The sequence below is a fragment of the Alternaria viburni genome (genome assembly GCF_023758015.1).
Source record: "Alternaria viburni strain BMP 2772 chromosome Unknown scaffold_37, whole genome shotgun sequence".
In the NCBI taxonomy this organism is placed as follows: Eukaryota; Fungi; Ascomycota; class Dothideomycetes; order Pleosporales; family Pleosporaceae; genus Alternaria; species Alternaria viburni.
Window position 1 is genome coordinate 65518 of NW_026055806.1, and position 107419 is coordinate 172936.

A 107419-nucleotide genomic window follows, 5' to 3' on the forward strand; every position below is an offset into this window, starting at 1 on the left:
AATGTGCCATCTCTCGCGTGCGGCGCATGCCTTGTCATTCAGCACACATATCGGCACGACTTATATCCTTATCCGAAACTCCCCAACCGCTATTTCACCACCGAATTGGTCATTGTAGCGACCTCAGACACAAGCTGTACGTCTTCATCATGCTTATCTAACGTGACTTGCTAATGCGACCCTCCAGCGACCGAGGATCCTGGAAGCTCAAGAACGCGGCCCGCCTCTACTATTCCAGCAAGGTCGACGGTGGAAGGGGAGTCACAGGACTGAACCTGCGCGCCCGTCGGTAAACTGTCACGATGCAGCAGGATCAACCCGAAAGGGACGGCGGCCAGCGTCCACCTCGTCGAGTTCACGTGTCCTCGCACCACTTATTCCCAAACAATGCCTTTGCCACTGGTAGTGCTGCCCGAGCGACGGGCGAGGCTGCGAGAGGCAAGGTCGAGACAGTCACCAGGAAGGACGCAACGCGCAAGCGGGCCGACGGTTTCGACCAGAAGGACAGCAAGACCCCCGGCAACCCGCGTATGGCAGTCAAAGACCCCCGCTACCACCACCGTACCCAGGCAGACGATGGTTACGAGATGCGAGACGATGCCAGTAGTCCTTATGAAAATGATAGCCGGAACATCAGCAAGGGTAGCTTCCATCACAGGGATGAAGAGATTGAGACTACTAAACGCGTCCGTCGTTGGATAAACGAGATGCTGCTAGGTGGGTACAACCAAGCGCCTGCTAAGCCACCAACTAGCTTACTAGCGGGCTAGTAAGCATACGGAGAGATTTAATATCAACGCCATACGGCAAGTGATTTTACGAGTGGATGGAACTGAGGAGCAACGGGGCGATGAGATGCACAAAGGGCATCGACTGAGTTCTATTACGGTGATCAATCTTAGTTGGTGACATCCACCGCATTTCACTTTCCTGAGGAGTACACAAAATTCAACAAAAGGTGCATTTCTGGAACTTTCATGGTGTTTGTGGCGGGGGTGTGTCAAGCACGAGATGCAAATTGGACAATGGCTGGAACCTGTAGGAGCTTCAATAGTAGTGCATAAGTCACTTTACCTTATCTCACGTACCAAAAGCAGTCAAATAGAGTTTCAAACTCTGAGTTTTGTCGACCAAGTTGACGTGCCGCATGCGCATGTTTACTAGGAGCGAGACCAATGTGTACAACAAGAAGCGCAGCGGATGGTGCAACAGGAGATTCGATTGTCCACATAGACTGACGTCGTTTCTCTCACCATCTACCTTTATCGACCCTAGAGGCGGTCTCCCGCTTGCGGGATACACCTCCTATGTATATATCCAAGTACTCATCTTACCTCCAACCTCTACCATCCCATCGACTCACGTTCCCACGCCCGTACTGTCCGTGTCACAAGCATCTGGTCTGAATCAACCACACCTTCGGCGAGAACTGCCACCTCGCTATCCCGATAAAGCTTTTTCAACTACGGAAGATATGTTGCTTCCATTCATTGATCAATTCACACAAGCTCATCTTATTGTAGCACATATTTTCAGCGACCGTCACTCACCTCGACTTTGCTTTCGGCAGGTGCGTGACCACGCGAAACGTAGGGACGCGTTCACCTCACCCGATCTGGGTGGCTAACGTGTGCATTCAGCGTTTGCAATTGCCCAAGTTTCCCCATCTCCACCGTCTATACTCGTCGCGGCGAGGCAAAGCGAGAATAATGGGTGATGATCAAATGTAAACAAGGAGCGTCCAAGCCGACCATGCGAGTCGGGACGCACGCGGCACACTCTCCCAACTATACGGGCAAGATGCAAACTATACACGACCTCAGCCATTTAAAAGCACATCCACTAGACGTTATCAGTCAAACGTCGTCGATCGTGTCGGGGCGTCAACTGAAGAAACCGCAAGGACGTACGTTGTCGGCTCGTTTGCAAGAAGTGTTCTTCGACCAAGGACAAGCACCAGGTGCCCAGCAAATCATCAGCACACTTCACAGTCTTGGACCGCCGCAAACGAAGCCATCGTGGGACCCAGGTACTGGACCAGCCATGCAGACTGGCATTATGAGGCAAGGGCCTCGTCAAGGAAACCAAGACTCGGAAGATATACGCCAATCCCGCCACCGCCGCTCGACTCATGGCGACCAGAGTCGAACCAACACCACTATCCCAAGCCGGTATATCGCCCAAATGATCCGCGAGAGTAGCCTTGATAGCGGAGAAGAGGAGATGAAGAAGAGCTTCGAAGTCATCCACGAATAGCTTGATGGCATAGAGTTAGACAGTGCAAATAAAGCGCCTTTATATGCCCCCTAGAGTCTATTCGATAATTAGTAGTCATACGGAGACGTCTGATACCGGATCTGAGGAGCGCCTTAAGATGAGGTGAACAGGGTGCAGTCCCGACCGGCATGAAATTAACAGTCCATGGATTCGGGTGTCCTATGATTATGTATTGGCAGGTTGAAGACGGCCGAGAAGCATCAGCCAGTGAAGAATGGGCGAGGAGCACAAAAGTTCTAGACAAAATAGGGTATCTTAGTGCACCCAAAGTAGCTCAACAAATTTTTCCAAGATCCTCCGACTAAGTTATCATGTCTCACATGCACAATGGGTCGACAGCAAGGAGGCCTTTAGCCACTCCGAGTATACGTGCATCCTAGTCATGGGATACGACAGCGCGGCTGCGGCTTTGTGATGCAATCAGTTCATATCAACAGCACAAGATTGCTGAGGTTTCCACGAGCCAGCCCCAGAGCGAAGCCTTCCAAATGTCGACTGCCAGGCACCTTCAAGCATTCATCTCTTGGTAATTCCCAAAGATACAGCGCCTCGTCTACATTCGCGCTTCCGTCATGTTGGAGTAAACGCAAACATCAGTAGAGGGCCAGCAGCCAAGGAGCACAGACCGCGGAACATGAGCAAGCACCTGATCGATCTGGCCATGCTGGCGGACGTCAACGCCCGAGCCTCGGCCTCGACGTGCTGGTGGATGTGAGTGGAGAGAAGAGACGGCAGGCTGAAGTTGGTCTTGACAGCAACTCTAGATGTTCAAAGCCCGGGAAGAGTACTTCAAATAGCTCGTACCAAGCGGCGTACTAAAACCCGGCACCACATCCTGAGCCCCTTCTCCAACTCTTTCCCCTCTTTCTTCACCAACTTGCGTGAGCTCTGGTGAATACCACCAAAAGGTTATTGCGACCACAAAGTCGACATGGCACCGCATATTACAGTCGGTCCACCACGAGTAGCGGGTGCGAAAGTCTGCGGCCGTGTCCGCTAGCCTGTGTTGAGATGTCGGATGGTTGTTGGGGAGGATCTCTTGAGCGGGGGAACTGGCGCACAAGGGCGCTAACCCCAAGGTTGGGGCGCTGGCACCCTTGGCAGGCGTCGCGCGTCCGGCGCAGGCTTAATTCAACGACAATGTTGCACTCCAACTCGGACGGCTCTTTTGCCCTATGCCTTTTCTACACGGCTAAACTGCGTTGAGACGACATGCTCAGCTGACCTGAACGACACCCGACCTTCACCCGGAACGCGACTGCCAGCACCGCGACGCGCCCAACCACCCACCCCTACTTGCACTCCCACACAATCGCCTCCTCCATGATGACTTGCCTTCGCCCTCACCGCAGCCAGAGCTTGGGCAGTCCTTCTCCTGTACACGCTTGCCCGCCCGTTTGACGTAGCCGCCAAGGCCCCGCACGCGTCAACCTTGGAGGAGTGCGTCGGCGCCTCAAGCAGCCCCCGCCAGCCTTACGATACATTCACACACGCCCAAGAGACAGCCACAGCGCAATCGCTCTACCCTACACGCATTACATCACTATATAATGCGAGCGGTATCGCAATATTCTGAACGTTCAAAGGTACACGCTCACCTCACTATCCCCAAAGCTGCTTCTATCGCGACTGACACGACACCTTAGGACATGCCGCTTGTCTTTGGCAAGGCAGTGACGACGAGCATTGCCGAAATATCGCCGATGTCGCATTCGACCTCAAGACGGTCCACTAGACGTCCTCGCTACATATGAACGCTCATACCGATACTACACCCCACCAACACCCCGCCCGCCTCAGCGCTGCTCAAGCGACGACAACTTGACGCTCCCACTTTGTTGCAGCCAGACTGCTCGCCCTCAGCCGATTCTCCCTCTCCAGTCCCTGGGCACCCTCGCTCCGTAAAACATGGAGCTCAACACGTAGCCGGAGGCGAGATAGGCGGAATCACGAGCATGTCTTCGAATGGCATTGCCGGACGCTCTCATCGATGAGCTATACGTACGATCGTACCCGATCCGCAGTCGCTACCTAGCATTCAAACTTCTTATACGGTCATCCTGGGTCTCCCTCTTCGAACAAGAACATATACAAGTGGCGTTTGAAGGATTCCGCCATATCATGGTGCATGGAAAACGGGACGGTTACGGCAACCTCAAAGGATGCGATATACGTGGATTTGCCAAACGTCGTTTTTAAGGATGTGATGGAGCCCTTGCCGTCGCACTTTGGCATCGCGGCTATGGGCGGTGCATCAACTCGATCAGGTCCCAACCCAACTGGACCGTCCATTCCGCCATGAATACCGTCGCATCACTCTCCATCGCAGCCCTGGACCATCAATACGGACCACAACACAGGCCTGCCATCCCGTGTTCCTGCCAACCACCACGTATGTCGCCTCCATGTCCGCCGCCAGGTCATCCTATCGGGCTCCGTCAATGCCTTCTCAGGTCATCATGGACGTAGTTGCAGCTGGACGTCCCCACGCTACTCATGGCCAAAGTGAAGATGACGTCGATGTAGTACGGCGCAGCGATGTTGCTAGTAGCTTGTGCGTCCCGAGGAGTCGATGCGGCAGTATTGTGCGGGCACTGGTGTGACGAAGGTTCGTGATTGACACAGTAGACAAGTCGTCAAGGTTGAGGATGAAGATAAGGACATGGATTATGAGTGAGATGGGTAGCACAGAGGCCGTGAGGGATGACAACAAAACGGGTACATATGTCAAGTTGCGTCTCCAGTAGCACTACGAAATTGTAATTGGTAGATCGAGGTCTTCTCCTTCTCCACGATTGAATGACCAGCTTAGACTTAGTGCTAACGGATGCGAAGTTCAATCTGAGTAATGCTTGCCTCTTTCAAGATCTGCTCGGTTTCATGAATATGATCAACTCCTCACTTGGGGAACTTCTGCTAGCGTCTCCTGCGCATGGAAATGCGAGACACTCAACCCACCCGCAGCCGAACGCGCAGGTACACCACGACGAACTGATACGTCCCTCATATCGACAAGATCAATGGAACGACTTCTCCTGAGCGTCGGAAGTTCTTCGCAACCCCAGGCATCGTCGCCGACGATTCTTCAGTCAAGCTATACTCACTCTTTACTGCCCGTGTAACAACGTCTCATTCAACCCACAAACGCTCACGTTCTCTCTAGCATCGTCTGCTTTTGTTACGGCATACTTCATTCCCCATCGTGAAAGAATAGCATTGCGACAGTTCCTGGGGACGCATCGATACGCCTCTGCGTTCTCCATCTGTTTAGAAAACGATGAGGATGGTGTTGATCCGAAATGCTGCCATGGCCAGTGTTGTAATGAGGGTTCAAGTATTAATCACTGTGCGCAGAAGTTCTTCCGGGGTTTTGCAACAAGTCAGCATGATTACATGGCCAGATACAAGTTTATCCGTGAGCGGGACAAGCACATTCGTGCTTCGATCCGATCTATAGCCATGGAAGATGTATTGAAGACAACAGCAGATCGGGCGGAAGGAAACACGCAGAGATCCCCCACCACTGGCTTTTACCATCCCAAATGCGTGTTATCGCGAAGAACGTTGTCCCCGCGCACGTGGGTGCGTTGCTTGTTTTGGTCTTGACAGCGTCCCCAAGAACATCGATTACGGGAGAGATCCGGTACCCGGTTTCACACGAAATGAAGTCGGCGTGGCTAGCGGCAGCGGCGTCTTGTATAACTTCGTTGTGTCTGTGCCGCATGAGCCCGAAACGGCACAACTCGCGCGAGCACCAATGGTCGCCGCATCGCACTCTAGTCTTTGCGAACGATGAACGGAGGAACATTGATAATGCAGCCAGCTAGAAAAGATTTGTCATGAGTGAAGGCAAGTTCAAAGGTACGAGCGATGGTGCTAAGGTCCGGTATCTGGATGCTCTGCTTCTTATGATCGGGACGGGATCGAATCCTTCATGTCTCGGCTAGCAGATTGGGCCCAAGGTCGATTGACGAAGTTCCAGAATACGGACAGCGCTGAGCGTGACCAAACGTTACCCAAGATATGGGTGTCTCTAACCACAATCGCTGGTTTGATTTGAATGAGTATCGAACGTCCAGCGCGGTCTGGATAAGAAGTCAGCTCCCCTCCCCATCCTTCAAGCACAACATCAGAACTCTGTCCACGGCTGTTCCCTCCTCAAAATACAGCATTCACCGTGCTCGCCCATTACCAAGCGCCCAATATCCTAAATCGAAGACGTTTTACCAGCTCGCCGCCATGTCGGGCGTCGACAACATCAACAACTCACGCCACGAGGAGGTGTATGAGTTGCAACCTCTCTTCAAACTTGGTGATCCTGACCGGCTGTTCGACAGCCCGCTCGCCGAACGTATCAGCACGCTCTTCACCATGCATGCTTCCAGCGATGGTAAGTGACGGTCTTGGTGCGACAGCCATGTTGGCGAAGCTGATGTTGGACCAGAGACTGAGGGAGACCCATACGACGATCTACTGCTCGCAGGCAAGGCAAAGCACCCATCGTCGAGCCCGCATGAGAATGAATGTGAGGACGCGCCTTCTGCGGTCGAAGCTACGAAGGTAGCGCCGGTGGACGGTACGAAAAGCCCGCACTGTCGCACACATTCGCTTACGTCTGAACTCTCAGCCGCCGGTCAGCACGACCATGCAGAGGCGCCAGTCCCCTCTAAGCCGGTCGGATGTCTTGGCAAAGAGGTGGACGTGGCTCTAGCGAAAGCCAAAGCCAAGGTCGTTATCACGATGTTCTGCAGCGTGGTTATCAGTCAGGGTCTCGCTACGATTGTCGCAATGGTCATGGCTGCCGTGGCGATCGGACAGGCCCTGCTTCTCATGTTCTTCTCGCTCATTGTCATGATGTGGTTCATGAAGAGCATCATCAAAGACCTGTAGGTGGTGGACTACGGCTGGCGTTGGAACTGGGATGGCATGCTGGGCTCTGGACTTTCGTCTTTCCTTCGTACGGTTTGGGGTGATACATGGACCAGTATCTAACTCTTCCTCAACCAATGGATGCCACAATGTGATTTGACTTTTTTTGACTTCGTACCCGCACATGTGAATTGAAATCGATGAGTCCATCGTCTCCCGTGCCGTTTACTTCTCCATCGTAGCGGCTGACCTGTTGGTTTTCTCCGGGCAAAAAAAATCGAGAAACATCGATTCAGCTGTATTCCTATCCCCTCCCAAGGTTTGAGACGAAGAGTCGTGCTTGGTATAGTGTTGTCGCCCTTCGTTGAAGTTCAGCGCGAGCTCTCTAGCGCGGAAGTCAGCTGCCTTGCCCGCGCCCAACACGGATGCGATGCCTCTTGTTCGTAGGCAACAGCGCCGCCATTGGCAGATCAGGTGTTCTTCTATGTGCTGACGGAGCAGGGCGTATGGAGAGATGCGGAAGCACGCGCTGAGCCTCGAGTGCGGGCAGGCTGGACCCTGCCAAGCTGTCGTCACCACGTGCCGACTAGTCAGCTTCCACCCGGGCAAGATCGCAGGCCACCGCGCCCTCGAGTGCGGATACCGCGTACGCCCGTATGCGCATCCGGTACCCGTACACCCAAACTGAACTTGCGCTCTACACCACCGTTACTGCGTTCTTCTCGACTCACAGCAACGCGATGCGCCGTTGGTGATGCGACGTCACTACCTAGGTAGCCATGTACAGCGCGGATTGCAACCCCAAACCACGACACCCAGCAGCGCCAAGAGCGCCATAACCTCCGGCCGTGTTCTCAACATGAGGAGATGGCATTGGAAGTACTGAGGCACGTATGAAGGCGCATCAATTGCCATGAGGAGGGTATTGCGATCCGAAGACCTCGTGCTGCGATGCCATGTCATCGCCATCCACGGGTACGAACTGCCCAGGCTCCATTCATCTAGATCGGCTTCATACTGACTCATGGTTTTTAGACGCGTACTAGGCTGCGACTGCCTTTCATCGTCCGTCAACATACCCTTTACCGCATACGCACACGCACAAGTTTTCGATCCCACCCCGCATCAACACCGCTTCCATGCGCACGAAATTAGACAATCCGACGGAGTGAGAGAGAGAAAGCACGGCTTCTGGCGTTGGATCCTCTGGTCAATCTTTCTCGATTGGTCGTTGCAGGAGCTTGAGCCGACACCACAAGATGACAAGATATCGGAGCAGTGCCGGGCAGAGCCAATGCCATCAGATGAGATGTAGAACACAGCACATTGTCATGTATCTCCGCGCTCGAATATCTTGGCGATTTCACTGCGCTACGCGTTGGCTGTCGAGGCTGATGCTCCCGTCCTCTGCACATCGCTCGCCTCCAATCTTCATCCGAGCCTTCTCCCAGTCGATTCCGGCCAGCCATGCGACTATCTGTAGCACCTGTCCCAGCCCGCAATGCGCCCACGATGACCCTCTTCAAAATCTGTCCCCTCGACGACGTCCGAATAAGCGAAGCCGCTCTTTGCTATGCCGGCGGGTTGGTGATACACGAGGAGGACGGCACCTACATACACCCGGTTGCATGGCATTGATCCCGCTGAGGTGATGGGCCTGTGAGCTAGATCGTGGGTTGTGTCGGGTAGCGAGGAGAGGCGGAGAGGAATGCGCACAGCCGGATGGCCCCTCGACGAGCTCAGATGTCGCCTGTATTCCGCACCGGTCCCAATATTGCCATACCGGTGCCGCACCTCAGCAGGTAACAATGTCAATGTCATATTGTGTGGGAGGAAGCCGGCATGATGCCTCATTGTCAAATGGTATCGATCCGAGCCGCCCGTCGTACCAGCCTTGGCTTGTCTTTCCCGCATTGCTCGCCCAATCGACATGTTGGTGGCCTTAATGTACTTACATTCACAAGCGCTTTTTAGACTACACGTCCGGGTTGGAAGTGAGGTTGAAGATCATTGGACTTTCCATCTCCCATAGGGATGAGGGTCTTGTGTATCACCCTTGGCAGAGAAGACGATGCATCGCAATAGAAACATGCTCCTTGGCTTACTTCTCTTCTTTCCGCAGCACCTTTGGGTGAAGATGGACCAGCGAGGAAGACGGTAGTACACTGGCTATAACTAACTCTGATACATGGGCACCGCAAAAGAGGAGACATCAATTCAGTATAGAGAAAGAACTGGCAAGACGCTACCAAAACTTTTGCTGTGCTAGCTGAGTTTCTTTACAGTAACTAGGAAAGTCTTCGACACGAATACATGGATGAAAGGAACCACGACCTCCTTCGTCTCGCTAACAAAGTTCGGGTGGAAGAACATGGTACGTATCCTAGGTGTCTCGTTGCCTGAAAGCCGAGCGGATAGTGTCCAAGCGAGCAATGTACATCTCGAACTCGCCGCCACTCTTCCTCCTCAGCTCTTCGATGGTGGTTCTGACCTCGAGCACACTCCTGATAGAAGCCATATCGGGGTCCTTGCGACCGTGCATTCTGTCCAGGATCGCCATAATGTCGTTGTTGGCGTCGGCATAGGCTCGGAGTGCGTTCAGGTTTGCCTGTATCGTATCGGTAGTAGCGTCCGATAATATGAGCTCGAATTCCTCGTCCTCTTCCTCCCTTCGCGACTCTCGACGATCACGCTCGGCGACAGCCAGCTCACGACGGGCTAGCAACATGCTAGACTTGAGCTTCTCCATGTCTCTGATGACGGCGTGTGCCCTCCTCATGATCATGATGGCAATCAGGATCATGACGAACCCGCCCAGAAACAACACGCGAGCATCTGTGTCCGACCTCGAGACATAGTTGGCGTCCAAGTAGCCGAGACTGCGAAGGAAGATCTTGGAAGCACAGACAATGACAGTGGTGAGGTTTATGAACAACACGACATCGAGCCAGATAGGTAGAGGAGAACGACGGTTGTCCATTGCGCCTGGTCTTTTTGAGTCAGCGGAGAAGCACATGGAAGAAGGGTATGTGGTTGGGTATGACGGACTTATGTATGGGTCACAGGGCAGGTCCGACTGATGTCTAGCGATATGGAAACCTTGCAACGGTTCTGGTCCGGTGGGTAGAGGTAACGTTCTGGGGATTGCGTAGGATATCTCACGATCATGACAGGGAGGAAACACGCGATATTTATCATGCCGTCTGGAACGGCCTTCGCTCTACAATCTGGTTAAAACCTTGATGAGGCGTGAAGCAATGATTCGTGGTCTTTGGCTTCGCTCGCAGTGCGCTGTGGATGGCATAAATTGCCTCGACATGAGTAGACAATGAGAATATTGGTAGTGCTCTCGATGCCGGTGGACCGTTAGCCAATAGAGGAAGCGATACATCAGATGCGATGTGAGCATTTACTTGAGCACGCAACTGAGAGTAAGGACGTTGAATCAGTGTCTCACATTTGCCTCGCAGCGACACAAATCCGAAGTGACAATACGAGCTAAGGAAAGGCCAAATGGAACGTAAGCTGGAGTCAACGTCTCTGTTTATGCATCCCTTACACGTTCTCAGCCTCTCGAGCATCTTTGTGGACGACGGACGGGCTGGACAGATTTCATCGACGAACACCACTGCAGACGAGTATGTGGTACCTTCATCATGATACCGAGCTTCTATCACGAAGATCTAGCGGGTGCGATATCTCATCTCGGACGACCTGAACATGGTGGCGTCGCCGGGCGAGACATGATGCGTTGCGCGTGGGGCTTGCTGGCGAGCTGCAAAACAGTGCCATACGACACCACAACCACGACGGGTAGACATCAGCATTGCAAAAGGCCATGTACTTCGAGATGGGCAATGCGACAAAGGATCCGGGGTATGGCGGAGATCGGATCGCTTTGCGGCTGTAGAGACGTGTGCGCAGCCATGAGACTTTGGGCCAAAACCGCCGCAGCTCACCAAGACCTCTGCACAGACAAGGACCCAATCAGAAACGACGTCAGTCTTTTCCGTTCTGGATGAAGGTGGGAATCTGTACATGGGTCGTCATTCTCATGCCTGCTGCGATAAAATACATGCTGCTTTCGCGTTTGCCGGTCTCGTCGTTGGAAGAAAGTGCTGCGCATCCTCACCATCTGACGTAGGCTCGGCTAGCGCACACAGGCAAATCTCCGGCCCAACCGCGATCTCTCTCGGCCACACCAGCAACGTAGCGCCCACGCTACCCCGCCACCATGACACGCGACGGTAGGACCCTTGCTCTGACCCGCTACCGCCATCCGCGTTGTACCTGATCGTCGTACTAACGTCGTGTAGGTGACAACTCCACCGCGCACACGCGCCGCTTGTCCCACCACTCAGCCGCTCGTGGCATAAACTTCTATGAGCCGCGCACTTCTCGCACTCGCGCGAAGCTTCGAATCCCGGCGGGTCACACCAAAGAAACCTACGAAGTCGACTGCCTCACACACAGAAGATGCCCAGAGAACTCCGACGAACCGGAGTATCGTGTGCGATGGGCTGGGCTAGACGAGAACGGCAATAAGTGGCTGCCGACCTGGCGGAATGCGAGCGTGATAGGGGATGTCTCGATCGCGGAGTATGAGGCTAGCCATGCGCAGCCTGAGCATGAGGAGATGGACGTCGATACTGCACCCGAGGCCTCCCCCGAGCCCGGTCTTTTTACCATCAACGCCGCCCGCGCCCCGGCACTTCCAGCCACGCCAGCTGTGCCGGCAAAGAAGAAGGAGAAATTCAAAGGATAAAGAGAAGCAGAACGTGATGAAGAGGGCAGTGCAAGACGATGACGACATGTGGTTGGGAGAGAGAGGGTCAAGACAAACAGAAGAAGGGCAAGGGCAAAGAAAAGAAGAAAGCTAAGAGGAGCGCAGGGCCGCGTTACAACGTCTTTGATCATGTTAGGAGGAAGGACGGACTCGGGATCGGAAAGGACAGATTCAAGGTGGGGGGTTACGCAGCGCAGACTCGCCGGCTATCCTGGCATTCCCGACCTTGCCATGCCTGATGTTCTTGGACTTTCCAGTCTCAGGCTCCCTGAGACGCAGGCTCATGGTCGTATCGATATCGAGGCCCCGCCCGGTGCGCAGATTGGATCATACTAGAAGACGGACGGAAGACGAAGACACGAATAATGACTACCACGATGATACCCATCCATATCTATGTATATCTAATAAGTTAATGACAACCTTGCTTGACATTATCTGTCAATCATTCATCTTCGCCGTGGTGCATCTGCGATGTGATGACCCGTTCTTGTCCTTGATGACGAGGTTGAAACTTCCTGAGTCAGATATAGGCAACAGATAGTAGTAGAAGTACTCATCATAGCATTATCTTAATCCAATACTTCGTGGTCGGTTCGTGTCATGTCTGCCTTTCTACACGTGAGTTATCGGTTCCGGGACGGGATGTATGCGTCAACTTCAAGTATACTTCCGGCTGAATTCCAAGGGAGGAAGGCTTCTAAAAAATCAAGGATGTCGTTCTGCCCGGGTAAACTTAATGGTGGCAGTGAGAAGTTCATTGCCCGCCTGGTGTGTTGAAGGTTGGAGGGAAGGAGCGCGGCAGCACGCCACACGTGGTGCAGTCTTGCTACCGCTCATCAGGCTGATTCCGTCTTAACACGAACAAGTCCAAGCTTTGTGAACACGGTCTTTACACCATCGCGATGTGCCGCACTCCATGCATCGCCGGCACAAGTGCAAAAACTCATACATGCGACGTGGTGCTTCTCCTATCGCCAGACACCGGACAAGATTCATGCCAATATCTTGATCAGAGATGTAGAGGGTGCTACATCACTTCTACAAAAAAGCTCATTCTGGTCCGAAATCGTTGATTGAGAAGGCATGGCGGCTGTGGGAAAAGTCAGACCCCGTAGGTGATGGGTTGTGAAGTTCCCGGGCTGACTCGCGCCTCCGCCAATAGCGCTCAAGAGAGCGCCGCGGGAGTGGTCATGTCGCGATAGCTCCGTGTTGGGATCGCCAGCCGCGTCAAAACTCGCAACATTCATCAACACGCGCATCTTCTTCCCTTACGCAAGATCTTCCAACTCAAATACAGCTCATCAGTATAGGCGCGACGCGATGACAACATTAACAGATCTAGTTGGGCCCGGCTACCTCGTTCTGGAAAGACCATTCCGGCATGAAGGTGCCCGCCGCTCGGTGAGGGCAGGAGACGACTGCGCGTCATATCCGCTCAACGTGCGCGCCTTAGCAGCTGAGTATCGCAATGGCTTATACCCATCTATTCCGCAGAGGACTGGTCGCGATGGCAAGCCCGCGTCTGCCTATATCGACACTTCTCCTCTACCAATGTGACTTGATGCCTGCATGAAGTCACTCTTACAATGCGTGCATCATCAGCAAAACGAACCATGTGGATGTTGGACTTCCATTCGTTCGTGTATCCTACTGAACATGGCTATCCTTTGGACCAGTGCCGACAACGTCACAAGGACAATGTACAACCCACGCCTTCAAAAGTCATACGTCTCACATCAGGCAATATCTCTTCCAGGGAGATACATCACCAGCTCAAGCGACCAAACTAGCGAGATCACAATTGGCTGGAAGATACACCTACCTTTCCCATAGACCGAGGTAACACCCAAAGCTTGACTGGCGCTGACAAGGCATGCAGCACTGGGACATCTCGCTACACCTACCCAGGACCAACGCACGACGGACAAGATTGGGTGAGCTGTTCATTACTGGAGTCCATGCTTACATGCCTAAAACCATCGCGCGCATCAAAGTCATCACCTTCTCGCTACCGCTTGAAGCCACCATCACCAACTCGACAACGCTGACCGCAACATGTACAGCCAGCTTGGAGTGGTGCCTAGTAGTGATAGGTCGTGCGAGAAGAACAAAAAAGTATCAAGCCTTTTGACCTCGCCAGACTCCGACATCGCCTCACGACAGGACTGAAGACCAAGCAACACCAGTCCCATAAGACTACATCCTCGACACCATAGCCACATCTCTGATGGAGGTTAGCACGTCTTCTTCACGCTCCATGCAACAAAGGCCGGATAGTCCACTCACTACTCGTCCTCCGGTTTGTGGATGACTTCGATCGGGCCGTCAGACACCAACTCCCACTTGTTGTTCCTGCACTCTTCGAGCGTTTTGCCGAGATAGTAGACACCAACCGTGTCTGGCTTCCACAGGTCGTTTAGATCGTACCACCTCGACGGCGACATTTCGTTTTCTTCTTCGTCGTCCTTCAGATCCAGAGGGATGGCGTAGATCCCACTGATGAAACCGTTATCTCCAACCTGCCCTACGGCGGCGTATGGTGTTTGTTGCGTGTTGATGCCGCGGTCCTTGGTGTGCTCCTCGGCGTTGATGATCCCGATGTGTACCAACTTCGACTTGTACAGGTTTGGGGATTGCGCGTTCCCGGCTGCATTCGGGTCAGCTTCGAACCGCATCCACTTCGTTTGTTTCAAGGGTCCAAACGATCCTCCAGACTGTGGGGGTTGGGCGACATCGTCACTGCCGTGTCGCTTTCCCAGATGATGCTTGGCGTATATGAACGGGGTGGAGACCGCGTTGGAGTAATGATTGATCTCGCTGATAGCTGGAGGGGCGTAATGAGCGGTGAGCTCGGCTGGAAGAACCTCTAGATAAAGATGAACGTTCTTGTCGCGGCCCATGCCGTAGGTGTGTCGGCTGGATAGCTGCATTTCAACATCCCGCATACGAGTGACTGTCGACTCCTGGTTGAAGTTCATGCGAAGCACTTTATCCAGATCGGTCTCTCCGCCCGACTGAGACATCCGTAGTTCCGCATATTCATCCCATCTCTTCATGTATTCGTCCAAGATGTCGCCAAATTTCTGTTCATCTTCAATCTGAGGTGTTGACACAAGAAGTCAGTAAGTTTCTTCAAAGTAGCGCATACACCGTAGTTCTTACATCGACCTTAAAGAACTCGCAAATTTGTTGCTTGAAAGGAAGCGCGTGCTTGTCGTTGCTAGCTCGCCACCTAGAGAAATCTGCATATTGTTGGGCCCCAACGTGACGCGCTTTCTCGTTCGTGTCAGCCATCCTGCCAAAACCTAGCGTACGCAGGTGTGGACGTGCCTTTTTGTTCGTCGACATTCGATGATGGTTGAGAAGGCGGGCGGGGAGTGAGAGAGGTGTTGCACGCCGAAGAAGACGGGAGAATGCCATGAGCGCGAAGATTGTTGTGGTAAGTTGAGGTTTAATACCCAGGTAGATGAGGTACGCAGGCACTAGTAGAGGCAGGCAGGTGCCCGGGGTAAGAGGGGTTTTGATAGGCTAGAGGTGAGACTAGCGAGGGTCTAGCGCGTTGACTGTGATAGCAAAGGTCACGCCCAAATTATCAACGTCGCGATATTATTGTTAAAATCTCGGTAGTGAAGTCATTTCGCACGGATGTTGATCAACTAGTAGACCATTTTGGACAAACTGATCTGCCCAGGCTTCCGAGCGGAGAAATTCATTGTGCTATGCATAGCGGCTGCAACACCAAACATGGTTCCTGTGCGACTACGTCAAAGCGGCGAACGATTGTGGAAGCAAATTCACCAGACTGTTGAGTCTACAACACACAACTTAGATGATTGCGCACTCTATCCTAGTGGCAAGACGGTGACAAACGCCGCCACAACCTGCGGGTTTCTCCACAACAACTGAGCAATGTCGACACCAGTCTGCATATCTTTTTGAATGAATGCACAAATGTTTAGAACCAGGCAAAGAAAGCTCCAGTGCAAACATAATCTCGCAATAGTAACCTCACAAACATGCTAAACAAAGCGGTACCAAACGAAACACGAACAAAGATACCTTCCACCGACGCGAGTGTGTCAACATGTCAAACTCAAGAAGAGCCAATCGTGGCCCAAAGAATGCTTTCAGATCTGACGAGGGCAATCATGCTGAGCGCAAGCGGGTCTAGCACTGGCACAAGGAATGCTTCCAGACAAGACGCGCAGCAAGCATGTCGATTCGACGCAGTTCCAACGTCGCAAATCGACAGCGCAAGTTGCTTCTCGCCAGAGCTCATCAAAGAGCCAATGGCAGGTGTAGCAAGCGGTATCAGGTATTTGGGTCACAACAAAGTACCTGTAGCAGAGAGTTGGGTTGTATACGCATCTTGAACGGTTCACGATAAGTTTATTGCCAATGGCGCTTATGCAAAGATTGAATTCTGTATCAATCCATCGAAGATACTGCGCATCAATGCTGCTACCCTATCGACCATATCGCTCATTGCCTGCTATCAGATGCAAATCTACACTTCCAACGCCCCCAATCGTTGCTCTATCTCCCGATTGCCCTTTGTCCTCGCTGCATCCTAAACCTATTGTACCTTTCATACACCCTACTGGCAGAGCAGTATGTCCAGTTTGTGAACGTATCGCCTCAGTACATTTGGATCAATTTTTTCCGGGCAACAATACTACAAATGACCGCATACCATGCAAGTGCAGAGCAAGTCTTGGTATTGATGCTGTGCGGGATCTGCCATCATGGACGGCGAGGGTCAACCTCGATTCAATTCCACACGATCCAAAAGACAGTGCGGGAACATTCGCGCGAGACGCACATACGCTTCTTTCAGTTGGGAGGGCCATCCAGACGCTCGTAAAAGAGAAGGGCCATCTAGATCTATCGCCATCTACCACTCATCTCAACGCCGAATGGGCCAAAAGCGACCCGAATTCCAGCGTTGGAAGACAGTGGTACCCATACATTGACGACGTGACTAGAGCGCTTCGATGGCAAACGTATGGACTACTCCATCCGAGGTTTGTCAGTCTCAGGGCCAAAGCCATGTTCAAGAAAGATGTGCCGAAAATGAATGCGACGATGCAAGCGCTACGGGAGGTAATCAACTCGCTCCGAAAGCTATTACCAAGAGAGATCCGCCTTCGAAGTGTGGCTCATTGGCATGAGGTGCGAGCATCGCCTTCGGAGATTGCCCTCGAACTTGTTGCTCAAACTGTACATGCCGAAAACGTACATGCTGAACCCGGTATTTATCCAGAGACACCGGAACAATTCAAGGTATTTCGTAAGTTCGCCATAGCACCCTTCGAAGAACACTGGCTAACACTGAACCTAGTTGGGTCGTTTAAGGAGACGTTACAAGACCTTGGCCTAGGAAGGAGAGTCCTTCCCATTTGTTCTTATGTTATCTTTCCATCTAAGGTCGCCGAGCCAAAGCGAGGACTGCACTGGGTCACCGTCCGCTCCACGTTCATGGGGTGGAATCATGAGGGCCAACAAGCATTGCTAAAAAAACGCCGGGATGGCCTTGCAAAGTCTTTCGCTCACCTACCTGCTATGCAGAGCGCCAAACAAGACCTCATCAACAACTTCAAGGCCCATGACATTCCGCAAGGTACCAAGTCACCGTACAAAAAGGCTCCTCCATCTCTTAGTCCTGGTATCGCTTTCAACAATAACATCAAGGCCCGCTTGCCTTGTCAGATATGCGGGTACTTCCATAATTTCCACATCTCGCATAAGGTTGGAAAGACGAAAAGGATGGACGAGCGCCTTTGGAAGAAGGAAAGGGCGATCTTCTCGTGCGCCGAGCTGGGTGTCGCTGCAATTATGCATTGCGTTGACGAGTTCGACCGAAGGCGCGAGGGGTCGTAAACATGCTGCAGCCATGAAAGACGGGCTCTGGCTGTACGGAGAAGGGAGGACGTCGGAGTCGGTAGGAGAAGGTATGGTTTCTCGCTCATCGTCGGGTATGGTGCACTGGTGGATGCTTCTTTTGTGGCTTCTTGTTCAACTTCGTTTGTATGTGGTTTTGGTGTCGCTCCTCTCGTCTTTTCTCAAGGTTGGCCCCAATGCTTGTCGCTTGTTTTGCAAGTCAATGCACACATTATCTTAGTGAGTATTCACCTGTCTAAGTTCAGTTGAGTGTATGGAGCGAAATACGATGCAGATGTTGGCGACATCAAGTACCCTGTTGCACAAATGCCATGTAGCTCATCGTTCATAGGGCATTGTTGTACTGCGTAATAAGCAGGCTGGAGGACAAGGAAGACAGGATGTGACGATTGAAGAGATGAGACGGGGAATAAACTTAGGTATACATGTGCCGTTCACTGCTACGACCTCGCGTCTCATGATGTATAATCTCCGAAGTTCGTTGCGTTCGCCTTAATCTCCATAGCATAGTTGCACTTTTCGTGGTGATTTCGATGAGGCACATCATGGGTAACTGGCATTGTGGAGATGACAGTACCACGCACAAACACCCATCATGATACAGCCACTTCGGAGGAAGATCTCGACACCCAAAGTGTGTGGCGATGGCTATGCGGGCGAAGTCGGGTTTCGCGCTGACGTGTTGAAGCCAACTAGGTACGAAGGTCATCGACGACTGATGTCTGTCCGAGAAGGCATGACTGGATTCAGCACATCAGAGCAGTTGCAGTGTCGGTTGGTGGCTCACAACGAGTCGCTGAGGGCGAAGCTTCTTAGCCAGGGAAGTGCTGGAAGTTGCGAAGGAGAAGGCGAGGGGGTGACGCGGCGTTCAATCAGCCTTGGGCTCGGGGCTTTCTCGGCCGCGCTAGCACCCGAAAAGGAAGACTTCCGCGGCGATTTCGAACTTCATGAGTTCATCACAGATGCGTTTTCGGGCAGTGTCTTTATGCGATCGAAATTGTATGGATCAGCTTACACACGTGAGTATTTATCGCGATCAAATATATGTGCTGAAGACCAAGCTCCTTGAACAACGGCCCGATGTCTGACCCCGTTTACCACGGGCGCTCCCCCAGTCGACCACTGACCAACGCAAGAAGGTCGATCATCCTAGTACGCCAAATACTCTGCGACTTCATCTTCATTAGGTATCCACATGTCCAGCTCGTCATCCTCTAGGCTGGGAGCGCTCATTTCGTTCGCGCGAAGCTTGTCAACTTCTTCGAAGTCAACAAGGTAACTACAATGCGAGCGTTAGCGTTTTATTCAAGGAAAACAGGGAGCCTACTTACCACTTGCAAGTCTCCTGATCCCACATGATATTGTGCAGGCCACGATCGATTGGCACAACCCCACATTTCACCACGGCACTGTTAAAAAGTCAGCACGATAGGCCCGGGGTTGGTAGAGGAAAACTTACAGCCATGCCACTTTGAAGGCTTCTCGGACAACCTTCCTCTTCTCAAGAGCCATCTCACAGAACATGTCCATTGACAAAGTCACCCCAGGCAACTTGTTCATGAGCATAAGGACACGATAGCCTCCATCTATGGCTTCATAATGGAAACCCGGGCGCACCGTGCCTTCAGACGTACCACAGAGCCAGGGAGAATGCTGACATTTTTCATGCCCAAGACGGTCAAGAGCTTCTATCTCATTTGTTGTCGCGGGACTCGAGAGTGAAGTGGTAGGTGTGGTGCACAGCTTGAGGTGATCCTTGTATGCAGGCAATCTGGTGCCTCTGGTGTCGTTTTGATCACGTAGCTCCGCCTCGCCATCATCGATCATTTCCTGGTACTCCTCAACTGTACGCCTACTCGCGCGAATTCTGATACTGTTACTAACATGTCTAGGAGATTAAGGATTGTTACTTACTGGAACTTGACTTTGACTACACACTCGCCGATGGCTTTCCAGGGCTCATCTAGGCAGACACATGTGTAGACCTGGCGCGCTTCGCAGGGACTGTGGTCATCCTGGAACTCCAGCGTTGATAGCGGTGCGAGTATCTTCCATCGCGCATCCTTGGTGGTGCGGAAGATTTTGCCGACGTATGGATTGTCGCGCAGCCACTTGGGTGACGGCCTTGGCTTGCGGGCTTTCGCATGACTGGGGGCAACATCACTCTCGGGCTTGTGAGAGTCGCTGGAGGAGCTCGAAGTGTTGGAGATGGGACGAGAGGTCATCCTGGAGAGATATGAACGGAGAATACTGCAGCGTGTACAATGATGCGGAGGTGGATCGATGTTAGGGCTTCAGTGTGTTGTTGCACCGGCCGACTACCTGTGCTCCAGTCGGAAATGCGCTAACTCTGGTACTAGCTCAGTCCGACTTAGCGCCATCATGGATCAGTGATCATTGGCCAATTCAAGGCTCCGCTTTCGAGCCTGGAGTCGAGACGTCTCGCAGTTGATATTGAATGTGTTAAACAAAGAGTTATTATTGCAGTCTCGAGAAAGGTATTACTCCCCTTAAGAACCAATTAGTAATCATCATGGAGGGCCGCAATTGAGTAAGCCAGAACAGCGAGTCTCGTAAGTGCCCAGGTGCCATTCATGCACACGAGAGCCGATCAGATCTACTCATGAACTCCGTCGCTCCGCTGCCTATACGTTGAGCCTCTTAGATGTACTGTTGGGTATACACCACTAAGATCTCCTAAGATCTGTTCACATACATCGATACGAAGAGAGAGCTCTGAAGAATGCAAAGTATTACCAACCCTTTTCAACGAACCGTCGTTCAATGTTCCAAAGCTGACTACGATATCCCAGGTCAGTGTCACCTACTGCGCCCGTGCTGACTTCCAACTCTGCATATAGCTGGGGCATCTCTAACCGCTTCTCCATGCCCGAAAATTATTCATAGCTGCCTTACTTGGCTCAGCTATGATAAACTCTTCACCTTCTACTCATTGGCGTTGGTGTACTCGGGTCCAGTCTACGCAGCCGAACAAGGTTCTCAGCCTGCGCTCCCGCTTCATCAAACTCATCAGGTCCATCAGTATCGTCAGACGGGTCAAAACCATCGTCGATGTATTCGCTATCATCGCCATCGTCGATATCAGCCACCTCAAGACTGCGCGCTGACTCTGTAACCTCGGAGTTCTCGGCACTTTGGGGAGGAGTCTTTGCCCAGCTGACCTTGCGCGGAGACCTGGGCTTTGGTGACGGGCTATTCTTTGTGTTCTGTGCCCTGGACCGCTTCAAGTTGTCTTTCAGTCCTTTTACCGTCTTTTTGATCGCATTCGCAGCTTTCATGGGCGATTCTTTGATAGGTGTCAGAACGTTTGAGAGCTGATTCCTGGAACGCAGTCGCCGAATCATGGATTTGGAGGGTAAGGGTGGTGATTTGGAGGGTAAGGGTGGTGATTCGGAGGGTAAGAGTGGTGTTTTGCCGAAGTAGGGCGACCCTACAGCTGCTGAGGGAGTGTTGGCAGCAACCGTCCGAGAGTACCAATCATCTTGCTTCGGAATATCGCTCGCTTTCAACCTCCAGCCTTCACCTCCATCATCGACGACCTTGTGTAACATAAAGAGAGTTGTGAAGCGGGTACCGAATGTGTGTACGTTGTTCCCCTCGTCCACACAAGTCGGGGTATCGTAGCGGAAGACGGGCGAGTAATAAAGACCATACTCTTCCGGATTGGATTTGCGCGGTTCGATCCTGAGAAAGATGGTCTCATTGTAAGTCGAGACGATGCCGTACTTGATCTTGTGTTTGTACATATACTTGGCGGGCTGCCCTGTGATGGGGAGTTAGCGCGATCGAGGACGTTCAATGCTTGGTGTGGCAATGCTGTGCGGACTCGCAGAGACATGTCATAACTCACCAAGAAGGTTGCGCAACGATCCTGGGTTTTTAGAGGCGGGATCCTTGATCATCTTGGCTAGATTATGAGTCGTGCACATCTTGAATTCTCCTATGATGCGCACTGTCTCATCGCCGCCGTTCGAGTCGGAAACATTGAGGATGAGGTCGGGCTCCTGGTCTTTCGGGCGTGATTTGACATCCTCACCTTTAGAGCTGGGAACCGGCGGGTACAACGTCAGTGAATGTTTCACATGCATGTCGCGCAGTGGGCTTACCTGGAGCATTCAATGTGAATGGGCAGGAGCATTGCATCGGCTTCGGATCTGCATCTTGCAAGCGCATGTAAAACCGTTCGCACTGGCGTTGCCAGATTTTGCTTGATGCGCCCATCGACGTCGATTTCAGCCGCCATTGTAACCCCCTCGTCTGCGACGAAGTCTGGATGATATACGAGAATCACCGGAGTGTTCACGTTCGTCATGGCTGGGCAGTTATCGAAACTATACGCGGGTGTAGATGGTCAGTATTTGTCCCCAATGCTGCTCATATAGGGTTACTACTCACCTTGGCTTGATAGCAGCTAAGAAGTCCTCCAGCTCGTCTTGGATGTTCCACTCCCCCAAATGACCCTCGAACATGTGGCGCATGCTGCTCTTTGTCGTGCCCTTTCCTCCATTCTTTACTAACAGGAGCCTTGGAAGCGACGCACAGATAGTCTCCCATGCACTCTCGAAGATATCCGAGAGCTCCAAGGTTTTGGACGTCATGATTTGCGTGAGCGAATTTGGCCTGTCGATCGTGAGGTCGTAGTACGTGATTCGCAATAAGGACGCGTGCTAAGGAATCACAGCGCAGAGCCGTGTCGCCGTGGATGGTGCGTATAGAATTGTTGCCTAAACAATTTTGACTCCTAGGCGCTCATGATTTGCCCCACCGGTGTTTCCCTCTTCTCCCTCTCTCGCTATACCAATCTCCGCACCTTGATCCGTGCGCGCTTTCTCGCTCCAGAGGAAACCACAGTCACCGCTCCAAGAACGCTTCTCTTGAACAACTGTGCGGACGTGATCCACTATGACTTCCACGCCAACCGTTTGACATACTGAGAACACTGCATATATCCTTTATCATTACCCCGTGCACGCGAGCGTGCAGTTCATATGTCGGGCGGTATTGACAGTATTATAACTGTGTGGAGTATCTTAAGGCCGTCGCTCTAGGCCATCTGAACGTTCTTCTTCACCTTGCGCTCTTCCTTTCGCCCTGCGAGTCCGACCCACGTTCACTTTTCCTGCGGCCTTTCCACCCGGGGCGACAGCAGGGGTATCTCGACTTGGCGCGTTCACTTCCACAACAAGATGGCGTTCCAGCAAATTCTTTCGTTATCCTTTCTCTTGCGATTAGGAGCAAGAGTATCGTTGCTTGATATACCCCATCAGTCAGCATGGCGCTGGTACGTTGACCCCTCGTGCGCCATTAGTCCACTCGATGTTAACAGGTTATGTAGAGCAAGTACGGGTTCAGGATCCGAAAACCGGTATGCAGACAGCTTCATCGGCTTCAAGTAGTTTCTGATCGACGACATAGTCGCCGTTGCCGAATGCGAAAGCTGCGGCTGGTTCTGCAAAGGCGAGTAAGGAGAAGAGCACACTCGGTGCCCCACGCAGTCGTAACGGTCAGACCAAGAATCGTTCACTGCCCAAGAAAGTGAGTACCATGCGTCAAGGACATGAGCATTGCCGGCAGCATGGAGCTGATGTAAACGTAGGCAGCGCCGTCCGTGGTGCCGAAGGGAAAGAAGACCGCTGGCTTCCGGACTAATGGCCAGCTTCGTATCGAGCCAACTTCTCTGAAGTCACGAGTAACTCTCGATGATCTTGCTGAGGGTACGCAAGCCGCGCCCATCTGCATCGACAACGATGGCGATGATAACATCGGGATCGCCCAACATCAAAAGAGCTCGGTTTCGGTCAACAACGACGTAAAGAGTCAACAGAGTCTCGTAAGAGCGTTTACGCCTCTCTCCGTGATCGACCAAAATCGCGGAACCGAAGTTCCGTCTCTTCCCACATCTGCACCCCAAGGCGCCGAGCTGAATGAAGACGTGCCTTCCGGCGCTTCTCGCGGCAGCAGCCCCATCGAGATTACCAGCGAAGATGACGAGCAAGCCTCGGACACGGAGCCTTCTTCCCCCATCGATGGGTATAAGTCTCCGCGGAGAAAGTGCTTGGTCAAAACAGGGCGCTACAGGGCTTTTCGCACGGGTCTGTACACGTTGTTCGCGATTACGAAACCGAAGGCGCGACAGATACCGTTCGACAAAGTCCTCAGAGTCATCAACAACAACCTTTCAGTCGAAAAGCAGTTCTCTCCTCTGGAAGCAAAGCAGGTCCTCAAATATATGAGGGAGAAATTGTTCGACTCGCTGTGCGCCGATCGGGTAGTGGACGTGAATCTGGAGGGGATCAAGTTGTATGCGTAAAGGGGATGAAAGGAATGCCGGAGCAGGGGCGTCGGCTCTATCTTTGAAGCTTTGCATAAGACAAGTTGAGTGCGCCTTCACTTGGAGTCGATTGGATGGTCGGGGCGTCTCAGAAATAGTGTTTAATGTACCATTGCGCGATGGCATAACCACGCCGAAACTTAATACGAATGCGCCATGACGATGAGTGTTGCGTCCCGGTTATCTTGCAAGAGACTACCGCCCTCTTGCGCTGATCTGGAGCCACGGTCCGACCTGAACAGCTCATCGTGAAAAGACTTTCTCACTCCGTGTGAAGTCCAGCCGTATTCTTATGGTACAGCACATAGCTAGGCCGCAGTCACACTCCGCCCCTTCCCGTGTGTATAGTGACACTGTGTACGTTGGAATATGCGTCGTCTCGTCCGTCGGGCATCCATTGAGGTGTGGGTGGTTATGACATGGGCGCGGTATTGGTAGCTAATCGAGCTCAGCTGCGTCGCGATCTAGAAGAGCGTAACTCTGTCGTTGTTAGCATGGCGAAGTGGGAGATTCAGACAGTGACCTGCCTCGTGCCGTCGGAATGGGATATTACTAGATACCCGATGGCTACTCGAACAGGCGCCATGCAGGGGAGACTGAAGATGCGCGTCCGTTATGATGCATATAGACCACGCAACATCATCCACGTCCAGCCTGCGACGGCGTTCCATCAAGGCGCGATGAGGTCCAGCGTTCCAGACTTCTCAGCACACAGGGCCAATCCTGCGGTTCCGCATCCCTTGGAAGCTCCAGTGGCTCTCCTCATCATCCCCAGCCGCCGTAGTGTGTAGTCGTGCTTGTTTCGGATGCGCGTGCGGGCATGCGCTACGGTATGTCGGGCTTGAGGTCAAAGTCGTGAATTGCAGTGGCTGGCGTCTGGTTTATCTTGAGCATTACCGATGCGGAGATATCTAGTATGAGGGACGCGCAGATTACATCGGGACCCAGAGTGATGTACTAGTTGCGGTCAGTGGTGGTGCATTGGAGGTATCTTGTACGTTCTTACACTGGTGGTGGTCATGTCGATGATGCCCACGAGGGTGCCGGCACGGCTGCACAGAACGACGACCGTTTCATACCGGCTTCGGCCTGGGTAATGCACCTGTTGGATCAATCGCGACGAGTTGAAGCTTTCGCAGGGCGGCGACGTTGAGAGTGGTGTGGAACAACGGCTTCATGATGCATCGGATGAGAGTGCCCAGGTGGTGAGCAAGGGGCAAGTGACGTCGCGCGATTGGCCCCATTTATCGCTTATCGCGCTGTCACGTGAATCCTGTGCCCATCACTGGCAACGATCATGGCTGACTTTCAGGCAATCTTATCCGGGCAGAAGCTGTGTCGTCTTGTTTCAAAGTACGTCAATGAACGATTGAACGCAGTAAAATGAGGAAAGTCCCTACACTATCTTTTCTGAAAGCTGTGCAGTGGTCCCCACTCATGCGAGATAAAGACGACCGCATCGTGATATGGATTTAGGGCTGTAGAAATAGGGTCGCTCCAACACACAGAAGTAACAGCATGCAGCAAGCTATGAGTATATTGAAATGTCTAGGTTCATCCTGGACTAAAGTTCTACGCCATAGATGGCATCTTGGCCGCTGAGCCATCTGCGGTGTGATCGGTACCGGAAAGGTTACAAAAGAGTACAACGCCCAGAAATACCTTTTGGCCGTACATAACCACAGCAGGATGTGTCTAAGAAGTCCTCGTAATATGTCCACGTAACTTCTCCATCCAAACTCGTCATGCTTTGACGAACAAGGCGAAGTATGAGCACACGTTCGATTTGAATGAAGTAAATACAGCCTAATCACGTCTGGCATATCGCATGAGGTTAGCGCATGTCCGGCTAGACGACCATTCTAGTGAATGAGAGCTTGGTCGATGACAGAGTTGCAGGAATGAGTCGAGAGTTCCGCGGGAGTCGTTAAGCTGCGTTGGAGTTTCGGATGGGTGGCTCATTGATATGAAGTAGACGCCGTAACAATTCCCAATTGATGTTCGAATGGCTACATTCCCTTTAGTGTGATATTGTTTCGTAGTTTCAGACTGAACGTGAACATGGTTGACGGCTATCGCGCAGCAGGCATAGAGCTGCTGATTGATGGAAAACCTGATGTTGCGTGCATATGCGGTAAGTTGTCGTTTCACGACGATCGCGCGATACCTGCTGCAAGGCCATAAAGACGACACAGTAGAGCAAGAAGGCCTGCTCAAACTACCTCGTGCGTGCCGAGTCTCATCACTTCCTGACCTTCCGCCTACGCCTACGTGACGAACCCGACGTCGCGCTGTAGATGGATTATAGGATACTGTGGCGGAGCTGAGTGTGGCGTAATGCGCCCTTATACCGGAGGGTCTCGTCCACGTTTCGGGAAGCGGTGGTCGTACTTCGGCGTGAAATACCCAGAAGCGGAAGGTTATTTCATCCTGCATTCGACCTCCGAGCGATAGTCGGCACCATGCGACAGCCCAGGTATTAGGGCTTGCCCAAGTCGCAGCTACAGCCGCGAATCCTCCAGAATTCCTCTGATGTTTGTCCTTGTACCCGTCACATTCGAGCGTCGCAATCGATATCGCAACCTGTCTGGCGTTGCGTCATGACGAAGACGAGCCTGGTTATTCGTAGAGGGTAGAGACATGGTAGTATTCGTGGTTTGCGGTCGCATCGCCTTCGATAGCGTTCCATGCGAAAGAGAGAGGATGAGGAGAGCTGAGAGCTGCGCCAAACAGCATGGTCAGTATATGACTTCGGAGAGAGACGGCGGTGTAACTTACCAGCCAAGCAAGGTGCCATCTCCTTGTGTCAGGTCTTTCCAGAGGCGTTGCACATCCCTGTGCGCGCTCCGGCAAAGCATGCTTTCTGCTGTAAAAGTACGACCGTGTCGGCTCCCTTGGTGCGCTGCAGCTGTACTGATGGTGCGCCTTTTGTTGTTGGAGCTGCCCGTCGTGGCCTTCTTGAAGCGCCATAGTCTGTCCAGTCGGGATGCCTAGTCATAATGACAAACGCGAGCTGCAATTCAGAAATGCTCATGATTCGTGAGCTCGTTCGCGGTTCGGGAAGCAGATTCGGACCGTGAGCTTGAGGGGGGCGGGCCGGTTGACATCGATGCGTGATGGGAGGGTAGGTCTTGCAGAAGAGCGAGATACCAGCAAATAACCTACGGGTTACAATCTGGAAGTCAGCGCTCGTTCGTATGGCGACTCCCGTTTGTCGGCGAGTGGTTGTGCACTTGTCCAACGCAGCCTGTGATGTGCCAAACTCGCCTTTGTCGCGATGCTATAGCGGGCCTGAGTGCTGCATATGTGAAGACCCGGCGATGAACTCGAGGCATTACGTCTCATCATATGTAGCCTCTGCCTAGGTAGTGAGTTGGTACTCCAGCCCCGGTCGGAGTCCTCGCTGGCGCTGCCATGCTGGTATCTGGGATCATTATGAGTCTAGCTCGGTGCCGCCGCATCCAGCGCAGCGCTATCTCCTGCGCAAACTGTTGTGCGCGCTGATGTGGATGCACAGTTCGCTCGATTGCGACTGGCGCGCAAGAGCAGGATACCCGCCGCCTTGAGCTGGTTCAGCTCTGCGCGTCCCAATGCGCGCAAAGAAGGGTGCTGAGATATGCATTGACGAAAGTGATAATAGGACTATGCGAGAACACAGATCAGAGTTCGATAAGCGCGGTTTCAGTGATGTGGTTGGAGAAGTTGTGGTGAGCATCTCAAGGTCGAATCTCCGGGGATGACGTCGAGACCGCCGGGGCCATCGCGGGCTTGGCATCTCCCTATTGGCTGTGCGGATCTGACCACAGCAACACCATTTCCGTCTCGTCTTCTTTCGCGAGCCTTTCAATCGTGCATCATCTGCACTCGTTTCGCAAGTGTCCAGTAACTGCCAGTCTGATGAGGCGAGATTCTACTTCTGGATGTCGGGCGCCGCCGCGGTTCAGTCGCTAACGTTCCTGCGCCCCTTCTGGAAACCGCGAAAATAAACTCCGTGTCGGCCAGTCTACTCACCATCGGGACTCATGAAATCGGCGAACGCTATTCAACGGCGGTGACTCAACCTTCGGAGCCTAACACTAATGTTGCTGGTTTTTGGACCAATTGGTTAGTTCCGGGATAGCACATCTTTCGCTTGGCTATCAGCCGTCCTCTGATGAAGAGGTTACCTGTACCGCGCACACTATACACATCCACCCGGCGATCGAAATGCGGTACCCGAGCTGTGATCTGCACATCGTTTACATGGTTGCTGGCCAGTAAGTCCAATATCACAGGCCTCCACGGATCACCATTAAGGCTATACTGCAGTGGCTGACCGTATCAGCAGATCTGTTATGCTCGTACAATCCGATGAGATGACTGTATTCACTCCTACTAGCCGTCGCATGTATTTACAAAATCCATGAAATAACTCATTCCCAGCCCTGGCCGCATTCCACTTCCTCGCGTTGGAAGCCTGGTGCTACGCACGCTGCTGCGGAGCTCTGCGGACTATTTGCAATTGATTCATGGACATGACAATAGCTTCGATGATAGCGATTGGAGTTCATCCGTCATTGGCTTCTGTGAAATAGTCTATCCCAGTTTCGACCCCGTTCCGCACGTCAAGACGAATTATAATCGACACTCCTGAACTTCGGTCACGGTGCTGGCTCGTTTCGTCTCGTATGGGCCTTCTAATTTCCATAACTTTGATGCTGCAACACGGGCGCGTTAGCTTCTCTCTATATCTTTGATAGGTATTTGCTCCAAGCTTCCCGTCGACTGCAACATGAGTGATCCATCCGCTGATGGGTTTGGTATACGTACTTCACATGTGCTTGAATCGGGGGCTTGATACATCTGCTGAAGGTTTGGTGACAACCTACAACAGTGAAAGATTGAAATTGTACTTGGCGCTGAGGGGCTCGGCAGATATTCGACAACCGCTCCTTCATTACTTTGTCAACCCCAAAGATACTACACGAGCGGTCTTTCCCAGCACGCGGTTATCATACAAGCTGCACCGACGTCACTTCACACATACCACTGCAATACGCAGACCACCCTGGGCCATGCCTGCCGCATTGGGTAGTAAAAGATCACTACTTCTGGAGATGCGAGAAATCAAGCGAGAAACCGTACATAGCAATGAAGCCTACGGTGCATATTCTGGAAGCTCCAATCTTTCGACCGCAAGCAGTCAGACCAATAGTCTCGGTCGACGCTACGCATTCGATTGGTCACAAAGCGTGAGCATAGGTATGCGCTACCCAACGCCATCTTCATATCAGGCTAACGCGACAAAAGGGCGACTCATGGATACGGCCTTTCGCGACAGGGAAATCGATCTCGAGAGCTTCAGCCGCCTGGTTGTAGAGGTCAAGCAATCCTCGAAAGTCATGTCATCGAGGGACGACATCAGTAGCAACGGGCCAGAAGTGCAAGTTCCCTGCACCCCATCATCCTTCGTTCAAGTTCTCTGCACCCCAGATCTAGCGTTCACCTGCTCTTCCAAGTCTCTGGACGGAAAAGTGCAAGTACGCTGTACACCGTCATTCGTGGGATATTGTATGAGTAGAGCTACACAAGGTGTGGCGAAGACTCCGACATCGGAACAGTAAGTATGAACAGGCTTGGGTGAATGTATCATAGCTTACACGGTTAGTAGACCCCATAGTTACTATGAATGGGATTACGTCGGTACCCATGAAAAGCAATACGCAACATTCTCGTTCGTCGAAGATCCAAGGGGTGAGTAGTTTATCGACTATCACGAACATCCCGTCCCTGACAGTCGGATAGTACTCGGCGCCCCGTCCGTAGCCCCGGCGATGACTGAGCAGTTATGCTCGCTCGATGCCGTCCACTGCGATGGGATACCAACATCCACCGGTTTCGTGTCACCCCTCCCAGGGGGACACCACGAGGAATTCGATGAATTTCACGACGATACACTTTCGGACGAAGACTTTCTGGCTCTTTAGTACTTCACTGTATATCTCATTCTGCATCCTGCGAGCAGGAAGCAACTCCGCTCAAGCGCATACCAGGCCAGTTCCTTCGATTGTCGACTCGTATCTTAATTTGCACTTTCGTCATTGTTCAGTTTAAACGGTACATGTTTTTGTCCTACGAAATGGGCAGTTTGTCAATAGCAATACTGCTGCTGGCGTCCCGGACTTGGGCTGGGGACGAGGCAACATCAAAGTAGTACTTTCGCAAATACTTCAAGTAATTCATGTGGTGTTTGTTCCAAAGGCATGAAGTCATCAATATCAGTAGTTGTGAAGCACGGGAAGCCAACAGCAACCAGAGGTACTTACTGTTGCTATTGTAGCCCGTTAATCCGTATGGGAGCCTGATACTGAGTGACGTGACGGCTTCTCCCATGGGCTCGATGTGGGGCGGACCTGCTTTAATATGGGCCACATAACTTCGCTAACTCCAGAGCGTTGAACGGAATATAGTCTGTAACAATGGTGACACACGCTCTACATGCGCATCCCCGCATCGATTGTTACATAACGTTTGATCAACTACATGATACATATCATAAAGAGCAGCCACCAAATGAACATGTATCCACGAACAAAGGACACGTTTTACCGTTGATTAATGGCGTTTTACCGTTGATTAATGGCGTTTTACCGTTGATCAATGGCGTTTTACCGTTGATCAATGGCGTAACGGCAAGTCTACAGAATAATTATCTCGAGAGGCGAGCGATCGCAGTCTTATCTTGTTACCTTGTATCAATACCAACATCACGCAACATGGTCAATGCGATACTCGTGGCACAGAGTCAAAAAGAAACATTGAGTACTAAATTCATATAGTCCTTTCGGACCTGCTATCTAAGTGATGCGTGTAAGGATACAATTTGGTGTGTGCTAGAGCTCAGAACAGCCAATTCTATGGGTAACACCGGTGTGATGCCCGGAGTTGCGCTTCCTGACCCCTCCATCGGTGAGACTCCTACCATAACTAGGTGGCAATAGTGCTGAGCGGCGCGATATGTGAAGGGAGGGTTTTGTTCGATTCGAATTTGCATGCGGCGCACTTGTATGACGAGTCTTGCATATGCATTCCTAGTGGGTGACATCCTGCGCCTGTAGATTCGCTGAGACGCTATTTGGACCGGCTCCTCCTCAATTGATCATGGTAAAGACGGGCACGCTCGAGGGAACGCTCAAATTGGTTAATATCGCATGCGTCGCAGGTGCATGAGAAATCTGGCATTGACATTCCTGGTGGTGGGCTTTCTGCGCCTGTTGGTTCGCTGGGGCGTGATTCCGACAGATTATCGTTCTCATTCTTTAAAGATGGTCCACGGTATGTTGGCATGTTAGCGACTATGCCTTTGATGGTCTCGTCAAGTTCCTGGAACTTCTGAATCTCATAAACGTTTCCAGAACGCATCTTCTGCAAATCTTCGATGTAGTGGGATATATCTTCGTATGCAGAAACGTCTTTGCTGATATCCTGGAGGCCTATGGGTTCGTTATCTAGAGCATCCACTCTAGACTTCATGTGCTCTTGGAGTGAGACTAACTTAGCCCTCTCTCCTGCAATTTCTTTGTCAAATTTCCGGATTTCTGAAGCACAGTAAAGGTACTGGTGATTGCGCCTATCGCGGGCAGCGAGCAGGAGCTTCACTAATTCCTTTTCGTCAGCAGTCGCGCGCCCATCAACCGCGAGCCCAATATAAGGTCTTCTGGACATAGTGTCAGATTCGCTAGGTGGAGATATGGAATGATTTTCTGGATCCATGAAGTTGTTAATGTTGTTGTTTGCGTGGATAGGGAATGTCGACTTGCTGATGGAAGGAAGCAAAAACGTACTACGTTTTATAGCGTTTAGAATACGGGAAGTGCGTTGTGAAGTGGTCAGACGGAATTACACATTGAGCGAGATTGTGTGATCACATTTGCGATGTACATCAACACTACGTTGCTTCTCAATCGACACTCACTTTCGGCCTACACGGAAGAAGTTACATTGTTACTGCATGTTGAATGCAGCGACTCACCCAGACACCCCAATCTAGATGTCGAAGGCAAGGCGTTGCAGGCGGAGGGCTGTGGTATGAACCACGCACTACGCTCGTCTTCGGCTCCTGGGTATCTTCTCTAAGGAACGCAAAAACGTTGGTCCTGATCCTTGATGTCGAAGTTAAAAGTTCCTGGTCTGAGATCGTGCAAGCGGTAGGGGATGTCATCAATGGAGTAGATTTGTAGCGGTTGATGAAGATGGTAAAGGCGAAATTAGCCTGGGGTTCAAACACACTTTGCGAAAATCCTGCATTGCATTACGACACAGACTGGAGAAGCAACTCAGTCTGGCGCTATTGTTCACTTTGGAGTTAAGTAACTAAGCACAGTAGATGTGGATCCTGATGCAGATCCGTCCAACCGCTCTGATATGCTCGCAGGATGCCGGCGTTGCGTTCTTTGACGTTATTGATCATGCGCTCGATGGCATCAGTAGCGTGCTCTTCCAGGCGCTCCTCGTGGGCGGCGTGTCCCTCATCCCGAATCTCATGCAGACGCTTCAGCCAGTACATCCATCGCCACGGCGTAAAACCAATTGGCGAACGCATTCCTAGCTCAGATTCAACAAAATTTTGACCACCCTTGCTAAGCGTGCTTGGGCAGTCGTTCCAGAAAGCGTCCGATAGCTGTATGAGGCAGTAGTTGGCCTCCTTGATCCATGCGCAAGCAGCTGGCAGCAAATCCGCAACAGTAAGGCTGCGGATGTCGCGAGATAGATCTTCCTCGTCTGGCGTCTCTGGGCTGCAAAGGGCTCGTGTCTCCTCAAATGTGGATCGAAACAGGACGAGAGCGATCTGACAGATCTTTTGGTTGGCCACGCGGGTTGACGCCAGCTTGGCCAAGAAGGAAGCCAAGTTGAGGCGATGAACACCGGACATGGGCGCGCAATTGGTGATCCAGAAATCCGTCATGTCCGTGGCCAGAAAGGGCAGATCATTCCACAGCGTGCCTTGCACTGTTCGTGCGATATCGATGCCGTAGTTTCCTGACACAGGCCTAGTTAGGGGGCCAAGTCCCTGGATGCGGACGATGTCCAGGACCAGGCGGTCTTGGTCAGCGCTTTGATGAGACGTCAGCCGACCAAGCTGATAGTAGATGTGCCATATGGAATGCAGGTAGCCTTCAAGAGAATCGACTGCGTCGCCCACAGCACAATACCGGTCACTGATGATCCAGGTTCGGTTGGTAAAGGCTCCGAGGCGAAGCTGCTCGATCTCCCCGCGGGCGATGCATTCACGGACGTTCTGCCGGTCGTGGGTGCTGTCGTCTAACTTTGTGATGTCCGATGGGCCTTTGGGAAACGGGCTTAGCAGTGTATCGCGGAAGGTTTCCATGCTGAGAGGGCTGTAGCGTAACTGAATTCGCCGAATAGATGCAGTAGAGAGTTTGAAAGGATAAGCGAAGAAGAAGGCAGGTAGACATGTGGTCCACGTCGATTTTTGTATTGTCGTCCTCCCAAATAGAGCTGGGAGTACTGCCCAGGTGACGTGTCACGTCACAACAGTGGTTTGTGAACCCTCTCCTGTAGGTAATGTTACGGCACAGTTGTAGACGCGCAGGATGTGCGGAGTGAGCTACCCAATGTGACCTTGGAAGTCGCGAGTTGGAGCCGGAATGGCGCCGAAGCTAGCTCAGCGCTAGGATTTCCGCTCTTCATGTGCAGTGCGCAGCCTCCAAATCGCCAATGATAAGTGGGGGTAACTGTAGGAGCGACGATTTTGTTGCTGGGGTTGTGGAATTAAGGTTTCGTGCACAATGAGGCTGGGGTGTGGGCACCGCCATCCAAGCGGAGATCGTCAGGCGCGCAGCCACGGTGGCAGTAACATGCCCAGCTACGAGTATCATCTGCCTCTCTGCGCCATTCATAGACGCCGGCACGGCACGGCACGGCACGGCATGCCAGGGCACAGAGTCATCCGGCCGGTCGCGGTAGCACTGGCATTCTATCCAAAACTGCGAGCAACTAGGGGCGCAGTTGTTGATTAAGCGCTCTTCTGCAGCTCGCTTGCGCGAGGACTACAAACCTCGCCTAGGATAGGATGCGCAGTCGGTGACGATGCACCAGCGGATTCAGCCGTTGTTCTTCGAGGATTTGAATTCCACGCGCTAGCCCAAACAAAGTGATCCCCATTTTGGTGTGGCGGGAGAGTTTCTGCGGCACAAGGCAATCCAGTGCCCACCGAGCTTTCCTGTTTATATCCCACCTCCACCCATATGCAGCTTGTATTCTCCGCGGCCTTCACGGTTGGCTGGTGTGGAGTGGGGGGCTTTTCGACGTCGCCTGCGGGCGGGGTTTTGCGGATGATAGATCGTTCGAGAGGTAGCTGTCGATGAGCGTGTGCACGGGGGACGATGTGCGACCTCGGAGGCGGTACGAGCAAGTGAGAATGGAGTGGATGCTGAGACGATGTTAATGAAGAATGCGCCTAGAGAGAACGAGACGACATACCATGCCATGAGACCGACACAGCGGCATGCAGCGCTCGAGTGTTGTCTGGGCAAGCCATCTGATCCAGAACGCTTTCCACGGCATGCAGAAGACACAGTCTGATCGCTCTCCTCCTATCAACATGTGTCGTCAAGCTCAGCCTGTTCAGCGCAGTGACAAAATGTATGTATGCCTCTGACCCTGAACATGATCAGGCCGCGTGGTGAGACGCGCCGACTTGCATTGTAAGTCTCAAGATACGCGATGCCGTCATTGGGCGCGTTGAACGTCTGCAGTTGCTTTTGAGGGCTCCTTCAGACTGCGGCAGAGTCCTGCTTGCCGAGGCAGCTCGTGGCCGGTGTCGTATTCGCGATACGACGTCGTTCGGCGCGGGGTGACTGCCGGGTGCATGGGTAGTGTCATTATGGCGTCTGAGTCGGTGGCCGGGTCGCAAGCCCGCTCGAAGGCTCGTATATGTCGGCGTTGCTTTCTCCGATCTAGAATGGTCGAAGCTCTGGTTATTAGCAGATGGTGGGTGAGTTCGCACGTTAGTTGTTGTCACGTATCAGCGGGTCGATGGGCCTCTTCAGAGACGTGCGGGCAAGAAACGATATCATCAGGTTTGGCACCAAGAATGGTCGCACGACAAAGAGCAGCATGCTTCGGATGCGACGACTACATGAAGGTGCGCGGCTACCTTGCGGCGGCAACGTCGGAGCTTCGGTGAGCCGATGTCCGACCGCAGGTGAGCGCCAAGCTATCGAGTCTCTATCCGGACTGGCATACGGACTCGATCTCGTCAGTTTGTACGAACCAGCCGCGACCTCAGCCTCAGCCACCCCTCTACAACCGCATCCTTGTTTGACCCAAGTTCTCTTCTCGACCGAAAGTTGCCCAGGGCTGAATGTCGGTATGCACAACCCAGCCCTTGCCAAACTCGCCCAAGGCTTCGACCTTCTCGTCTGCCCACCATCTCGGTTCCGGGAACATTCTCCCCCACAAATTGATCAGCCAGTAATAATCAGGCAATATCCACCAAGGGTAGTCATATTGCCGGCCCAGCGCGCGGAGAAATCGTAACGGAATCCCTGGTGGAGTCTTGTCCATCCCTTTGATGTTCGAAATCTTGCCATAGTATCGGTCTACGCAGGCAGGCGGGATGCGCGACGGAGCATACGGCTGCAGGTACATTCGCAAGGTCCAGGGGCATGCCTCCTGCAGTGCCGCAAGAGTAGTGTCTTGTGACCCCACTGTCTTTCCCAAGGCAGCGCTCCAGGCTCTGGAGGCGTCGTTGGTCAACGCCTGCAGCAAAGTCCTCTTTCCGACACAGGTATCCGCCAACAGGGCTCTTGCTTTTTTATATGTCGGGTCTCGCGCAAGGACAGAGTGCAGCGTACCGCCTGCCTGCCCATATTTTTCCCTTCTTGATTTGGGGTCCTCCCAATACGACTCGAAGCGCTCGAAAGCCTCTCGCATGAGCTCCCATGCCCGCAGGCCTGTCTCTGCGTCCGGCAGTCCGCGTGCCTGCCACATCCGCTCGTTCCACGAGCGGTTTGCTTCTCGCCAGTACTTACGTACCTGCACCAGCGGAGGAACCCATCGGTCGTCAAGAGGCTCCGGCATGCTCAGCAGAGTGTAGGCGTTCTTTGCGATGGGTGCTATCGCGGGCTGTGCAGCAGTCAAGCAGGAGTAAAGACCCCAGCCGATGCAGCCGATGCAGCCAACGCCGCCGACCACAGCTACTGCTGCTGCCACCTTCCGCCCGTGGCGTTTGACCAAATTTCCTATCCGTCTTCCCAGCTTATGTCTGCGCCGCTCCCCCGAAGGCCTCGCGCCCGATACACTGCGTGTGGCTTCGTGAATATCTCGAGAGGGTAAGCTTGGCTCGCTTCTCGTGCGGCGGCGGTATTTGGAGGATGGCCGAGCAGCTGGAGCATTTGCGCGGTGTACGATGCTGTCCAAGCAGAAGCGCTCCACTGGAATGGAGAAGTCAGTACTCGTTTGATCCGAGATTAGACGGGGGTATGGAGCCAGACGCACCGTTGCTGAGCCTCATGAATCGTCGCGTTTCGCTCATCACCTTGCCAGCCTCATCTCGCGTGACAACTGTCACCCAGGCTCTACTCGACGTTTGATGCGCCATTTCAAAAGATTGCTCGATAGATGTCTTCCGACTCGACAAGTTCAGAAGCTCGCTCCTCACGCCAATGTAACAACGGTCGATGGTTGCCAAAGTTCGCGTGGGGTTGAGAGAGCAAACAAACCTCGGAACGTTACACAAAGAAAAGCTTTATGCCGACACCCCAAAACTCAAAGCTCTTTAATCTTCCTCCTTCCCTTTGTTCCATCACGTTTCGACCTTCCTCGATCTCGACTGCCCGAACAAGTGCAGCCGCGCCAATCAAGTACAGCCAACGCGTCGCACGAAACATCGATCATGGACACGGGTCTACGCCCACGCGAGAGTCACACGTAAATAGAGACGACTACGACTCGGAAATGGGGGCTAATAGATACACAGGGCGAGGGGCAAGACGCCAAACTTTTCGCGACGTCGCGCGACCGGATGGTGCAGCAGGGTCCTCGTCTTGCTCATCTGCCTCTTGGGCGTGGTCCTTGCGGTTCTTGCACAGCCCATCTGGTCAATAGGCAAGCCGTCTTGTACTTGCCCTCTCATCGCATGCCCCGACGTATCTCTCCCTAGCGATGAATGCACCGATCCTGCGAGTTTCACAATGCTCAATATACGGAGCAGCCACATCCCGCCTCTGACAGTCCGACTGTCCATTGAGCTGCGCTCAGATGGTCCAGCCTTTGGTGCCAAAGCTATCGACAGGCGTCTTGGGCTTATCAACTCCCGCGCTTTGTCACTACACGACCTGACTCTCCACCACACCGCACAGTTTCATCGCCTCCAGACTACAACCATTACTGCTATGTCTGATACTTGCTCCAGGATTTGCCGCCCATACCGCTCCTGGAAGTTCTGGAAGAACCACAACATGTCCACGTTCCTATCGCCTGACGTGCATAACGCCCACCAAGACCAGGCCGCGTTGGATAATCTCCACAAGGCCGTACGCGACGCTGCACGGATCTACCACGACAATGTCGCCTCTAGTCTCGCTTCCGGTATTCGCCCTCTCAACGATTCACTCGGCAACGCAATCTTCGAAGCGTACCAAGCTTGGACAAAACCACTGCCGTCGGAAATGTGCCACGAGATCTTTGCAGCATCCTGTGATGCTACCGACTACTACAAAGAAAAACCTCAGATGACTTGGATGAATCAGTTATTTGAAGCTCTGAAGGGAGAGCAAGACGTAATGAGCATGTCCAAGCATGATCTGGATCATTACTTGGCAGCGGTCGACCCCCGGACATGGACCACCACACTTCCTGCGCACACCAAAGATATGGATGCAGAGGACAAGAAGCAATGGATATGGAAGGTCGGCAAGCAGGTTCGTCAAGGCGTCAGTATTGGGTCTGCCGACATGAAGCCCCATGTCGATAATGGCAACGACGTTCTGCCATGAGGCCTGATACACGTGCCCATGCGACCGACTTGAGACCGTTTCAAGTCTCCGGGACTAGCGTGTCTTCGGTTCTTGCTTGTCGAATGTCGAAGGATGGGTGTATGGCGGCATGTCACTTGCCATGGGCAATGTCTGTCTCATGTCGTCGAGCATTACTGTACGTATCTCAAACATGACACACAATGGAAGTTGTTGTCCGATATATCTCATCATTTTCGGACACATGCAGCAGTCATCCAGCACCACGGTCTTCGACTCATTCATGTTTCCAGCATGTGACAGGGTCCTCGACGTGACCTAAACAAAGGACAGCAAACCCGCTTGAGCAAGCGCAAGCTCGACATATAACAAAGCTCGATGCCTTCCTACTTACACTTGGACGTTTCCCGATATTGGATAATCCCCGCGTCTCCGAACATGGAAGCGTACATGACATGGACGTCCGACAACTTACGACGAGAGATCAACAGGCGCAACCTGAAGCCTACACCAATGCCCTCTAAGAAGGTCGATCGAGCGATTCTTTTGGTCGCTCACGATGAGCGAAAAGCCCAGGTAGGGGCGAGTGGGTTGATTGGAGCGGAAGAGGAGGAGGAGGATCCGGACGATGATGACGATGAATTCCTCGATGCGAATGAAGATGCCGGGTCGGATCATAAGAGCGAGGACGAGGTGGGGGCGGCAACATACTCAGCTGAAGACGGAGAAGTAAGCAATGACGACACGGAGCAAGACGCTGCTCTCACGTCATCCCCGCACCCAAGTCATGGCAAAAAGCGCAAGCAACCACAAGCAGGATTGGAAGACCGCACCACCAAACGTCAGCACTACAACGACCCGCCTACGGGTGCAATCCCCAAACCACCATCACCGTCTCCACCAAAATCACCGCCGCCATCACCGTCTCCACCAAAATCATCACCGCCATCACCGTCACGCCAGCAGCAAGACGCCGTCATCGCGCTAGACCAAGAGAACTGGACCGCTCGCGCCGAACGTGCCTTGGGCCCTGTTGACCGCTCTTTCACCAACCTCAATGCCTGGATAAACGATGTCGTTGGCTTAGGCAACCCTGCACCTAAGGACCCGACCCCAGGCCAGATTGTTAGTGAGGTGGCTGAAAATTTTGGACGCTGGGTCGGGCGGTGGGGTCGTGGGATGGATGCGAGAATAGGGCTGGTGAATAGAGAGGTCGAGGACATGGCAGATCACCAAGATGAGAAAGTTGAAGGAGATGGAGGGGCCGGCAATGGCAATGAGCTATGAGGCTGAGCGAAAGACGGATGGATCTTCTTTGGAATATGGTATGTATGAGAATTATGCTGCTATGGTCCATCGCTAATGTCCCGCGAGGGTACGTTGGCATACACGATTGACGTCAATTCCGGCTTTTGATCTTTCATACCATCTACTGCGCCATTCAATACACATGCCCGAAGTCGCATCCATCTTTCCAGCAATACGTCATTTCCCAATCTATCCCAGACGCCCATTTCCATTCCACACTGGCACGCATCTTCTCACATTAATCCTCCACACCCCCGTCTTTTCTACCATCATGACGACATCAAGTGAAGATGAACTCATCCTCGATGTCCTTCCCTTTGACTTTCCCCCACTGTCTCTGCTCACGCTTCTGATGCTTCGACTTGTCCGCCCCAGCCATCATCTCCAGCGCCTTCTCCAATACCTCAACCCGGAGCAACAACTCACGTATATCCTCGGCGTTCTGAAGACCGGATCGACGCACACTTTCCATTTGCGCAGCGAGGGTAGGGTCGTTGGGCAGAAGAGGAACTGCTGCTCCGTCGAGGACCCGGAGTTCGGGCTGAATGTAGCGTGTACGGGGTGACTTTCGGGTAGGGGTGGCGGCGGTACGTGGACGGGTTGGGGGCGAGATGCTGGTTCTTTCGGTTGATGGGATCGGATGCGACGAAGATTCTCCCATCTCCGGGCTCCGTACTCGGCTCACAGTCTTGCTGGCTGGTTTCTTGGCGGCGGACTGCTTACCGGGTTTTGTCGTAGGAGTTGGAGGTCGGGAGGATGGAGCAGCTGGTGGGCTACCCTTCTTGCCATCATTCGAAGGCGGAGGGAAAGATTTCTGGAGTGCGTTGCTGATGGCTTGGTTTGTCGGCTTCTTGCCTTTGGTTGAGGAAGATGCGACGGTGGTGGGCTTCGCAACCTTTGAAGGCGTGGTAGCAAGGGCTTCTCGGATTGCGTTCGGTTTAGCGGTATGAGCAGTGTCATCGACAACAGCTTTGAGCCGGTGGGAGACGGTGCCATACCGGGATGGGGTTGGACTTGGGAACTGGACTCGTTTGCGCGACGAAGGCTGAGGTGTGACCTCGTCTTCATCTCCAGAATCAAGCACTACGGGGCGCTTGGAGGCGAGGCGTCTAGTCATGACAGATTCGTTGGGCTTGACGGTATCCTTCTCTGGCTTTGGTGTAGAACGCTTCATGATTCCCTTGGGTTTTGGCGTGTCCACCGCTTCGAAGGCTAGTTCATCGTCGCTGCTGGTGTCGCTGATGATGGAGATACTTGTTGAGGGTTTGCGTCTCTTCTGCTCGGTTGTCGCCTTCTTCTTATTGCCGGGAGAAGACGGCATGAAGCCGGATGAGTTTGATGCTGCGACGGGCTTCTTGGAACTTGATGGTGTTGGCTTTCTGGTCGGGGTCTTGTAGTCGTTCTTTTGGTCGACATGCTTTGCGCAACGGTTGGGGGTAGTGTCCATCGCCTTTGACGAGCCGATATCCTCCATGCCAACAATCCGCGTCGCATGGTTCCCGCATGGCGTTCCGTTTTTGCAAGTTCCACGGCAATGATGAGTAGCCATGAGGGTCGCTCAGAGGAGGTGAACGTTGCAGTTCACTGGAGAGACGTCGAAACTTAGCTGGGCTGGAGCGGGCCTGTTTATATAGCACTTGGTAAGCATTACAGAATGCGAACATATGCATGCGACGTCGCTCTTCAGGTGTGTGCACGAAGGGGTCACGAGGAGATAGACACGACAGGACTGTGTGCAACACCGACTTCTCATGGATACGCCTCACGTCATGCTCGCACTCATGCATCTTCGTCTGGACTCATTAAGGTGCAATGATGCAATGAAGTCTGTGCTAGGTCTACGGGGATTATCCGCAAGGCATGAGCTACTCACGTGATATCAAGAACTTTTGTCGGCTGAATCGCATTTCGTCGTGTGGCGAAAGGAATACTTGACATTCTATACACTACTCGTAGCTATGATAAGGGCTTGCTACAGCTATCGCTCAATCTATCACGTGTCGACAGTGCTCTCAAGGCTCAGCTCCCCCATCAAATTGTCGCTGTTCCACTCCCTCCCCGCTTGCAAATTCTCTATCGCTCTCTTCACCAATACCAGATCACTCCGCCCATGAAGCATGGAGAGATACTTCCGCATACCCTCAAGACCCTTGAAAAGACGTGCAGAGTCTTCTTCGTGAACACTCTCTGCTGCTGCTCGCACAGCGTTCTGAGCTTGCAACGTGAAGAGATCAGTAGCAAGGTCCAGCGCGGAAGGAAGATCTCGCCCAAGGACGCCTGCACGAAGCGCAGATGGAAGGGTATGTCCCAAAGCATCAACAGGGAGTGCGAGCGAAGTATCTTCCGCAGGGCAAATAGGGGCATGATTTGTGAGGAGCTGGATATACTCGGCTTGCGACTCGACGAGTTCAAGATCCCACTCGATGGCTATATCGATCCGCTTGGGCATGAATTGCAACCGCGTTTCTCTCAAGGTATTGCGGCGTCTTTCACAGTGAAGCTCATGTGCCAGGTGCCGTCGATCAGATTCGGCAAAGAGAGCGTCAGCTTCCGCCATTACCCCGGAGATTGCTTCCCACGGGCGAAGCCATGAGCCATCATCTTCACAGAACTGCTCCGCTGGCGCTACATCAAGTAAGGAGATCCTGTTGCGACCACGTTGGACTGCTGCGTTGACCAGAAACTTCGTGTTGACGGTCCGTTCGTGGGCTAGCTGGGCTTCTAGGTCTCCGATCATGTGAAGTTCAATCTGGCTCTCAACACGACGAGCATCTTCGATCTGGACGAGTAGGAAATCGATCTCTTCGACGCCACTCTGACTAGATTCGGGGCGGGTGAAAGCTACTTGCTGCTCGAGAAGCTCAAACCGCTCGAGCACAGCCATATGATGTTGTTCCATCATTCGGACAACTTCTGGTGAGAGAGACTGAGCACCAGTGGACTGAGCAAGCTGATCTTTTGGCGCATCCAAAGTCATAACATTCGATTCCTCAACAAGGCTGTCGCCCCTGGCCAGCTGACTGTGAATCTGCTCCACCATTGTTAAGATCTTGTCGGATACCTCACTTCGAGCCAGTCCTGATGCTTGCTCAGTGGCATCTTCCGAGGTTGGTATCCAATGAGTTTCGAGTCTCTCCACTGTCTTTTCGATCATGCCAAGGGTCTGGTAGAGGGTGCGTTCATCTGCCGGCGGATCTCCAAGAGCCGATCCAGGGTTTAGCTGGCCGTAGATTCCCTGTATCATGGTCATCATAGTACTTGGGTTGACCCCCTGACTAGACACGGTAGGAAGAGAACTGTCGTGGATGTCTTGCAGTTGTTGTGTCGAGGTTTCCTGGCCTTTCTGGACCAGCCTCAGTTCTTGTGCCAACATGGATGAGTTGGACAAAAGGCCGGCCTGAATTTGACTTCCTTGATGCTGAACGGTTGCCTCGACCCTTTGCAGCTCACCCCGTAGTCCTTTTAGGCGAGATCTTACATCCATGAACTGAACGTTCTGACGCTTCTGGTTCTTTCGTAACCGCGACTGGATATGGCCACTTGCCGCCTTGATCGAAGTGTCGAGTTTGTTGGTCTGCGCCATGCGTACATCCGATTGGTTCTGGGACTGGGTCGAGATGTGTGCATACAGACTGGTGAGATTCTGGTTAGCTGGCACGACTTGATCACGTAACCACGCACAGTTCTCTCGAACCTGCGTGCTGATCTGGGATTGGAAGTCGCGTATCTGGCCATGGATCTCGGTGGTTGCCGTTTCGACTTTAGTCTCCAATTTTGATGCAGCGCGCGTGACTGAGTCGTCTGTCTTTTGGAACAACCAGCCACCGGTAGACTGAAGCTGCATCTGCAAATTACTAACATGGCTGTGAATGTCTTCGACGGCTTCCAAGCTGGTCATTCGACGTTTCTTTCTCGGTTCCACCTCGTGAGTGTCATGTCTTGCTCGTCGCAGGCCTACAGGTGCTACCATTGGCTCTCGGGTGATAACGTTGACATCTTCAGCTTCTTGCCGACTGGGTTGGCCAGTAACGTTAACGTCGCATGACTGCATAGGGTCAGCTCTGTCGACTGACTGCGCCTTTGTTCGTCGAGTATTGTAGTCGTCAATTCCAATGTGAGGATCAGCATCGGATGTCTGTGAAGGCCTAGACAGCGTCGAATCACAGTGTTCTTCGGTAATCGGATGGTCGGTCGACTTGGCGCTACCTTTCGGTGATCTGACCCGCTCCTCCATGGAAGACCAGGCAGACGAAGAACGGGCGAATTTTGGCTGCTTCGTAACGTGGGAAGGACCTGACGTCGCCTGGCTTGGAATTGACTTCTTTTGCGCGTCTCTTCCATGCGGGAAGTCATCGTCCATTGTTGGAAACGCACCAGGAACGGCCAGAGATGCGGTGACCGACGAATATGGACCCTTTTGGTTGACCATTTCTGGACATTCGGGGCATTTCGATCCGGCCCGCTCTGGGTCGATAGTGACAGTGGCGGACGATGGCTTGGTCACAGAACATTTCGAAGTGCTGGCTTGTGTGGGTGTGTTGCGCCTTTGGGTTATACGAGAGCTCGATTGGCGTTGTTCTTGCTGAGCAATCTTGTACGGATGAACTGTTTCGTTGGACCGCGCGTTGATCTCAGGAGCAGTAGCAATACATGATGTTGGCGTGCGAACAGAGGGGCGAAGTATACTCTTGGGCAGACATGATGATCCAGCCACTACGGCATGAATGTCTTCGAGAGCCGATCGTGTTTGGGGTGATTGACGCTTGGTGTTTTCTTTGTCGTTATCATGCTGCCGAACTTTGATCCCTGATATAATCCGATGAAGTTCGGGCCACGGTCGAAGATCGTCCACAGTGTTCATGAGCTGGCGAATGTAGTTTGAGTCGGATTGATAGATCTGGTCCAGCGTTTGGTTCTTGTAGGGACCGAATGGGATAACGCAGTCCTTAGGACGTAATTGTCGTGTGCTCTCCATCGCTGGTCGGGAGAAGTGAACCTTGTACGCGAATGCGCAAAGCGCGTACATCCAGAAGATTTGTAGGACTTGAAAAGGGCTGTAAAAACCTGCGTCATCCTCGCAGGAAACGAATGTATCTGATATGAGTCGAGGCCCAAGCGCGCTCTGTCTCACCACAGCACACAACCTTCACAGATGCACGCATATCGCCACGTGACTCGTCTTTCTTCCGTTGCGTGAACAGATCCATCGCAGCCGATATATGCGCAATGTCTCGGATTTGCTGCGCAGCGACGCAAATTTCCTGATCACCCGCTTCCTGTTGACGGTATGACAAAGATCATGGTTCGCAAGACGGTCCGGCAGACCATGTCCCAGCTTTGATCACGCACCCCATCACAAACCTCGTCCACAAAAGCGTTTCCACGGATTCCAGGCCGCAGCGAAATCGGCTTCATGTCTTGCGCCAGCTGTTCCACGAGATGGCTCTTCAGGAGTTGCGTCCATGGAATGCCTTCCTCCGTCACCAAAGCCCGTCCAGCTCTTCTTCCATCCGGAGCTGCCCATCTTTGTACAGCCTTCACCACCTTATCTCAACATCCTCTATCTGCCCACACGACATTCACGATGACTGAATGCCCCAATGGAATAATGGAAGGGATGGGAAAGAATTCGATAGGCTGCAACCCGCATACCTCGAACGACTTGGAAGCGGATCCGACTATGGGTGCACCGTTTGACATCATCACTCCGAAGGACACGGCCGAAGTTCACAGCTTTATGAATGAACATGGGGTTCTCGACACCTTCTCGCAACTAGTGGAACTAGCTTCTGGCGAATCATCGTCCACAGGCGACCAGTCCTTCCTTTCCGATCTAGACAGAACTGGATACTCCACGAACGCGGATACAAGCATAGCCGGCTGTGGTGGCCCCATCATATCACCATTCGAACATTGCCACCAATCAGGAGAAGACGTGCAGAACACGCTATCTATCGATCAACAAATATACCCGAATGACCTCATGGAGCTAAATCTCAGCTCCACGGTCGAAGACTTGAGCATGGCTATTTGCCGAAGAATGCCGTCTAACAACCCGGATGTGGACGACCAAGCCACTTCATTTCTACTCGATAATACTCCAAGTGGTGTTAAAATCAGAGTTGAGCAATTCTTCGAAATGTTCGCTCTGGATGTAAGTTTGCATGTCTTGCAGTGAATGATACCCGCTGATCCACCTAGGACGTGTTCAATCTCAAACATCTCGACTCGAACGACGAGTGGAACCCACACACGGTCCAGATCGTGACAGCCTTGATGCCATTCGTGCTTCCAACGTGCGACCAAGGACCAAAGCGAAAGCGTGGCAGCAATGATGACGTTACGTCCCGACCTTCAAAGAAGAGAGACAAGAAGTCAATTGAATGGTGGAGAAGGTGGTCGAAGCTGACGCGCGAAGACATCGCACTCGACTCCGAGCAAGTAACTGTTGTGAACATGGGTCTAGGCGTCCTGCGAGACACCGGCGCTCTGGGTAAGCGAAACAAAGGTACTACCTTTATGGACGTCTACGCCGCGCATGTTGGCAATATGCTCGCTACAGAGCGTGTTACTGCGCTGACCAGCGTCCAATATGTGGTATACGCCATCTTTTTCCATATAGCCTCTACGATGGACCCTGCCAACTGGGTAGCGAAGGGTAACGCTGGTCAAGTAAGGGGGAAGTTCTGTCCCTCTGCGGTACGACGCTTGTTCTCCCATTGTGGCGGTTATGTGCCTGGTGGTATGACGCCGGCTGTTTTCGAAGAGAAGTTACGCGGTTGGCAAGATCATGGGAGAAAGTACGAGTTCATCGGTGTGCACCTTGGCCTTGGAAGCATTGTGCATCTGGGATCGGTATTACACCACACGCAGCTCAAGACGATGACGAAGGGTGGCGAGCAAGCAGTCGATGGTATCAAATCGAGCGAGGTGGCCTTCCGTCATCTGCGGAAACTGGGATTACCGGAACTAGCGAAACAGTCAGGTGCTGATGCGCTGATGCATGATCTCCTCTGGGAGATCTTTGGGAGCTTCCTCGACTTCCCGAAGCGGGTGGGTGATTCGCAGTTTCCCGCATTCGTCGAACACGCCCCAGCGCAGCTAAGTGCAAGCATCGTCAGTGACAGCGGCAGCGATGATGGCCAATGTGATTGAGGGTCGGCGATCAAAGTGCGCGGAGAGAATTCTTGGGCGATGTTATAGGGGCATGAGGGGTATGTCTGCGAGGGAGCGAAAAGACGGAGGGGCGAGAAGACCGTCGGCAGTATTGAAGTACTCAAAACACCAAGTCGTGGCACCTAGAGGCGAAGATGTCTTTCCTCCCCAGGACCCTGAGGCATTGTTTCGGTACTGTGGAGAATGTTCTCGACGTCCTCGAAACGTTCACTTGTGTGTCCAAGCAAGCGTCATAAACGCCAGCAAACTTCTCTTTGTTCACGACCCCATATTCATCGCCTGAAAGTCGCATTCTTCCCGGCCATACTTCCACTTCTTCTTTCAACTCCCCTGAAAAATAGCAACTTTCGTCAATAAAAGAAGCCAGCCAATAGGACTTAGCAGACATCTGTCTAGCATGTTGGCATCCATACTTGGAAATGTCGGGAGCAAGGCCGCCATAGGCTCGGCCGTAGCTATAGCCGGAGGTTGGTGGGCGTATACGTCATCTGGCCGTCTTCGGGGATTCCTACGGGCCCTCTTACGAACGCGCTACGCCAAACTCGCAGTTATCGTGGTGATTGTTCTAGTCGTGTTATGCTGCTCGGCTGATCCAGTCTCGAACCGCACCACGTCGCCGTCTCAGCCACGCGCCCCAATCAATCTGCATGATCGGTATCCCCGGTACAGACCTTACTGGGTGCCAGAGAAGTATTCCGACGAACATGACGAACCTGACAAAACCAATGCGACCAATGCAACCAATGCAACCGTCAAACACAACGAGCGCGACGATACTGAAAGGGAGTAAATTGCGTAAACGTATGTTCCAACAGAAAAGGCAGGATGCGAGAAGAAAGTTAACAAGATGCGCGCCTGGTAGGAGGTTGCGCGATCTTACTCGGGCAGTAAGGGCATAAAGAGGAGATAGGAAACCACTGAAGCTCGTATGTAGTATAGCAGGTAGCAAAAATACAGTTCAGAAGCGTTTTTGCCCAGGTAATGTCGCGTATATTGCTGGAAAGAAGATATATGCGGAACGCAATCGTTGGCGAAGACTAATTCCTGCTTCACACGCAAGTTGATGTGCTGTGAACAAAATGAGCAGTAAGGCCTCTAGAATCTCGGCATCTATCGCCATGTTTGTCATCATAGAGACGAGCCTGGGCTGCACGTGTCTGTGTTGTAGCGTCATTCGTTGCCACCGTGGTCACGAAGATCGTCACAAACGAATCGCCATTCCTGCCATACGGAGGGGAGGTGGCGAGATAGACGTTTTTTTCGACGGGCGATTCCGTATGCGATCATTGGGTATTTTGTTCGTGGTTTGAGGGATGTGTGTCGAGAGCAAATTTGGAGGAAGCTGAGCTCGACGCCACCTGCAAGCTAAAGCTGTCTGGTTCGGGGATAGCGCAGGGGCTGCCCCTCGATATCACGTGTCCCCGGCGATTCTCGAGGTCCCGAGGTTTGTCCTCACCAACCTTAACACTACGCCCAACACCGCTCTCCGACCAGCCCCTTCCTAACGACAATATCACTGGCTTGAGTTCGCCATCAGCGATGACTCAAGTTCTTATGAAGTCTGCCATGTTTGACGTGGCAGAGGAGAGCGAGGTGGTTGTCTACTTTCGATGAGGGTCGCGTTCATCCAGATCGGCAAACTCTACGCCGCGCAAGCCATGCCTCTTAGGGGCACCGCGACCCTCGGCATCCAGATTCACTCGCTGCGCAATGAATGGTTGAGAACATTACGGATTCGACGAAGATGAACTTTCTCAGTCTTCCAGGATATCGCGCCCGAACGCCGTTGGTATCGCGATCCGCCTGCATGGACCAGTAGCTCCACGTCAACCTAGGAAAGTACTGAACAGGTCTGGAGCCTACATCGACGTTAGGCTACCTACTTTGCAGGTCTCTACGTTAATGTAGGCTGCAGACCTGTTCTGCTTTTTTCTTGTATGAGGTGGTTCCGCGGGAGACCTTGATGGCGCGACACCCGCGAATTGCAACGCCGTCTTGAGTTGCAGGCCGCGCCAACGACCGATGTCGCTGAAGAACACAAGTCTTGCCACCACTGCGCATTAAATTTAGGCACAATGTCAGTTGAACTGACGCTTATCGCTCAAATTAAACTTCATCGTTTCACAATACGAACATCGCGGCTTCCGAATACATGCGCCACTATCGAGCCTACCAGAAAATAACTACTACCTAAGAGGTTTTTCCAGCTGACTTTTCTACTGCCCGAATCTCACTCTCAGTCTCTGCCTATCCACGTCAAACCTTGTCTTCCACCGTAACCGCTACCATATTCTCCTACTCCAGGTGGCATCGGCGGCAAAGAGCCTCCCATGCCGAGCCAGCCTACCGAACCCTCTTGGAACCACATGAACTGCCTTGCCAACTTTTTTCCATAGGCCCTCTTCTCCTCGTCCGTCATGGCATCCGCAGCGTCATGCAGTCGTTCGAACAACTCTTCGATATATACTGCGCGAGCAACCTCCGACATACCAGACATCCCTTCGCTACGCTCTCGTACAAAGATGACACCGAATCTTGCCAGCTCACCGCGCAACCTGGTGATCCAAGTCTCACGGTCAGAGGGCTTCATGTCCGCTGGTATGGGCACGCCACGGAGGTACCAGTGAGGACAATTGAACGAGGCGCCATTACGGCCGAAGAAGTAGCCAAGAACGAGGACTAGGCCGAAGAGTAGGGTGTTTTGGATGCCAAGGTAGAGACCGACAGTAGTCGCCAGAAGACTGAACAAGCCAAAGAGAGTATTGGGGTGCATGAGCCACCACAGGCTATCGATAAGGCGGAGATAATCCATGGCTGAAGTCAAGTCTGAATGGATGACCAAGGACGCGGGACGGAGGCTTCGACGTATAAGAGGCAGGATTCTGCAACCGGAGGTGTGAAATTCCGTTCAGAGATCGTTCGCAAGGTAGCAGGGTTGATGCCGTCCTAGTTCAAGAGAAACAACCATGCTTTATGTTCTTGTAGGTCGTGTAGAAAGCGCCCACGATGGAAGCAGTGGAGCTCTCGGACGACGCTCACAGCAAAGAAAAATTCGCATCCGGCAAAATCGACGAGGCCGCGAGCCTTTATGTTTCACATTTACGTCGCAGCGAAGCAAATTTTCTAATGTCACGCGTGCCTCTCAGACGACCCTTCTGCTTTCATTCAGTGCGACAACATGTAATGCGTAACTACACGATACTTGAAGCTTTGTTTGACAGACCAAGCTCCTGCTTTCTTTCAGCGTGACTATATATTCCCGGGTCGAGGCACCCACGTCGCACTAATCCAATATTCTATTTCGTGATCATCAACTATACCACATCCATCACATTAGTCTGAAACAAAGATACCATCCCTTTCGTTGCGCGCACCGCCTCCACCAAAAATATGGCATCATCAGGTTCCAAATCTTTCCAGGACCTCCAAAAGGAATTCCTGGAAAGCGAAGCCAGACGTCCCGCGAACGACACCCTTCATTATTATCGGCAACAAAACCAAGCCATCACTACACGCCTGAGCCAGGCTCTCGACAAGTTGAGCGAGTACGACGAGCGCATTAAGGAGGGCCAAGCCAAAGAGCTCGAGCTCATTGATGCCAACGGGCGCATCCAGTTGCTGGAAGAAAACTTCAAAGAGGTCATTCGTCACATCGATCCGATGGTCAGGTGGGAGTCGATGAATAAGGCTGTGCAGGACTTCGTAACTGGGGTTCTTCGCGACAACCCGTCAGCCGACGACGGACACGCAGCCGCGAGTCGTCGTGATCCAGATCTGGGACGATTCGTCCGCGTCATGTTGACCAAGACTTCGGAATACGAGCATCTTCTTGAACAACAAAATGTCGAGATCGCGAATTTGAAGCTGCAGCACGGTCGAGTCAAGCCCAGGACCACGGAAATCATCGAAACCAGGGACTACAAAGACGCATTTGATCGAATGCACAACATGGGCTTCGTGATGCAATCTGTATTCGAGTACGCCTACAAGGGCTTCCACCACCGAGAAAACGTCAGTCCGGAGGAAGAAAACTACATGAAATATCTCTGCACACTGTACGCGCGTATCGCACAGGTCATAGAGTTGGGCTGGAAAGATGACAAAAAGAAGAACCTGGGAGAACGCCCTTTGCGATCCGACTTTCACACCAACCATATTGAGTTCAACGGAGGACGGTATGTATTTGACGACGGTGATCGGGGTAGCGCAGGAGGTAAAGGACGATGAAAGATGCGTAGACACTTGGAAGAACCCGCATGGTATCACGGCAGGTCTGGAGGAATTGATGAAGGCCGCGCAGCTGTAGGGCGACTTGAAGGAGGAGAAGACGAGGTCGTGCATGTGAGATGATCGCGGGATTGAGTCGTTGGAGGGACCGTTCGTAGTTGATCTGGAAGCCGTAGTTGAATGAGAAGAGCACTCGTGCTACTCCCATGCTCCAACCGAAAGTTGCTTCAACGCAAGGTACCAGTTGTCCGCTTGCGTCTTGGAGGCTGCCGTTATGTAGACCCTGTGAAAGGAGTCTTTAGCCGGCGATTTATGTAGTAAGGCCACAACGCAATCCGACTGCCATGATACGAGCATGTCTTTCAACAATAGCTGTGAGGGTATAGTCTTCCCTCGTTCGTCATCATCCTCCACTCGCAAGACCAGTCGCTGGTGTGATGCGTCCAGTGAGGCGAGCACTTGAATCGATAGAGCGCGGTCGACAACCGGTGACTTCGAAGCATACAAGCGATGATGAGATGGCGATGCCGATAGTATCGGAAGAAGAGTCTTTGGGTCGGTATGACGTTCCATCAGGTCAACTGGGCGCGGCAACTCTGCGCAGGCCTGCCAGATTATCGATTGACTGCGAGCTATAGGTAGCCAGTCTGGTGGATCGTCTAATATCTGCCTGTGCGAAGAGGGTTTCAGTGTGATGGTAGGATCGATTGCTTGAACGGCTAATGGTGGTATGGCTTCCTTCAAGTGCTTTAGAAATCCAGCGGTTGTTTGCGCGGTCATAATCACAACACGATGGCAGCAATAAGTGGGTGGTATGCAGATTTTATATGAAGTGTGAACTGTGAACTGTGTAGATAGCTCAACACTAGGCAGATGGCGGGAAGAAGCGTGACCAGTGTCGCCCTTCAACGTTGGGATGGTTTTGAGGCGGCGGAGGTAGCTGTGCGGTGTGAGCACGCTAAGCCGGTAGTGGCTAGACACCTGTAGGGACCAATACCGGCTGTGAGCGTCACGACACGTAACAAAGGCCCTCTCAATTGGATGCAAGACCAGCTACTTACAACGAGGAAACAGCTATTAAAGCGCTCTCGTTCCTGACCGTGATTATGGCATTTCCATGTGCTTTTCGACATGGCCCTCTCCCGAGCCGACGCGTTCAGAGTTGCCAGGAGGGCCACGCAGCTCACGTGTGACGCGATTGAAGATGAGCTCTGTCGACGCGACGTGCTTGGAAAAGATTTGCAAGATCAGTTGGAGGGTCTCGAAAGACGTAAAAAAGAGTTGGAACGTAGGGTTGAAGAGAGCAATGCACATATCATGAGACTGGAAGAGGACAACCGACAGCTAGGGCATGAGCTCGGCGAATTACCTATCCAACTCGACGCAGCCAGAAAAGACGCCACTACCGAGATGAACGAGTCTTTGAAGAAAGCCCGCCAGGCACTCTTCCGTCACGTCAATCCGGTGCTGCTTTACTGCCGCGTGCGGCCCAAATTGCCCGCCCAAGGAGTCGCCAGCAAAGCACCGCCGCAGCCCATCTCGAAATGGACGTGGAACGACTTCTCTATCATCAACGGAACCGGCGAAGCCTACACCTTCTGGCGTGTCTTTGGTCCCCATTGCCCTACTTCCAACGTCTTCGATGAACTCGAACCGATGATCCAGACCGCTTTACACGGACAGCACATCATGCTCATCACTTATGGCGAAACGCAATCTGGCAAAACCCACACTACCATAGAGCCCGACGCAGCTGATCCCTCACTCCTCGATCGCTTTGCTACTCTCGCTTTCCCCCAATTCCAGATCCATGTCTCTTTCGTGGAGGTGTGCTGCAACACGCCCCATGATCTACTGAAACGTGAGGAAGGCAAGCTTGTCGTAGGAAACAGCGAGTCCTCGCGGGCCGATATATTTCTGTATTCCAGCACGGGCCTCTACTTCCGCTACCAAGGAAAAGGCGGCGGGTACATGACACCCACGGTGTGCGACTCCTCCGAAGAACTCAAGAAGCTACGAAGTGAATCTATCCGGCGCCGCGCCAAACACCATGACAAACCTACGTCTTCTCGTGGCCCTTCCTGGCTCGAGCTTCGGGTACACGATCGCAACGACGGCACGCTTAGGGGCATCCTTACCATCGTCGACCTCATGGGCGCGGAAGACTCTGCCAACCAGCTGGGTAGACACAAGAAAGAAGCAGAGACGGGTCGAACGGTCAACTACAAGGTGTCAGAGTATCTCAAGAGTCTGCGCGACCAGCATCGAGTTGCCCGACCCTCCACACTACCTGACCGTACTCCCACACGGAGAAACAACGCTCATCGTGAGCATCCCGACAACTTCATGCGTATTCTGATCCCCAGTTTCGAGGGTCAAATACTCGACTCGCCAGACCTGCCGCGCGTCGCTGTTCTGGCGCATATATACGAAGCTGCAGAACATGAGAAGCAAAATCAGACCAGCATGGACGTGATGGAGGAATGGCGGACCAACCTGTTGGATGATAGGAGGAGAGGTGGAACGCATGAAGCATGCAACGAATGCGAAGCAAAAGATAGAGAGAATGCGCTTTTGAAGCAACAGATGTATGAGTTGGAAGTCGAAAGAGAATCTTGCAGCGAGCTGGAGGATGTGCCGCGCGATGTGAAGGAAGAGAAGTCTCTGAGGGAACGCTTCACCGAGCAAGCGAAGTAGATATGAGTCCATCGCCGCCTTTTCCGCATGTATGACAACATGAACCCCATGTCGTGTTCATGCTCCTTTGCAGCCGTCTGGTGTTGTAGTAGTCTGGAAATTCTCGACAGGAGGCCAGTCCTCAGATCATGTGATTCGATCGACGTTCGATGATTCACTTGCTCAAGGTGCACTAATGAGTCAGAATGTTCACCACCAAACTTCCTATGCCTACAACCTTATTTTGTATGTAAACAGTGATGAGAGCCCTGCAAGCACAGTGGAGAAGGGCGGTATCTACAAAAGCTAACGTAATGCTTCCAGCCAGAACTCAAGACAACATCTCTCGAATACACACAACCAACTTGATCGTACCAAGGACCAGAAAAGCACGATGAACCAAACAAACTATACATCCCTAGGGAGCCAGGTGCTCCACGAGGCTCACGAGCAGGGCAGGCAGTTCGCATTACTCATTGACGTTCTTCTTTTGCTCAACATGCTATGTTGTACTTTACACCACACATCACGAACCCTCTCTTACTTCAGGATATCCCTACATGAATATCTCATACAAACTGCTAGAGGCCTGAATGACTGGATCAATAAAAAGACAGGACTAGACAAACCAGCGGAGGGTTATAAGAAATACTCGGGGATCGAAGGGTTGGCGCTGGACATCTGCAAGGGTGTGGAAGTTCTGGCGCACATGAGCAATTTTTGTTTTGTTGTTGCCGGTATTGCCTTGGGGCTTGGCATCGACGTCGACCGCGGTACTGTACGCATGTGCATACTGTGTAGCTGCATGGCTATTATGGTCTACGCAATGGTCGAAGCATCCGTGTTGCGTCGTCTCAATCTCCCGGAAGAGATACGCATTGAAGGAAGTAGGATCGAGCGCTCCATGCTTTTTCCAGCGCTTCGGCTAGACGAGCATCCAACCCATCCACAGGATGATACTTCTTCCACCACAACTTCCAAATCACAAGCCGAGACGAAAGAGAAGACGGAAGCGCGATGGATACCTGTAGAAGCGGACTTCGGCACAGCTTGGGGCAGACGTTCTAGAGGATCGCAATGATTCAGAACCGGGCGTTACGTCAAGGAAAGTGCTGAAGTTTCTCTCATGCCCGTGTAGCGGATCATGGACCAGAACGATGACGGAGAAATCGCGTAGTAGATCTACGCTATCTTACTCATCGGCAGCTCTTCGTGATCTGTTATCGAGTTTGTCCGCTGTTGAGGCCATACACGACGTTTGTCGTTCCGAATTTCCGGAAGGGTGTTATACCGCACAACCTACATTCACGTAGCATTCTCAATTAGTATAGCGTCAAATCAAATTACCTACTGCAATAGTTTTCCTTGATCGTAATCGTAAGCCATGTGACTTCTGGTCGTAATTGATCTGTCAGATATTGACAACCTCGGGATGTTGAAGGGTTGCCAAGCTTCCCGGGTTCAGTCATGTGCGCCGCACCATGCCCATGGCGGCGATGGGAGTATCGCAGTCGGCGTTGATAGCTATGCCAGTGAATTTCCAGGCAGCAGTGTGCTGGAACAATGTGGGCCGTGGTCGCTTCCTTCGTCACAGAAACTGGCGAGCGCAAATCACGTGGGGAGTCTTGGCACGATCAGTCGAGCTTGTGCAACCTGAACTCCACCCTTCGCTCCCACCACGGTCGCATGCAATCTCTACTGTCACAACTCTTTCGAAAACACTCACGATGCCCCCAAAGAAGAACGCTGGGCTTCAACGGCACACTGCCGACATTGATGTCACCGCCGTCCCGGCGCGAAGGCAGCGCGGGCGACCACGTAAAATCATGGAGGATGCGCCCATAGCTTCGCCCAGCTCTCATCTACCCAAGCGACGTGGGCGTCCGACCAAAGTCATGTCAGTCGAGCAATCGCCTGCTGCAGTCCCTGCAGTCCCGGAGAAGCGTGATCGACCCCAAGAGAAGGCCCAAGACGACTCGTCAATCATCTTGTTAGGCTACTCCAGGCCACCAAATCCACAGATGCAACCGGCAGAGAGCGCCCCAGAGAAACATAGTAGAGGTTTACCAGTCATTCCAGCCCCCGCGGTTCCCAATAAGCGAGGCCGACCGCCGAAAGTTGCGCCAGGATCGGAAGCTTCACCAGCTGATTCGACTCCCCTGATACCGCGAAAACGAGGTCGTCCGCGGAAAGCCATCACCGAGAAGGAAGCCGCTGCTCCAGCCATTGCAATCGCGACGATACCAAAGAAGCGCGGTCGCCCTCCAAATGCCGCTCGGGTTGAAGAATTTGGGATAACCGCGGCCGTTCCAGTATCCATGGGCGCAAAGAAGAAAGGCCGGTCGCAGAAGCTCGTCCCAGCAAGTGAACAACCTCCACCAGTCGCGCTACCTAGGAAGCGCGGGCGGCCGCGCAAGGTACCCATGCAAACTGAGCAGCCGGTCGATCCAATACGGGATTTAGATCCGGTAGCAGGGAAGCCTACTAATAGGAGTGCAGCATCTTCCATGATCATTGTCGATCCATTCTCTATCAGCAAGGATGGGCGACCTGCGAAGCGCAGGAGAATGCATCATGGGCAGAGACCACGCGCTGTCGAGTCTGTTCCCGAAGACGAGCGGCCAAGCTGGGGTACCAGATTTGTTGATGAACTTGGAGAGCATGCTAAGATAAGCGATCAACGCGGTTCGCCGTCACGGAAGGATACCGATACGGGAGGTGATGAGGTGCAGGCGGATGTGGAGGTCGATGAAGATCTCGTAATGGGCGAAGATCAAGTCGTGAATGTTCCCGGGGGCATTCGTGCGGAGTTTGAGGACAGCGAGGACGAGACGTATCATACTCCAAAGTCGAGTGGAGTGAACCCTCGACACTACCATGAAGACTCCGTCGTCAGCTTCTTCGATCCGGACGTTGTAAACGATGGAAGCTCACAGGCCGTGATCTATGAGGATGTTGATATGGGCGCCATCGATGTTGCCGAGCAGGACGTCGATGGGATGCGACTCGCAGAAGAGGCGGGGAAGTTGTCGCAAGAAGAGGTCGTTAACCCGAGAGGCGTCCGTCGCGACCATTGGCCAAACAAAATCGAATGCGAGAAGCGTCCCATTTCCACCCCGCAAAGATCCCGCGAAATTCCAGAGACTCAGGAAGAACAGATGTCGCCCAGAAACTACCACCAGCTTGCGGAGGTCAGCCAAACTGTGCCAGATACAGCGCGAACAGCGCAAACCGCCACGACCAGCGTCCAAGCGAATTCAATGCCCTCACAAACCTTGCTAAACGACATCGACCGCCAGACTGCCTTTTTGTCAGTCCCAACGGCACCGCTCCATCCAGTATACTTAAGATCTCCGCAGTACCTCCAGATCGCCGTACCAGACATCGATGCCGCAGCTCATCGGGGGACGCTGATCGGGCCTTTGGTTGTTCAGCACGACGAGTATCGATATCGCATTACAGTGCATGTAGTGCGAGAGAAGAGACCTGATATCGCGTAGTCGTGGCATGGTAGAAGGGGTGCTTGTGGTTCAGAGAGGGGGACAATGGTGCGAGTGAATATGACGGGCTAGTTGCGGGACTGGCGTTGAGGGTTTCGGGTCGCGGAGGAGGAGTGGATCCTTAGTATCGAAGACAAAGTCGAAAGGGTTGGGGAAAGGTCAATCGGGATATCGTATTCGGCCGCTGGAAGTGGTATATCGTATGTCGTACGCTCTTCGTTTAGAAAAAAGAGGCCTATAAAACACGAGATAATGGGTGCGTCCAATGTCCTCTCTTATTGCATATGTGAAGGATGAAGTGACTGTGGGTGAAGAGAACTTGTCTTTGGGTACCTTAAGAAAGGAGCGAGATATCCTGAAACCCGGAGGTTTCCACCAAAGAACTCCTGCACTCACTCGCCATTGCACCGAAGTATGAGACAGAAGACCATGGTATCAGAAGAGGAACATCCAGCCTGCGGCGGTGTCCCGCGACCACATACACTCCGGCGTGCCAACTCCTGTCTCCTCGATGCGCCTCACCGTCATGTGCCTACATACTCAGTCTTGATGGGCCTCAGTATTAAAGGTACGGCGTCATGATGCTCGGCGTATCGATCGCGCGTTGTCGGTCGTGTTCGTGGTCCTCGGCGATGGGTTCGAGCTGCGCTGCATGCAAGTATTGGAAGAGTGTGCTGATAGAACTGTCAGCATGGATCGTCTGATAATGTGCGAGAATTTACTCATGGAATGGGGGGAACCTCGAATATTGCTAGCATCTTTCGAGCCAAAGACTCATGCTGAAGTCTGAACAGCGGGAGGTGCACGCGCCCAAGGATGGTGTATTGTGCGGCTGTCTCCAGTTGTGCCAACACCACCAGATCATGCAATGTCTGGATTCTGCGCGACTGGAGTTAATCGCTCGTTTGTCTTCCATCTCGTCGCACCCATGGTGTTGTATTAGCACATCTCCTTGCTGTATGCACCCCTCTTCATCGGCGCATCTCCATGTCCAAACCAACAAGTGTCTTGTGCCATCCAAAAGCTCTTGCGCCCCTCATCGTATGACTTCGCTCGCGATTCCAGGCAACCGACAACTTCGAACATGCTGCCTCTCGTGTTCCACCACCAGCTGCAATCGAAGAAGTATACACCGGGGCATTGCGGCCGAAAGCCGATGTTCACGCGGTAACGTTGCGTTATAGCTTCGGCTCATGCGGGCGTTCATGCGGTAACCCAATGCGTGTGAGGGGTATGGAACTCTCGCAAGGTGTATCGGTGTGTATCGCTCGCGTGGGGCTTCGTTGCGAAGGGGCCGGAGGGCATGGCGTAGGGTCTTGACAGTGTTATTGCGACAGGCTCGTGGTGGACGGGGATGCTCTCATCGAATCACAGCATGCGACATCGCGAGTGGTCTCCGAGTGAGTGAGGATGTTGTATGAGGGGTGCTAGGTTCGACGATGCGAAGAATGCCTCGAATGGGGGCTTGCTTTCATTCCCAGCATCGCTCGTGGTGGCTACTGACCCGTCATGCGGATTGCGGACGTCATGTAGACATCAACCGGGCAAGACGTAAGGTGTCTAGAAAAGAAGGCCAGTTCTGTTGTGTCAGGGAAGACTCGTTGACGTGGCTGGAGTAGTTGACGATGACGATGATGCCGTCTGAGGGACGCTAGATTTGGGGATCCTTGGCGCGGGAGCTGTCATGTCTGGTGACGCCGGTGGTGACAGCGAACGCCATGCAAATATCACCCGGGCGGAATTGGTGTATGTGATACACAAGAGAATGTAGATTGTCTAGAAGTCACTCTAAATGACGTAGTATCTCGTCGCAGGTCGCCCTGATGTTCCCCCAATATGGTGTCTTCTGGCTATGAGAGAAGAACAAGGGAATTGCGACGATGTGACAGCGATGTCAGATATCGGATGTGAAAACTTGCATGATGGTATCAACGAGCGCTAAATTTGGGGCGGCCGGAAGCCATATGATTGTAGTAGTGCGTATGGTCATGCCCTAGTCAGCATGATGGCATATCTGATGTTCATTCCCAGCTTAGCCTTTCTACACAAAGCAGCCTTCCTCCGCACACGATCTAATGTAGCCACCCGACCCAACCCAATCTCCAGATCCTCCTGTGCTCGTGTGTCCATCATGCTCAAGTTCATGCGAAAGTCCGATTGAGTGGAATGCCCGACGATCCTTTCACACCAGGAGCTGCCGCCCGTGACGGCTCTCTCCCACATCCGGTCGTACCACATCCACGTTCCGTTGTATATAAGAATGTGATCTTCATCGCAGCCTCATCGTTCATATCATTGGGACTGTTGACCATGCTTCCATACGTGGACAGAGAGTACGTGTACGGAAGCGTTCGGTGAATATCGCGCGGTATCGACTGCGTTTGAATGGGGAGGAGAAGACCGCAGGATCTATGTGGTCACTTCTATTGCGCATTAGGTCGTGGAATGGTAAGAGGGGATGAAAGGAGTGTACCGGCCACTTGGCCCCACATCTTCGCGTCTCCGCCGGAGATCTCGGCTTGACCATGGCTGGCTTGGGTGGCATCTTGCTGCTGTAGTGTTGGTGGACAGACGTGCTCCTAAATGACCGATGTGAATGAGATGGTCCAGCGGAGTTGGTTTGCTTTTGAGTGTCTGGCACCAAGACTGCATGTGGTTGTGGCGGTTCATCCTGAAGATGTGATATCGGATGCAGCTGTCGCGATTACCGGCGCGGCGCGAGGCCGATAGAACGCCTGCTGTGTGTTCGATGACTGGTAGAAGAGGTCGGGCTGGGGAGGTGAGTTGCACAGCGCCTCATGCCCCCTTTCCACCATGTCATCCAGAGCGAGGTACGCCATCGCATAACCTGGGCAGGTGAATAAGTCGCGCTTGAGGTAGGTCGCGGCGTTGAATTGTGTATCTTCGGCCGATGTCGATGTCGTGGGAGAGGAATTTGTCCAGTGTTGATTGCACAGCTGTTTCTAGGCGGGAACGATTGCAAGAGGCATACTGGAGCAACGAAGGCATCTGAATGGGCGGGACCTTGATCTTTTCATCGCGGTGGTGATTCTTCGCTGGCCGGATTTGCCAAAGTCAAGAGGATGAGGTCAGCCATAATGAGGGCCACAGAAGATAGCGACAGAAAGGTTGGCACCGCGCGCGGATGCAATGGCTGCTGTGGAGTGGAGTGGAAGAGATACTCTGGTGCATGAGTGGAGAGACAGAACACAGCGGCGTTGTTATCGCCGGGCGGGTGGGCGATGTTAACTCCGGGCGCCCTCACCATCGGCGACGGTTATTCTCCTGGGTCAAAAAGTTATTCCACTAGGTAGATTTTAACGTAGATTTCTACACAACACAATAACAAAATAAGATAAAAAAAATCTAAAAAGGTAGTCTTGTAGAGCGCTTTTCTCTCTACAATTCTACTTTTTTACTTTTTAAATATTTCTTTATAATATAGAGATATCTAAAAGAGAAGATTAGCTATCTCTGCTAGCGTTCTTGCTAAGCAAGGTACGCTCTTTTTCTAAGATTCTAAGCTTAAAATTAAGAAATAAAAAAATCTAAAAAAGTAGAATTATAGAGCTCTCTTTTCTCTACAATTCTACCTTTTTAGATTTTTTTTATCTTGTCTTGTTGTTGTGTTGTGGAGGATTCTATCTAGGAATCTAACTTTTTGACCCAGATGAATAACCTTTGCCCTCACCATCAGCCTGCGCTGGCTCGGTACGCGATCCACGACCTCACGCGAATCCAGCTGCGCATCGCTTTTGCGGTGTCGCAATAGCTGAGTTGGCATCGCATTGGAGTTACCATCACGTGCAGCCGCCTCTTGCAAGACGCCGCCCAGAATGCGGCTCCGGGCGTTGAGGCCCGCGATGTGCTGTGCGACCTTCCGTATTGGCCGTATAGTTTCGTTAAGGGTCGCCCTTTGACAGCAGACACGCAGACCCTCAACCACGCCGCTGTGGAGCCCCGACGCTCTCCATGCACGCCACGACTGCACATTCCTGATATCCAGACTCCTGCACTCTGCGCATATGTGCTGCTTCGGTCGCAAGCGCTCGGCGACCACCAAAGACAGACCACGGTACCAAACATGCGCTTCGTCGGCCTTCTCCCTGACTGACCGCTCCAGGACCGCGTCGTCCACCGCAGACTGCAATGTACGCCTCGACACCCCGAAATCTGGCCAGCCCAATCCCTCCTTCTCGACCGAATCGCACCTCACCGACACGCCTGAGCAAATCATAGAGCGGGTGGGCGGCCGGCTCGTCATTCCATACCCCGAACAGGATGGCTGGCACGAAGGGCTGGATTGGCGCGACAAAGGAGACACGGAAGATATGGTGACTCCCGACTACCAGAGGGACCTGGGGGCAGACTGGGACAAGGAGTATGAGGTCCTGGCGGGATACAGAGAGCCAGAACGGCAGCCATCAGGCGGCAAGAAGACGGCGCCGGCGGACAGCTTTGCGACGCTCAACCCGCCCGGTCGCGCTGAAGGGAGTCAGAGTGTCCGGCTAGGGGCAACAGTGAGATCTCTCGTCCATCCTTGATCTGGCATCCAAGTTGACCATCTCTTTCCAGCCAGCGCACCAGCTCGCGCCCTCCGCACACTTCAGTCATGACTCGAGCATGACCACGGCGACATCAGCTCAACACAGAACGGGCTGAGGTATGATGCGCACGGGGAGAGGTTTTGGCGCAGCGTGCGCTCGACCAGGGCATCCGCTTCATGGTTTGGTTCTCGTAGACTACTGCAGTAGAGGCGCGAATCTATAGACGTGGCAGCAAGAATGCAAAGTTTAGAGGGATCAAGGCAGTAATGGGCTCACGGGTATATCTCGGGGCTATCGAAATCTGTTCTTCACGCGGCGCTTCGTTACCACAACGGGCTACAGTGCAATGCAGAGCATCCTGAATAGGTACGCGGACCGGTCCGAGGTTGCGGAACTCCTCTCGCTCGCGCATGCTGCAGTAGTGTAACTGGTGGCATCTTGTGTTGTTCGTTGTCCAATCCTCGCTCGTGATGTCAGCATTTTGGGTGGGTGCGGCCACGCTAGATCCATCATCCACGTGGCTTCCAAGGTTGGATCTTCAAGCCTCACGTCATCACCCAACTACACCTCATCACAGCTTTGTTGAGTCTCCTGGCTTCTGCGTATCGTGCCACACCACACGCAATATCACAGCGCACGTCGGTAACACGGGTAGCTGGCCTTTCAGATGTTTGTGTCGAGGTGGTCGAATTGGGTGCCATGCCACCAGCCACTGCCTACAAATGGCTACAGAAGTTATCCGAGCAGATTTACCTGGGCAGAAACGTCACGAGTACCAAGCTGAGAGGATATGAGCTTATTACCGGCACGAAGAGGTCTGTTTAGCGAGCTTTGATACATACTGATCGCCGTTGGCCGGCAATTTGGCTGGCTGGCTGAGTAGGTACACAACGATATGCATTCCACACACTCCCGAACCTGAGGACTCGCTCATCCGCTAGACTATGTGCCCTTTCTCATCAGCTAGGAGCTTCACAGCAGCCATATAGCGCGATAAAGAGATACACGGGCCTCTTGTTCGGACATTTGATTCATCATGTCTGAAGGATCTCAAGACTCCCACATTATTCGCATCTTTCTTACTGCTTGCCATCAGCGGGCTGTGTAGAATATCATCGATCCAGTTCGGACCACATTCTAATACCATCGCCATCTGCATGCCAAACCAGAAACTGGTGCGAGAGAAGATAAGTTTGGACATCTTGGAAGGCGCTCGCTCGTGAGTAGAAGTACTGTCTTCTTATTGACAACATCAAGGGCTTTGTGCAGCTTATCGCCGCCCTCTTCACAACATACTTCGTCATTCTGACTGCATCTTCCAGTAGCGATGAGCTGAGCAGGAACATCGAGCTCGGAACGATGGAGATTTCCCCAAGTACCATGACAGGGAACTCTGCAGGTGTTATCATGTCCAGTATTTCTTTTGGAAACTCTATCTTCTTGGCCTGGAACTATATCTGTCGAACCTGGCATCTGCTACCTGAGTGTTACTTCACTCAACTCGCCCAATCTGGTTAATCGTTCGCGCCAACACGAGCCACACTACACGCTCGTCTTCAAAATTGCTGGACCACCGGAAAGAACTCATACTCCGGCGTCGCATCTCCATTGGTGTCAGATTTGCCAGACGGTCAGTACCCAAACAAGACAGCACTGCACTTCCCCGACTTGGTTTCCAAACCACGACATTCCATCCGTCCGTCGCGCCGACCGATATCCTCGTACGTTCATTCCATCTACTTCACACTTCCGACTCACCCACTCACAGTATCGCAGGCGAATCGATCGCATCAACAGACGAAAGGAGCCGTCCCCTCGGTTTTCTCCATCCTCATTCGCCATCGTCACCATATTCTTCGCCATGTCAGCCAACAGCACCCCGAAGCGCGCCGCCAAAACCGCGAAACCCCTCCTACCCGCCCCTTCTTCGCCCCTGAGCCTCGCTGCGTCTCCCTCCTCCAGTCCAACCAAGATGACCTGGGACGCCGCCAACGACCGCAAGCTCTTCCTCCTCATCTTCGGCCGTACCGTCACCCCCGCCGAATACCCGCAGCTATCCAAGGTCTTCCCCGGCTCCAGCGTCGGTAGTATCAGGAACCGTATCACCGCTCTTCGGGCTGAGGCGCGCAAGGTGCAGGAGGGCTTGGGATATGAAGTAGGCGCAGGCGCGGCGCCCAAGAAGGTCGCTGCTGCTACCCCCAAGAAGCGAGGTGCAGTGGTGGTCAAGAGGGAGGCGGATGATATGGATATGGATGAGGAAGACGAAGATGAGGATATCGTCCGTGACCCGAGCAAGAGGATCAAGGCCGCTGTGCGCAAGCCACAGGCTAAGAAGGACGGTAACTCTAGGAAGAAGGGTCGTGGAGGCGCCGGTTCTAGCATTCTTCACCATGGATCGTCTGACAGCCAGGATGAGCTTGCCTTGATGGGTGAGGACAAGGTCAGGCGCAGGCCTGTGTCCGCTGGCGTCCCATACAGGGTGGTCGGAGAGTCGATCATCAGAGATCCCAGGACTGGCGATGTCATCGTTGATGATGAGTATGATGAGAACGAAGTCTAGCGATGTACTGACGCAGATCGAACATGCGCTCCTGGGTACTGATGAGAAGGAGGAGGTGGAATACATGGCGGGTAATGAAACAGATGCTTCCACGCAAGTCACCTTATCGTAGCTTACTATAGCATTGCTTTCCAAATACATCACCTGTTTCATGTGGTACCATCTCTTGAACTATCCGTCTGACACCTGTCAATCTTCTCTCCAGCTCTATCACACGTCTTCACCCAAATGAGGTTTTGCCGAATACAACTGCGTCGGGGGGTGTTCAAGACGATAGAAACCTTGTACGTATGCTCATGGGCTCATGCATCAGAATGAGAGGTCATGGTATTATCGTGGTCATTTCATTCATTATCTATCGTTCATCAGAGGGCTGCGCCCGGGGTATCAAGTCTAGTCTATGGAAGAATATGCGAAGGCCGCTTTCATGGCGAGCCAGTCGCGGGGTGTCTATTCTTTTAGCTTCTTGATCACAACACTTGGAGAGGCTGCGCGCTGGTGGGCATGGGCAAAGGCCCAGTCCACGTTCTCCTCTCCGGTTGTTGAACGCTTCCTCTTGGTACTGCCGTGTGTATCCTGCGTGCTAACCGACGTTGCTTCATAATCACCAGTACTATCGTCATCTTGTTCCGGACTGGATGAGTCATCGGAGTCAACGATCTCGACATCCTCTTCAGGGAGGAGCTTGGCGGCTTGTTGCACTTTCAGCGCATTCTCCGCCTCCACCGTAACGTCATGCAGCTCTTGATGAGTGATGTCCAGGTCCAGGTTGCTGAGATCAACTCCATCCGACCGCACAAAATCGGCTAATGTTAACGGAATTCGAGAGTTCGCGTTCACGACACCACTGGCGTCCTTGAACGCTACGGGATCCGGGCTACCATTGGCTACTGACAGCTTCTTGCCATCCATTCTCCGGCGGAATATATGATAGGTACACCATCGAGTGATACTGTCATCGACTTGCCGCTTTGCGAGATCGCGATATTCGATGTCGATACCCACCATGGTTCGGACTTTACCCTTGGACCTGAGGATGTAGCTCTTGGATATTCCGCGGAATTCCAGTACGCCCCTCTGGCTGTCGGCAATTTCGGCCATGAATGGAGGTGGCCACAAGCCTACAACCCCCATAGCAACGTCAGGTTCGCGTTCTGAGCCAGTGTCGAAGTCAGTTACTGGTTGACCATGGTCCTCGAATTGTTCCAAGACGAAACCTGGCGGAAGCTCTGTTGCACGGGCTCCGTGAAATGCTTCCAGCTTTTTCTCTAGTAGCTTCCTGAATCCGACTTTGATCTTCTCGTGGAGCACACCGGCGGGCATCTTGACTTCGAATGTGCTTTCGTCGGCGTCGTAGTGATAGTGCAGTTTATCGCCTGCCCACGCTCTGGTTTCACTGCTGATGATATCGCCTTTCAAGAAGATCTCATCTTTCAGTTCACACCAATCTTCGAGCGCGACAGTGAATTTTCGATTGCCCGCTGTGCGGTCTGCCTTTCCCTTGCTGAGACGATGGAGAAGGTTGTAGATCTTGCGCAACTCTTTCCTGCGTACGAATTCAGGAGGAGGAGATTCGGGCGAAGGATACACCTGAGGGGACTCGACAGAGTCCGCCCAAGGCCAGGAAGACGGAAGAGATGTTGTAGAAGAGGGACAGAGAGACGAGCGCTCGCTGTCGCTGGAGGTGCGCATAGTAGAGTCCATGGTGGGGTATCGCGCGGAGGAAGTGCGAATTTGCGGTATATAGTCGGTGGTGCGATGCGTACTAGCCGTAATAGTGCATATGTAGTGAAAGGCAGCAATGTTCATGGGTGGCGTTTTGTACTTGAGCGGCTAGCGCGAGCGTGCTTGGCGTCAACAACCCCGCCCTGTATTCACTGAGCGTCGCACCCACCTTATGCGAAAGAAAAAATAAAAAGGTACGGTGCGGTATACATTGGGACGAGACTAAAAGTTTCACCAGCTCTTGAGACAATGTAGCCTTCCCGCCTCTACAGATCGTGTTGACTGGCAATAAATAGATTGGCGAACACGAAGTGACCAAGAACTTATATCCTCGTTTCGTCGCTCTCGATTAGGGCCCAGTTCCTTCGTTTATCTCCGCATCTGCCATTCGACCCACTCGAATTCATGTAGTCCCTAGAGCTACCGCAACTATGCCGTGTGCCAAAGTGACTAGGTACAATCTCAGTAATCCAGCCCGAAGCAAGACCAGGGCGCATTCTAAGGTAGTCAAAGGCGCACTCCCTTCTTTTCGAACTCATGCAGTATGATGCATGGATACGTGGCACACTCATCCCAGAGATGCCAAAGAAGTAATGTGTACTTTGAGAGCATAACATGGTCTAGTACTTCAGTCCAAGTGGCGTGATAACAGTACCTCCTTCTGTAAGACAACAGAACAAGTCTTGTCAAACGACAGCTTCAAGGTACATACAATACCTAGAGCTAGATCTGATAGAAGAGTATCGCATGCGCATCGAATAGCAAAGAATACCGGAATGAAATTCAGCGCTAGAGATATCTGTCTCTTGAATCAAAAGCCATATCACATCTAACACGGGAGGCTATGCGATCAACGACAATGTAGAAATCGTGTAGAGAGCTCAGCCATCGCCACGAAGCTGCCAAGATGTACGAGACTGCGTCTTTATGATTTCGGTCATGATATTAATAAAGGCTGTTCTGACCCGTCAAAGTACCGTACATCGCTTCTGTGCATGCATGCAGTCAATGCGGAAGCGCACATCGATAACCCCAGCGGTCCTCTCCACTGCGTAGCCCCTGTCTTTACGACATGGAAAACCAAAGCATAACTGCTCACCAAGTTCTGCGCTTTTTGGTATATACTCCAGCGTACGCCTGTAATTATGAAGTCTCAATTTCCGTATTCGACATAAACACCACATAGCATAACGCATCGCAGGGATGTTGCGATAAGTGACGCGCATTCAGAATGTTGTTATAGGCAAAGTCTATTCCCTGATTGTGACCTCACAGCCAAGTATCGCGCCTTGCGATCGCGACGACCCATCGCAATATTGCTGAATGCCAATTTCATCGTTCCGTTGCGCTTGACAGGGATTTCCAGTATGAAGGCGATCACAGCATCTGGCGAAGGAGACAATTGGTAATCGATATCGGTATCAATCGTAGCGAGCACCCAGAAGCTGCCCAGTGTGTACATGTGGAATTCACGAGCTTCATTGTTAAGCCAGGGGTATAAACATGACGAAATCGAAACAACAGGCTTGACGTCTAACACGAACTCATCATCTACTCTCCCTCCAGTGGTTCCTTGAGAAGATCTTCCAGTACTTCAATGGAGAGTTTAGCACTTGGTTTGCCCAGCCACAGCTCCGCTATTCGCATCATATCATCCGCTGTCAAGAGGACTTGATTTGCCTTTCGAGAACAATCCTTCGCCTCCTCTACCTCCCTCGTTGCGGCGCCCATCTTCTCAGCCCACGCTCCATATTGTGTGACACGATGCTCTATCTGCCTGATTTCCGCTTCGCACGCATCTTTCATGGCTTCTAGTTTGGTCACGTCCTGGGTCGCCGAGGCTACCCCTAAGCGGGCGAAGTTGGTGATCGCCGTGATGTCTCCTGCGAGATGGTCATTGTAGTCCTGGGTAGCCTTGAGCTTAGCGGAGAATTCCGTTTTGATTTGTTCCAGGCTATCTTCGCTTGGCAAGGTACTCAGCTGCAGTGCTTTCTGCGCTTCCAAAGCATGACTACGAGCGGTCTCTTGCGCCTGGGCAAGATGAAATGTAGCTTGAGAGTTGTCTTCCTTGGCTGACTGGATTTCTTTCTTCTTCTTGACAATGATGTGCATGACCGCGCGGAAGTCCGGATCCTGCGCGAGCATTTTGAGTGACATGAGGTCTATACTATGGACCGGGGTGGATGGCTGGATGATATCGTCGCCCCCGAATGACGGGTCGTCCTCGGTGACACGAGAAGTGTCTAGGTCAGTGATGCTGTTACGATGGAAGGGACTCTCCTGATTGTTGAGTGTGTCCTGAAGGTCTTCTTCTTGGAGTGTGCTATCCTGGAATGACAGTGAGTCTCGATGGTCTTCAAAGAGGCTCGTGTCGTCGTCTGGTAATTCTGATGGGCCCCGTCTAGGTCGCTCGACTGATTGCGAACGCGAATGATCCCGAGGATTAGCTGGTGTCCTTGGTATCACTGCACGCCGTTTGCGATTCTTCTTTCTGTCAGGCGAGTTAGATAGGCGATTTTGACGCTTCTCAAGGCGGCGCGCCCGCTCAGAAGAGACGTCTGCGGCCAGGGTGTCGTTCGATCGCTTGTCCCTCCACGCGATGAGGTCCTTGAAAAATCGCCACGACTTGCAGTCCAGACGCTGAGCCTGTGAAGGTGAGAGCACGCTGTCAGTGCATGTGACAGGTCCAACTGTGGCTCAGATACGTACAGTCTGACCGAAGTAGGTCGGATTAGTAGGATCGTATCTCCGCTGGACACTGATGAGATCTTGACGCCTGACCTTGTCGAACGCCTGGAGCTCAGCGACAACGTCTGAGAGCGGTTGCGCAGCTTTCGAGTACTTGTTCAGGTAAACGGCAAGGTTGAACGACGGTACTTGCTGGATCCGGATTTGGTGTCGCTGGAGGACGGTCCACCAGTCTGCGCCCCAGTGTTCGGTGACACCCTTGATATTGTGCCAGACGTCTTGGAAGCTCTTGCAGCCACCTGTCTCTCCGAGTGAAGTTTGAACGCGCTTCTCGAAAGCCTCAAGGTCCTCGCAGTAGTAGTCCTGGAATCCCAGCACGAGCGCGGCAACGCAGACAGCCTCTTTGGTCCATACAAGGTCGTCGAGGGTCCGCAGATCAGCCAGCGGCGTGGGCGCGGCGGTTCGGTCGTGCGGGCTCAGCGCACTCTGGGCAAGGCGAAGCTCAAACACACGGCGGGCGTTGCTGGGTGTGTTCGGCATGATAACGCATGTTGTTCGTGTTGTGAGATGAGGTCGCGTCGCGGCCGATGGCGACCAATGAGAAATACACGCTAACTAAAAACGGACTAACGCCACGATCAAGAAGAACAACGGAAAGAGCAAGTGATAGTGGCTGCTAAGGAGCCTGTAGCCGGGCAGATATTACAGCAAGAGTCTCTAGCGCTGAGGTGAGGAATGTTGAATGCATAGTCAAACCAGTCTGGGGTGCGGGGCGATAAACATCAGTCGCACCGTCCATTTCCTCGCCTCACCCTATAATCAAGATACTTCCGACAACTACAGCACATGTACCACTCCCCACCACTCGGTCGGTGATCCCGAATTTACTGCGACGCTCTTCGCAGGTCGTATGGCCACGGCCGCCTATGCCAGCTCTCACACAGGCGCGCCCCAGGCCGCCCTCAACCGCCTCGCAAGCTGAATGTCCTTCTGCTGAATCGTGACGCGCTTGGCGTGAATGGCGCAAAGGTTGGCATCGTGGAACAGGCCTACTAGGAAGGCTTCGCTCGCTTCTTGCAATGCCACGATAGCTTGACTCTGCCAGCGCAATGGGCCATCGATACGCGAGACGCTTAGGGCAACCTCGCGGACTACCCGCTGGAAGGGCAACTTCAGCAGCAGAAGGTCGGTAGATTTCTGGTATCGTTTGATCTCGCGCAGGGCGACGGTGCCGGGCTTGTAGCGTCTCTTTGGTCTGGGAGCGGGTGGAATACCGTGATGATTCCGTGGTTCCACGCGGGCTCCTCGGGCTCCTCGGGCAGGCCTCCTGCTTCCAGTCATTTTAGAGATAAGCGTTTGGCGTATTTGATAGCAAGGTATGGGTGACAAGAGAAGAGAACGGCCTGGGTGTCTGTATCCGTTATGCCGTGCAAGCAAAAGATCAAGTGCATGGGATCATTCTGCGCGTAAGGTAGACATGGTTCGTGGTCCAAGTACTGTCGCGTTCTTTGTGTCTGCATGCGTCCATGGCGTAGCCAAGGCTGGATGTATACCAGGGATGTGCGGATGCGGAGGCCACTGGTCTTCGTGAAACAGGGTATTGTGACAATGGCCGCGGTATCATATGCATCTGCCATGTTGAGCCGACCCATGATATAGGTTGTCGAGACACAGCCTTAGAAGCGCGCAACGCGAATGAAGGTCGTGGAGGCTGGTAGAAGAGACCCTGTCGTAAAATTAGAGCTCGAGATTGAGCGTGTCGCATCGGTGCAGTATTTGAGGAGATGTTCTGGCAGCACAGCGCTCCAACGGAGAGACGCTTGTCTTCATATTGCGGTCGTGCGCGACAGCACAAAGCGAAAACGGGATGGATGTCAAGACGTGGGCCGGCGAAGTGACGCGCTGAGGTGGGAGCTGCTCCGCGCTAGATCAAATGCGGCGGCTGCTCGGCTGAGCCGAGGCCCTTCCATCACCTCGCGTGCGCGTTGATTCTCCTGCGCCTTGGAACTATCTCATCACGGCTTTGGCCAGATGAAGCATCTACGAACTAACGCTCAGGAGTGACATAGACACGTCAAGTTCCGCGTGTCCGGTAAATCTGGGGCGGGCTGAAGGGTACGCCTGGAGGCATTCTCTCATGCCACGCGCGTTGCGGAAGAATGGACAGGTAGCGCTGGAGGTTCTCACCAAGGCTTCCAGCGTCTTGGAAAATCTCACCGATAACCCTGGAGGTATTTGATGATGCTGCGATAGTCACGGAAAAGTTAGTATGAAGGCCTGAGGGTATTTACTGCCTTGTCGAATGTGGGATAGGTGCTGTAAACATTGTGGTATTCTTCAAGTGCTCCTTTCATTCAAACTAAAACATCAAGATCATATAGGGTATCATCAAGTCCAACGCCTTCCTCACCAGGTTTATCCTTGCACCACCTCCCAAGTCCGAGATCTATTTCCCTAACCATTCACTCACCCAGATACCTCTTAGTCTTCACCAGAGGCCTTCCCGACCTTCCCACTGGTGCGGGCACAGGTTGGGAAACTACAGGCGGCGTCGAGGACGGGGTCGGCTGACGCTTCTGCTTCTTTGACGGTTGAAGAGGTTTACCGGGACTGAGAGACGCCCTGTCCACATCTTGCTGCCGCTCATCACCTTGTTGCAGGATATCGCGGAGTTCCTCGGCAGTAATCTCGATGGCAGGGAACTTGAAGTCCTTCGGAAACTTCTTGATCTCCTCTATAGGAAGGAAGTCGGCCAAAGTAAGGCGAAGGGTTCGCGTGATTTGCTTGCCTTTTGCTAAGTCGAAGAAAGTGAATGTCTTCTTGTCGTACGAGTCTTTGGTGACGCGGTAGATGGATATAGCCGCCTTCGGTGTACGGGGATTGTCGGCTCTCGTGGCTGGGTTTTGGTATTGCAGATCAACGGTGATGACCGTCTTTGTCTTGCGGCTGCTGTCTTTCATCCAAGATTCCGCCAACTCTGTGAGCTCCTCGCCAACTTGAGAATTGCCGACTTCGATGACGATGGGCATGTTGGAACGATGGCGAAAGTAGAAAGAATTGTCGGGCTGTCGATTGCTCGTCAGTAGGATGTCGACATTGGGGTCACCGGACTTTTCTGTAGCATGAACGATCGCAGGCGATGCAAGATTTGCGTATGGACCCTTGATGTTCGCCACGAGAGCTTTGATCTCAGCGGACACGTTCCTCATCCGTTTCAGGGCGACGATCTGGTCGCGAAAGGCTAGGCCTATCTCTGCGGCGACAACGTCGTGAAGGTTGCTAGGCGACATCCTGCGCAGAATGATCTCTCCGGTGAGGGCGTTCCAATCGTATGTCAAATGGTTCACTAGCCACCGGCGCAGCTGGTCGTCGAAGGACTTGATGAGATCAACGAACTCAGAGGGAGTCACAACGGCTCGGTACCGTTCCAGGTCGCGGAGAGTAGGATCTTCGAAACGACCGGTATATTGACCGCGAATGAGATCCTCGACAACGGTGATCTTAGACACAGGCTTGCGGCAGTCGCTTTCGTCAGTCGACCTGGATCGCTTGCGCGACTTAGGCAGCGGGGAAAGAGAAGAGGTAGAAGGGTCAGTCGCCATGAGTGCGAGTTTGGCGGGGTCGGAGACAGGCATGGAGAGAAGATATGCTCGACAAACGCTGCGAGCGGTGGGAGAGCGGCGGCGAGGCTGTCACAAGATTCTGTCCGGGTGAGACCCGCGGGACGGATGTGTTGGGCTCGCGAGCTTGCGATCGCTAAGTATGGGCTGTATGTAGACGTGAAGTGTCTGTTTGCGCTTAGAAATTGGTATAGCGTGCGGCCGATATTCGATGCGATTGCGACGTTGGTAGTCGGTGCCGCAGTCTGGGGTTGGTGTGGGTAGTAAATACACCAGTGGCGGCAAAGGCCCGTTACCGAATGCGGCTAGTGCGCCGGCTCCGTTCGCGGTGGGCAGGATCATGGATACCAGCCCAACCCGCAACCTCACCGTTCTACCTGGGCAGAGATTGAGTTGAGTAGATAAGAGAAATGACAGGTCTGTCGTGAGATAGTTCTGCATTGCGCACGCGACGGAATGCGCGAGAATGCGCGATGATGACTCTCAAGATCCTTCCCAAGACGTAACCCTGCCATCTCGGAAAGTCCTGCGCGGCTGCTCAAACGCAAGTAACTAATTCCAGAAACCTAGTCACGAGCAGACCCAACTTTGTGATCATCTTCATCCTCACGCCTGCCGAGCAAACATCTTCGCTCATCCCTATTCAAATAATCACCGACTCAACCCACGCTCCAATGCATCGCGTCGTGCGTACTTTGTCTCGCTCGGGAGTGAACTCAACGCTTCATTGCTGTTGAAGGTGATACCGCATCCACCTTCAGGCACTGACGTGATCGCGGTAGTGATTCTGGGGGTATATTCAAATCCCTTACACGTTCCACCGCAAGCCCAGACCATCATGTCTACTTCAGAGCCTCCGAGTCTCGTGACAGCAGGATGAAGCAGCCAACGATGTAGCAGAAGCTGTGGACTGCGTGCAACGAAGCGAACCGTCGGTATGAGTTCAGTAAAGATTTCCGCCCGGGTGTCATGGTCTGCATCGAAGATTACCCAACCTCCTCATGTATGCTGTCCGTCGATCCTGCTCATGCTTGCTATTGTGTCTTGTAGTACCGTCATCACTGTGATGCTCACCCACCTACGACGCGCTTGGCTCTCCGCCCCGATGCATCCAGTTCCCAAAACTGCCTCTCCGTAGCTCGACTTTCTCTGGCTCGTGAGCGGCGGAGCATCGTGGAAGATGGCTGTATGGAGGATGACGATTGTCTGCGGCGGGATTTGCGAGCAGCTGCGGCGTGCTTGATAGGCGATGCGGAGGCCGAGTGCCCGCGCTGGGGTGACGTCTCAGGCGGAGTTGGAAAGGATGGCGGACTGCGATAGGAGCGTTTGGGCGGTGGTGAGGGCGATGGAGTAGGTGTAAGTTGTGGGGATAGTCGGCCCCAGGCGAGTTCGGGTGTTTTGGCATACGACGCCCGTTTGGGTGGTGCGTCGGTGGTGCCGGCCGCCTGCAGCTGGTCTTGCAGCTTCTTCAGTGCCGCCAGCAGGGGCTTCGTGATGTACTGTTCCTCGTAGATTCTAAGCACCGCATCGGGTATGGCCGGCGAGCGCGGCGGCGATGCCAGGTCGTGCTGTAGCGACGTCATGCACAAGCGGTCGGTGGCAGGGTGTTGAAGGGGCGTGTCGAAGTCGTCCCAACACTCCAGGGCTGGCGGCTATTTCACTGGCCGGTCTAACCGTATCGGGTAACCCCCGCCCGCATTACCCAACTCCATACATTCCGAGGCCGCCCCTGACCTGTCCTCTCCTCTTATCACACCAATGTCTTCACCAGGGGATACTCTGCCAGATGTAACTTCATGGGAGAACGTGCATCATGGAGTGTCAAATGGTGACTTCGCGCGATTGGTGCCGCATTCTCCAGCGGCACGCAGACTCTTTGGCCAAGTCGTCCGCCTGCTCGAGTCCGATAGCAGCAAGCTGCATCATGTGCGCCAGTACATTCACTACGAAGTCACGCTGTCCAGCGAAAGTACTGCTGAAAGCAGTTTCGCTGCTTCTACCCCTTCACCCCAGCATGAACCCCTCCAAGAATTTTGCGGTTACTACCGCCTCAACATGTCCATTCCTCCTGCGAGTCAAGGCTTAGGCTGGGTTGTGGGGAGCTCAAGACTGAACAAGCCAGATCACTTTGTAGACTTTCTTCTTGCTCCATTCACCACTGAAAATTCTCTTCATTCACGTCATTGCAGATTGCGACGTCAGCTTGAAACTGGCGTCATGGTTGCCGTGTCTGATGGCAGAAAGGTATTGCCCTGTGTCTCTTCAGGGGCGCGTTTTGCTCATGATGGTTGCAGATTACTGTGGACAGCAGAACCTTTCAACGCGACGACAAAAAGCCGCAGCACGAACGAGATTTCCAAGCTACCCTTCAACATGGCACCAGCATCCGGCTGGGTGATCTTACTTACGTACTCGTGTACACCGACTTGAGCCAGGAGCAGAAACAACGAGAACTCGAAGAAGCCCTAGCACAGGTCAACGCTATGCCTCCGAATTCCGTGATGCTGCTTTCGCCAACACCATCCAAGCCAACTATTGACTACCACGGCTACAGCATCTATGATGCTAATCACCATGGCGCCACGAGTTCTGTATCTTTGGGCTTTGACAAGTCTAACGGCAAGCCAGTCGCGGTCAAGATGGTCAAATGCACCGCCTCGCAGTTCGGTGACTTAAGAAGAGAGATTGGCATCTTGAGCCGTATCAGTCATGTATGTTATGCGCTGGATCCGATGAAACGAAACTAAACTTTTGTCTAGGAAAACGTATGTAAGCTCCTTGAGGTCGTAAACTGGGACGCGTCAGCCAATCCACATGAATGGCGACAGAATGAGTGTCTGACTGTGGGTCTCATTATGTCACCGCCGGCAACTTCCTCCGCGCTGCAATTACTCCCAACCTGGACACGTCTTCCTGAGTCTACTACTTTCCTTCGCGAGTCCATACGCCAGATTGGATCCGGTCTTGCACATATCCACAGCCTCAATATACTTCATCGGGACATCAAACCAGAAAATATAGGCTATCGCTCCGAAAGCCCAGTGCACGTCATCATCCTGGACTTTGGTTGCAGCGATCTGGGCCCGCACAGCACTCGCCACAATCGAGGGACGATGACATATCTCGCTCCTGAGGTCATGCGAATAAAGGAAGAAGAGTCTTCGGAGCCCTTCTCGTTCCCATCAGACGTGTGGAGTCTTGGTGTCACTCTGGTCGATTTTCTCACAGGAAAACAAGTTCATCGAAAACTAGGCCAGGCGCCAGTCTACAAATCCTTCAGAGATATCATGGACACAACCGCAGCCAGAGTAGACGACCGAGGATTCTGGGATATTGCGGTCGAACTTTTAGCATGGGAGGCAGAGCTCCGACCGACGGCGGAGCAACTAGCTCAACGCTTTTCCCACGAGAAACAAAATGAATCGGAAGTCTCACGTCAACCATCCCAGAGCGAAGAACCGTTGGCCAAGCGTGGGAAGGTATAGAAGTAGAGAGTTGACCCTCTTTCGTTCCCATTTGGAAGTACCTCCAGTCTAATGAGCTGTTTCTGATTTGGGCGTATCCCGGTCTTACATACAGCTTGGAGACAGATGCGATAGATTCAGCTTTATCGATATGCCGGACCGACACCCGGGACTGGTACATGACAGAAGTCCTGCTCGATACCGCCCTGTCACCTTCCCAGCTCGATATCTCATGTTGTGCCGCCAGCTCCGTCATAAAACATGTCTGATGCATCATTAAGCGACGACCGGGGACTCATATAATCCTTGCGGCAGTGACGAACGATAATCGCCGGAAGTGCCAGATAGGAATCAGATCTAGGGAACCACAGTACGCCGAAACGGGGAGCGGCTTGATATCTAACCCTCATGGGCCACACTAATCGCCTGCACCGCTTGCTGTAGCATGAAAGACCCTCTCACCCGTTAATCCACAGCCAATGCCAGTGTCAGATCCGTTCTCATCTTCGCAGACCGTCATGCACGTGTTCGGGTCGACCAAGCAGAACTCCTCCAGCAAATACAGGGTAGCGTTGACAACAATCTTCGTCTTCTTGCTAATGCTGGTGGATGCTCCATCCGAGGCGCGCAAGTCCCTAATATGACCTTCGAGAGTGTCCGAACCGACGCTACCAGGGGCATTTCTCTCGATCACTGCAGTGAAGCACTGGAGAAGATGGATGGCGGCTGCGCGGACTACATTTATCTTTTCTGCATCCGGGAGGTCCTTCGCACCAAACACAGCGTTGATGTGACTCTTCGTGCGCATACGTTCGCGGGGATGCTTCTTCGCGCATGCAGGGCCATCGAGCGTCCAGAAGCGCTGTAGAAGATGAGCCATGGCTTCACGGACCGCAGCGATCTTATCCCCAATTGAAAGCTTCTTCGCCTCGACCATGGTGTTGATGTAGACGACCGTTGCGTCTTCGGGTGGGATCTTACGATCGGAGGGCCAGTCGTAGAAGAGCTCTACAGTGGAAGGGTGGGAATGGGTGTCAGAAGATTCGTTGGGCGACTTGCGCTTTCCGGGAGTGGCTGGAAGTATCTCCATTCTCAAGGATGATGATATCGGATGCTCGAAGTCAGCTATGGAGGAAATCGAAATGAGAGAGATGGAAGAGATGATGGCAACAGTATACGGGAAGTATATTGCAGGAGTCACGAACACGACTGCAAATGGAAGGTCATGCCACCTTTATCAAATCTGTGGGAAACCCATCTCGTACGATCGCCTGCACGTCCCTTTCCAATCAACGACAGCGTCAAATCCACCTTACCCATGCCACATCGTCTCTTCACCCGTGTGCCGGATGACAGTTATTGGTCGGATTGTCGTATCGCACATGCAAGTCGCCGTAGCACTTCTGGGTCCGCGAATGGGGATCTCCATCACTCGCCACAGCGGGAGATACGAGATCATATTGCTTGGCGTAGCAAAGCGTCTTGAGGTGCTCACTGCTCGCACACGCCTGTGTCGCTGCGGGTAGCATAGTCTCAGGTACCGCCCCAACGTGTCGCTCCTACCTATGTACCACACACGACGATCATTGTTACACAATCGGCATGGTGGTCACGAACTTCACGCCGCATCATCATGTCCATTTCTTCAGGCGTTGCGCTCATCATGTTGTTTCTAGTGTTATTGCGACGAGCAGGCTTCCTTATTCCACGGGCTATCACCCCATCATGATTGTGGTCGAAGCTTTGCGCAAGTGCGGCTCATGTCTCAATCTCATCTCCACGTACCGGCCACGGATGTTCTTGTCGTGCGCGTTTCTCCGCAGCGCGGAACTTGATACCCATTACATTCACTCACCATCCATACGTTCAAGGCACCTTTGTCAGGCTCATTATGAAACTTGGTAACTGGATGGACGATTTGTGCGTGCAGATAGCATAGAGGTAGTGCGCCACTACCTAGGTGCTGAGCACCACCTGCAATTCCTTTCAATAACAGCTCCAGTTTACTCGTATCCCATGTATTTGCGACCACCCACATGATTTCTCTTGAAAAATGCTCATATTTGCCAATGCGCGTTTCCTTGTTCGGATTTGCGATTAGCTCTACCCAGCCATGCTGCCAAGTTAGTCTGTGACAAGCATCGTGATCCGGACTGACGAAGGGTATCTGCGGCGATTGTAACGACAGTGTTCTCGCCCACCCAGCGGAGCTCTTCAAGCGGCGACATCTCTCATCTGAGGAACTTGGCTGTATAGGGGTGCCAAAATATGGAGATTGTGAGATGCTGGTTGGCCAAAGGTTGGTCCCACACAGCCAAATATCACGTACCAATTCTTCTTCCTTATCGATACGTTCTGGTCGAATCAAGTCAGCCTAGCACCAACCGGAACTCACCCATGGATCCACCTAAGAAAGATGATTTATTCAGACGTCGCACCACTATGGTAGGACTGGATCACAACGACCGTATGCTTCTGCGGCGCGCACACAACAAAAAAGATTCGCAGCTTATGACCAGATCAAAGACATCCCATTTTCTATCGATACTGGAACTGTCACTGGACACGAACCGCAACGTCGACCATCCTCGTCAACCCACACAAACAAGCCAGCTCTTCGATCAACACATCGCATTTTATACTTGGGGTGCAATAGCCATACCTGCGCATCGAAATGATGGCGTTCCAGGTCTCACCTCTCCAGCAGGGCCGTCGGCAACCACTCCGTCTTATAAACCCAGTCATGGTCGCACAGGAAGCCATTGATCGTTTGAAAAGGTCAATCCAGAAGATGTGCGGTCCGTCAACGTGTGCCCTCGATCTTCCCGCAGAGATTATCTTAATGATCGTAGCGCATCTCGATGAATGCTCTCTAGCGTCTCTTTCGTTGACCTGCAAGAGTCTCCATGGTCTCTGGGATACATGCGGGATGCCCCTGATACTATCAGACAAGGAGAAGCTCATGCTGTCGCTTGAAAGAGACATTTCATACATCTATTACTGTCACCACTGTACGAAGCTGCATCGCTGGCATGGGCGCTGGAGTAGATCGATACCTCCGTTCTACTTGGAGCGTCTACCATGCAAGCAAAATTCGGACAACCACTTCTACATCCCGATTACCTGCCAGATTCCTTACCATCATGCGCGCTTGGTCATGAACCGACATCTCTACGGACGTAATCACGGTTTGCCTCTTCACGTGCTTAACGAACGAGCCCGGTCATCCCATCACACAGATGGAGTCATAGACTCGAGGTCCCAGCACGCACGCATCTTCAACCAACAGCTCCTGATACTATCGACCATATCCATGACTCATCGCCGAGGTGACTCGTTAGCACTCCGAGACCACATCGACCGCTCTGGACACCTAGTGTGCAAACATCTTACTCTTCAGCGAGGATATCCTGATTCATATCCCTCACCACTCCCCGAGCTGGCTAAAGGAACCGGCCCAGACGCGTTTATGGCCTGCAGCCTTGTAAATGGATCATGTCACTCTTGTCTAACAGACTACACCATTGACATAGTCTGGCAAGGTGCAAAGAAAGGGTACAAAATCGAGGTGCTTGTTTATCGCGGGTTGGGTGATTGTCGCACACCGTTCAGCTGGCACTGGCGTACCGCTTCGCGGCTCTTTAGAGATGAACAGCCACGGCTGGCATATCTGCCTGAGTATAAACTCGGGGGAGTTCGAGAACAATGGAATAAAGCTGGCGATATCGCGTAGATCACTGATCGCGCATGACAAAGTATCCATGATGGAGATTTTCCTCGTTTATAAGGAGTGCATCGCAATCATCAGACTCCCCGTATCTGCGGTGCGTCTGGTTGGTGAGCAACCTCGCGCACGTTTTCACATGTGCTGTAGAAAGAACGAGAAACTTGCTGAGCGCTTCCGCGTCACGATTCCATTGAGAGTGCAGGAACGCATGGCACAATTCTTCTCATTTCGTTTCGAGCGTACTACACGATACGAAAAAGCCAAATTCATCTTCAGTATGAAGCGAGGCTAAAAGCCAGGATCGTACTTCCACCCCATTTAAGGGAAAAACCGAACACCTAAGAGCCTACATCAAGATAAAAGCTTGCAAAGGTGGTAGCCTCCCGGCGACGTAGGCTCCTGGGTGTTTAGGTTTTCCCCTTGTATCAGGTGCTTCTGCAGAACAGGCTCTAAGATCGCCTGCTTTCACCAGATGGCACATGATGTTGCTATCAAATGTTATTGTATTGCTCTTCCTATATGCTTGTGCCTCGCCAGACATGTTTGTCAAGCTTTATAACTGCCGCAAAGCCGGTTGCATGCCTGGGCTACATGCTCTGAGTATATGCGATGCCGTTTGGTGTGTTCGATGGATTGGAGTCGTCAAGGTCGTGTCAGTGGTCGTAATCGTCGTGTATGTGTCGGCGAGGGCGTCTCGCTCATAGCTGAAGGTTCGCGAGTGGTTGGTTGCAGTTCGAACTCTTCGAGAGGCTGTCGGCAGTGCGCACACACGTCCGGTTTGTCTGCGCGCTCAAGCCAACTCTGTAAGCAGTTGTGGCAGCTGAGCTTCCCTGGTCTAGTCAGTCAAGGTGTTGGTGAGTAGACGAATGGGATACATACCGCAGCAACGTAGCCTCTGGTAGTGAATACCATCCGCTTCAAAAGTCTCGACGCTATCGAAACATATGAAGCATTGACGGTCCAATTCCGTGTTTGCAGCGTTTCGCGCCGACTCCACCATTACCTCCGCCATTAGCCGATGTAATGACTCAGGCCGTCGTATAGGTGGTGAGCTAGGTGGTCTGCTGGATGGGTAGGGCTGATAACGGTAGACAGCGGAGCGCGGCGTAGGTGTGAAGATGGGTGCCGTCGTCTGCCTAGCACTGAGTGTGTAGGGTTGTTCGGTTGAAGGAAGAGGTCGATCGCAGGAGGGTTGGCGAGTACGACGCAAGGACTCGTAAGGTTGATGTAGAAGGCGCATCGCGCGCTCTTCACGCCGGGGAGTTATTGGTTGATACTCGCGCGCAAGTGTGAATTCGTCGTCATCAGAGGCTTCGAGTGTTGCGGCCGAAGGAGCAGCCCCGCCGGCGGAGGGAGCGGTGGCAGTATGGGGGACGCGACCATCTGGGGCTTCCCGAGCAGCTTCATCCGCCCGAACGCCTTCAACAATATGACCAGCCTCGGCGGTGCGCTCAGCTTTAGCTTGATGAGTAGCTTCAGCTAGACGCTCGGCTTCAGCCTGACGGGCAGCCCCGGCGGAACGCTCAGCTTGAGCTCGACGGGTAGCTCCAGCCTGACGGGCAGTACGAGCAGCGGGAGCATCTCGGGCCCTACGGAGTCTCTTCAGTCTCTCCCAGTCCTTCTTCAACGCCTTATTTGCTCCATCGGCCGGGATCCAGCTGGGCTCGTGGCGCAGACCAGTCTTCGGATCGGTGCCAGCCCATTTGACCTCGTACCACAGTACGCCATCTTCCCGACGCTCCTCTTGAAGGACGCACTCGGCAAGGTGCTCTTCGTCTTCCGATTCTGGCGACGGTTCGGCGTAGTCGGGGCGTGCGGATGTGCGTGTGGAGCGGCGTGGCTGGCCCGAAGCTGGTGTATGTTAGCAAACACGATCGCGTGCCAACGATGGATGCAAGAAGTGCGGAAGGGGTCGTAGATGACGGGAATGGTAGCGGGCTACGTGCAAGGGCGGTCATACCAGGCGGGGTCGCCATGATGCGATGGGGCTGGCGCCGGCGCTACTTTGCTGGTGTGGAACGATGCTGGTGTTGGTTGGTTCGGAGCTTTGCTAGTCAAGACGCGTGCCGTCATCGCCAGGGGTTAAGCGAGCTCAGGTCCGCCATACACGTGACTACGCGTTCAGCCAATGAACAAAGGCACATCAGCGGGGTATGCGATCTTCGATCCATCCCTCGCGAACGTCCAACTAGTCCGTGGCGCAATGAAGTGGATGCCAAAGGTATTCGTGGCGCCAGTGTCGTGAATGGAAGTGTTGACAGATGAAGCTTGTTAACAGCGGAGCGTTCGCGAACGTATGTCGAGTGCCCGTAAGTCTGTGAAGTGGCAAGCGACGTGAATTTGACGCCGAGAGCTGGTTCGAAGCGAGACAAGCTGGGCTCTGAGGTCGTGCCCGGCTTGATCGATGCCTTCATGTCAACCAGCTATCTGGCGCCTGTTGGAAGGCGCGACGGTGACTTGCGTCGGCGATTCACTCCGCTCACTGTCAAGATCCAGGAGTAAGTGTCCACACATATGTTGGTGGTGCGTGTCGTACAATCTTGCCCGCACCTTATACAAGGGGAAAACTAAACACCTAGAAGCCTACGTTGCTGTTAGGCTGCTAACTTTGCAAGCTTTTGTCTTAATATAGGCTCTTAGGTGTTCAGTTTTTCCCTTAAATAGGGTGCCCGGGTTAATGTCGTTCATCTCGAGTGGCGTGGTAGCGTACAGGTAACGCACACTAGCTCGCTTGGCGTATGCCAGCGGCTCCAGATGTCCCAGGGTTGGCGCGCAGCGCGTCCTCCTCCACCCCACGTCTCCATTCTCAGCCACCACCCTCCTCAAATCACTGTCGTCCATGATTGCATGCTACGATATACCCACAGGCACACTCGTTCCTTCGTCCATCCACACCAAAAGATTCGGTCAGGCTTGCGAGAACGACGAGGCGCCTTGCGGAAAGCTGCAGATATCGTCCATCATGGGATTAGCGCCATGTATCGCTCATATCTCTCGCGATCGCGCAAACAAATTGCATTTTGCGACCTTGAGCTCAAAATGCTCGACGTGACTGCTAGACAAGCGCCTCCTCAACCATCGCCAGCCAGTCATTGATCTTTCCACCCGCCCAACTCACTTCTTCGTCTTCGCTCAGCATGGCACCCCCGACCACACCGTCCTCCCAAAGGTTCAGGCGCACGATCGACGAGCTAGTCGAACACAATCTGATCGTTGACTGTGCCGACAAGGCGTTCCCACGAGAGCTGAGTGAGCGTGTGGAGCAAATGCTGAACGCGCCGGTCATGCCTGAACAAGCTCATGCTGCACAGGAGATCGTCTATCAACATCGGGAGGCCCGCTCTATGGACAAGAAGAGTGCTGTTAACATGATGGAACCGCTGCTGCTCTTTCAGGGAGAGCGAACCGGCTATGCACGTGGCATACCCAACATCGATATCAGCCACGACTATACCATGACGACAGACTTTGTTCCAATCCCACCAAGTTCCGATTCAGATGCCCTGAGATATAAACCGGATCTCGCCATTGGATATTTAAATCCCCGCGACAGCGAGACCGGTGTAGACTCAGGGTTGACGGAAGAGGATAACGAGCTCCTGGAGAAGTGAGTTGACGATCACTCGCCAGATTCCCATGCTGACGTTAGATTGCTAGTTTCACGCTGAACCCCGAACTATCCTTCCCGTTCCTCACTGCCGAGTGGGAAGCAGCAGACGGACATTCCATCCTTAACGCCATGAAGAAGTCTGCTCTCCACGGCGCGACGATCGTAAATTACCATCGGCAATACTTCGAGTCCGCGTACGGCGATATTATACCTGCGACTTCGGCCTACACCATGCACATGTCCGTTACATGCGATATGATGCTGCTCCAGCTCTGGCTACATTGGAGCGAAGGGGGTGACAATGGAAAATACTTTATGAAAGAACTGTACTCGTGCAGTTTGTCTATGGAGAAGCAGATCGCGAAGGCCCAAGCGATCCTGAAGAGCCACCTGGACTGGGCGCTTGCGGATCGGCTTCAAGCTATCAAGGACGCACTTCCCCTTTGGCAAAAGGCTCGCGCTATAGAGAAGGCGAGTCACGAATTGAAAGAGGCTAGACGCATGTCAGCACTCGCTATTCGCGGATCGGTTTCTGTCCGTTCTCACACCACCCAAGCCACGGCGAATCCAAAGACGCCTCGTAGGAGTGTGGCAACACCCAAGTCGACCTCGAAGTCAAAGGCAACCAACAGCAACCACACATCATTACCACGAACCCGAAAGAGGCAGAGAGATTCCGCTGAGAGTTATGTTCCGCAAGATCAGATTGACGAGCTCTCACAGTCCTAGAGAAGGTTCAAGATCACGGGCGCCACAGATCGCCTGGAAACGCGGGTGCCAGTGGTAGCGCGACCGCCATCGGACGCAAGAAGACAGCGACCACCAAACCAGTGGTGGAGGTGATGGAGACGAAGGGGGTCGCGCAAGTTGTAGCAGACTTTGCCCTGCTACTCATCGTGAGAAGCACGAATGCCCCTCGATTGTGAGCTTCTCTTTAGCTCATGCCTTAGAGTACGGGATTTGAGGTCCCGGCAATGTGTTGTATGGCATCGTTTTTGGTTTAGTCTTCATATTATGTAAATATGGATACCAGCACACATTGCACCGAGCTTCTCCCCGTTTCTTCTCAAGATGCCCTGGCCGCAGTCCGCACAAATGAAGGTGTCGTATGCGCCCTTCGTTGACTAGCATGCAATGACCCAAGTACATCCAAAGCCATTTCGCGTATCCTTCCTTGTGTTCTCGCTTTCATAGATGTGTTGGGCTGAACATGTGGTGAGCGAGGATGCAGCTGCCAAAAATCTGTGAGGCTCGGGAGACCGGAGACAGCATGCCACCTATCCGCCCACTCGTCTCTCCCATCGAACCTTCGCGTCTACAACGGTTTACACGGGCAAAAACCGGGAGAGATCTAGCAAGATCCAATGCGACAGATATCTGCACGACTCCCCTCAACCTTCGCCCTCACTGGTGGACTTATTGGGATGACTGCCCTGGACTGAGCGGGGCCGCAGTCGCGGTGCGGGCCGTATGTTGATCTTCAAGCTCAACGGCGCGGATCTAGCTCGGGGTGGTTCGCGCTTGGCCGTCATGCGGGGCAACGCAGCTGCTGACACTCGCTCGAAAGCTGTGATGGACCCTCTCTTCGCGGCATCGACCGGAGGGATGACCCTACACGCACCGAGCAGTGACATAACCTCTCGACTGACCACATGGACTCTCAACATTGCGACACGTCTGACGTCGTCAGCTCCCCTGGCGGAATTCGCGAACACGACAACAACAACCCATAGAATCTCGATCGATAGACAGCCTTTTGACTACTTGTTGTACTGCAGACGCACGGGTGCTGCTCGTGCGGCAATCTGTCTTCATTACCGACAAAGCGAAAATTGGCACGTCGCTCGGTTCTCGACCAGTACTGCGACACGGCTGAAGCGGACGCTGAAGTCGTCACTGTTGTCACATGCTAGGGGCCAACATGCGAGACGAGCCACTGATGACTCCCGGAATACATAACCACCACATACGCAGAATTTACTCCTCATCAAATGAGAGATCGCAATCCTCAGACTCTAGGGGCCGACATAACTGAACAGTGTGGCTTCAGAACCTCCGCATATCGAACCCGATTTTCCACACCCAGACGACTACACAGCGACAAAGAAGGTCATGAGACGTGCTGAAGTGTGTTTCAGAGCAGACAAGTGGTTTAGACGCAGACATTGCTTCTGGGTTGGGTCAACGTCGTCTCCATGGTTGTGGATCGCAAGACCACGCACTCGAACATGGCAAACGGTCGTCAGATCCTTGCACTGCATATTTGGGATCGCATCGTCGACCGCAACGGTACCTCTCCTGGGATTGGAAAAGTATGGGCCTGGATGATATCGGGGCAGGCCTGTATGCACTTACCACAGAATGTACCTTCGAGATTGAGCGTCGGCTCACCCTCGAGAAGATCAAGGCCGATCACCTGCGCGTTCGCTACACTGATCCGCTAAGCAAGATGGCCAGAGAAGTGGGAATCCTCAAAGTTCAGGACGACGACAAGCACAAGGTCGAGGCCGCTTTACCCCGGATAAGTCTCCACTACTACGGAGCCAACGGGCATTCGCGAGAATTTGATATGGAGAGGGAGGCCACGCGTGGCTTCCAGATAAACAGCCTGATACAGCAGAGACCAGGCATCCGCGTGTACAAGGAGGGTTTCACGACCGGCAAAACCTTCGGTATCCTGACGAACATACACTTCAGCATGAAAGGTGCCTAGTATGCACCAGTGAAGCAGGAGGTCAGAGACAACCCCGACGAAAAGCTCAAGATCAAGGATCTCGGTATTTCCTTGGAGAAATTATGGTGGCACGACATGCACAAGTGGGCCGGCATCGTTAACTGGATCGCTGAATGCACCCCGTTCGCCGCCCCGGGCGACAGTGGTGCTCTGGTATGTGCAGTGGAAGAGAGTCAAACGGTGCCCTTGGGCATACACATTGGTCGTCTGACGTTCCAGGAAAACCGGAGCATGTTCTTCGGCTTCGAGGCCTGGTTCGTGGAGGGGGAATGCCACCAGCTCAAGTTGCACTTCTGACCAGCTTGCTCATCTTCGACATCGACTATCATTCCCAAATTGCACGAAACCCAAACACCCATTCGTAGACTTAGACAGATGACGTGACAGCACCGGCTGAGCGGCAGACGAGAATGCTACTGATATTTCCCGCACTGAGTCTCCACTTCGCGTGACCCTCGTTTGGCCGTCACGCCAATATTATACTAATGTGAGCCTAACATCGGACAGATGTTGGAACAGGGCTTATGCAAGTCCTTGTCTTGCGTTGACGCAGGCGTCAAGCCACGTGGCGAATCACACAAGAGGCTTGCCACACATCTGAGCATCCTAGTCTACACTGGCGATAAGCAATTTAGCATTGCAGGTAGTAGCATGGTATTGGATGCTTTTCCTACTCAACGCTCAAGGTGGGAGAAGGCTCCGTACGCGCGCAGGTAGGCAATATACTTCACTAGGCTCGAGACAACCAAGACTCCTACACTCCACTTCCTACCCCATCAACTCATAACTCTTATTTCACACCCACAAACCATAATTAGCCCTGGAGTTGAAGCCAACAATAACTCCTTCGCGAAGCTCATCAACGGCTTCTACGGAGTGCCGCTGCCGCCACGACTTCCGCCCGCACCGACCAAGCGTATCTCCGACATCGCATGGAGAGGTGACGTAGTGGATCCGTTTTCCTCGGAAGGTGGATAGTCAACAGAAGCGCCAGACCAGGTGCAGTCCATGAAGATTCGTCGTCGTCGCGCAGACCTCGAATACCTTCGCCATAGGCACCTGGACTACTTGGACCTCACCGTCGTGATCGGCCCAAAGCCCAACCAGAAGGACTGTTTTGAGCTAAGGGGGGCAATGAAGCAGGAAGTGTCCATCATGCATAGCAAGCTAGCCGGTAAGCAGTCTTTCATTGCCATGACTCTCGAGGTTGATATTTCGCTTTGCAACGTCAAGATGAGCACTCACGATTACCACCAGAGAGGCCTGGAACTCGGAATTCCCCCGCTGCTCGTGAAGCCGCCTATCTCTCCTCCTTTGAAGTGTATCAACGAAGACGTCAAGTTTGGTGTTGGTGGGGAGGTTACATTCAATCATTGCGTGAAGCACGGGGTAAGATGCATGAACCCGCCCCCTCATTGAACCTGGGGATCGCCCAGAAGTGGACCAAGGATCAGGATGTCAGGATGCACTGGGTATATTCTTTCCCCGGAAGAAACCCAGTCGAAACGGCGGGCATGGCTCACGGGCAGATCATTTTGTGATAGGTCTAACATTGCTTTTTGTTTACCCAAGTCCATGATACATACCTGTATATGATTGTACGGCTCTACAGCCACCACTGGTCTACTCAATAACTTCTCTTCATTCATGTTCAATGTATACTGTCTGTCCTCGAATGAACCCGCTGCCAATGGAGCGAGCTAAGGGGATTGAACTAGTTCCGCTTAGCCCAGAACCCCGCGAGAACGGTATGCAGTATATGATGTTGGCTCTGGGCTTACATCGCGGGAATTTGCGGCAGTCGACGAAGGGCGAAGCCGGTACCCTTCTCTGGAGTCGGAATTCGAGGAAGAGTCGCGAGATGTTTCATCCAGGAAAGGATTTGTCGGGCTTACGGCATGATGACCTCCGGCACTCTTCGGCACGGGATGCATTTCCTGGTTGTCTTCCAGATCCGAGTCGTCTCCTAGGCGTTGATGATGAGGTCCAGCGTGGCCAAGCTTACCATTGCAGTCGTCGCAACGACGTTTGCCACAACAGCAGCAAAGATGGCGTGACAGCCACGAGCGCGGCATCTTGGCGTCCGGGCCATGGATAAAGCGACCAGGATGGACTATGTTCCACACGAAGATGGCCAAACACATTGGAGCTGACTCCAAGACGTACAGGAGAGGCTCGTTGCTCGGCAGAGGGTTGCTTGCGCCAAGACCGGCGGAGAACTCGGCGAGACGGTAGATGATGCGAATGGTGATAGCCAACAAGCATGCGTACAGCGCGTACAGCAACCATGTCCAGCCACCAGTCTTGTCCGCGGGCAAGCGTCCCACCCTCTCCGCCTGGAGCTGGTCGCGGTGAAACTTGACGACCAACCCCAGAAACAGAACAATGAAGCCTTCCTGCATACCGATACCACCCATGTATATGTTCAAGCCCTTCTTTTGTGCTTCCAGACTTGCACCTGGACCTGCCATTCCCCCGCCAACGAGCTGGATGACAAACGAGACGATGTCGAGGGTGACGAAGATGAGTGCGAGGATGGAGGGGGAGAAGAACCAGACCTTGCGAGTGGGCGAGTAGAAGTGAACGATGCGGGCGAAGACCATGTAGGCGAAAGCGTTCACCCAGATAGGCGCTACCAAAACCAAGATCTGAGCGACCGTTGCAACGCCGGAGGATTGTTGGTTCTTGGAACCAAGAGCGCGAAATGCATAGGCGCCAGTTTCCCAAAGAGCGGCCATGATGATTACCCAGCAGAATCCATTGCGGTACACAATTGCTTGAACCAGATGTGCGATTGTGAGCATGCCAAACAGGACGGAGAAGGCTACCGCTGCGGCGAAGTTGGGAAAGTATACCCACAACGCATTGCATGCCTCCGCAGGGACGTAGCCATCAAGCCCAGGAGTCGCATACGAGCTGAAGCCAGGCGTGCAAGTCTCGGGTGGAAGATCAAGCGAGAGAGATGGTATGGAAGGTTCTGCGATCGATATTGTGGGAAGGTCCAACGAGAACGGCGCAATGCTTGGTGCGAAGTCGTCATCACGACGAGAAGGCGGAGCGGTTGCTGATGGAAGAGAGCTTATAACATCTCTAGCGGCAGTGGCTGGGGACGGTATTGACGTGGGTGTGGGTGAAGCGATGCAGTGGAAGGGCAGTAGGAAGGCGCTGAGAAGCGCAAGTGTATATCTCATGGTATGAGCAACACGGGAAGCAGATGTAGATATCTGTGATGTTTTGTGCGGGCAATGAACCCACGGGGCATTTCACCGTTATACATATTGACTAAAGGAAGCTGTTGTTGATACATACGTAGGCAGTGCTGCTCTAAGGTCGTGGACAGCGAGGCTGAGGATGGAAGACGTACGCACCTCGCAAGCCTGTCTCGATCGGGCGGCTGAGACATGTACTGTAGATGTTGCTTGCGGATGGGGCGTAAATGGCTTGCATAGCGTGGCTGGCGGCTGTAAGCAGCCACCTCCCCATGTTTGATGCTGGAGAGTCGCTCAGCCCCTGGTAGGGATCGCGCGTGCGGGAGATTTTGGGTGATAAGATGCAGCTCGTGCTGGAGAATGAATTGCCGTCGACATGGTGGTACGATGGGTCCGGTGGTGACAGACGTTGACCGTACAACCACTCCGAACCGATGTGCGTGTTGAGCGCGACACCAGGGTTGCACCCCTTGGAGGAATTCTCCCAACTAACCTGGGAACGAGGCGGAGCGCTACGGTTAATGCGTAGGGCGCCTTACCAGTTGGGCGACGTTTGCAACTCCCGCTCAGTCTTCTGCCCCACGTTTGAACGTGTCCCTCCTTCTGGAAATGGAGCGTCGCAGACGTATCAGCGTGGAAGGTAGGATCTAGAAGCCGTTATGCGGACGCCGGTTGCGCGGCCGTTGAACTTGGCATGGCAGGGACAGGAATACGGCGCGGACAGGGGTGAGCGAGACGGACACCCAGATGAAAACCAGCGCAATTCGAATGAAGAGCGCCGCGGGCCGCGGAGACCGAGCATGAGGGAGAGATGAAGATGAGGGTAGGGCCTGGGGGACGAGACGAGGGGCATCGTTCACGCTAGTCCGGTTCTGGCAAAGTCTGTACCGAAAAAAACCACGGTGTAAACAGTGGTTGCAGTACACATCCGAATGCCACCTCCGACCGAATTACCATGAGATATCCTGGATGTGCTTGCAAACACCGATTGACGCCACAATAGAACGCCAATCCGGCGGTAGCGTTGACTGCTGTCAATGTCGCAAGTGGTGCCATGATGTTTGTGTTGCGCCCTTGAACATGGGAAGAGCCACCTGCGCGTACTGAAGCTATCGTGCCTCACTCGGACAGAGGTCGCAGTTTCGATCAAAAATTGAGCGTTTGCAGCGGCCACCTGACTCCACCCACGGCCCCACTCCATAATTCACATTCGGGAGCTGGAGCAGCGGCCTAGACGACATCAATCTCTACACGACCAATGCTTCAATTCGCAACCACCCATAGCTTCCCCACGATGTCCCTCGGCAGCCTCGATCCCGATGCGGTATACATGGCAGCGCGGGTAGTTGAAACACAAGGCCGCTGCCTCATCACTCGACCGGCTACACCCGACTGGGCCGGGTCATACGACTTTGACTTCGTCCTGGATCTTGACGAGAGCCTACGTTTGCTCCTTGATCAAATGGAACATAGAAGAGCCCACTACGGCCGTGATGCTATCGAGTCGCGTCCTGCCCATACACCGGAGGCGATCTTGGCGAAGCATTGCGGCACCGAACATGGGAAGGCGCATCGCGAGGGCAGAATGACCATGGGCGCTTCTACACCGGAGGAAGACTACATGCAGGATCTTTGGGAAGGCGTACCTACCAGATACAAACAAAAGATCCCCTTGCCACAGCTCTACCCCGACTACACCAGGAGCGTCGGCGTCGCAGCCACGGCACCGCCTTCCCACCAAACAAGCAAATCTACTGGCATCCAAAAGCACTCTCGCGGTTCAAGCAGCAGCGACACCGATGATCAAGACGCCGTCTTCTCTCGGCCACAGCGAGGCGACTGGACCGTACTGACCAGGCCGTCCGAAGCCCCCAGTCAAGGTACCCTTCTGCACGACTCCACCTGCGTCCCGAAATTTTCCGCGCGTAGAATTAAAGATGCGTCTCCATGGATGACATCTAGATGAAACGAGCAAAATCAGAGTCTGAGTTTCCAGCGCACACGACATCGATACTTGCCGAGCTTCCGACATCTGTGGCCGATTACGTCAAGAATACCGGAGAACGATGCGCCGAACGGTTCACAAGCATTTGGGCAAAGAGTGGTACGCGGCACTTGTTCCCACAATGCTATTGTGCTCTTACCTCCCTATGTCTCCATTTCCAAGACCAGCATGCGGCGGACGTCAAGTGCCAGGTGCAATCTTTCGATACAGTCGAGATACGGCATGTCATTGGGTCTGGGTCACATGTGTGCTAAGAAAGTGAAGCTGTCCTCTTTCTACGACACTCTCAGCTAGTAGTTGCGCTTTCTACGCGCTACTATAATGAGCCATATCGCTTCATAGCCTTATCACTTGCAAATGATTGGCAGTGGAGGTGACGCAAAGATCTTGCCAATACAACGCACAAAATAGTCATGTGCTATGAATAAAAGAGATCCAACGAGCTCAAAGCCACAAAGCTATTTAGATCATAAACGTGGTCTACATGTGTCTGCTTCGTGAACTAATGGTGCGTTTTTGGACTGCCACATACAATACACCTACTGCTACGAAGGGGGTAATGAAACGTTTCCCTGCTACACGCGCCAGCTCGATCTTGATCTCGATTCCATGACCAAAAGATGGCCTGACGAAGTTCTCCACCACCGGCAATTCCCTTTTCCAATTCTGGAACATGAAGTATCGGGATTACATGAGACTGAGGAGAAGAAGATCAAGGTTTCGGCATTGGACGTACGAGCCTTCGCGTATACCGTGTTGATGCAAGTGGATCCGAATTGATGCAGGCGGAGCTTGCGGGTCACACTCCCGCATAAGGGCTGTGAGTCCATATTGATCCCATTGCTATGCGTCCAAACACATGACGTGCGCTGATGCTAATATCGCCAGCAACGTCTCCCAGGTGTCGCTATAGCAAGCATGAAGACCTCACTGGATGGACAAGAGTCGTTTTTCGGGCACCAAGTCTTCTAACATGTTTTCATAAGGTTCTCCATGTTTGGTGGTGAGAGCGAGGCTGCGACATCGTGGCCATTGAATACCAATGGAACAGAATAAGCTAACACACCTCATACAAGGGAAAAGCTGAACAGGTCTACAGGCTACATTATGCTAAAACCTTGCAAAGGCGGTGACCCAACGCTAACGTAGGCTCCAGGCTGTTTAGTTTTTTCCTAGGTTGGCGTGCACACAATGTAGAAGGGATCGCGATGTCAGCTCCATAGTCAAGGCTGCCTAATCTGTTATCATTCCAGGAATATGAGAAAGCGAAATACTTTTAGCATTAGCTGATATGGTTTTGTACCCTGGAATTGTCTCGCCGTGTACGGGTGGTAGTTGTGCCCTCAAGATGCGACCAACTCCCATTCTTCGTCCTTCTTGCCTTCTCTTGCACGTCTATCCACTTTTGCATCCAAACCCCTGTTCACGGCAGCTCCGCTACGTGCCTCAGCACTGCCGCTATGCGCCGACGCCCTCACCGCTTTTCCATCCAACTCCCCAGCGCGTCGTCCTACATCCGCGGTGTCAAATGCGCCAAGCATCCGCGCGTACTTGTTGGCCCCTTCTGCTGTCTTCTTCTACTCACTGGGTCAGCGCATAGAAAGAATTGTATGGGCCAAGTCCTTACGACGATAGACTCCACTCTGCGTCGGATAGGCAAGCGCTGTTTATGTTCCCCCACCGATTGCTTGCAGTCCATGTGGAAAATGAATTCTTCTGCATCTCGCTGAACGGCCCGCAGTTCTTGCCTGATACGTAGCGCGCGTTCGTCAAACTCGTGTAAGAAGGCGCGATCGCGCAGGGTCGCGGCCTGCAGTGCCGTTTCTTCTGCTCGACAATTGGTTTCCAGCGTCGCAAAATGGTCCTGGAGCTTGCGGTAAGAGACACTGGGGTCGGGAGCTGTCGCCATATTCTCGCGATGCACTTGCAGAAGGCTCGTGTGTGCAGGTCCGGGGTGTTTGGGGAATGATGTGTCGTGAAGAGAGAGAGAAGAATATGTTCGATGCTGATTGCAATGAGAGCTCAGGAGAATAGAAGGATGTAGCTCTATGATCCCATCGTTCAGATGAGATGTGAGTGAGGTGAGTGAGGATGGAGAATGCCGCGTAACGCTCATCGTTGTGTAGCAGGTGAAGGTGATGAGTGAGCCGTGACGGTACCATCAACCTCGGTTCCACCCCGTGGGAAAATGATAGACCGCATACTCAAGTACTGGGGTCAGAACAGGCTGGAATAGACGCAGTAGTAGTGGTTATAGGACCTCGGAGAAGAGGAGAGTATTAATTCTTCGTAGTTACAACCACCAGAGATATGCGAACAGGGAACGTAATATTGCAGATTGAGATCGAGAGTACACGATTGACGCATGGGATGATGGGGATGATGGGGATGAAGATGTCAAGGTCTGGGTCAGTCGATGATGTCGCCGATGTGGAGCTAGCCCTTTTACGGTCAAGCTCTCGCGCACGTGAGGACGTACGCGAGCGCGAATCTGCCCAGGTGGTCCAACGCGACCCCGCATCGACATCTCGCCACAGCGCTCCCACCTCATACAAGGGAAAAATTGAACACGTCTGCAGACTACATTGACATGAGTACATGCAAATTGGGTGTGTTAACATCGATGTAGACCCCAGGTTGTTCACTTTTCCCCCAGGTTGACGTGCTCCTGGTGTTGCGTGTCCGCCGTCCACACATCTTTCCCCATCTCACGAATCAAACTGAAGGAAAAATCGCGTCATCGCGGTTCCTCTCCATCAGTCTCGTCGCGCCATGACTATTCGAGCTCGAGCGCGACCCAAGCGAACCGCTGTCCAGCTCCTCCAAAGGAGCCGGGGTGGCTGAATCATGCGCAGGCGATTTCACTCATCCACGTAAAGGCGCTGTCTCTACGTCTGGTCTTCGAGAGCAATGGCGCTGGTACGACATCTTCTCCTCCCAAAAGTGGAATGGCAGCTGCTGACATCCCCACTTAGACGACCTCCACGACCGATGTGATGGCCACAGCCGAGCCACTTTTCCGACGATCAGCCCGCAGCAAGCACAACGCGCATGCTTGACGTCTTGCCCCGCGTCGCACAATTGCCTACCTCTCTTCCACGTCGCCGCGAACAAGAAAACCGTCAAGGGGGAAATCTGCTATGACCGAGAACGCGCAACAACGAGAACCGATCGGCGGCGCAGCGCTTGAGTTTGCTGTACGAAGGAGAGGCGGTATGAGCTGGAAGGTCATGGCTGGACGGAATCTGCGCCGTCCCCATCGAAAGGCCTCCCGCCTTGAGCGACGACGTCTGTAGGCTCCCTGCGATACTTCCTCCCCACCACACAAGCGGCCCCTTTTCACGACATAGAAGACTTTACGGATGCACCGAAACGAATGTGGCCGGAGGAATGGAAATACCAGTCGGGTCAGAGTAATCTTGGGCGGCAGGAGAAGCTTCCGACCATGGGTTCAGCCAGGCCTCGAATATCGTGGTGCAGGGGCTCAGCGAAGGGATTGGTATGAGCCGCCAGCAGCTCCATGTGGCTTTCTCCTTCTGTCATGATCAACACTCTTTCCCTACTCATGGAGGCTGAATAGCCGCAATCACTTTCTTGACAACGTCGACATCTTCATGTATCCGGCTCCCATGCCCCCGCTTGCACAGGTTGTATTACCTTCTGCCTTGCTAGCATTGTATCAATTACCCTTCCGTCTGACCTGGATGATGATGAGGTCGTAACTTGACATCGAATCATCTTCGATTGCTCTCGCGCGAAAACCACTTCCTGCTCTGGACCGTACGTTGGAATGATGTATCGATACTTGGGGTAGCTAAACTCTATCTCGTATTTGTTGCTTACATTGTATCAACTCTTGATACCTAGCATGCTTTGAAGACATGTATGAACTTTACCAAGCAAGTTATTTGTAGACTGCGATGTGGATCAGAGCCATGTCTACCTAGGTAACGTCAATTTTCGAAGGGTGGCGTGACCAGCTCCTTCAACTGATGTGCTAGCAAAGCTGGATGGATTATTGATATAGTGGAATCGAGCTTCCAGAAGATAGCGGTATCACCCATTCCGAGACGATTCATAGACGAAGAACTGGCTAGCCGTCTGTAACCGGATACTCATTATTCCTACCCTGCGAGGCATGGATGGTCGCAATCGCAGGCGGCAATGGATTCATGCATCGAGAATCTCTGGAAGTCACTCTCCTTGAGTCTTGTCACAGTGCCGAATCTCATACGATATGAATCGAAACACTGGTTGACAGTTCGGGTGGTGGCGATGTCGCATCCGCGCACGGGCTGAGCGTTGCTGCCTTCAGATGATAGCAGCATCTATTCGAAGAGGTTCTTGCATCTCACCGAAGCCGAGTGTAGTAAGCGTATTAAATCGTTTGTCGAGATCTTCTCATTATCTCGTTCGATTCGGCAGGCACCTAAGAAGATGCACTGTGGGAGGTCGACGCTGACCCAAAGCAGCCTAGCTCAGGTTGCCGTCACTGCCATCCAGGAATGTCGTCGTGGCCGTGAGCTCCTTCCCACTCATCCAAGCACGCGGCCCTTCTCTCACTTTTCACCCCACATCGTCCAATCCGCCAACAATGGGCATTCACGGCCCACCTTCTCGCCTATAACATGGGTACCTCGTTAGCGAAGGATGCCCGAGCACTACAACGCCAGATTTCTACCTTGCACGCAGACTCGGAAGCCACGCTGATCACATACTCCAAGCTACTGCACAAGTACCCCGAAGACCGTCGCGCCTTGCTCGCACTGCTCGACGCGACCGCACATAGCATCATCGAGGGGTGGAGGCTACGAGCGCTGGACGACCACACGAACGCACGAGGAGCCTTCAATAGCCTGGAGAAGGGACGCTGGGAAGCGTTCGGCTGGCTTGAACTTGACATCGCCTTCGCATCGGTCTGGATCGACAAACCGACCTTTCTAATTCAACTGCGAGCGCTGCACGACAAGACCAAGCTCAACTGGAAAACAGCCGTTGGCCTCATCGCAACTGCTAAGGGCAACGCTCGCGACGTCAAACCAAAACACATCAAGCACGTACTAGAACAAGCGCAAGCAACCGAGAGAAGCGTTACAGTCTCGCACAGAAAGACGGCTGTTCACGGTGATCAGAGAGAAGTGTACGGGCCTGCGACTGGCGACTGGGAGGAGCAGGAAAGCAACGCAGAACAGGACGAAGACGGAGACGTAACGCTCGTAGAACACGACCCCCCGACGCAGAAAAGCCCCGATCAACCACCCATCACCCAGTCTGGTTCCCCAAGCTGGGGCGAGGACGACACGTGCTTAGACGACGGCATTGTCCCGGTGAACGAGACCGGAAGGCAGCATCTCCAACGTCAGCATCTCGACGAGCAGCGTATCGACCCGCAACAATTCAACCAAACGCGCCTTGCCACGATGGACACAAGCAATGCCCAAAGCGTACAGCCTGAAGATCGGGTCGCGATCGTGAAGCGGTGGAAGCAGGAACTGGAGGACAGTCGCGCGAAGGCAAGGGAGTCTCGGGAAGCCAATGTTGCTGCAGGCGTATATCTCGAGGAAACAACGAACACATCGAATCTGAACGCTCGCAAGAGAGTTGCGCGTGTCGCCTTTGGTATACCAGATGATGAAGGTCAGGTGGGTGGTGAAGCCGCTCAAAAGACTGTGGCGGATGCGACGGCCGAGCTGGAACGCACATCTACGGCGTGGAAAGCCGATCGCGAAGAAACTGCACGGAGGGAAGCAGAGTTTGTCGAGATTACGCGTGTGGTCCTCGAGGGGGTATGAGAGCTGTGAGATGATGGCACGACATTACAATTGTGGTGGCTATGAATTTGATAAAGGCAGATTTAGGGGTATGAGTTCGCGTGACTCGCATACGTAGCGGACTTACCGTCACGGAATGAACATGATTCCATATTTGGTGTAATGATGTAACCTCATGTACCTAGCAAGACTCTGCCTTTGGTGTTTCTCCTCGGCGTCGCATCTCCACCCAACTTACCACGAGGACAGGCAGTCTGATCTGCTCTGGGTCAGACTACGCGTAGCAACAGCTATATGACTAATTGATACGTTTTGATCTTGTCAAAGTGACCCCTTCAACCTCCCCGGTCTCGGGCCCTTACTATGCTGAACGGAGTTCCTGCTTACAGTCGACTGAGACACGTCTCAGCGCACCTACGATAATCCGGCTGCCCTCATCACCATGCCCACCCATGCCGTGCAGAAGATTACCGTAGCGTAAGACGCTGCTGGCTTCGCCAAACGGAAAGTATCCTTTGAGCACCATCAACGCTGTGCACGTGTGTTTCCCTGGTGACATCGATCGATATTGAGCGCGGATGGCTGGGTCGGAGCAATGTCGTTGCTTCTGATATATCCGCATCGCTTCGTCCGCTGTATAGCATATCTGCTGAGAGCCAGAGTTAGCGTCGGTGTTTGGGGGTATCTTCATGGACTGGAAATACGCACCGGAATAAGCTCGCTACTCAAACAGCTCTCGGCAGTCTATCAGCGTGGCTCTCGCGCATCCTAAGCGCAACGAGGCGCACATATCTGTGACTGATTCAATGGACACAAGGACGTGGCTATTGGCTACCGCATCCGGGAACGACCCATCGTGAATAAGATTGGGCGACCGGCGATGCGCTCCACGCGATGGGCACTTCCTCGGCCGTGGTCTGTTGCTGGATATGTCGAGTGATCGGCATTGGTGCCTGGAGACGTCTGCACACCCGCTAACTCATGGCCGTACTTCTGTCGGCGCCGTGCCTTTCGCACCCGTGGTTTTCGTGGCGCAGTATAGTGGAATTCGATCGCGGCGCCTGCGAGAGCGTGTGTGTCCATGCGTGAGTGTGCGTCAAGCCACAAGGTGGGGATAAGTTGGGTCTGGGATGAGGTGCCGCCGAGGTCGACAGATTGGACAGGGATCCTCGACATCGTTGGGGAGCACATGGAAAGCACGTGGTAGCGCCATCAAATTAAGCAGGTGGTGCTCATGTATACTTTCGTCCCAATACTTCGTCGTAGCATGCGATGCAGAATGCGATTACCCCTAGTGACGCTTCTGTCGAAGCCGGGTGGCTTGCACTCATGACCGTAGCCATGACCAGATCATCGCCTGGTCTGCGATCCATGGCGGTTCGCATGTGGAATGGAATGCAAGCATGTGATCAAGGGAGTCGTCAGTATCGACTGAAGAATAGTGAAAGCTTGTGATATCCGTCATGCGCGCGACCATGTCTATGCTAAGGTCCCGGAAGTTGGCTCTTACTTCCATCATCGTTTTCCAATGCCTTCCGGTTGTCCTCACCGCCATCTTTTCCAAGGATATGGCATTGGTGCAGGTGCTGGTCATGTTTTCTCTCGGATCCATTGGAAAAGTCTGCTGCCGTCGCGGCGCATGTCAAAAGTTGCCGTCCTTCCGTTGTCGGGCGATTGGTCATCGCCGCCGGTTGAGTCGCACAACAACGTTGCGGATGGCCAGGATAGACTTCGGCAGATTGTGGCTGCCAGCGATGGCTTTAGGTCGCGATGACTTCAGGTCGCGATCGTAATTTTATTCTGGTTGAATATGGCGAGTCTAGGCTGGCAGCGACGCCTATCGCTCGTGATTGGAGATGCTGTGTCGCGATGAGGTTGACGCGCGGTGGGGTGGCTCGCGCGTCATCGGGCACGGCCCGCTCTCATTGGCTGGTCAGCAGGTGGGCGATTTTGCCGACCCCGCGAAACTCGAAGCCGCCACATCTCCTTCACCTCACATATGCATCCTCGTTCCACTAACCACTCCCGGTAATTCTCGTAGCACACACAACGTCGTTCCCTCAGTTTCCGGGACAGAAATCCATCAACCTATTGCGCATACGTGGCCCGCAAGATGCCCATGTGTGACAGGGAAATTCCACCCACGTCCGTTACCCTGTCTAGTTTCTGCATCCGTCCAGCGTTATGTTGATTCTCTCTGTCATTTCCTATCGGTCGACTGTCGCGGATTCCATGTTTCGAGCCAGTCTCCACGGCCTTCTTGGTGTCCCCAGGAACGGAACACGTTCACGGTACTGGTCGTGTCAATGACAGGTTTCGATACATGCGCCTCAAAATGAGTTTTCCTGCGACATTGATATTCTCTGTATCACTTCCTTATGGTATAGAAAACATCTAATTCGTGTGCCGACTCAGCATATTGCCATGTATCATCGTACTTTACCCTGTTACCACATTTGACCTCACACTTGCTTTAAACGCAACGAGAAGAAGCCACGTATAACGCCAATCGGTGGAATATCAGCGTCTGTATTCATTGGTAGACGGCCGCCTCTTTGCTATAATGTCGCGGGTGGAGCTTCGTCGGATGCGGGTCGTTGCGGCGCTAGCGCCAAGGATGTTAGGGCATGATGCAGGTACACAAACAGTTCGAACGCGAACTTGATCAAAGTGAAAAGTACATGCGAGCCACCCGACACTCGCTTCCTCTCGCGCTTCCAACCGTTCACTGTCATCATAAAATACACTAGTCAACGACACGACTAGTTCCTTTCCAAGGTCATTGACATGGAGCGACCGCGTCCGCAACAATCACGTCCAGTCAACGATATGTCGCCCCAATCCGGCAAACGAGCGGTCAAGTGCGCAGAACATGAGAAGCTTGAGAGACATATCATGGTGAAATCTGAGCAACTAGAAAGTGCGTCAATATTAACCCACTTTCTCTTCCCCAATGCTGACCTTTGGCCAAGTCAAGATCGAAGACAGTCCCTCATCACCGCCCGTATCTTCCCACGCACACATCGGCTCCTCGTCTTCAGAAGCTAACATAAGCTCCCCGTTATATTCAAGAGATCTCAGCACTCGTGCGTCTCTACAATCTTCATTTCGGCCAATCATCCCCACCACCTACACAACATCTCTGAACAAGGGCGATACGTGCATCCCCACTGCCCAAAGTCTTCGAGCTGCCGGATTCATTCACCCCTCATGGCCCGAAGCTCGATCGCGGGCACCCTACATCCTGCCCAGAGGCTGGTACCGAGCATCAGATGAGAACGGCAATACGTACTTCTACAATGGCTTGGGCGTTGCGACATGGCTGCGACCGACGGAGGTACCAGGTTTGCTTCCGGTCACTCAAGACATGGTAGACCGATACAATAATCCACGAGCCTGGGCAGAGGCTTCACTGCACACCACCAAGCCGACTGAGACACTGAATACCCCTCCGATCACCCAAGGTCTGGTGAATAAGTACAATAGTCGAGCCGAGACAGAAGAGGCAGAGAGGTTACCGCAGACCCCCGAGCAGGCTGACGTGCCGACTGACCAGCCCGAACCTGAGGAAATCTCTTACGCGCAGCAGCCCACACCTTCGGGCTCTCAAGGCGCCGTTCCATACAACGCGAGCTCAATGCCATGGGCACCCCGCCGCCCTTCGCTGCTCCGCTATGAAGCCTCTGCCAGATTTCCAGAAAATGGAAACCGTCATGCGCCACCGGAATTACGTCGCTCAAGATCCCCACGCTCCCCACCGCCAGCCCTTCGTAGACCTCGCTCCGTCGAACGTAGTCGCAGGGGAGTTCGTTTCGCCCTCGATGAAGATGAAACCACCACCACCACCTCCACTACCATTGCTGCAGAGACGAGGCCAAAGTTTCACAGCAAAGAACCATTCAGCCACCAAAAGGGCAAGGAACACATCCAAACCTGTTATTTCTGGAACCATCCGACCATTCCTCGCTGCATTAACGGCAGTCGCTGTCGATTTATGCACGAATGTAGTCAGTGCCATAGCATGGCTCACGGGCGCGCTCACTGCGACAGTGATCTTGGTGAAGGTTATCGTCGTGGTCCACGCCGAGAGGGGAACGCATACTCACGTCGCTGAGATACGTCATGCGACCGCGCGTCCAACAAGAGAAGACAGAGGAGGCGAAGAGGCTTTGTCGCCGAGCGCAAAGGAGGGAGTGTACCGACCTAGATGCGGATGATGGCGGTCAGCGAGAGGATATGGTGGTCATCTTGAGAAGATACGGTGTGTGGCTTCGCAGCGGCGAGCCTGTAAGAAAGCCGAGGATGTAGTTATGAGTTTGTCCCGTGGAATGATGAATGAATTGTAATAATGTAGAACAAACTTCCTGATTTGTCTCAAGGCAGAGCAGATACAATGCGTATTGATCGTTGCTTCAATGTGCTGCGCTCTTGCAAGTTGCATAACCTCGCCATGGAAGCCCTCCTGTCACTTCGTGTCTTGACCAACACGTCACTGTGTTGTTCCTTTGGTGGCGCGGCTGGGTTTCGATGTCGGGATTCGGGGAGTGTGGGAGCCTGCAGATTGGAGTTTGAAGCTTTCAGGTCTGCCGTCTGTCAGGGCTCAGTGCAGCAACCTCGGCTGCTTAGTAAGGCTCCATCCCGCCCGTTATGTTGTCTTGCGACAGCCCCGGGGCACCCTCCAAAGTCATCAGCAACATTTTGCCACACCAGTATTACCACACCGCATGTCGCATTCAACTTACCCGAGCAGAAACGCGACAGAACTGGGACGAGCTCTGTTTATGACAGGTGGCACGTTGTTAGTAGATAGCACTGGTCAGTCTGTGATGTCATCATCCCCCGCGACGCGCTTGCGCTGAAAGCGCGCCATCACGTGATGATGACGCGCCGCAAGTTGCACGCCCAACTCTTCTCTTAGAGGTACATGCCGGTTGTCATCATATCGCGTGCCGCATCTCTCGGGCTGTATGCTTCAAAGAGGACAAGACAGCTTCGACTTCTGCATTCGAGATTACTGCAGGTTGCGTACCGGCTTGATACGACACTGCTGCGAAGATGCGGAGAGTGGATAGAAGCAGAAGCTATGCTGACCACATACTGCAACGTAGATGAAAAGACCCGGACTCAACACAAATGTTACGGGATCTCTAGTTGGGTGTCAACTAAGTTGCGGACTACTTGTTTTGCCCGGGTACACCTAATGGATGGCATTATGTAGACGTTCTCCGCAAGCGGTTAGACCGTTGAAGCTGCCTCGGCAATGTGGGAAGACGGGTCCGACTTCCTCATGCGAGCGCTGACTCAACCATACCGCGAGCATTTCTTCGCACCGCTTCGCATCGCGCCACTGCATCTCAAGCTCTCACGTCGCGCTCTATCAACTTCTTAATGTTGTGTCGCTCGCGGTTACTTCGTATGAAGCCTTCGCCATTGTTGGCCATACGTTCTTCACAATGCCCAGGTCATATCTACCGTCCTCCATGCCGTCGCGCGCTCTACTGTAGACCTTTGATGGACCGGCTTCACTTGCTTCGATGAGGATGTGGCTCATAGCCGAGACGCCAGAGGGTAATAGGGAGGGCAGTGGCTCGCAGTCAAGATCAAGGCGCTCGTGAATAAGATCATCGATTGATACGGATTAGCAGAAGCCCAATACGCTTCTCGCGGAACAATATCGGAAGAACAAAGTCGTCTCGCTAGCGACAGTTGACGTAATCAGACCGGCCTAAGAAGACACACCGGTCTTCTTCGAGCTGCGTCGAATGAGTCAAAACTCCCCATTCGCTTGTTCCCTGCAGTCGCATTTATAAACAACCCCTTCCGGGACCGCAAGATCACTGGCGACCATGTCACCGTAACATTGGCTATGGTAGAGCCCTTGACACTATATCGTCAGCCTAGAGCAAGCCCATGAGGTATCGCATATACTTACGACCGCTCCGACCGCAAGTAGCTCGATTGTATCCACACGAACAAGCTCCAGCATGACTCAACAAGCGATGAGCACTAACAATGCGACGATCAGTCAGTGGTGATGAAACGGCTCCGGAGCTTCTGCGAGCGTGTCTTGAGTCCGTTCTGGAAGACGGCGAGCGTGGTGAGAAAGCCGGACCACCGAAGCCTTAGCCACTTCCTGAGATTGCCTATGGCGGACGAGCTTTTGGATTCCGTAGCGTGGATAGTCTTTTCGTTCATGATAGCAATGTTGCGTCTAGGAGAATTCGTTGTTTTGGAAGTGTTCGGTGACAGCGGAAGAAGTGAATAAGTAATTGGCCGACCTCCTTTGAACGCTGAGCGATAACACGTTAATGGCCGGTCTGGTAGGGATGGGGATTGAACGTGCGTCGAGGATCGTGAGTATGTGTGATATGGAGTGAGCGTTGGACGAGCAAGGCAAACGAGCGCAGATTAGAAAGCTTTACCGTTGCCTTTTACTAAAGCGGGCTCTTGCTGGTTGTGTCAGATAGGTCAGCTGTTCGACTGGCTCGTTTATGTGTGCACTTGATCGTCCTGATTCCAGAAAACTGGCACAGTGAAAGATGCATGTCATGTGTGAGGAAAAACGTACATTGTGCATCGCCAAGGAGCCCCTCGCTCGTGAGGTGTGGTGAAATGGTGCTACAGGAACACAATGACGAGATAAAAGTCACGATTTGGCAGTGTCGCCCAACACCAATTTAGGATGTCTGAATTATGAGTTGATGCGATGTTACGAGATTTGAGTGATACCAAGATAATGTCGGTCATGACGCGTCGCTGGTGGTTGCGGCCAGCCCTGTGCGACGTCACAGCGCTACCTATGGCCCACTCTCATTCACGTGATAGCGATACACCTTCTACGAGACCTGCAGGGCTTGGGGAGATATTGACCGTAGATGCGCGTGTCCAGCCTCAATGCTTCGGACATCTCGCCGCAGAAATCTTACGACTAACAAGCCCTCTGTTGTTGCACCAAAACCTCAAATCTCGTATGCTGTTGGCAGAAGTTGCTGATAACGCTCTTTTCCCGCCCAGACATGTCGAGCTCCTGGCATTTGCCCGCGATCGAGTGCAAAAGATCTCATCGAAGTGCGATTACTTTCTTTCGGGACGATCGCTGGCTGTCTATTACGCTGAGAGCGACATCACCAGCGAGTGTCGAAAGTCCCGCGCATGGAGCCCGCTTCTCCGGAGTGCACTATCATTCTCTACAAGGTAGGAACGAAGACCACCCCAGAAGAATACTAGATTCTCATCTACACCATCGCCGTACATGTCCGCCAATGCGCTAAATACTGACTAAAATCCGGCGAAAGCACAGCTTCGTCTACTTCGAAACTTCTGTCTTTTTGGGCAACACGTAGGTGGCTTTAAAGATCTGTTGCCTCCATCAGAGCCACCTCACGCAGATACAAACCACGGTCGGCAGTATTATTGCATTGGTGTACAGTTGTTCAAGCGACCCAACTCGAAATAGATAGTGATGCATCAGGCAGATTGGACGATAGCGGCGGACTCGTCCATCACTGTAGCTATCTACTTATTAAAGACACTAGGGATTGACTTGCGAAGCTTTCACCGCCTCCGTCAAGGCTATGCTTGTTGGCTTATTAGGTTTAGAATACTGCCGAAGGTCAACATACTTGCTTTTGGTCAACCACTTCAATCGCCTAAACGTGGTTATGATTTGGCGACGTGAACATGTGTTGCGAAAGCGAGTTTCGTGACAGTCGGTTCACCCCAAATGTGTTCGTCACTGGCGACGGCTAGAATGGCTTCGCTATGCCATCTTCCCAACGGGCGTTCTGCTGACGGTACGCTGTGAAGATGAGTTCTCAGACAAGCAGCAGCTCCAAATTGCCAGACGCTCATGTCGACATTGTCTTCAGACCCCTCATTACTTGTGTGTTTCTACCCATGTAGACGGCCGCGCATCTGCTCAGCCTCTTGATGGAACTTTACGGTAGAGGCGGGTATGACTTGAGATCTCTTCCCCCCTCAGGTACCAAGCAAGCTAGGTACTCCAATGGGGTACTGACCGAGGCCCATACGGCGCTGGATTGACGAGCGGCAGTAGCTCCCACCCCGCGCGCAACAGCGGAGGAGAGTGTGTGAGGCTATCGTACGCCCTGAACAGAAAGGGGACCATTTTCGCTCCATCATATGTTCTTGTAGTCTGCACTATCGCTATCTCTCTCGGCTGTTGGGTAGTTGATCTACAGCGCCGATTGATGACATCGAGAGACGCTCGATGAGTGGTGAGTGAGATGCGCCAGCGGAATTGTACGTGCATTGTCGAACCGCCGTTGCTTGGAGCTGTGGCATCATCCCCTCGATGCGGGGTGGGACGTGGAGAAAGGGTCGTTATTGCCGATGGAAGTAGCCTGCCCATGACCAGATAGTGCTCTTGTTGCAGTGACACGCAAATGCGCCGTTCACGCATCCTCCCGCAAGTGTAGAGGTCGTGTCCATTGGTGTAGGGGGTCGGAGACGATCGAGGGTGGCTGATGATAGGTGGTTTCCTCCGGTACGAGTTGGTCTCGTTCATGTCTGTAATCGCGTAAGCCAGTAGTTGCCCCTGAACAAATGTGCGCGCCATCAGTGACATGTCGCCCGTCCCCGGTGATGGACATGCCGAGTGGGCATATGGTGACCTCGGCCGCGCAGCCATGGCCGAGTGCGATGTGGACGTGCCGGTTCAGTGGGCGTGGATGGGTTGACCAGCCGATGACGTGATACGCGATACCGCTGTTGAGGTTCCGGAACGAAGGACCACTGGTGGCAATGGTAGAGGCGGGCAATGCAGTGCAGAGACATCTGGGCAGCCTTCTAGTGCGGCTCTCGGCCGCGTGGGGGACGGAGGAAAGTCTGCTTGGCATAGCGCACAGACCCCCGCCGCCATCGTCATTATCGCCAACCACCTCGCCCTCCCCATCTCAATCACCAAAGTAGATTCTCTCCACCGTCGCGCCAAACCCATCTGTTCCTGCAAGTTTGTTGGAGTGCGACAGGTCTTCCACCTTGTATGACCAAGAGCTGACCCTTCGCCACCCCCAAGTGCAGTGCTGTCCTGTCTTCAGGATGGCCATGAACCATCCAATTATCTGGTCTCGATCCGGGCATCATTCGATACGCCTCACACGATGAATGTTCCTTCCATCACAAGGACAGCTATTGTTGCGCCTCGCTTGCGGATAGAGCAGTGCTTTCACCCCGCTACCTGTCGCTTTTCACTTCCCATGTTACACGACTGATGGCAGGCTGCATGTTTCAGTCTCAACCACGCAATGGCATCTTCGCACCGGCGCGTTCATCAAGCAAGCAAACCCGTCATCTCCTCCATCGTTTCTTTCTTCGTGTGAGCCCGCGATTCGCACGACCTAAATCGTCTCATATACTGTGTCGCTTTCTCCACACTCTTGAACTATTTTCCAACAGCGTTTGTCTGGCTTCCAGACGATTCACGCTCTTCTGGTGAGCCTACGAGAGCCCCCAAGTCATATATGGTGCTGTAAACGCATTCGTCAGACACATTAAGCATTGCCTGTTACAATGCGACCAGTCAACGAGAAGTACTAACAAAAATCAATGTAGCAGTGCCAGCGCCGACCGCTTCCGCCATCGACATCGATGCGTATGAGCGCGCAAGCATCAACAAGCCGCAGCCGACCACCGACGATCGGGTATCGTCTCCTCTCCCGCACGCTCGGTGCCTCTGCAAACCCCTCGTCTCTTTACCTCCACCGTTTCCATCCCTTGGCCTACCGCTACATATCGCTAGTACTGCATCTCCACCTTCAGAAACATGCCTGCGTATCCGCGATTGTCACTGGGACCTCCGGCAGATACGGTGTCGATACTGGAAGTCATTGCGCATCCGATAGATTCTCATGCACCCAGCTTTCTCAACCTCTCGGGTGAGGCACGTAACATAGTCTACGAGCTGCTCTTCGAATCTGCGCAGCCGATAGCACTCTCTGTCCCGCCATCTGCGCATGCATCTCAGAATTCTGTACCTCCAGTAGCGCTACTTTCGACATGCCGGCAAATCTATCATGAAGCTGTCGGCATCTTGTACACCCGCAACCGTTTCCTTGCCGCGACCGCATCGGGTTCCACATGGTTATCTGCCTTAAACCACACAACTAGTTGGCTTTTGGGACTGGGATCACAAGCAAGGCATCTTCGCCACCTAACCGTACACGTTGTTCACCGCGGTCGCGACCTGAACGAGCTGCAATCGTTTCATCCGGTTACCACATCAAACGCACGACTTTTCGAGGTCCTACCCCTGCTGCGCGCGCTCTGGGAACTTCGCTTGGACCGGTGTCATATCGAATACGCTCTTGCCCACCAGGATTATGCCAATTATCTCGATATATACCGGTCAGACGCGCTTTGTGCAGCAGACGCCGCCTTTGCTGCTATTGCCTATGGACCAGTCGCTCTGACTACACCACGAAAGCTGCTCGCTAGCGTCCAAATTTCTTCCTCCGGCACTTGCCTTCTTCGATTCAAGAGCTCAACAGAAGGGCTCGTGAGCTCCGTCGAGTGTCTTACGCCAACAGGTGCATGTGCCATGTCGATCGAATGCCTCCCTGCGGAGCTTCGTCCTCTTCCTCGTCTCGTCAGACACCCAGCAAAGAAGAGCCAGGCGAGTTTGGCGGGTCTTCCCTTCAGCGTACAAGGTAGCATCGTCTCGGCGTACATGGCGACTGCGAAAGAG

General features: G+C 53.0%; 33 protein-coding genes across 33 annotated transcripts; 18 read left to right on the forward strand and 15 right to left on the reverse strand.

Annotated features, from left to right (window-relative positions):
* Window positions 1-302: 302 nt before the first annotated feature.
* On the forward strand, window positions 303-762 carry J4E79_011096 (uncharacterized protein; the record flags this gene model as incomplete). The annotated part of the gene is made up of 2 exons (XM_049359927.1): window positions 303-717; window positions 755-762. The coding sequence occupies 2 exons, from the start codon at window positions 303-305 to the stop codon at window positions 760-762; spliced, it is 423 nt and encodes a 140-aa protein (XP_049205568.1).
* A 5754-nt stretch (window positions 763-6516) lies between these two features.
* J4E79_011097 (uncharacterized protein) lies at window positions 6517-7167 on the forward strand (the record flags this gene model as incomplete). Its single annotated transcript, XM_049359928.1, has 2 exons — window positions 6517-6667; window positions 6722-7167. 2 exons carry the CDS (start codon window positions 6517-6519, stop codon window positions 7165-7167), a joined length of 597 nt encoding a protein of 198 aa, XP_049205569.1.
* A 2362-nt stretch (window positions 7168-9529) lies between these two features.
* Window positions 9530-10126, reverse strand: J4E79_011098 (uncharacterized protein; the record flags this gene model as incomplete). Its single annotated transcript, XM_049359929.1, has 1 exon — window positions 9530-10126. One exon carries the CDS (start codon window positions 10124-10126, stop codon window positions 9530-9532), a length of 597 nt encoding a protein of 198 aa, XP_049205570.1.
* Window positions 10127-11380: 1254 nt separating this feature from the next.
* On the forward strand, window positions 11381-11911 carry J4E79_011099 (uncharacterized protein; the record flags this gene model as incomplete). Its single annotated transcript, XM_049359930.1, has 2 exons — window positions 11381-11393; window positions 11463-11911. 2 exons carry the CDS (start codon window positions 11381-11383, stop codon window positions 11909-11911), a joined length of 462 nt encoding a protein of 153 aa, XP_049205571.1.
* Window positions 11912-14220: 2309 nt separating this feature from the next.
* Window positions 14221-15229, reverse strand: J4E79_011100 (uncharacterized protein; the record flags this gene model as incomplete). The annotated part of the gene is made up of 2 exons (XM_049359931.1): window positions 14221-15033; window positions 15098-15229. The coding sequence occupies 2 exons, from the start codon at window positions 15227-15229 to the stop codon at window positions 14221-14223; spliced, it is 945 nt and encodes a 314-aa protein (XP_049205572.1).
* A 1755-nt stretch (window positions 15230-16984) lies between these two features.
* On the forward strand, window positions 16985-17815 carry J4E79_011101 (uncharacterized protein; the record flags this gene model as incomplete). Its single annotated transcript, XM_049359932.1, has 2 exons — window positions 16985-17225; window positions 17277-17815. 2 exons carry the CDS (start codon window positions 16985-16987, stop codon window positions 17813-17815), a joined length of 780 nt encoding a protein of 259 aa, XP_049205573.1.
* Window positions 17816-18985: 1170 nt separating this feature from the next.
* J4E79_011102 (uncharacterized protein) lies at window positions 18986-20061 on the reverse strand (the record flags this gene model as incomplete). Its single annotated transcript, XM_049359933.1, has 4 exons — window positions 18986-19115; window positions 19168-19245; window positions 19296-19703; window positions 19751-20061. The coding sequence occupies 4 exons, from the start codon at window positions 20059-20061 to the stop codon at window positions 18986-18988; spliced, it is 927 nt and encodes a 308-aa protein (XP_049205574.1).
* A 714-nt stretch (window positions 20062-20775) lies between these two features.
* J4E79_011103 (uncharacterized protein) lies at window positions 20776-22455 on the reverse strand (the record flags this gene model as incomplete). Its single annotated transcript, XM_049359934.1, has 4 exons — window positions 20776-21620; window positions 21708-21901; window positions 21964-22188; window positions 22253-22455. 4 exons carry the CDS (start codon window positions 22453-22455, stop codon window positions 20776-20778), a joined length of 1467 nt encoding a protein of 488 aa, XP_049205575.1.
* Window positions 22456-23129: 674 nt separating this feature from the next.
* On the forward strand, window positions 23130-24167 carry J4E79_011104 (uncharacterized protein; the record flags this gene model as incomplete). Its single annotated transcript, XM_049359935.1, has 3 exons — window positions 23130-23138; window positions 23273-23392; window positions 23454-24167. The coding sequence occupies 3 exons, from the start codon at window positions 23130-23132 to the stop codon at window positions 24165-24167; spliced, it is 843 nt and encodes a 280-aa protein (XP_049205576.1).
* Window positions 24168-32532: 8365 nt separating this feature from the next.
* J4E79_011105 (uncharacterized protein) lies at window positions 32533-33555 on the reverse strand (the record flags this gene model as incomplete). Its single annotated transcript, XM_049359936.1, has 1 exon — window positions 32533-33555. One exon carries the CDS (start codon window positions 33553-33555, stop codon window positions 32533-32535), a length of 1023 nt encoding a protein of 340 aa, XP_049205577.1.
* Window positions 33556-37651: 4096 nt separating this feature from the next.
* On the forward strand, window positions 37652-38188 carry J4E79_011106 (uncharacterized protein; the record flags this gene model as incomplete). The annotated part of the gene is made up of 1 exon (XM_049359937.1): window positions 37652-38188. One exon carries the CDS (start codon window positions 37652-37654, stop codon window positions 38186-38188), a length of 537 nt encoding a protein of 178 aa, XP_049205578.1.
* Window positions 38189-38605: 417 nt separating this feature from the next.
* On the forward strand, window positions 38606-39454 carry J4E79_011107 (uncharacterized protein; the record flags this gene model as incomplete). The annotated part of the gene is made up of 2 exons (XM_049359938.1): window positions 38606-38716; window positions 38744-39454. 2 exons carry the CDS (start codon window positions 38606-38608, stop codon window positions 39452-39454), a joined length of 822 nt encoding a protein of 273 aa, XP_049205579.1.
* A 301-nt stretch (window positions 39455-39755) lies between these two features.
* On the reverse strand, window positions 39756-40949 carry J4E79_011108 (uncharacterized protein; the record flags this gene model as incomplete). The annotated part of the gene is made up of 1 exon (XM_049359939.1): window positions 39756-40949. One exon carries the CDS (start codon window positions 40947-40949, stop codon window positions 39756-39758), a length of 1194 nt encoding a protein of 397 aa, XP_049205580.1.
* A 519-nt stretch (window positions 40950-41468) lies between these two features.
* J4E79_011109 (uncharacterized protein) lies at window positions 41469-44450 on the reverse strand (the record flags this gene model as incomplete). Its single annotated transcript, XM_049359940.1, has 1 exon — window positions 41469-44450. The coding sequence occupies one exon, from the start codon at window positions 44448-44450 to the stop codon at window positions 41469-41471; it is 2982 nt and encodes a 993-aa protein (XP_049205581.1).
* Window positions 44451-45059: 609 nt separating this feature from the next.
* J4E79_011110 (uncharacterized protein) lies at window positions 45060-46630 on the forward strand (the record flags this gene model as incomplete). Its single annotated transcript, XM_049359941.1, has 2 exons — window positions 45060-45629; window positions 45677-46630. The coding sequence occupies 2 exons, from the start codon at window positions 45060-45062 to the stop codon at window positions 46628-46630; spliced, it is 1524 nt and encodes a 507-aa protein (XP_049205582.1).
* A 2277-nt stretch (window positions 46631-48907) lies between these two features.
* On the reverse strand, window positions 48908-49463 carry J4E79_011111 (uncharacterized protein; the record flags this gene model as incomplete). The annotated part of the gene is made up of 2 exons (XM_049359942.1): window positions 48908-48946; window positions 48999-49463. The coding sequence occupies 2 exons, from the start codon at window positions 49461-49463 to the stop codon at window positions 48908-48910; spliced, it is 504 nt and encodes a 167-aa protein (XP_049205583.1).
* Window positions 49464-50041: 578 nt separating this feature from the next.
* Window positions 50042-51001, forward strand: J4E79_011112 (uncharacterized protein; the record flags this gene model as incomplete). The annotated part of the gene is made up of 2 exons (XM_049359943.1): window positions 50042-50826; window positions 50890-51001. 2 exons carry the CDS (start codon window positions 50042-50044, stop codon window positions 50999-51001), a joined length of 897 nt encoding a protein of 298 aa, XP_049205584.1.
* A 1008-nt stretch (window positions 51002-52009) lies between these two features.
* Window positions 52010-53575, forward strand: J4E79_011113 (uncharacterized protein; the record flags this gene model as incomplete). The annotated part of the gene is made up of 1 exon (XM_049359944.1): window positions 52010-53575. The coding sequence occupies one exon, from the start codon at window positions 52010-52012 to the stop codon at window positions 53573-53575; it is 1566 nt and encodes a 521-aa protein (XP_049205585.1).
* A 1706-nt stretch (window positions 53576-55281) lies between these two features.
* J4E79_011114 (uncharacterized protein) lies at window positions 55282-57054 on the forward strand (the record flags this gene model as incomplete). The annotated part of the gene is made up of 1 exon (XM_049359945.1): window positions 55282-57054. The coding sequence occupies one exon, from the start codon at window positions 55282-55284 to the stop codon at window positions 57052-57054; it is 1773 nt and encodes a 590-aa protein (XP_049205586.1).
* A 4025-nt stretch (window positions 57055-61079) lies between these two features.
* J4E79_011115 (uncharacterized protein) lies at window positions 61080-61598 on the forward strand (the record flags this gene model as incomplete). The annotated part of the gene is made up of 2 exons (XM_049359946.1): window positions 61080-61129; window positions 61178-61598. The coding sequence occupies 2 exons, from the start codon at window positions 61080-61082 to the stop codon at window positions 61596-61598; spliced, it is 471 nt and encodes a 156-aa protein (XP_049205587.1).
* Window positions 61599-63462: 1864 nt separating this feature from the next.
* On the forward strand, window positions 63463-64161 carry J4E79_011116 (uncharacterized protein; the record flags this gene model as incomplete). The annotated part of the gene is made up of 1 exon (XM_049359947.1): window positions 63463-64161. One exon carries the CDS (start codon window positions 63463-63465, stop codon window positions 64159-64161), a length of 699 nt encoding a protein of 232 aa, XP_049205588.1.
* A 450-nt stretch (window positions 64162-64611) lies between these two features.
* Window positions 64612-65865, reverse strand: J4E79_011117 (uncharacterized protein; the record flags this gene model as incomplete). The annotated part of the gene is made up of 1 exon (XM_049359948.1): window positions 64612-65865. One exon carries the CDS (start codon window positions 65863-65865, stop codon window positions 64612-64614), a length of 1254 nt encoding a protein of 417 aa, XP_049205589.1.
* Window positions 65866-67437: 1572 nt separating this feature from the next.
* J4E79_011118 (uncharacterized protein) lies at window positions 67438-69114 on the reverse strand (the record flags this gene model as incomplete). The annotated part of the gene is made up of 2 exons (XM_049359949.1): window positions 67438-68532; window positions 68596-69114. The coding sequence occupies 2 exons, from the start codon at window positions 69112-69114 to the stop codon at window positions 67438-67440; spliced, it is 1614 nt and encodes a 537-aa protein (XP_049205590.1).
* A 396-nt stretch (window positions 69115-69510) lies between these two features.
* Window positions 69511-70211, reverse strand: HH3V_2 (histone H3-like centromeric protein hH3v; the record flags this gene model as incomplete). Its single annotated transcript, XM_049359950.1, has 2 exons — window positions 69511-69829; window positions 70072-70211. The coding sequence occupies 2 exons, from the start codon at window positions 70209-70211 to the stop codon at window positions 69511-69513; spliced, it is 459 nt and encodes a 152-aa protein (XP_049205591.1).
* An 825-nt stretch (window positions 70212-71036) lies between these two features.
* J4E79_011120 (uncharacterized protein) lies at window positions 71037-72209 on the reverse strand (the record flags this gene model as incomplete). The annotated part of the gene is made up of 1 exon (XM_049359951.1): window positions 71037-72209. One exon carries the CDS (start codon window positions 72207-72209, stop codon window positions 71037-71039), a length of 1173 nt encoding a protein of 390 aa, XP_049205592.1.
* Window positions 72210-74411: 2202 nt separating this feature from the next.
* On the forward strand, window positions 74412-75679 carry J4E79_011121 (uncharacterized protein; the record flags this gene model as incomplete). The annotated part of the gene is made up of 3 exons (XM_049359952.1): window positions 74412-74438; window positions 74489-74905; window positions 74954-75679. The coding sequence occupies 3 exons, from the start codon at window positions 74412-74414 to the stop codon at window positions 75677-75679; spliced, it is 1170 nt and encodes a 389-aa protein (XP_049205593.1).
* A 397-nt stretch (window positions 75680-76076) lies between these two features.
* On the reverse strand, window positions 76077-76748 carry J4E79_011122 (uncharacterized protein; the record flags this gene model as incomplete). Its single annotated transcript, XM_049359953.1, has 1 exon — window positions 76077-76748. The coding sequence occupies one exon, from the start codon at window positions 76746-76748 to the stop codon at window positions 76077-76079; it is 672 nt and encodes a 223-aa protein (XP_049205594.1).
* Window positions 76749-80220: 3472 nt separating this feature from the next.
* J4E79_011123 (uncharacterized protein) lies at window positions 80221-81361 on the reverse strand (the record flags this gene model as incomplete). Its single annotated transcript, XM_049359954.1, has 2 exons — window positions 80221-81236; window positions 81346-81361. 2 exons carry the CDS (start codon window positions 81359-81361, stop codon window positions 80221-80223), a joined length of 1032 nt encoding a protein of 343 aa, XP_049205595.1.
* Window positions 81362-82522: 1161 nt separating this feature from the next.
* On the forward strand, window positions 82523-83724 carry J4E79_011124 (uncharacterized protein; the record flags this gene model as incomplete). The annotated part of the gene is made up of 2 exons (XM_049359955.1): window positions 82523-82992; window positions 83043-83724. The coding sequence occupies 2 exons, from the start codon at window positions 82523-82525 to the stop codon at window positions 83722-83724; spliced, it is 1152 nt and encodes a 383-aa protein (XP_049205596.1).
* A 1499-nt stretch (window positions 83725-85223) lies between these two features.
* On the forward strand, window positions 85224-86026 carry J4E79_011125 (uncharacterized protein; the record flags this gene model as incomplete). The annotated part of the gene is given in 4 exon segments (XM_049359956.1): window positions 85224-85284; window positions 85356-85700; window positions 85719-85882; window positions 85949-86026. The coding sequence occupies 4 exon segments, from the start codon at window positions 85224-85226 to the stop codon at window positions 86024-86026; spliced, it is 648 nt and encodes a 215-aa protein (XP_049205597.1).
* A 1669-nt stretch (window positions 86027-87695) lies between these two features.
* J4E79_011126 (uncharacterized protein) lies at window positions 87696-88467 on the reverse strand (the record flags this gene model as incomplete). Its single annotated transcript, XM_049359957.1, has 2 exons — window positions 87696-87804; window positions 87896-88467. 2 exons carry the CDS (start codon window positions 88465-88467, stop codon window positions 87696-87698), a joined length of 681 nt encoding a protein of 226 aa, XP_049205598.1.
* A 1765-nt stretch (window positions 88468-90232) lies between these two features.
* J4E79_011127 (uncharacterized protein) lies at window positions 90233-90873 on the forward strand (the record flags this gene model as incomplete). Its single annotated transcript, XM_049359958.1, has 2 exons — window positions 90233-90784; window positions 90868-90873. The coding sequence occupies 2 exons, from the start codon at window positions 90233-90235 to the stop codon at window positions 90871-90873; spliced, it is 558 nt and encodes a 185-aa protein (XP_049205599.1).
* Window positions 90874-95571: 4698 nt separating this feature from the next.
* On the forward strand, window positions 95572-96735 carry J4E79_011128 (uncharacterized protein; the record flags this gene model as incomplete). Its single annotated transcript, XM_049359959.1, has 1 exon — window positions 95572-96735. One exon carries the CDS (start codon window positions 95572-95574, stop codon window positions 96733-96735), a length of 1164 nt encoding a protein of 387 aa, XP_049205600.1.
* Between the last annotated feature and the right edge of the window lie 10684 nt (window positions 96736-107419).